Source organism: Mangifera indica, unplaced genomic scaffold (assembly GCF_011075055.1).
Source record: "Mangifera indica cultivar Alphonso unplaced genomic scaffold, CATAS_Mindica_2.1 Un_0002, whole genome shotgun sequence".
Classification (NCBI taxonomy): domain Eukaryota; kingdom Viridiplantae; phylum Streptophyta; class Magnoliopsida; order Sapindales; family Anacardiaceae; genus Mangifera; species Mangifera indica.
In genome coordinates, this window is record NW_025401094.1 from 1001973 (window position 1) to 1144856 (window position 142884).

General features: G+C 32.0%; 17 protein-coding genes across 24 annotated transcripts in view; 9 read left to right on the forward strand and 8 right to left on the reverse strand.

The window, feature by feature from the left end:
- Positions 1 to 7821: 7821 nt before the first annotated feature.
- LOC123205117 (altered inheritance rate of mitochondria protein 25-like) lies at positions 7822 to 16159 on the reverse strand. Its single transcript, XM_044621937.1, has 12 exons — positions 15910 to 16159; positions 15243 to 15788; positions 13884 to 13970; positions 13476 to 13517; positions 13311 to 13355; positions 11706 to 11771; positions 11540 to 11596; positions 11377 to 11438; positions 11049 to 11169; positions 10185 to 10262; positions 10007 to 10113; positions 7822 to 8280 (listed from the first exon to the last, which is right to left on the reverse strand). The coding sequence occupies exons 2-12, from the start codon at positions 15774 to 15776 to the stop codon at positions 8250 to 8252; spliced, it is 1230 nt and encodes a 409-aa protein (XP_044477872.1). The 5' UTR covers positions 15777 to 15788; positions 15910 to 16159; the 3' UTR covers positions 7822 to 8249.
- A 1819-nt stretch (positions 16160 to 17978) lies between these two features.
- On the forward strand, positions 17979 to 21476 carry LOC123205161 (gluconokinase-like). Of its 2 annotated transcripts, XM_044622037.1 has the most exons (4): positions 17979 to 18130; positions 18216 to 18258; positions 20803 to 20882; positions 20989 to 21476. In XM_044622037.1, the coding sequence occupies exons 1-4, from the start codon at positions 18112 to 18114 to the stop codon at positions 21390 to 21392; spliced, it is 546 nt and encodes a 181-aa protein (XP_044477972.1). In that variant the 5' UTR covers positions 17979 to 18111; the 3' UTR covers positions 21393 to 21476. The 2 variants fall into 2 exon arrangements, with proteins under 2 accessions (XP_044477972.1, XP_044477973.1); XM_044622038.1 differs by lacking the exon at positions 18216 to 18258 and having other exon boundaries at positions 18020 to 18130.
- A 381-nt stretch (positions 21477 to 21857) lies between these two features.
- LOC123205159 (cell division cycle 20.2, cofactor of APC complex-like) lies at positions 21858 to 25373 on the reverse strand. Of its 3 annotated transcripts, none has more exons than XM_044622034.1 (6): positions 24938 to 25373; positions 24579 to 24854; positions 23640 to 24491; positions 23301 to 23543; positions 23086 to 23210; positions 21858 to 22447 (listed from the first exon to the last, which is right to left on the reverse strand). In XM_044622034.1, exons 1-4 carry the CDS (start codon positions 25034 to 25036, stop codon positions 23403 to 23405), a joined length of 1368 nt encoding a protein of 455 aa, XP_044477969.1. In that variant the 5' UTR covers positions 25037 to 25373; the 3' UTR covers positions 21858 to 22447; positions 23086 to 23210; positions 23301 to 23402. The 3 variants fall into 3 exon arrangements, with proteins under 3 accessions (XP_044477969.1, XP_044477970.1, XP_044477968.1); XM_044622035.1 differs by lacking the exon at positions 21858 to 22447 and adding an exon at positions 22448 to 22700; XM_044622033.1 differs by lacking the exon at positions 21858 to 22447 and having other exon boundaries at positions 22993 to 23210.
- A 1391-nt stretch (positions 25374 to 26764) lies between these two features.
- Positions 26765 to 31433, reverse strand: LOC123205160. Its single transcript, XM_044622036.1, has 3 exons — positions 31190 to 31433; positions 29648 to 29850; positions 26765 to 27586 (listed from the first exon to the last, which is right to left on the reverse strand). Exons 1-3 carry the CDS (start codon positions 31283 to 31285, stop codon positions 27247 to 27249), a joined length of 639 nt encoding a protein of 212 aa, XP_044477971.1. The 5' UTR covers positions 31286 to 31433; the 3' UTR covers positions 26765 to 27246.
- A 2057-nt stretch (positions 31434 to 33490) lies between these two features.
- LOC123205242 lies at positions 33491 to 35413 on the reverse strand. The gene is made up of 2 exons (XM_044622162.1): positions 35237 to 35413; positions 33491 to 33766 (listed from the first exon to the last, which is right to left on the reverse strand). The coding sequence occupies exons 1-2, from the start codon at positions 35411 to 35413 to the stop codon at positions 33491 to 33493; spliced, it is 453 nt and encodes a 150-aa protein (XP_044478097.1).
- Positions 35414 to 38144: 2731 nt separating this feature from the next.
- LOC123205152 lies at positions 38145 to 40898 on the reverse strand. The gene is made up of 6 exons (XM_044622029.1): positions 40704 to 40898; positions 40281 to 40493; positions 40000 to 40166; positions 38926 to 39007; positions 38752 to 38820; positions 38145 to 38420 (listed from the first exon to the last, which is right to left on the reverse strand). Exons 1-6 carry the CDS (start codon positions 40827 to 40829, stop codon positions 38250 to 38252), a joined length of 828 nt encoding a protein of 275 aa, XP_044477964.1. The 5' UTR covers positions 40830 to 40898; the 3' UTR covers positions 38145 to 38249.
- A 1492-nt stretch (positions 40899 to 42390) lies between these two features.
- Positions 42391 to 43713, reverse strand: LOC123205243 (aspartic proteinase CDR1-like). The gene has a single exon (XM_044622163.1). The coding sequence runs from the start codon at positions 43711 to 43713 to the stop codon at positions 42391 to 42393; it is 1323 nt and encodes a 440-aa protein (XP_044478098.1).
- Positions 43714 to 79685: 35972 nt separating this feature from the next.
- LOC123205144 (late embryogenesis abundant protein At5g17165-like) lies at positions 79686 to 82914 on the forward strand. The gene is made up of 2 exons (XM_044622017.1): positions 79686 to 79896; positions 82390 to 82914. The coding sequence occupies exons 1-2, from the start codon at positions 79787 to 79789 to the stop codon at positions 82667 to 82669; spliced, it is 390 nt and encodes a 129-aa protein (XP_044477952.1). The 5' UTR covers positions 79686 to 79786; the 3' UTR covers positions 82670 to 82914.
- A 4916-nt stretch (positions 82915 to 87830) lies between these two features.
- On the reverse strand, positions 87831 to 92252 carry LOC123205142 (pentatricopeptide repeat-containing protein CRP1, chloroplastic-like). 4 transcript variants are annotated; one of them, XR_006499797.1, is made up of 6 exons: positions 90797 to 92252; positions 89936 to 90088; positions 89697 to 89768; positions 89436 to 89538; positions 89041 to 89217; positions 87831 to 88966 (listed from the first exon to the last, which is right to left on the reverse strand). XR_006499797.1 is itself a non-coding variant. In XM_044622011.1 (5 exons), coding segments are annotated over exons 1-5 (1503 nt in total). In that variant the 5' UTR covers positions 91970 to 92252; the 3' UTR covers positions 89201 to 89319. The 4 variants fall into 4 exon arrangements, 3 of the variants coding, with proteins under 3 accessions (XP_044477946.1, XP_044477944.1, XP_044477947.1); XM_044622011.1 differs by lacking the exon at positions 87831 to 88966 and having other exon boundaries at positions 89201 to 89321; XM_044622009.1 differs by lacking the exons at positions 87831 to 88966; positions 89041 to 89217 and having other exon boundaries at positions 89425 to 89538.
- A 4846-nt stretch (positions 92253 to 97098) lies between these two features.
- On the forward strand, positions 97099 to 103476 carry LOC123205262 (pentatricopeptide repeat-containing protein At3g18110, chloroplastic-like). Of its 2 annotated transcripts, none has more exons than XM_044622183.1 (5): positions 97099 to 100816; positions 100938 to 101138; positions 101315 to 101405; positions 102054 to 102808; positions 102956 to 103476. In XM_044622183.1, exons 1-4 carry the CDS (start codon positions 97233 to 97235, stop codon positions 102594 to 102596), a joined length of 4419 nt encoding a protein of 1472 aa, XP_044478118.1. In that variant the 5' UTR covers positions 97099 to 97232; the 3' UTR covers positions 102597 to 102808; positions 102956 to 103476. The 2 variants fall into 2 exon arrangements, with proteins under 2 accessions (XP_044478118.1, XP_044478117.1); XM_044622182.1 differs by having other exon boundaries at positions 102959 to 103476.
- A 988-nt stretch (positions 103477 to 104464) lies between these two features.
- On the reverse strand, positions 104465 to 105820 carry LOC123205261 (exopolygalacturonase-like). Its single transcript, XM_044622181.1, has 3 exons — positions 105692 to 105820; positions 105309 to 105608; positions 104465 to 105214 (listed from the first exon to the last, which is right to left on the reverse strand). Exons 1-3 carry the CDS (start codon positions 105818 to 105820, stop codon positions 104465 to 104467), a joined length of 1179 nt encoding a protein of 392 aa, XP_044478116.1.
- Positions 105821 to 109743: 3923 nt separating this feature from the next.
- On the forward strand, positions 109744 to 110733 carry LOC123205244. The gene is made up of 3 exons (XM_044622164.1): positions 109744 to 109939; positions 110028 to 110281; positions 110440 to 110733. Exons 1-3 carry the CDS (start codon positions 109744 to 109746, stop codon positions 110731 to 110733), a joined length of 744 nt encoding a protein of 247 aa, XP_044478099.1.
- A 1144-nt stretch (positions 110734 to 111877) lies between these two features.
- LOC123205260 (exopolygalacturonase-like) lies at positions 111878 to 113344 on the forward strand. The gene is made up of 4 exons (XM_044622180.1): positions 111878 to 112006; positions 112093 to 112392; positions 112489 to 113004; positions 113111 to 113344. Exons 1-4 carry the CDS (start codon positions 111878 to 111880, stop codon positions 113342 to 113344), a joined length of 1179 nt encoding a protein of 392 aa, XP_044478115.1.
- Positions 113345 to 120467: 7123 nt separating this feature from the next.
- Positions 120468 to 121809, forward strand: LOC123205245 (exopolygalacturonase-like). The gene is made up of 3 exons (XM_044622165.1): positions 120468 to 120584; positions 120668 to 120967; positions 121060 to 121809. Exons 1-3 carry the CDS (start codon positions 120468 to 120470, stop codon positions 121807 to 121809), a joined length of 1167 nt encoding a protein of 388 aa, XP_044478100.1.
- Positions 121810 to 129181: 7372 nt separating this feature from the next.
- Positions 129182 to 130589, forward strand: LOC123205246 (exopolygalacturonase-like). Its single transcript, XM_044622167.1, has 4 exons — positions 129182 to 129298; positions 129382 to 129681; positions 129765 to 130280; positions 130356 to 130589. Exons 1-4 carry the CDS (start codon positions 129182 to 129184, stop codon positions 130587 to 130589), a joined length of 1167 nt encoding a protein of 388 aa, XP_044478102.1.
- Positions 130590 to 131561: 972 nt separating this feature from the next.
- Positions 131562 to 133309, forward strand: LOC123205208 (exopolygalacturonase-like). Its single transcript, XM_044622139.1, has 4 exons — positions 131562 to 131816; positions 131902 to 132201; positions 132296 to 132811; positions 132906 to 133309. The coding sequence occupies exons 1-4, from the start codon at positions 131691 to 131693 to the stop codon at positions 133173 to 133175; spliced, it is 1212 nt and encodes a 403-aa protein (XP_044478074.1). The 5' UTR covers positions 131562 to 131690; the 3' UTR covers positions 133176 to 133309.
- An 8775-nt stretch (positions 133310 to 142084) lies between these two features.
- Positions 142085 to 142884, forward strand: part of LOC123205247 (exopolygalacturonase-like) — a 1557-nt gene continuing 757 nt past the window's right edge. The window contains exons 1-3 of the mRNA XM_044622168.1: positions 142085 to 142145; positions 142267 to 142427; positions 142513 to 142812. Coding sequence (XP_044478103.1) covers positions 142085 to 142145; positions 142267 to 142427; positions 142513 to 142812 — 522 coding nt within the window. The remainder of the gene's footprint in view (positions 142146 to 142266; positions 142428 to 142512; positions 142813 to 142884) is intronic.

Sequence of the window (142884 nt, forward strand, 5' to 3'; positions counted from 1 at the left end):
CGTTTATTATATATTGTTATTTTTTAATTTTTTATAAAAAAATTATTTTATAATAAACAAAATAATAACATTTTGAATAAAATATATACGGAAACCCCTTGTCAGAAAATGGTAGGTTACCGTAAACAAGGATGAATTTATTGGGGGAGAAATTGGTCAAAGTTGGATTTCCATCACCATGTGAATAAAATAATATGTATTTATTGAAATAAAAAAAAAGGATCGTACTGTAAAATTGACCGCTGACTTCACTTCTTGTGGTGGAAAATGAAAATAAAGTGGTCTCACCAAAGCAGCTGAGCCGGTTTTCAGGCCTACTGCTAATGTACACGCAATTATCATAAAAGAGATCAGTATGACTGTGACCAATCTAGGTCAGCCCTGTATGAGCTGGTTTCCACTATAAAAGAGATCAATTATTACTCCCACTGAATTACAAGAATTATTGCTGCCGACAAAAATGTCCAATCAAATGAAAACTGGCTATGCCAGTGTCCTGCCGTGGACCCGTTCACTTTCTGGAAATTGAATGACTGACCAATCTAGGTCAGGCATTTTGGGGTCCCCCTCCAGCAAAACCGATGTAAATAAATATATAAAGAATAAAAATAAAAAATAAATTTAAATTATGCACCACAAAAAAAAGTTAAACATTAGCTAAACTTTATTAAGTGCTCTCGCAAAAGCAGCTGAGCTGGTAAACTTTTTAACAATTAATTTCTCTTTTTAACAATTATAGAAACTCAATCATTACTCTCACTATATTACAAGAATTATTGCTGTAGACAAATATGCGGTCAAGAGAAAAGTGGTCTATGCAGAGTATCTTGTTACAATTATTTTAAAATATTTTTTATATTTAATATATTAATTAAAAATAAAAATATTTTTATTCAACAAAATTTATAAATAAGAATATATTGATCACAAAATTAAAATTAATTTATTAATATTTTAATATCTAAATTGAATATAATAATTAATAAATTTGCGTATTAAACATGTTTAACATATTCAACTGTTTTTAATATATTCAATCATTTTTTTTTGGAGCTTAAATTGTATAAAATGTGTATTTTATATATTTATTGTACTAAACATATATTATATATTGTTATTTTTTATTTTTTATTAAAAATAAAATAATATCATTTTATAATATATAAAATGATATCACTTTGAATAAAATATATTATTATTATTTTTTAAAATTTTTTTTTCATTCTCATTTAGTTTTTTGGCTGATGAGTTTTTCAAATTTATTTACCTCTTTAATGAAATTCCCTATAGGTGAATGTATTTACTGTGTTCTACTGATAAGTTAGAAATTAGCTCAGGTTGGTGACATCTATTACCTCTTTAATCCTCTTTAACTCTTTGTATCTTGTAAACTTTTTGTTATCACGGTAATTTATTTTCTTTATTATAATAAATATAATTTTATTAAATTCTATTAGGACGGTGACTATTGACATCAGAGAAAGAGAGATGATAGCCAAATTCTAGTGCTGAAGAAATTTTGTTTAAAATGAAATCATGAGAAAAATATAACTCGTAAAATTTAATCTTAAAAAAAATTATTAATTCTTTAATCTAAAAAGAGAATTAAAATAAAATTTTATTATTTTTAATATATTATAATTAAATATATTTTGAGTGAGTAAAAATATTGTGAGTGAAAGTATTTCTGAATGATAGAGAGAGAAAAAAATTGAAGATGGTGAAAAGAGATTACAATGAAAAAGAATTAATTGCTTATAATTTTAATATGAATAATGAAAGAAAATTCCATCAAATTTAATTGATTGATTGTGGAAACTCACCATTTGAAGAAGACCACCGACTTCATTAATTAATTATTTTATAATTCAATTGGGTGGAAAATTATTTTATAAATTACTATTAATAACTTACTATCAAATTGTTGTAATGAGTAGTAGGTCACTCAATGGAATTATTCTATTGTTAGAAAAGTTATCAACTATTAGGACCATTGGCGAGAAGTGACTATCAAAATTATATTTATATTAACAAAATGTAAATTAAATTAAATTTTAGAGAGAAATTTTGAGTCTCACCCATCTTCCTCTTCACATGGTGGGTCTCCACTGTAATTTTTCTTTCTACTTTTTTTAATTTCATATCTCATCAACTCATTTCCATCACATTATAATTATTATATCATATCAAATTAATAGATCAAGTTTGAATCATTAATTCAAAATGAATCAAATTCGAATTATTTATTCAAACTATCAATTCAAATTAAATCAAATTGAATTTAAATTATTAATTCAAATCGAGTCATATTATGTTATATTTGAGTTAAACTTAAGTCAAGAGATATTTAAACTCGGTTCGGTTTAGATCTACCCCTAATTACATATCTAATTTAGTTTAAAAAATGTATTAGTTTATATTGTTAATTTTATTGTTACGAATCAATATGTATCACATTATATGATACATGCACTGTATCATATTAAATTTCACTGTGTTCTAAAATATGTATCATTTTTTTATGTATATATTGTATGATAACCATGTGTAAGTTGTTTTTAACTTTACTATGAATGAATTGAAAGTTCTATCAAATTCAATTGATTTAACTTTGGAAACAGTGGCAATTTTAAATTAAAATAAATACAAATTCATACAGGATTATCATCTCAATTCATTTATACATGAAACGAAAGTTCCACCAAATTCAATTCATATGACATTGAAAATTACCACTCACCTCATTAATTTGCCATGGAAAATGAAGAGTCAAGAAGCAGTAGGTAGATAATTAATCTGACAAAAACAAAGGCATCTTCCAAGAAGCAGCCACATGATAGAGACTCAACTTTTCAAATATCTTAAGTCAAGTAGGAAATTTCGTCATGTAAAAGGATTTTGAATTTTTTTTCATATGAGAGCAAATTCTACTATCATTCATCTTCATCTTCACATGGTGGATCTCACAATAATGTCTCTTCTCTGTTTTTTTCTTATTTCATACTTCATAAAGTCATTTGCATATGACAATGACTGCATTATTAAAATTAATAGCACTCTTTACATTTCAACAACCATTTCAATGTCCATATTTTCTTCTTGGCCAAACAAAATTTCCCACCTAAGTTTTAATCTAATTTCAAAAACACACCCATAATAGTTAAAAAACTCAAACATCTACCTATAGATTAATTTTATTAAAATTTTCTGTTAGAGAAAAGGGTAAAATAGTTATTTTTCTTCTAAACCCTAAAACCTTGACAATTTAAAACATTTTTCCCCTAAGATTAAGTTTTCAAAAGTGACATTTTTCCCTCTTTCAAATTCCCTGGCAAACGACGATTGTTCTCTCCCTCCTAGTGACGGTTCTCCTTCCGGCTAGATTTCGTCAGGATTTGAAGAATTCATACGAAATCCTTCATCTAGATGATGACGTTGTGTCTAGACCAAGGGTAAAAGTCAGAGATGACGAATCCATCTAGGACCAAGGCGCTGAAGTTCAAAATATTTTCAACTACAAACTTCATTCAATGACTGATGGAATGCAAGAAACATGGAAAAGTGGCGACCAGAAACCATAGACTTATACCAAGATAAAGAAAAGATAAACTTATCAATTGATTTACACATTTCTTTACATTAGAATACGAATCACGCACTTGCGACATATACAAGAATGCCATTAGTCCCCTTTAATTAAACATTCTCACCATCATGTGAACACAAAATTTTATGATTTTCATCTTCCTCCCATTACATTTTCCTGAGTTGTCCCTTTTCAAAGATTTATACCCACAACTAATTACCACTGCTGAGAAGTATGATAAAAATATATTGCATTAAGTTCAGATGTCAATTGTGTAAGGTCTTATCTGATCCCTAAAGCAGAGGTATTCTTTCACTCCTAAGACTTCAACTTGACAAGGGCCCCAGACACCCATATGGAGAACATGCTAAACTGATTTGAAATGCAAAAATTTAATTCTTTCCCAACTGTACAACAGTGTCTTCCAACGGTTGAAAGCCATTCAATTCGCATTAACCAACCGATACAAGATTAAGATGACAGAGCTGGCTTCTGGTTAGAATGTTGCAAGAGGGTTGAGGCAACTTTTAGGCCATCTATTACTAAGGTGTACCAAAAGAGGAAAAAGGGTCAGGGTAGAGAACAATTGTTGGTTTCCATTACCATTAATAATTTAGTCTCATTCTTTTTTGCATGTCAAATTGAATTGTTTCAAATATTTGTTTGTACCTTCATTTTCAAATTATTACCATTTTAGTCTCATTCTTTTTTCATTAGTAAAGTGGACAACATGAAATGTTACAATACAAAAAATATCATAAACCAAAAAACTCTAACTATCTCAACTTTGACTTATTGTGTAGTTTTATTTTGAGTTGAATTCAAATTAAAATTCAATTTGAGTTTAGTTCAAAACTCAATTTTGATGATTGTCTTCCTAAACAAAGATGAGATCTTCGTCTTCATCTTTCCAATAAAGCTTTTCGTCTTCTCAGACAAGATTTTTGTTAATCAATGTTCTAGAGGAAAGGAGAGAGACCGTCAGAGCATAGTAATACATTAGGAACATTTTATCACCAATGATGGTCTCGGATTTGGTAATGGAGATTGAAAACTAACTCCTAAAGGGGAAAGTGTCATTTTTTAAAACTTGACCTATGAGACTAACTTTTAGTTTTTAGGGTTTGGGAGAAAAAAGGAAATTAAATTTTAATTTATGTTTAATATTATAGATGAAATAATGATTTTGCCCTTAAAACTAACAAACTTACCCTCTTATAAGTGGATGTTTGAAATTTTCATAATTAAGAGAGAGATATTTGGAAAAACAAGATACTTTGGATGGGAAAAAGTCCTTTGGCCTTAAAATAAACACAAATTCTTACAAGATTATCATCTCAATTTATTTATACATGAAACGAAAATTCCACCAAATTCAATTGATATGACACTAGAATTACCACTGACCCTATTAATTTGTCGTGGAAAATGAAGAGTCAATAAGTAGTAGATAGATTATTAATTTGACAAAAACAAAGACATTTTCCAAGAAGTAGCCATATGATAGAGACTCTACTCTTCAAATATTTTGATTGAAGATATAAAAATATCTCAAGTCAAGTAGGAAATTTCATCATGTAGAAGGATTTTGAATTATTTTTTCATTTTAGATTTTTTAGAGTAAATTGTACTCTCATTCATCTTCATCTTCACATGGTGGGTCTCCACTGTAATGTCTCCTTCCTACTTTTTCTTATTTCATACTTCATAAAGTCATTTTCATCTTTTAAGAAGCTGCCACATGACAGTGACTGCACTGTTATAATTGAAAACCCAATTGATTTTTGCTAATCTTCGAAACCTAAATATCTACCCATTCATTAGTTTTGATTGTTACAGTCGAAGGTAAAATTCTTTTTCATCCTTCTCATTTTACATTTTAGATTATTATAGTTTAATCCAATTATTTCAAATATTATAATTTTGTACCTTTATTTTTCATATTATTTTAATCTTTTTTTTTTTTAAATAATTTTAAGTCAATTCCATCAATTGTTAGCAAAATGGACTATATGAAATTATACATCACTAATAGGCCAAAAAGTCCTATCTCAACTTAGAGCTTCATGTGGCTTTTGCAATTGGATTCAGACAAAGCTAATTAAATTCAAGTTTGGTGTTTAATTTGATTCAAATTAAGGTTTTAATTTGAGTTTAGTTCAAATTTTTATTCGATAATAATTTTCATCATATCACTGATACTATTCATCTATTGTTAAAACTGTCTATTTTATTTGTGATATTTTTTATTCCATTTTTAATGATATTTTCGATAAACTTGAATGAGTTCAATTTTGAGCTCGTCATTATAGATTTAAGTCGATTTGAATATATTCTTAATTATTTTTCAAAAGTAGCTCAAACAGTTTGTCCACTACCCCCTTCCACTATAAGAAGCAATAAACACATTATGTGATATAAGTCAATAAAAAGTCTTCTAAGATTTCTAGAACGACAACAAATATATTTCTATATATTAATAATCTAATGTTTATCAATATAAATTGTTGTTTATCACGATTAAAAGTGGGATTGTTTGTCATTTTTTAAAATTAAAATTCTTGGATTTTACCCATTTTAAATTTAATAAATATTTACAAAAAGTAATTTTGGGTGGTTTCTAAATGATTGTGAGAGAAGAAAACTGAAGATGACGAAAAAAGATTATAGTAAAAGTCTATCAACTATAGTGCGAATAATTGAAGAAGACAACAGAGACCCACCATGTGAAGATTGATTAGAGTGATAATGTAACTTCCTTTAATTTAGCTGAGTGTTTTCCAGCTAGAGAGAGCTGTGAGTGGTGTCTTTTTTCAATTGAAGGAGACTTTGACATGACATTGCATTGTTCAATGAACAATTGAAGAAGACAACAACCACCCACCATGTGAAAATTGATTAGAATAAAAATCTAACTTCTTTCAGTTTGGCTTATGCTTTCCAGCTAGAGAGAGGTGTGAATAGTGTCTTTTGTCAACTTAAGGAGACTTTGACATGACATTGCATTGTTCAATGAATAATTGAAGAAGACAACGAAGACCCACCACGTGAAGATTGATTAGAGTAAAAATGTAACTTTCTTCAGTTTGGTTGAGTGCTTTCCAACTAGAGAGAGCTGTGAGTGGTGTTTTTTTTCAATTGAAAGAGACTTTGACATGACATTGCATTGTTTAGTGAATAATTGAAGAAGACAACGAAGACCCACCACGAGAAGATTGATTAGAGTAAAAATGTAACTTCTTTCAGTCTAGATGAGTATTTTCTAGCTAGAGAGAGCTGTGAGTGGTTTTTTTTTTTAAATTGAAAGAGACTTTGACATAACATTGACATTGTTCAGACTTCAGAGACAAAACGAACAAGAAAGTTGAAACAAGAGAAAGTTGAGATAATTTATTTTTCATCCTTGTCGTCTCAAATCATTATATTTTAGTCTGATTGCTTCAAATACTATATTTTAAACCTTTCTTCTTTTTTTTTTTTTTCCAATTTTTATTGTTTCAGTCTTGTTATCTTATCCTTAGAAGCTGCTAGTGGGAGCCACTGTTTATAAGAACATAATGGTAAACCTATGGAATAGGTTTGGCAAACCCAAACAAGTTATCATTGAAGCAAACCCAAATGAGACCCATGGAAGGCTGAAGTGATGAGACCCATGGAAGGCTAAAGTGATGATGGATAAATTATCAAAACAAGCCCTTAGAATTTCATTTGTGTAATGTGATCATTTTGACCCTAAAAAGACAATCCGATTCAAATAAGATTTTTTGTTACCCAAAAACAAAAAACGTGAACCATATCTATAATTAGGATTAAATTCAAACCAAACCATCGTGACTTGAATTAATGTTTGGCTCCTTTCGTATTGAATTCATGTTGAAGTTTCAATTCAATAATTTAACCTGAATTAAATTCGAATCTCTCTCTAACACCACTATTTGCCTCAATGACAACCGCTAACATCTTTAATCAATTTGAACAAATTGACATGTTTAGATTGAACTTGAATCCAACTCTATCTATAATGTGGTTTGTGTACACCTAGAATAGATCTAATTAATGGCCTACAAATATTCTAACAAGTAGAGGTGAATTCAAACAAAAACAAACCCAAACAAGAGTCAACTAATGAATGGCACTGTTGTCCTGTCGGATGGTTGTCGATTGAGTGAACAGTATCACCCTAACTCTACTAGGTTGATCTGCCTATACAAATTAAATTAAAAAAATTCTAAATATACTTCAAAAATCTATTCCCATGTATTCATAAAATTTAATACTCAACTCTTTCACAAACGATACACAGTACCCAAATCTATGGTTTGCTCCAGTATCATTCCTAGAAACATAACTAGGGTTACTTATACATTATGAACAGTTTGTAATTGTTCGAAACTCATGATCTTGATAAGATTTGGGTATCAAATCTTGCACAACCAATTTCCAATATAAACATATCATAAAATAAAACTTTGCTTATGAACTGAACCTAGAAATAATACAAATGTAAGGGCGAATGAAGATCTTCTCTATCAACAACTGTATCGGTAACAATATAAGAAACCAAAGAAATAGATGGAGATCTTCTCTTAAAATACCTTCCGCAAAGATGGAATTGAATCTCCAAGTTGAAAGATAGTTCTCCAAGAACACAACTGGGAGAGAGTTACTCACCTACAGCGATAAATGGAAGTCCCCTGTCAAACATGCATGAGTGGTCAACAAACATCATCAGCATGGTAATTCAAGAAAAGAAAATGCATTTACAGACAAATGGTGAATGATTGAGAAGAGGCAAAAATACGAGTTAACATCAATTAACACATGCACTTGGCTAAAAGAAAGAAATTATAGAACTCAAAACTTAGTAAATTTTATACTGGTGGTGAATGAACTTAAATATGCGAAGCAAACAAACACACAAACAGTGAAGAGAAAGACTGCACTATCCTGGTTCATCCAAAACAGAATTACATCTAATAAAGTTAATATTATTTCAATAGTCCCTCATCTCTCATTACAATGAATATATTTGTTAATGAATCGGTATATTCTTCACACAAGAGAATAATACGTTTATATACACTAATATTTTTTCCCAAAAATAACTTTTACTAGGACTCTAATTCCTAAAAGAATCCTAGTAAGATTCATATTTATAAGAAAAATCCTAAAACAACTCTTCATGAGTTAAGCCCCCATATACGTCAGTTAGGGCCTGATAGACAAAGTGGTTGCCAATTTTAACAGGTAGCATGCTTCACGCAAAATAAGCTAACACATGCATGCATATATATATATAAATAAATTTGAAACAACTGTGAGAATACTGTTCAATTATCATCAAAATAAGAGTATGTATACCTTGAAAGTTAACATATACAATAATTTTATACAACACATTCGATATCACAATTAATTTGTACTAACATGAGGATGATGATAACGTTAACACCGAATAGACATATCACAACAATTGGACTACCAGCTCAATTAGGATATTTAATTTTACAGTCTAGCACAATACAGAAGGTTGGAATGGTACTTGTGTTAGGGCTGACTTCTCTTAAAAAGCTTGAATCAAACAAACTGAAGCAAAAAGAAAAGAAAAGAAGAGAAAGAAGATAGAGAGAAAAGACAAAAAAAGACAGATGTTAAACACAGAAGTTTCGACAGAAATATTTTTCCAAAATTTTTCCTGCAAACTTTCAGGATTTTATTTTCCCCAAGATTTCCCACAAAAATTTTCTTGATTCCCAGTTTGCTCCTTTTTCTCTTCTTGAAATCTAAAAATATTCCTCCCATAATCAATTTACCAAACCCACTGTAATCACAAACTCAGCAACCATTAGTTTTTACATTTGTAATTCAACAAAGAAGCCCAGCAAATGTACAAACTTCATGGTTCATGAAGTTCAGAAAGAAGCTTCTGCCACTACCTTTTGCTTTGACAGGTAGAGCTGCTATATTTTTGGGGACGGTTGCATATCTATGGAGATTAGAGGTGAGTGATATGTTGAAGAACATGGTGATGAGCCCATGTTTTATGAAGGGAAATTTTTTTTTTGAAACTCCCATAAAAAGACTAGAAATTCCTAACTGTAAATTTTAACATATTTTACACAAACAGAGGTGTTTAATAATTTCTTATAACGCTGAATTTGATAGTCTATCAGGGGTGCATGCATTTTGCATTAATTAAACACATGGTAAACCACTCATGACAGCAATTGGGAAGTCTGGCTTCTGGGTCCTTGTATCAGGATAAATTTAACATTCAACAGTAGACTGGGAGATGCAGCTCAAGTGCCAGAGTCATACAAAGAAATAAATTTTTATAGCTTAAGCGGTTGTGCTGCTGCTGTCAAGGGAATGTGTTATATCAATACCTACGTCATTATAAGATCCAACCAACAAGCTTACCAGCCACCATGCCTCGAAAAATAATCATTATCCAGAGAGATAGCTAAAGCAACAGTTACAGCTCTCTCCAACAGGGTTAAAGGTCGAGTAACGTTCAACTCTTGAATCTGTCCAGAACAAAAATATTGTATTAATGGATTTAAAATAAGGAGAATCAATTCTCTGGTATGGTGCTTACCGCCTTAGCAGGGCCAGTCTTGGACCTGGAATCAGCAGTCCCAAATCGGATCACATATTGACCAGCATCCGTAAAGATCTGATTTACATTAAGGAAATAATAATAGAAAATTGATCAGGATAACATGAATGCAACTTAATCTGCACCAAGCCAGATCAAAAACCTTAATCTGTATTGCTCACTAAAATATAATAGTTCAGTCAATAAATATAAAAATGATATATCCAGCTTGTCCTGAACCCTTTTTGCTAAACTCAAAAAAGTTTACATCCAATATGTCAAAAGAAATCATAAAGAGTGGACTTTGTATGAAAGTAAAGACCAATTGATATATAATGTACAGAGTTCTACAAACTGAATTTCTTTGATCCTCCAATTTCCTTGTATACATTTTTTTCATGGCCTTAAAACATTCAGAATTGATTTTGATTTACTTTCACATAACAAAATAGCTTCATTAGTTTGATAGAGGATTTACTCTGCTGTACGTGTGAGATGCAATTAGTATAATAATGATGGTATTGCTAACACCACCACTTGATGCCAAATGTAGCTTCATGCAACATTTGAGTATATAACGGTGTCCTTTTACTTTAGATGACACACAGGCACAATAAAAATTACCAGGCAAAAGTAATAAGCTAATAAGAGTAAAACCATAGGGTTACTTGAAACAAACTGAGTGAGAAAATCATTCAAAGTAGAACATGACAAAAGCATGTAAACTCCAAAACGTCGTCTCCTTAAAGTGTAATAATTTTCGACAAAACAATTATGTGCAATTATGGCAAATGACAGAAATGATAACGCTCAAAAGCCAGCAGGTAATTAGTGGTAGAACATCCTAAAAGGAAAAGAGCAAACCTCAAAACCAAAACCTCTCCAATCGCGATCTATCTCAGCCAGTACTTCCCCATTTATATCCTTCAAAGTAAATGTCCAATTCCAGAAGCCTGGATTTTCAACCACTGCAAACTGCTTGTTCCTACAAATAACATGATTAAAAACTTTACTGCTTTAGATGATGCAAAATCAAATAGTTTAGCATGAAAGCCCAATGACAAAGGGCAGAAATGGGGACGTCTACTAGTCACATAAGGAAAGCCTGAACTTCCCATTGGTTGGGGCAGTAGCGAAGGACTAGAAAATGTTAATACACACATTGATAAAAAAATTGGCAAGCTTAAATTACCCTAGGTACAAATCATACACCCTCCTCCAAAGGTGCCATCGTCTGTGAACCACACCAATTTCCTAGAGAGGAACAAACACAGGCAGCACAAATTACCAAAATGCAGTATAGATACTCGATATTTCTTAAACAATTGCAATGCCAAAATCCTTAATTCACATACCTTACCATTAACTTCAGCATAAATTGAACTGGTTATCCACCAGAAAGGCCTACGGACCTGAATGTGACAAAACAAAGCCTTAAAGCTGAAACAGCAATGAATGAAAAACTAAGCACCTAGTGACTTGTTACACTAGTTCAAAAAGAAATCTGCACAAATTCCTCACCCTGAAAAGTTCATTACCCATTCCATCAGTTATGTAAGCAACAAAAGGACGTCTCAGCCGAAGCAACTGCAGAAAATTGCAGAAAGCATCAGCATACGGGTTTTCATAAAATAAAATCAATCCATTGCAAACAAAACTATCAAGTTGACACATAAGTGAGAAATGAAGTTGCTATATGTGACTCCATCAATAGTGTGGTTCGGTACATCAATACCAGCATGCCTAAACTCATCAGAATATTTAAACTCATAATATGACATAGTTATGATCCAATATAAAACTCTGGGCCTGTCTACTACTAGGCCATATATATTAATATTAACATCTTGCTATCAATTTCTTGGGGGGAGCCCATGTAGGTATTCCCTTATTCACAAAAATTATATACATGCTCTAGCACTTGTAAACAGCATGTAAGATGATGTAAACACATCATATTGACATTATACATTAACGATACATCCTAACTTCCTGTAGAATGGGAGAAGACTCAATATGCAGATTCTAGACCAATGAAATTGGCAGGTGAGGTGCATGAACTTTTTGCTAAAATGTACATGAATGAATCCAAGTTATAGTGATTTGACAAGCAATGCTATAATTCTTTATTACAAAAAAAAAAGTGTAGAAGAAGAAATAGGTTTGCTAATTTTAATCTAGGATTGCGAAAGAAGTTAACATAACCTAAAGAACCATAAAACACCTATATAGAGTACATTCTAAGAACAGATAAAAAAGCAGCCAGCATCTATAAAGAGATCTTTAGCGGTAGTAAGGTTGACTCTTCAGAAATGTAAACTAGTTCCCCAATTGTTCCACTTGCTTTTCTCATTGAATCAGAAATAAGAAAGCCATGGAAATTTAGTAGCATCACAATGTCTAGTCACATGGTCTTTCACACTTGATGGGCATCATTTGTAACAACTTCACTGTGAGAATGATCATTACGAGGTCCAAAAGCAACATCAAGGAAGCAATATTTGAGAAAAAGGAGAAAAGATCATCCTCACTAAGAGTGCCCAGCAAAGTCCTTGCCATTTTTCACACTCCAAGGCTGAAACATCAACATAAGAGAAACTTCGGAAAGATTTACCTTGGGCAAATCTAAACAAGGAACAAACTAGTAATGTTGTAGACTAAAATAAGGTTTTATTTCTTGTCCAAGTTCAGATAGTCTCGGGATATTGAAGCTTGGACAATTACCATTGAAATTCTAGGAAAATGACTTCAAAAACATTTAGTGGACAGATATAGTGTGTAAAGGACCTATGTAACTGGTATGACAGCTATGTTATGGCTTTTGCATAATGATGACTAACTGAAGGTGCCCCTAGGAAGTGGTCTTTCCTACTTCGTGAAATGAGATGACGATAAAGTGCTCCAGTAGCATACTACAATGACTGTCCAGGTGAATTTATTTTATTGGGTTTTAAATTTTGAAGGTCTTACAAGATTGAAAGCTGCAACGAGTTGATTAGTTTTTAAATTTGTCACACAAAGCAAAAACTGTTTCGATATGCTCAGTATGACATCTTGTCCTACCTTTCCACACAATTTGAAAAAGAACAAAATGATTAAAACTGATTAAGTATAAAGAATATATACCTGTCTAGCAATGACATTACTCTGCTCACGAATAAAACCAACTGGCTGCATAAGATAAACACCAGGAAGTATATTAGACTGCTACACTAAGAAGCATTTTTGTTTATAACTTGATTCGATATTTCAAAGTTCAAAAGGATAGGAAGAAACATATAAGGTACTTACTGATTGAGGATAGCATACATCTACTACTGCATAACGGTTCTCCTAAAATACCAAAACAAGTATTAGCAATAAAGGCACAGATATGACCCTAGAACAATAAGTCAAACTAACACTTGTTTCATTATTAAACCATGAGCTAAACTCACAATGGCAAATCAATCACTAAAATCAAACAGCACAACAGACAGACAACATACAATGACATGTAAGAATCCATCACAGTAACAGCTCATTTTATCAAAATAAGGATTGTTCAATTCCAAGTGAACCACTAACCACCCAGCCATATGAGCAGGCACATGGATTCAAAAAAATAAGTATATAAAACATAAGATAGAAAACAAGGGATGGAAGGAAGGAAGGAAAGAAAGAAAGAAAGCAAGAGAAAACTAGTTGGGGAAAAATCACCTGCTCAAAACCAAGTACAAGATTGGCCCACTCAATGTCCCTAGTAATCAGCAAATTGGACCGTGCAAGAAGAGGAGCAACCTGGACCTAAAATATTCAAGAAATGATAAATAAAGTAGCTAGTTTGCTAATAGACCTGCAAATGTAAAAGTTAAATAAGTTGAACCAAGAATGAACAAATTATAAACACTAGAAAGCAAATGACAGCATACTGCTTACACATACACAACAATTTGTGTTTATGAATAAATCATATCATGCTTTAGCAAAGTTATACAAATACGCAAAATCATATGTGCAGGCATATGCACACATGTAGAAATAAAGTTCTGACACTCTTGACTTGAATGAACAATCATAAACACTAGAAAGCAAATGGCAGTATACTGCTTATGCATACATGAAATATTTGTGTTCATGAAGTAACCGTGCTTAAGCAAAGTTATACAAATAAGTAAAATCATACATCCAGGGATATGTGCACATGCAGTAATTAAATTAAGACACTCCTGACCACAACCAAGCTTCACATTACATTAATAAGATCCACAGAGCATACATATAATGGCCCTTTTTCCAAACATTGGAAGGTAAGAAGACCAAGCTTCTCATTCTTAACATAATAAGATGCAAAGAATATACTGAGTGTCCCTTCATCCAAATACAGTACCAGAACTATAATGCTATTCAAACTCAAGAATCACCAAAATTCAGTGTCATTAAGATCCCAATACAGTAACAGAACTATAATGCTATTAAAACTAAATTATACAAAAAATTCAGTGTCATTAGCATTGGTCTAGCAACTCAAGTCAACAGATGAATTTTTTCATTGACTTATAACCTACTAAATTACCAACAAAAGCACCCAGGCACAGAATTGCCAATTCATTGGCCATGAATCTGATAAAAAAGAGCCTTGCCACAATAACAAAATCAACAACTTTGGTCCCAACTACAGGTCCTACATCAATGCCATGTAATACTCAATGGAACTACACAAAAAATTCGTGCATGTCAAAAAACATATTAAAATGATGCCCCACCCCTCCAACCCCTATTATACCCCAATGGAAAAACTGAAAAACACAGACACAGACACAAACATTTGATTTATATGACAGGAATTATCCACTTAAGTGAGGAATTAGAAACTTAATAAGGATGTATTGCTGAAGAAGTTTATAACCATCACACAGTAATGTTTTAATAACTGTAATGTTAGAAATGCAATCTGCTGATGCTTTTGCGACGCATGCTCATCCAAGGAACAAAAGAGTATTCACACTGTGTAAAGTAACCATAATAAATCATGCAATAAAATCATATAATAATAAAGCATAAGAAAAACAAATTCACCTCCTCCGGGCATGCAGGTTTGAAAAGGCCAGTAATTGACTGACTAACTGGAGGTTGACGCAGAACTGGTTTACCCTGCTCATAAGAATTTTCTTCTGGGACGGCAGAACCTGAAAACCATCTTCCTTGCGGCCCAGCATCATAAACCTGTTCACCATAATTCTTACTCTGAACAACTTTTCTTCTTCTTTTATCTCTAGACTTTTCCAATTTCCTATCGGCAATCCATAACTGCGCAAGAAAATCTCTATCCAACTGAGCAACATTACCTGCACTGCTTCCAAAGAATCGTTTTAACTGCACAGAATTTCCCTTAAATCTCCCTAAAACATTTCCTTGCACAGTTGAATCAGTGAACCCAGTTGCCCTAAAACCCTCCTTCTGCCCCAAAAATCTTGCTTCCAAGCATCCCCCGTCAAGGACTCCAATTTTTGCAGAATTCCAAATACCCTTTTGCTGTCTATTTACATTACTCAAAAATGCAGAAACTTTCTCAACAGTTTTAGAAATTTTGGAAAAAGAACGAAACCCCATTGCCCAGTTGACCTAAGAAACCAGAACAATAAACAAACATAGCCTATAAAAATTTTCCCATTTCTTTATTCAAGTAAATAAATAATAATAAATGAAATGCTTGTGGCAATAAAGAAATGAAACCAAGGCTGACCAGCGAGCAGTCTCTTTCTGGGTTCTTCTCTCACTTTCCTTTTCCTTTTTCCTTATTCCCGTGTTGTATCCGAGCTTGAAAGAAAGAGACAGTGTTTCTGATTTGAAAGACACCTGGTCGTTAGGTATTCGCTACCTATCCATGCCTGATTAATTGGACCCTGAGGTTCGAAGACTTCTACGTCGATTCAGTCGAACTAAAACGAGGAACTGATATTTTCCTATCCAATGTTCGGCTTAAAAACACTTTTCACCCTCATTAATATAATACTACAAACCCAAGCTACCTAAAAATAACTAATAACGTAAAAATAAAATAATAATTTTATTATATATTAATTTTAAAAAATAAAAAATAATTATCATCCAATAAAGTTCACATGTTTTAAAATTAATAATTTAATCTTTAAAATATTGAAAAACTTATAAATAAAATTTTAAAATATTTTTAAACTTTTAAATATATTAAAATATTATTATAGATCAATGATTTATAATATGATATTTATATTTTTGATAAGTTACATTATATTCAATTTTTTAAAAGTATAATTATTATTTTTGAAAGTGTTAAAGGGTATATTAAAATTTTTAAAACAATCTCAAACTTTTTAAAAATTCCAAAAGACTTAAAAATTCATCAACATTTTAATATTTTAAAAAATTATAGTTTACGCCTAAATATACATTTATATATCATGAGCACTTACTTACAGAAAGAGAGGAATAAAAAGATGAGAATGAAAAAGAAAGAGAAATAAGTAGATTTTTATATCATTCAAAAATAAGTAGTTTTTGTAATGTCAATATCTAAAATCTTTTTAAACCTCTGTATATTTTAAAAATATTATTATAGAGCCGATAATTTGTAATATAATATTTATACTTCTAATTTATTGTATTTTATTTAATTATATGTGTAAGCGTCATTTTTAAACTATCAAGGAGTATATTAAAATTTAAAAATTTTAAAAACACCTTGAACCTTTTTAAAATTTTTCAAAACCCCTTAAAATTTTTCATTAACATTTGTAATATTTTTAAAAATTATTATTTATTTCTAAACATATAATTATACATTATTGACCCCTCTATTTATAAGATGAGATAAAAAAAAAAGAGATGACAGTGAAATAAAAAGGAAATAAGTAGGTTATTATATGATTTGATTACTCGAAGGGTTTATTTTTTTAATTTTTGTTAATTTAAAATTATATAATAATATTAAAAATGAAATAGCAAAGATAAAATAGTTATGTTAATTTGGTTATTTTTTTAATAAACAAATAAGCCTAAATATGATCCGAGCCAATTTAATCATGAAAGTTGGTTCTATTCGATTCAGTTGACTTAAATTCTTTTGATTCAAATTTAAAATAAATCCAAGTAAAAAATGTGGTTTGTTTTTAACTCAAACTGAACTTGAACTAAGAGATGTTTGATTCAATTTGAATCGAATCAGTAGTTTAAACTCGTAGTTTAAGTTGGTTTGAATTGGTGGCTTGAATCAATTAGAATTCATAGTTCGAATTAATAATTTAAATTTGTGACTCAATTCAAATTCATAGGCCAATAAATTCAAACCAAGTTAGCTTGGCCTTTAAACCAGGTTTTATAAAAGGTGCAACGAGATTTTTTGGTTTAATGGATAGAATTTTTATATAAAATGATAAGTGATTTTAGTATCATTACAATTTTTATATATAAACATACCAAATTACTTGATCGTAAAAGTGAATAGTATATTTAAAAAGAATTTTTGTACGTCTTACACTAATAACCTTTAAATGATTAAAATTACTTTCTATATAAATTATGGGTATTAAAAATTATAAAATAATATCAATTATATAATAATGTACTTGTTTATTTATATCAATTAGTATTTACTATTTATGTATAGATTACTACTCTTAAATGATAAAACTGTCTTTGGGGTTGTCGGCAATAGTTTCTCAAAATTGGAGGGAAAGTTTTTCCACAAAATATCAGAGGTAGAAATGTAATTCACTTAAAATTTGGGTGTTGACTTGTGGGCCATCTGAAGAGGTCAAAAACATGCCATCCAGAAGCTCACAAGTCATTGACGTCTCTTATCATATTGTCAGACTCAAATTGTCCATTTGTTTGATTCTTGCTGTTGGAGCTGGCAGGGCTCATTGCTAAATTTTCTAACTTTCATCATCTTCTTTGGTAACTCAACATGGGTTCTGATCCTAAAGGTAATTTCTTTCCTTATTTGTTTTCAAGTTAATGGATAGAATCCTCTTCATTTCTTCGTGTTTACCCTTTTTATGCTCTTCACAGGGAGAGCATTTGTTATAATGGGCGTCAGTGGCGCTGGGAAATCGTAAGTTTTTATGCTTTATTTGTATCTGTTTGATTTGCTTTGAGAATTGGGATTCATTTGAGTTATGTTGTTGAGTTTTTGATGCATGGAATCTGAAATATTGATGTTTGTAGTCTATTCTCAAGTGGGGTGTCTTCAAAGTTCTGTTAGGCAGATCGGATTCTCAAGTTGGGATTTGGGATTGTTTCTTGCAAGCACTTGTGAGAAAAGTGCTTATTCCAAAACTGTTTTTCCTTTGTAGAAATGTACTTGTCAAAGGCTTCTCTAGGTTTTCAATTGCTGTTTTTATTGCTAAATGTGTTTTTCTCTCTGTTTCAAACAAATACTATAGTACATACAAAAAGTGTTTTTGGTTATTTGAAAGTGCTTTGGTTAGGCAGATGGGATTCTCAAAGTTGAGATTTGGTACCGTTTCTAGAAAGCACTTTTGAGAAAAGTGCTTATTCCAAAAGTGTTATTCTTTGTAAAAATGTACTTATCAGAGGCTTCTCAAGGTTTTCAAGTGCTCTTCTGATTGCTAAATGTGATTTTCTATCTGTTTCAAACAAACACTATAATACAGACACAAAGTGTTTTTGGATGGTCCAAAAGCAATCTCTGATTCATCTAAGGTCTATAAGATTTCATTATAGAGATGATTTTAAAGTACTTTGGAATTGAGTGAAGTGGACAAAATTTTATTCCTTAGGTCTGTGAAATGAATAATTTTGGTGGGGAAAAGTGCCTGCTGCAAAAGCGCCTATTAAAATTGCTATTCTTTGGTTTTAGAAATGAACATATGAACTGCTCCTCTGAGATACTTCAAAGGCTGGTTAGATTCCAAGCTGTGCTTTTATCAGTTTCAATCAAGCACTACAAAGCTTTTGAATGTATCAAAGGACTTTAGACATTGCCAAATGCATGCTCAAACTAACCAGTGTTAGTCAAGTACAATAAGCAACCATATATATTTCTCACTTTATATTGAAACAAACTTTCATCTAATTATGAAATGTTACTGACTAGTTGTATCTCGTTGATACCAATGAAATATGAGGCTCAGTTTTGTGGTAGTATTGTTGTTTGTGATGTTTAGCTCTTCACGGGCAGATTCGCCTTTGTACCCCAAAATTTTGTGCTTCTGGGGAGATCATCTTCGTAGCCTACATTGTGCTAGGAGATTCATGATGAAGTATTGCAGAAACAATCCATTCTTTGTGTGATTGATGCTGTCCATATTTCATCTTAATTAAGCAGCTGAAAAGTTTCAACTGCATTGATTCAAATGGCCCACCAGCGTGAATTGTAAAAATCCATGCACTTAATCTCTAGTATTTAGTCATCAAATGCTTTCTTATAAAGGCCATACATCAATTTGCAAAAGGCATTAAAGTTTCAAGACCTTAAAAAACACGATTGTTTCAATGCCAGCACCAATTCTCAGTCACTTAGCCATACTACGACATCAGCTTTACCATTAATAGATTTCTGTTAAAATCCTACTTTAATTACTTTTCATTTGATTAGAACTACTGACTTATTGGATGCTCTAGTAAGGTGGAAACTGGAACATCTACATTAACATGCATGACTGGCATTCACTGCCTCTTTCTGTTTGCATCTATTTCAATGGTTTCTAATGTGGTGGCATAGCAATACACAGCTACCTGACCTTAATAGCCGACATTCTAAACAAAAGCAAGTAGAGTTAATAGAGCAAGTATGGGTGAGGCATAAATTACCAAAAGAGAGACATTTGGTCATTTTCTGCATGGAATTAGAATGAAGCATGTAAATTGTTGAAATTGATAGATTATTGTCAAGCGTTAGGTGTTAGTGTATAAGTGTAATGAAAAACCTCACCCCTTGAGCTAGCTTTTGGGTGGGAGATGTCCAATAACCCTTAACAATGATATCAGAATCTGATTGCAACAACTAGTAATTGGTTAACATGAAAGTCCAACTAGTAACCCCTTGCTTTTCTGAATGGATGGTTGTGAGGAATGTCAAACTAATGGCCCGCTGTGTGAAGGGGAGGTTGTTGAATTTTCTCACATCAATTGGAAAAAGGATAGGTGTTAATATATAAGTGTGAGGGAAAACCTCACCCCTATCTAACTTTTGGGATGATAGAGCCCAACAACACCTGACAATTACTCTGGGGGGAAATGTCACAACTTGCACTGTTCAACTTCTACTCCTATCAAAGTTAGCCTATGTTCAAAATGTAATGTGTTTTTGCCTCTCATGCCTTTGATGAATGATATTGTTGTTGATGATGTACAAATTGATTGTATTGATAAAACCCTATGCATCTTATACATGTAGATTTGTTGCTCTTGTCGTATTGTGTTTCCTTATCAAACAACCGCATTCATGTGATATTTCAATTGAGATCAAGGTAGTTGATACTGAAATCTATTGTGTTATAGAAGAACATCTCTAGTTTCATTCTTATTTAACATATATATATTGTTCTTTTTGCTGCACATTTTTGTTTTCTTTTCTTTGTTCATGATCTTATCAGCAGCATCATGACTGCTAATGCATTATGTGCTTCAATAGCACTATAGGCGCCATGCTAGCCAAAGCTTTGAAGTGTGATTTTCTTGATGCTGATGATTACCACTCACAAGCAAACAAGGGTAAGTCCATAATTCAATGGACCATGAAGCTTCCAGTTCTTGATTTTGACATTAAATCATGATTAGCTTCATCATTTTCTATATTGTCATATGTTCAACATGACAGAAAAAATGCGACAAGGGATTCCTCTTTCAGATGAAGACCGGATTCCCTGGCTGGAGACCCTGCAGGACACTCTAAGAGAGAATATAATCAATGGAAAAACAGTGATACTGGGATGTTCTGCTCTGCAGAAGCAATACAGAGAAATTCTCCGAGCAGCTGACTCTAACTATGAGCCCGGAAGCTATTGTAGTCTAGTAAAGTTCATCTTGTTGAATGTTCAAGTGGAGGTGCTTGTTGCCCGGCTAGAGAAACGTGCTGCGGAGGGGAAACATTTCATGCCAGCCACACTTTTGCAGTCACAGTTAGATATGCTTCAGATAGATAACTCTGAAGGGATTCTTAAGATTGATGCAACTCAAAGTCCTGAAGCCATTTTAAACCATATACAGAATGCACTGATTTGATCATACTTTTGATGAGAAATGAGAATTCATTGTCAAAACTTGGGATACCTTTGATATCAAACTAAATATATGTGCCTTTTTTCATTGTGATTTTTTTAATAGGAGGAAATCAAATTAATTTTTGAATAAAAACCCTCTGGGATATCAATGTAAAAGATGGAAATTTAATGATTTACAGAGGATTTTTTTTAATGTCAGAAAATTTTCTTATTTAGAGGTACCCGAACCCTGGGTTTCAATAATAAAGAGTTTAAGTATCTTTATATGGATCTGGCTAAAAGGGTTTTCATCTGCGAATATCCTTAGGTGTCTGTACCCGCTCAAACCCATTTTTTTACCAATGTGCCTTCATGTAATTTGGTGTGCCTTTCCATCGAAGTCTGAGATAAACAAGACACTCATGTGAGAGGGGCACACAAAAGCCATAAGCCAAGTTTTAAAAAAAAAAAAAAAAAGAAGTTAATAACTTATAAATTGAGATATATTCCTTCTGGCAACTCTTTCAACATCAATTCAAGACTCTCTTCCAGTTAATCACCAAACAGGCGTTCCAAGCTGGAACCGGCATTCTAGCTAGCAGTAGCAGGGTGTCAGCACAACCGTCCCAAATTCTAGGGACACCAATTTGGGCATAATGATGAACGGGCAAGAGAACGGGCAAGAGAACGGACGATTCTAGATGCCAATCCTGCGGCACCAATTTGGGTAGAAAGATGAGGGGCACGCAACGAGACTGTTCCATTCTAGCAGCATCATTTTTTCCCACTCTGAACAAACTTCAAACAACCAGGGAAACAAGAGTCGTTCTTGTCAGAAAGACCATGTTCCATTCCATTGTTCACTTCAGTCAAATTTTCTTATTTCAGTCTATTAGAACTTTTGTCATTGATCAGATTATTCATATGATGACATTCCATAGTATATGAATATCATTCCTGCGGCACTAATTTGGGTAGAAAGATGAGGGGCACAACAACGAGACTGTTCCGTTCTAGCAGCATCAATTTTCCCCACCCTGGACAAAACTTCAAACAACGGGGGATATGGAGTCGTTCCTGGCAGAAAGTCAATTTTCTTATTTCAGTTTATTAGAACTTTTATCATTGATCAGATTATTCATATGATGACATTCATAGTATATGAATCTTGATACAATTCGGTGGTAGTTATCTTATCAATTGTTGTCACTCGATTGTTAAGTCATCTCTCTTTATTGTTTCAGCATCATAATCTCTGATTTCTGTGCATTTATATCTATCTTATCAATTGTTGTCACCTGATATTTTCAGCATAAACCTGTCAATTTTCCTGCAGCAAACCAGATTTCTCAAAGCTAAACTTATTCTGAGTTCTAACTGCCAGTTCTGAAATTGAAACTGGCCTAATTCTTTTTTGTTTGTGCACACCCATTTTAGAGAAATCGAGTTCTGAAATTCTAGTTATAATTCGAGTTAACTTCCCAGTTGTGAAATTCGAGTTCTGAGTTATAACTTCCAGTTGTGAAATTGAAACTGGCCTAATTTTGTTTTGTTTGTGCATACCCCTTTCAATTGTAGGTTATGGGTTGAAATTTGTTGAAATATTAAAAAAAGACACAGAATTTTAACGTGGTTCGTCATTCGACTCGTTTCGAATGACTACGTCCACAGGAGAGAAGAATAGGTATTCATATTTACTAAACAAAAATACTTACAAGTACATCATTTATGCACTACCCAGCAACTTTGCTGGTATATCCCAAAATTGCAGCAACTTTATTTAACTTGGGCTTGGAAGGAACCATATCTCTACACTCACGCAAGTTATTGAAACATTCATCTGCAAGAAAATGCAAAAACTTATTAGTTGGTATGTAACATAAAGGAGCTACAATGAAGAGAATTATACACAGAAGAAGCATTTTGTTACCTTGGGACACAGGCAAGTAAATATGATTCAGTATCAGTTGCATATACAAGGCTTCAGGCAATTTTTGTCCTGGAAATCCATTGTACTTTTCTCTTGCTCGCATTACCGGATGCGGTTCAAATGAGAGAACGGCTCCTGGATTGGCTTTGAAGCAGGCTTGGCCACTTCTGGCGCCCCAAAAACATTCCAGAATCTTAGTGTTTCATCAGCTGCCGCTGATGCCACTGTGCAGCCATCTGGGCTCTGTAAGGGTTCAAAACATTCAGGACATTGTTAGTATATACCAACAGAGGTGAAGTAGCATACTTTTTTGGGCTAAAAACTTGTTCAGAATTTTACCTGTGCCATGAAAAGAACCCTGGAGGAATGGCCTGTAAGCTCAGCCATTTTCACCATTGAAGGATACTTCCACAAAGTGAGCTGATTCTGAGTGAACCCATGAGAGCTAAGCAGCTCTCTTTCATTCTTGTTCCACAGCAAGGCACAAACTTGAGACCCAGTGTCCACCGAGTTCAAACAAGCACCTGTGTGAGTGTTCCAGAACTTGATGCACCGGTCACCACCACCACCTCCAGTGGCCAACAAATTGCCCTGGAAAGGGCACCAGGCAAGGGCCTTGACTGCAGAAGTGTGCTCCTCTAGCCTGTGCAGCCACTGTGTGGGAGAATTTGAAGAGGCCATGGACCTGTCCCATATGTGGAGAAGATTATCATTGCCCCCACTGGCTAGTTGCTGGCCTGAAGCTGACCATTTCAGGCCACAAACTTCTTGAGTGTGACCTCTATAAGTCTCAACAATGTGATCTCTAACTCTCACATCGTTGTTAATAATCTGACCATCCATTCCTCCAGTAGTCAGAATATGATTGTTCCAAGCCAATGATCCTACTCTCGATCTGTGCCCGCCCCTCAGAGTTCTTAGCTGTCTGTTGGAAGCAGAATCCCACAACTGTACTTCAGCATTGTTCAACCCAATTGCAATGTGGCGCCCGTCAGGTGCCCAATTGACACTCGTGACAGGGCCATTTTCCTCATCAACTGTGACAAGTTCCGAGGTTGAACCATCTGAAGCATCCCACAAATACACTGTGCTTCCAAGAGCAATTGCCAGAACATTGCTACTGCCCCAATCCAATAAGTTCAAGTAGTAATCATCCACAAGATCTGGAGCATCCAATGTCCTCTCAGAAGTCTGTATCAACAAATCAATCAAGGTCAAAAAATTTTTGAAGATTTTGAAGGCAAATCAATGGAGAATCTCTAGGCTAATTCAATTCACCTGAGGGATATGCCTACGGGGTTTAGCCAATTTTGTCTGTTGAGCAGAAGTGGTGGAATGTTCCTGAGGAATGAGTTCAACGGGCCTTGGCGGCTTGTTCTTGAAGGCTAGAATTCTGGTTCTGTTCATGTTTAATGCCTCTGCAAGTTGCTTCCTGTAAGCTTCCCGGGAAGGCGAACAGATAGCCGGGTTCTCCTTACCTTTGGTGCCTTCTGTCAGCATGAAATGGGCGTAATCGAAGTCCATCGCCGATCGGTTGGGGATGAATCTGTCCAACTGGAAGTGACAAAACAAGATCAGAAGACTGGAAAAAAAAAAAAGAGTAGTTGAAAAGCATTGAAAAATTTGAAGATCTTTACATTTTCTCCGGAATTTCTTCTCTGATGAAACTGTTCTTGAAGTGGGCATCTGGATTGTTCCTTCAAGCTGGAAGCTGAATTCACTGAACCTGCATCCATAACTATAACAACAAAGAAAACAAAAACAAAAACAACAAAAGAAAAAAGAACAAAACCCTGCAAAAACACGAAGTAAAGAAATCCTGGAAACAGATAATCAACTCAAAGAAAACAAAAACAGATTAAATTTATATATTCAACACACAAAGGGCAGCGTTGTTGAGAGCTTTAATGCGGGTTTACAGGAGGGATTTGTGGAGTTTAAATGCCGATTTGTTCATCTTTTAAAGGGAAGTTTAGGGTTTTCAGAAGGTGCAACGGCTACTTTTTTCTCCTATAGAGCCGTTGTAACTTTGGTTGACGAAAATGTCCAGGTCTCGTCGTGACGGCTGGACATGTCACGGTCTTGCCGCAAGGTAAGTGAATAAGATTTTAGCCTTAGGTCACATAAAGGTCTCTTAACTTTAATACAATTACAAATCACTCCATATAGTTTGAAAACTATTTACCTCACCTCCTAATTAATTGTATCTCTCTCTAATCTCCCCTATGGTATTTTTCAATCTTCGTTAAGAAGCACCTCATATATAAAACTTTTATCCTCAGTTTTATAATCCATCATAAAAGGTGGACATTATAGATGAATTTGAATTGAGTCTAACTAAATTTAAATAAAAATTAAGTTAAGTTTGACTCAAATATAAAATAATTAATTAGAGATCAATCAGTTAGTAGTATCAGTGGAAAAAAAGAAATATCATACAAAATGAAGAAAAATAATTATTAAAAAAAATAAGGATTCGTTTGTATTTAAAAGAATTATTGAAAAGAAAAAAATTGTTAAAGATGTGAACTTTAATGTGACAATACTAATAAGGAGATAGGGTTTATGTCAAACCAAATTCAAACTGGTTTTTCAAATAACGACTTAAATTTAGCAGCTTGATCAAATCCATCCTCACTAGATTTATTGTTATTTTAAAGGTTTTTTTTTTTAACCTATATGAAATCTAAAATAAGGTTCATTTTTGTTAGAATTTTGCTTATTCAAAGAAGCGCCTTAAAAAAATAAAGGTATATAGTGTGAATATATTTTTTTTCGATCAAGATTAAAAAAATATTTATTTGCTGGCCTCAAATAAATTATAAATTTTGAAACAAAATCCCAACCCTTCATTTATTTAACTTCAAGATATAGTTTTATGCTCCTTTAGGGTTGAGCGCAATCTAAACTAAAATTGAACAAAATGAGATCAAACGAAAGATTAAACTCTTTTTTTATAAAGTAAATTAAGTTCAAATTGATTTAAATAATCAAGTTTAAATTGACTCAAATCAAATTCAAATTAAATTATTTTTTAACTGAATTCAAATATCAACTCATTACTCTTGAATTGATTCTATCAAATTGGAAACAATCCCGAATTAGCCCTTATCTAGTATCAAATCCAACCATATACTTTTCTATGAAAAGGTAAATGAAAAGGGTTTTTTTATTATTATTTATTATTTCAATATCAACTTTGCATTGCTTAGATTAAAAATAAATTTATTTATGAAACTTATTTATTCATTTTCTAGATTAATGAAATATGTCCAATGACACAAATCCTAGACCTTCTCCATTAAAATTTCAATAAAAAACACCAATTTAGAGTATCTAATTAGATAATTAGATGATTTTAAATTAAATAACAAATCATATAATAACGCATCATCTAGATATCTAATTAAATACTTAAAACGGGGTTACAATGCCCTTAAAAGTATCCACAGAGAGATAATAAATATGGGTAAAAGCATCCGCAATACAAAAGGAAATCACGAAGTTCTTGCAGTAGCTGGGCAACATTTACAGATCTTACTTACACAAAAGGGTAATTTGATTCAACAAACATTGGTCATCCCCAAACTTTGTCTTGCTTGTTTAAATGAAAAGGAATATGCATCCATATAATATCAAGAACTTAAAATTGAGTTTCCTGAATCTCACAAAAAAGATACTGAACTTAACTGCCTTACAGCACCCGATTCTGCATCGTCACTGACTCACTAGCATCAAAATCAAGCATATGCAATTTGTGCCGAGCAACCATCCACGACTATATGCAAATTTAATACTATATGCAGTTGCTAGATATCAACACAAAATCTGGAATTTCTACATGGTTGGAGTAAAACCCCGGTCTACCATAGTATATCAGCAAGTAACATTTCGAAACTGACAATAAGACCACAACCTACGAAGAGTTTGAATGAGAATTAACCAGTCAGGTGTATTGTTGCCGTCTCATGTATGTGTCTTCATGTACAAAAACAGGATCTTGGGAGGTCGGCGGTGGGAATTGGGGGTGTCCCATAGCTATGCCACCTTGAGGACCAGAAGAGTTGCCCCATTGATTGGAAGTAGTATTCTTCACAGAGTTTAAGGTGAGATAATAGAGTATTCCAAGGGCAACGCTTGCAAGGGAGAGGACAGCACCACCAGCAAACACTCCAGGTTTCACGACATAGCAATAGTAAGTGCCAAAGTACATACCCTCTTCGCCATGTTGATCATTGAGTGCTGCACCCGTAAGCAACAAAAGAAATGCTATAACAAATGTGAACCTGCAAAAGCATGCCCATTCATCGATATGAGATGCATATATTTAACAGGTTAAGTAAAACCGTATCACATACCAAGGAAACAATTTAAACACAGGATATAGGCATAAGTAATCTTTTGAATTCAAGTCAGGTCTTAGAACTTGTGAAAATTTTGACAACTTTAGAATATCAATTAAGATGGCACAAAACCAACACAATTAAGCAAAATAATAGTTTCCCAAAATGGAAACAACATCATTGTGTAAGAACCATTATCTCATAACCTTTCACCTTGGTTATCAGTTGTGGAGGATACATTAATTGCCTCTAATATCAGGTATGACATTTTTGTTCAAAGTTAATGTTCTAACTAATAGGAAAAAGTAACAAAATGGCAATCTGATTTCCTGTAGATTCAGAAGGGTATTCACCAGTAAAGAGGAAATACAAGGAAGATGATCTAAAGTAGAAAATGGTATATACTTGTTGAAAAGTAAAAGAACAAATATACATAGAGAAGCACGAATCATACTTGTATCAGCTTCGGCTCGAAGATGAGAAGCTGTAAACATGCAAAAGAGGTTACTATGCATATCTATTTCAAGTAGAGAGATCTCTCTCATAACAAACAAAACAAACACAAACTGCATTCATACAATGTAGTTATTTTCTACCCATTGCCATAGTTGTATTATGCTGTTGAATGCACTATATTTTTCTCTAATTAACTCTTCAACATCTCAATCATATTGCACAAGCCACAGAGTAGATATTGGGACCAGGAACAATTTCATCTCTCCCCAGGCCAAGGGAAGTGTGTTTGGTTCTGGAAAGAGAATTGTGCACTGACAAAATAATGATAATATGTTATCACAATGGCCAAAGTTCAATTTGGAAGGTTCCACATGCTTTTATAAAGCATAAAAAGGGTTCAACTTGAGACAAATAAATTCTAATATTGTTCAAAATACCTCCTTCTCTCCTTCTATCTCTACCCTCTCCTAGGTTACTCTATCATTATACTGACCTCTTTGTCTACACATATTTCTTCCTCTATCTCTCACAAGCCCTCCCTTTTTTATCATCAGAATTTTCCTTCTTTAGTATTGATACACTAATTTTTTATAAGAAAATTAATTCAAAATAATAAAGGGAAAAAAGTAAACAAAAACAGTCACTCAAATTGGCTCAACCACACCAATAACAATAAATTGTTTCAACTATCTTGTAATGGATGATTGATCTCAACTATTTCCCACTTCAGAAGACCATAATGTAGATTACATCATTTTGGTCCATACTATGATTCTCCATAAGGATTTTGGCATCATCTAAGCTATATTGATCTCAAAGAATTTTGGAACAACAAATGTCTTAAAAAGTCCTTGAAACTGCAAAGCTTGCTCATAGTATGATCAGTAGCAATGCAAAGAACAATATAATCTCAAACAAATTGATTTAAAATTAATCAAATTGGTGCACCAATAATATGTACCATAACTAGCACTAGTCAACAAAGTCATGATTCAATTGAGCAAGCAAATAGCGGTGAAAAGACAAGAAATGCACAGTGCTAATACAATAATGCTATATTGATAGAGGACAAGCGACAATAGTATCATTTCCAATAAGGTCAATATGAAATCATGCAAGAGAATAAGGTGGAAGGAAAATAAAATGAACAATATGTGAGTTGGCTCAATGATAGTGAAAATCTTGAAAAATCAACGTATAACTTGTGTTATAGTTACTGTTCACACAAAATTTTCATTAGAAAACAAAATTAATGGAAATCTCAGGTTTTTCATGCACAATAATAAAGAGTTTTGCATGCAGTGCATAGAAAACACTCATTTCATATTAAATAGGCCAAAACACAAATGTAAGCATGAGTTGCAAACACAGTTACATTGGTAAAGGGCTAAAAGTATCTAATGGAAGGAACAGATTTAAGAAACAAAAAGAAAAAGGAAGAAAAGTGTGTGGAATGTTACACTCAAATTCAATGGCCGAACAAAGATATAAATAAACACAAGTGAGAGATTAAAAAAGTTTGATCAGGAAGTAGTGCTTGAGATTTACCAAGAAACAACGAAACAGACCAAAGCTATCGTCCAATTAGATTGTGAAGGATGAGGGCCTCGTCTACAACAAATACACCCAGTGGCAACGTTTATAGTAATTTGGGCTATCATAAGAGACACTGCTGCAGTTAAACCAAGACCAAGAGCGGGACTCCTGGGGTATGAACATTGAGTACCATTGCTAATATCAACTTCAGAACCCTGCAAACCAAAGAACACAAACCACATTAGTATTGAACTAAGCTACAAACACAATACAATTCAAGCCTTGGTTTCATTATGACCAAAAAAAAGCATTTGATGTTGATTAAATCTAAAGATCAGCAACCTTAGCCCTTCTCCAAAAGTGAACTCTGATCACATCTAGATAGAATTAAATGCTAACAAGATTTCCATTCCCAATTCTTCTTCGATAAGACAATAGTCAACTATTGCCACCTCGAAACCAAGGACAAAAAGAAAGAAAAATTGAGAGACCTTAGTCTCTTAGATATTGAATTTACATTTTATACTGTAGCAGTGCAAGGAAAACAAAGAAGACCTGACAAAGTTAAAACTTTCTTTTGGGCAGAATTGAATGGTATATAAATACAAAGATAACTAACACAAAGTTTAAATGATTGATAGGTAGTACTTCAAATCAATAAACTATATTAAAAAAATAAATAATTAAGAAAATTTAAGAATCTATGATGACATCCTACAAATGAAGAAAGAAGAAGATGAGAACACTGATTGTAAAAAGGGTGGACGAGAGCATTATATCAAGGGATCCTTTGACAAAGCGGGCAAGCAATAAAGAGATGCAGGAAAAGAAAGAGTAAAGAATTTGAGAATGCATAGGGATATTTAAGGATGTTAGTTGGAAAACAACCAAAACTTGGTAGATTTTTATAACTTAGCAGCACTATAATCCCATAGCAGCCTGAAATTAACTTTATTTACCATAAGTTCTGTTCAAATATATAGAAAAACCAAATCTATGCAGCAGAACGCTGCACATAATTAAGATTTTCATAGAAAATTTCAATAAGAAGAATTCTCATATACTGTTCCTAGCACATACTCCAAATGTTCTCAATTTTTTTTTTTTTACCTGATTCTAACAGGACAAGTTCAATATTATATAAGTTGAAAGTTATATTGTCTTTTGTTTTTGGTTTCTGGCAAGAAAATAATAAACAAACTCTACCTAATTCAATATCAATCACTCACGATATTAATTAAAGTTTCTTTTCCTCAGAGGCCCCTCAAAATTAAAATTTCACCAGAAAATATTTATTTATTTTCCATTTCCTACCTTGTTCTTTCTTCCCAAACAGAACAAGTAACTAGCCAACAAAATATTAACAATTTTCTTCTCTTTCCCTCATTTTTTAACAGCAACCAAACATGGGTTTGTGATTAAATCCTCAAAAGAAAGAAGATGAAACAAAACAGACAACAAGAAACAACAATTTGAAACATACCCAGATGACAAAAATAAGATCTAAACTACAAAAAAGAAAAAAAACACTTTATTTTAAAAAAAATTTCTCACCTTGATCCTTGTAGCTTCTGCACCAAAACCAGTAGCAGCTGACAAAAGCCCCAAGAAGCCAACGAAACTGCACACAATAATCGCTTTTCTCTCCATTTCTCTCTCTTTCTCAATGAAAGCTTGAAGCTTTGGCTCTCTTTCTTGCTAAAATTTAGGTGCTTTTGTCTGAAGATGAAACGTAAAGTTTGGTAAGGAACTGCTGAGTGCAGGCGTTGCGTGCAAATGGGAATTATGATGTCTCAGTCATGAGGGCATCTTCGGGATATCACATCAGAATTTTGTGTTGAACAAAGTTTGATTTGATATTAGAAGAAGAACACACTAATTATCGCTTACGGATAAAAAAAAGAGAAAAGCACATTCCTGACCCAAGTTTTGGATAAAATTTAAAATCATTCTAGTAATAGTTAAAAAATCTAAACTCTAGTTCATAATCTAACTTGTGTTAACTTATTTAATTAAAAATAAGGGTAAAATAGTTATTTTATTGTTTATATTAAAAAGATATAAAACTTATTATTTTTCTCCCAGATTTTAGAAACTAACAATTTTACTTTTACTTAAAATTTTCAAACTTTGAAAAGTAATATTTTCACCCTCAAACCTAGGGTTTTCATATTTTTTAAACTTTAACCATCCCCTAAAACTTTAAAAAACGGTAGTTTTATCCCCACTCTTCAACTTCAACTTTTGACATCTCTTCCAATGTTCTCTCCAACCTTCTCCTTTTAAACCAATGGTAGATGGTGTGATGAGAAGATGGCGTGAGACGACATCTCTTCATCGCACCACCTACCATTGACTTAGAAAAAGGAGAAGACTAGAGAGGACGTCAAAAGAAATGCCAAACGTTGAAGTTGAAGAGTGAGGGTGAAACTTTTTTTTTTTTCAAGTTCTAGTAGATAACTACAGTTTAAAAAATATGAAAACACTAAGTTTGATGGTAAAAATGTTACTTTTTAAAGTTTAAAAACTTTAGGCAAGGGTGAAATTGTTAGTTTCTAAAACCTGGGAGGAAAAAGAAAAAAATTTATATCTTTTTAATATAAACAATAAAATGACCATTTTACCCTTATTTTTAACCAAAAAAAAGTTAATAGAAGTTGGGTTATGGATGAAAGTTTGAGTTTTTCAATTGGTACGGGTATGATTTTGAATTTCAGTTAAAACTTGAGTGGAAAATAGTCATTTTTCCCCAAAAAAATGCTAATCACCATGTCCCCCCTTGAGGTTCCATGAATTGCAAAAGGACGAAACGGTTTGCTTCATCCTCCCTCGAGCAAGAGGATTATGATTCTATTGTCAATTTACTTGTTTACCCTAAGCGACGAGAAGAAGTAAAGATTATATACAATAGAGTAATACTTGCATGTTTGAATATTGACACCAATAAGATGCAAACATTGATGTGTTATTATAATATTTAATAATTTTTAATTATAAAAATACAATTATCTTATCTATATTTTAAAATCATTTAATCATATGATGACATATCAATATTTATATTTTATTAATTTAATAAAACTATGTATATTTATTTTAAATACATAAATATATATATATTTATATGTGTCGTCATATAATTAAGTGATTTTGAATTAAAAATAAAATAATACTCAATCAAATGATGAAACGTATAAGTTGGTATGTATTTGTGTATCCAAAATAAGTATAAGATGGAAGCTATATACATATTTTGAATACATAAATATATACATATTTTGAGTACACAAATATATACATATTTATATGTGTCATCATATAATTAAGTGATTTTGAGTTAAAAATAAAACAACACTCAATCAGATGATGACACGTATAAATTGGTATGTATTTGTGTATCTAAAATAAGTATGAGATGGAAACTATAGCTATTCATACGCTCATTCAATCAATTATTGTGCTATATACATACATGACATAATGTATTAGACAAATATATATGTAATAACATGTGTAAGTGAATATGCATATATAAAGCACAAGATAGAAAGAGCTATTAACCCATTTTCAGCATCATACAAATTGAATAAACTTGCTTTTTCAAGGGCTTCTCGGATTCTCCAATTAATGGTAGATGGCATGTAATTCTCATGGCATCCATGGTTACAGAAACAACAATTGTGGACAGAGAACATAGCAGTTATTCATCCACTCATTCAATCAGTTCATGTGCTTTATACATGCATGCATAGATGACATGATTTATCAAATAGATGTATAGATACTGCAGTACACCTGGCTCTTCCAAGACTTTTTCAGATTATGTAAACATAGTTTTAGTGAAGTTTAAGAGAATCAAAGGGCAGCAAATTGCATTAAAATTTGCAGCAAATTGAGAAAGAATTGCGTGAAACTCACAGTGATGACCACTCCACCTCCAGACTTTTGGCCCAAGGTGAGGCCAAGTGGCTTGTCAACCTCAACCTCAGTAGTCTTTGAAGCCACAGCAGTTCTTGCTGTAATCTCAAGGCCTCTACTTTCATTGATTAAACCGCTCTTTCTTGCTGCTTTGAAAAGATCTGAGATTCCCCCTTCAGCTTCCTGAAGAGATGCACCTTGGAATGTGCTTTTCTGCAACAATTCATATACAATTCCTTAATCTGTTTCTAAAAGGAAGTTAATTATTGTTGTATAGTGGTAATCCAAATTCTATAATAGTTTATCCGAATTCTGGAAGGGGTGGTCGATCCAATCCCTCTGCTACCATCACAAATTTCATATGGGATGTGAGGGTTTCACCTCTTGGTATGGACATTTCAAAATACCACGGTCTATTTCACTTGGGTACTTAGATCACTCTTTGTGCAACCCAATTACTTTTTGTTACCATGCACTGATGTAAATTTGTAACGTACACAATAAACAATTTTTGGGGACCTAAGGTTATCTCAAAGAGAATCTCCGATAGGGTGTTAAAAAATATCCGATAACTAAACTGAAAAATAAAGTATTTGAAAAATTGGTTTGGATATTGGTTTAAAAATATTAAAAAAAAAAACATTTGTCAGTTTTATAATTAGTTTGTCTATTTTTTAAAACTAGTTAACTGAACTGAACCAGTTTTTAAAAAATTGAATAAAAACTTAATAAAATATTAAATATATTTTTAAAAAATTATAAAAATAATAAAATAGGATAATCTTTTAAAATTTGGTTCAAAAGCGTTTAACCGAAAATTCATGAATTAATGTTTTTGGTTTAGTTCAAAATTCGTTAATCTTTAAATTAATTCGATTTCAATTTATGATTTTCTTCAAACCCAAATTTTGGTTCTATTCAAAAAATTGTCAAATCGATTTTAAACACTTGAGTGTCCCTTTTCAATAAAATCTTGTATTCTTGTATTGCTTTCTTTATAGTTTATGGTTATTTGATTTCTGGGTTTCATAACATATATTAATTTCAAGATAAATACATTTCCTGAATATTATATCAAACGCAACACATTATGACTTCATACCAGTTTATCGACATGAACAGTTCTTTATTAAAAGATAATAAAATTATGTCCATTTACTTTTTCAAGATATATCATCACGTGTAAGGTTAGATTCGAACCGAGTCAGCTCTAGCTCGAGCTCGACTCAGCTTGGTTAGAGCCCGAAACGAGCCGAGCTCAAGCTGGCTCGATAGATTTTTTTTTTAAATTTTTTATACAAAACGACGTGGTTTTGATCAATATATATTAAAAACGATATTGTTTTGATAATGAAAAATGAGCCGAACCGAGCCAAGCCTAACCGAACTCGAGCCGAGTTGAGCTCGCGTCGAGCTCGAGCCGAACTTGAGCCGCCTATATATAAACCGAGCCGAGCCCGAGCCGGCTGCGAGCTGAGCTCGACTCGGCTCGGCTCGAATCCAACCCTAATCATGTGATTGAATGATAATAAATTTATAAAAAAATAAACAAAAATAATACACAATTACATAACAGGAGATTATTTCAAAACCCTTTACAAATAACATTACTCTTATATCAAACACCTCAAAACACGACTACGTATCAATTTTCGATACGGACAATGTTTGAATATTATATACAAGGCAAGGGATTGCGAGTGAGAAGTTTGGAGAGGTTTCGATACAGTGGATCCTAGAGAAGGCGGTGGAGAAAGAGGAGGAGGCGCTAGCAACTACGGAGGAGGACATGGTTGAGAGTCTTGAGACCACAAAATTGAGGGAGGTTGAGACGAAACCCAGTGGGTTGACTCCGGGCATTTGGTTAAAGGAAGCGTAAGTAAAGGTGGTTATGAATGCATACATGGGAGAGATGCATCTGCCCTCAATTTTTTTAAAAAATAAAATTACAGGTGTGTTGATTCTGAGAATTTGGTTAAGAGGAAGTAAAATTGTTTGGTTATTTTATTTTTTATTATTTATCTTAAAATTTTAATAATATTTTATTATCAATAATAATATAATAAATCATATAAAGAATAATTTAATTATTATTTTCATTTTAAATATTAAAATACTGGTAAGGTAATCTTAATTTTATTATAACTATATTTTTATTTATTAATTTTTTAAAATAAAAATAATTTTATTTTTAATTAATATAATAAATAATAGAAAAAATATATTAGAATAATTACACGTAAAGGTATTTAAGTAAAATAATATATTTGTTTCCTTTTATTAGTTTTCAACAAACATAATAATTATTTATACTTATATATTTTTATCAAATTTTATCAAATATAATAATAATTTATATCAGTAACTTGAACGTTAATATTATTTTTAAGATAACCTTTCAATTTTAATAATAAAACATTTTTCAAATTAAACACCCTTAGTTTTTTTAAATATGCTAATGAGCCTCCCTTTAATTTTTTTTTTTTAAATACAGAGTTCTCATGTCCCAATCTAGAGATGACAACAAGAAAAGGTAGGGAGGGGATCTCAATTCTCATCCCCACCACTACAGAGGATATCAATCCCCATCTTTAGTCTATCCCTATTACGGAAATGACAATGATTCTTTATCTTTTTCCAACAAAGAAAAATCTCCTCCTTATCCTCATTGAGAAAAACCCCTTACCCATGTCTACGGAAAAAAATCCCTTCCTCATACCCTTTAAATACAATGTAAATATATCAAATAACAAAATTAAATAAAAATTAAAACCAACCCACTATTTCAAATATCACAAATATCATATATTAACCACTTTATTATGTACAATAAAAATCTAAATAAATTAAAAAATATAAATAATCTAAAACTATAAAGATGTGTTAATATTTTAAGTAAATATACTAATATAAAAGGACGAGAACAGAGAGAGGGAGGGGTGGGAAAAAGACATATGTATCTCTATCCCCAATTACAGAGATTTTTTTAATCCCAATCTCCATCTTTTTCCCTATTTATATCAAAGAATTTCCTCTCTATTTCAATAAAAAAGGGTCGATGCCCCTAAATTTGGATAGAAATTGTAATTTCTATCCCGATCCAAATTTGGGCAGCCCACAAGAAGTAGAAGATACTTTTTCTTCCAAAATTTAAATAAATTAATAAAATAAAATTTGAACAAATCTCACTTGTCAAAATGACACCTTTTCTTCTTCAGGTTTATATGAACAGACTAAACGATCTTTCCCTTTCTGTCTCTCTCTCCCTCCTCAGCAGCAACTCATCCCCCTCACTGTGAAAAAAACCCCTTAAATTTTGGTTAGGATTCGAGATGTTTCATTCTAGTATTGTAGGTATTCAGTCTTACTTTATGTTTTCAGTATTGTATTGCATCAATTTCTTTTTTGGGTGCAAATTTGTTTATAACCAAATATCAATTTCTTGTTTTGTTATACTTGAAAAATGAATTGTTTATGGATTTTGTGAGTCGCTTTCATGAATAATATGGTTCAAATTTTACCCAACCGATGAGAAATCCACATTTGGTGTCCTAAGTCTTAGCAAAATTTAGGATTGTTAGATTAGTTTGTTGGAGATCCCAGTGTATAAAAGTAGAAATCCTAAATAATCATTCTATGATGAAATTAATATTTTGTCACTAAAATTAATATTTTGAGACGAAATTAAAATTTTGTCTCTAAAAATAGTATTTTGTGTCAAAATTAAAATCATCCCTAGGTATTTGGTTTCTGTATTTAAATATTATCTTGGTAATCTATCTTTTATTTTCTTGTTTGGTTTATCAGTGATAAAAGATTACAGTAATCTTCTATTATCAATACTGACATGGCAGGTAATATAGGTGGTAATCTGATTACCACCTTCACCTTAAGTATTTAAAGATTACAAAGGTAATCTTGATTTTATTATAATTATATTATTATTTATTAATTTTTTGAGACAAAAATAAATTTATTTTTAATTAATATAACAAATAATATAAAATATTTAAAAATAATTATATTTAAGAGCATTTAAATAAAATAATTTACTAGTAATCTTTTATTACCTTTAAACAAACATAATAATTATTTATATCTATCAAATTTTATCAAACATAGTAATTATTTATATCCAGTAATCTTCTAAGTAATTTATCTTCAAGATAATCTTTTTATTTTGATAATAAAATATTACCTAAATGAAATGCCCACTAAATTATATATTTGTTATAGTGTAGTACTTATTTGATTAAGAATGTACATGTGCTTATTCAAAATGCTATTATTATATTTTTTAATAAATATATAATAATTTTGGTTGGGCTGTTTGAGTTGAATAGTAAATATGAATTAATCTATTTAAAATTTTATTCAATTTGATTTTACGATTTCGTATCGTAAAACTAGAGCGGCATGATGATTTGACCTATTTGACCTTGAATTAAGCAAGACAAATTTAAATTGAGAAAATTTTAACTCAAAATCAATTCAGTTCGAGCCATATTATCTCGTTGAGATCATTATACAGAAATTTATCTTGTCAACAATTTTTTTTTTATTTTTTAATTATTCTTTTTTTCTCTAATGATTATTGAAGTTCAAATTCTCCATATGACTTTGATTTTACTTCATATATTTGACATCAACAGTCCATGAGAAGGACAAAAAATGATCAGGACCTTAGGAAACAGGGTCACTGAAGACCATAAACAAGCAATGCTCCAACACCAGCAACACCAGCCACCAGACCAATTAGTACACCAATTGGAGGCAATCCCCCACCGATTGGCTTCCCGGTGTTCACATCGTATCTCGCAAACCTCTTCTTCGGCGCCCTGCATTGCGGACACGCGTATGTATCCGGCTGCACATGGTAAAGAAACAGAAGATTTCAATGACATTTCATTTGTTGCTGCACAATGCATGTATGTGATTCAACTCTTGCATATGATCCTCAGAAGCATGGAAATTGCTAGTGTCTTTATGTAATCCTTGCTTCTTAATTCTACAGAGATGGGATAGATATTGTATAGACACAAATTTTAGATCATGAACTGGCCTTTGCAGCTCAGCCTTGGCACTGAGAAATTTTATAGTAAAGAGAGATTAAAATTCTGTGTGTGACTGGTTTCACGTTTGATGCATGATACATTTATTACTTGCGAAAGAAATCTTGGCAAATTAAAGAGGCTTGCCTGCTCATCGAAAGGTTTCTGCAAGGTGTATATGTATCCGCAGTCAAGGCAGATGTGAGTAGCTCTAGCCTGAAATAAGCTACATGCTATCAGTAATGACTCGGGAATATGCAAAGTGATTCATGTTGAAATTCTGTAGCTAGATAAACTCATAATGTTCAAAAAGAAGCTTGCCTTTTGAGCTTCAGTTAACTTTTGCCCAAAGCGAGGAGGAGCCGGACGCTTTGTTAGACGTCTGACATCAACTTCTGCACCCCTGCAACACATATAGATGAACTAGCCATGATGCGTAGATTTTTTAGAGAACAGGCAATTTCAAAGGTAAAGAGAACAAAACAGCAATCGAAGAGAGCTTTATACTAATAATTCAACCATTGGCATTTGAACTAAATCATACAGAGCTGTTAGGAGCTGCTCAATTCATGGAAGCTCAGGCAGCAGGATCATAACTTTTCTGAGGTTTTACCCTTTTATGCAGTCTGTGATTAGAAGAAAATACTTTTTTTTTCCAATGAAGATAGCTCCATTTCGGATTAGATGAAAAGCACCAAAACTGCACACCTTCTTAGTAGACAAGTAGATTTACAATACAGAAAGAGCTGTTAAGCCATCTTCAGCATCATACAAACTCGACATGCTTGTTTCTCAGTGGTAATACGCAAGGCCTCCAGGGTTACAGAAACAACAAGCTTAGACAGGAGTCTTAAATGCGATGGACACTATAGCTATTCATACGCTCATTCAATCAATTCTAGTGCTATATACCTACATGACATTATGTATTAGACAAATGTATAGATAACGCACATGGTACACCTCTCTCATTAAAGACTTTTACAGTTGAATATATTTCGATCATCGATTAGATGAAAAACACCGAAAATTTTATACCTTTTATGTGGACAGGTAATTTACAGGACAGACAGAGCTATTAACCCATTTTCAGCATCATACAAATTGAATAAACTTGTTTTTTCAAGTGCTTCTCGGATTCTCCAATTAATGTTAGATGGCATGCAATTCTCGAGACATCCATGGTTATGGCAATAAGAAGTGTGGACTTGAGGACATAATAGTTATTCATCCGCTCATTCCATGAGTTCATCAAGCATACTTAGATGACAAGATTTATTAAGTGCAGGTATAGATATTGCAGTACACCTCACTCATCCAAGACTTTTTCAGATTATGTAAACATAGTTTTAGTGAAGTTTATGAGAGTCAAAGAGCAGGAAATAGAGTTTAAACCTGCTAACAACAAAGTAGACAGAATCAGGTTTTGCCTGGATGGCTGTTTTGGTGAATCCAAGTTTATCTGCAGGCCAAAGTTCATCCCCAAAGAAGCTGCTTGTGTACAGAACCTGATCCCCTGATTTAAGTCCTGCTTTTGCTGCATTCCCTCCTCCCTCTACAGCCTAAATCAAAATCACAACACAATTTGTCACAAAGTAATTCCAACAAACACATAATTTTTCAAGAAATTGCATCAAATTTGGCAGCAAATTGAGAAAGAATTGCATGAAACTCACAGTGATGACCACTCCACCTCCCGACTTTTGGCCCAAAGTGAGGCCTAGTGGCTTTTCAACCTCAACCTCAATAGTCTTTGAAGCTCCAGCAGTTCTTGCTGTAATCTCAAGGCCTCTACTTTCATTACTGAAACCGCTCTTTCTTACTGCTTTGAAAAGATCTGAGACTCCCCTTTTAGCTTCCTGAAGAGATACCCCTTGGAATGTGCTTTTCTGCAACCAGTCATATACAATTCCTTTATTTCTAAAGACAAGCTATCTATTGTTGTATAATGCTGACCCGAATTCGGTAATAGTTCATCTGAATTCTGGAAGTGATGGTCAGTATCAAAGAGGTCAAATTATGAGTATTTATCAATTTTCAATACATACAATGCTAGAATGTTATATCTAAGGCAAGAGATTGGGAGTGAGAAGTCGTACCTGGGAAGGAGAAGATTGGAGAGAGAAGGGTTTTGAAGAAGGGTTTGGAGAGGTTTTGATGGAGTGGTTCCTGGAGAAGGCGGTAGAGCAAGAGGAGGAGGCGCCAGCAACTACGGCTGAGGACATGGTTGAGAGCCTTGAGACCACAAAATTGAGAGAGGTTGAGGGGAAGACTTAGTTCACTGTGAGTGTAAGTAAAGGAGGTGTGTGGACATGAATGCATGCATGGGAAGATAACATTTTCGTGGTTCCTAAGGGGGAGCTACAGGGAAAGGGTGAAGGCCTCGTATTCTCTATCTTGGCCACACATTGTGCACCAAGAAAATTTCTTGCATTTCCAAATTTTACTTTTACCATAGTTTTCATGGAACTGAGTTTGATTCAAACTACTTGAGTTTAAATTCAAATTTGAATTAAATGAATAAAGTTTGAACTAAGGATTTGACTTGTTTTAATACAAATGAATCAAGTCTACGTTAATTTAAATATTTAAGTTTAAATTGATTCAGTCTGGATTTAAAATTTAATTATTTTTTAATTGAGTTTGAATATTAACTATCTAATCTTGAATTAATCTCGAATTAGGTCATATTCAAACTTAACTTAAATCGAATGAAGCTATTGTTTTTCTTTCATTTTCCCTAGCATCCAAAATGGAAAAGTTTGTCGCCAAAATTCATTCAACAGTGGACTAAATTCACTATGCACACATTTTTCTTTGTCCATGGTTTTGTCTCATTGAATTTTGCTGCCAATGTTTTAAGAAGGCACATTCCTTATAAAATGAATATTAACGATGTGTCACTATGTGATTGAAGTTGTTTTACTTTTAATTTTTAATTATCTAATCATATAATGACACGTCATTATTTGTACATATAACACAACTTTTTTTCCCTTATGCATTCGCTTTCTTGTATTCTTTTATTGCATTCTCTTTTCATTCTTTTTATTCTAGTTCTATTTTTATATGATGATTTTATTGAATATTTATAATGATTAAATTGTGTATATGAGGCAATAAAATACAATTCGTATGAATGATTGTGTGTTACAGATAAATGATCATTCACATGTTTGTATATAAACAAACTATATTATAAATTTTTCAAACTTTTGTCAAGTTGTACACACTCTCCAAATGTCTCGTGTCCTAAGGGTTTTAGCATACCCATAGAACCTTTCTTTGTCTCTATCTTGTTCGTATTCCTCATGTGGGTATCTTAGCACCATACACATATCGTTACGTTGATTAAAAATAAAGGAGCCTCCAACATGAGTGAGTGCTCCAAAACACTCTAGGTATATTTTGTTATAAAATAATGTGTAATATGACTCATGAACTAATCTTGTTGATATGCATGGTAGAACAAGGTGAGCCTATATGAATGACTCATAACGTCAACATGACTAAACCTCGTTTGAAAATTGTAATTAATTATGTCATGCTAGTGTCATTGGTCCAATCAGATCAATTAACCTACCAACTGACCATTTGATTGAGTTAAGCCCTCTCCTAGCGTCTAAACAATGATTAATCAAATCATAATAATGGAAACTAATTAAGATTAATAATAATCAATTAAATGAATAATTTATTAATAAAACTGAGAGTATTTACTTGAGTATGTATTCTCAAAACTAAGATCACTTAACATTACTTATAATTTATTACTTAGAACATTCATCACTGCTGTTTTGAACAATCAGTCGGCTTAAAAGAAACAATCCTCTTATACAAATCAAAGCCAATCAAAATGTTAGACTGAGCAAAGTTCCCAAATATCCCAACATCTTCCTTGATTGGCTGCATGGCAAAGCAAAACACACCCTCCTTCGGAGAAATAAAAATGCTAGTCGAAACCAGAGGCACATCAGCTTTACCATCAAAATGAGCGGTCAAAATTGGTGCAACATCCGCCATACTGTTTCTTTTATAGCAAAGTTGAGTTCCCAAATCCGGATCCTGATACGGTGTCAACTTGATCGCCTTTCTGACTTCTTGTTCCAATCTATTGTAAAAGTCCCTAGGCAACAGCATCGGAGGGACGCCAGAATCGATGAACATATTTCCTTTGGGAACCTTTTTCTGCATATTATAAGGGATGAAGTTTTTTCTAAGGCTGATTCCATATAGGGTTACAAAGTAATATGTTTCGTCATCTTTGGGGACTAGAGGAGTTGAAACGACATGGGATCCTGAAACTGCACTCTTGCTTCCGAAATTGATCTTGCTGGTGAGACTAGGGTTTGCATGAAATGAGAGCAAGCAGTAGGAAAATTTTGTGTTTGTTTTGAGCTGAAAGCTGATTTGGGCAACAAGTGACGTGCTTCTTCCTCCTAAACCAATTAATCCCATTTCGTTTTCATTGAATCCTCCTGTGTTATTGTGCCCGCATCCGAAAACGATGTTTTTGAAAGTGTTTTTTGAGCCTAGAGTGATTGTTTCTGTGGAGAGAACGCCTTGGGTTAATGCAAAACTTCCATAGCCATAGTTGTAGCTACAAGTTTGGTCAGGAGAGCAAGCGACATGATCCAATGAATGGCATTGAGCGGATTGACATGAAAGCTTTTTGTATGAAGATGAAGAGGCTGGGTTAAAAATGGGGTTTTTTTGTTTGTAAAATCGTTGACAGGGAAGACACTGAGCCCAGAAAAGGTCACTGCCGGTGTCGAGAATGCCATAGAAGTTTATAGGGGGAGTTCCGATAGAGAACTTCATCAGATAGTGGCCATTATCGGGATATATGCTTGTTTGTGGAGCGTTGGAAGCGGGTGAGGAAGCCATTTTCGAGTGCTGGAGACGAGAGAGACCTCGTTTGAAGGCGTTGTTGAAGCGATCCAAAGGGGTTTCATAGGGGTTGTATAAGGGAGAGTTGGGGGAGTCTCGATGGATCAAGTCGACGCTGAAACCGTCGCCATTGATGGCTTCTACAGATGAATATGAAAGGCAGATGAAGACGAAGATTATGGGAAGCATTTGTGCTTGAAAATGATGGATCTTTGCCATTGAAGTTCAACAAGAAGAACATAGAGAGAGGTAATTATACGTAAGAGATGTATTTTTGCATGAAAAAGACCCCAAAATAGAAAATAATTAATTATAATTATTATGAATATCAAGAAAATCTAATTTTCTTGCATCGTCATTACGTACATTATTAAAATTTTATAAGATATCATAACATATTTATAATAATTTAAAATTTAACAATAAAATAGAGACAAATTAGAGAGAAAATAGGTTAAAAACCTGGTTTAGAGGATCAAATTCTCATCCCGATTTTACATACATAAGATAACCTTATTAAACTTTAGTTTTAGGGAAATTTTAAAAAATGGCCAAAATGCCCTCCCATTAAGCAAAAATACCCAAGATCACTATTTTCAAGCCAAAATGCCCAAAATCACTGTTCCAAAAAAAAAAAATGCCTATGCCTTTTTTTAATACCAAAACTACCCTTTCCCTTATATTTATATAACTCTCCCACTTACTATAGGGTTTTAATGTAATTTTAGATAAATATGAGGGGTTTTTGGATATTTTACATTATAAAGGCATTTTGATATTTATTTATTTATTTCAAACTTTTTCTAAAATACCAAAATTACCCTTCCCTTCATTTATATAACTCCCCTCACTCATTATAGGGTTAAAATAATTTTAGATAAATATGAGGGGTTTTTGGATATTTTACATTGTAAAGGCATTTTAATTTTTCAACTTTTAGAATTCGAATTTCAGTTCCGTTTTTTGGAATTTCACCGTTTTACGATATATCGATTCGTATTTTTCAGATTTCTGAAGGATTTTCCGTTTGTTGTCATTCTAGGGTTTTTCAACTTTTACAATTCGAATTTCAGTTCCGTTTTTTCGGATTTCATCGTTTTACGAGATATCGACTCATATTTTTCAGATTTCCGAAGAATTTTTCGTTTGTTGCCATTCTAGGGTTTTTCAACTTTTAGAATTCGAATTTCAGTTTTGTTTTTTCCGATTTCACCGTTTTACGAGATATCGACTCGTATTTTTCAGATTTCTGAAGGATTTTTCGATTGTTGCCATTCTAGGGTTTTTCAACTTTTAGAATTCGAATTTTAGTTCAGTTTTTTCGAATTTCACTGTTTGACGAGATATGGACTCATATTTTTCAGATTTCCGAAGGATTTTTCGTTTGTTGCCATTCTAGGGTTTTTCAACTTTTAGAATTCGAATTTCAGTTTCATTTTTTCGGATTTCACCGTTTTACGAGATATCGACTCGTATTTTTCAGATTTCTGAAGGATTTTTCGATTGTTGCCATTCTAGGGTTTTTCAATTTTTAGAATTAGAATTTCAGTTCCGTTTTTTCGAATTTCACCGATCGACGAGATATCGACTCGTATTTTCAGATTTCTGAAGGATTTTTCGATTGTTGCCATTCTAGGGTTTTTCAACTTTTAGAATTTGAATTTTAGTTCCATTTTTTCGGATTTCACCGTTTTACAAGATATCGACTCGTATTTTTCAGATTTCTGAAGAATTTTTCGATTGTTTCCATTCTAAGGTTTTTCAACTTTTAGAATTGGAATTTCAGTTCCGTTTTTTCAGATTTCACCGTTTTACGAGATATCGACTCGTATTTTTCAGATTTCTGAAGAATTTTTCGATTGTTTCCATTCTAGGGTTTTTCAACTTTTAGAATTGGAATTTCAGTTCCGTTTTTTCAGATTTCACCGTTTTACGAGATATCGACTCGTATTTTTTAGATTTTTGAAGAATTTTTCGATTGTTTCCATTCTAGGGTTTTTCAACTTTTAGAATTCAAATTTCAGTTCCGTTTTTTCGAATTTCACCGTTTTACGATATATCGACGCGTATTTTTCAGATTTCTGAAGGATTTTTCGATTGTTGCCATTCTAGGGTTTTTCAACTTTTACAATTCGAATTTCAATTTTATTTTTTTGAATTTCATCATTTTACGAGATATGGACTTGTATTTTCCAGATTTTCGAAGGATTGTTGGATTTGGTGTTAATTTATTTCATTATTACTATATTTTCTCTAATTTGTTTCAAGTGTGTAAATGTTTGAGTAATTATACGTTTTTATTGTTTTTTTATGACAAGATTATTTAAAAAATGAACTCAAATACGATACACATCCATATATAACCACAAATAAAGTATATCATATACATATGAACATACAATAAATATATACATCTAAACATAGGAATAACGATAAATATACATCCGTGAGCTACTCGATACAATGAAAATATACATCCGGAAGTGTCTGGTCTCGTCAGGGATTCGCAGCTCGCTGTCAACCCGTCTTCTTTTGCGAGAAATATCCTGAGACAATGTAAAAAATTCGTTAGACATGAGTAAAAACAAATATGTAAACAAATGTATACGTGGAAAAAACATAAAAATATGAAAAATCCTAGAATGGGAACATTCAAAAAATCCTTCGGAAATCTGAAAAATACGAGTCTATATCACGTAAAACGATGAAATTCGAAAAAACGGAATTGAAATTCGAATTCTAAAAGTTGAAAAATCCTAGAACGGGAACAATCGAAAATCCTTCGAAAATCTTAAAAATACGAGTCCATATCTCGTAAAACGATGAAATCCGAAAAAACGGAATTGAAATTCGAATTCTAAAAGTTGAAAAATCCTAGAACGGGAACAATCGAAAATCCTTCGGAAATCTTAAAAATACGAGTCCATATCTCGTAAAACGATGAAATACGAAAAAACGGAATTGAAATTCGAATTCTAAAAGTTGAAAAACCCTAGAATGGGAACAATCGAAAAATCCTTCGGAAATCTGAAAAATACGAGTCCATATCTCGTGAAACGATGAAATACGAAAAAACGGAATTGAAATTCGAATTCTAAAAGTTGAAAAACCCTAGAATGGGAACAATCGAAAAATCCTTCGGAAATCTGAAAAATACGAGTCCATATCTCGTAAAACGATGAAATCCGAAAAAACGGAATTGAAATTCGAATTCTAAAAGTTGAAAAATCCTAGAACGGGAACAATCGAAAAATCCTTCGGAAATCTTAAAAATACGAGTCCATATCTCGTAAAACGATGAAATACGAAAAAACGGAATTAAAATTCGAATTCTAAAAGTTGAAAAACCCTAGAATGGAAACAATCAAAAAATCCTTCGAAAATCTGAAAAATACGAGTCCATATCTCGTAAAACGATGAAATCCGAAAAAACGGAATTGAAATTCGAATTCTAAAAGTTGAAAAATCCTAGAACGGGAACAATCGAAAAATCCTTCGGAAATCTGAAAAATACGAGTCCATATCTCGTAAAACGATGAAATCCGAAAAAACGGAATTGAAATTCGAATTCTAAAAGTTGAAAAATCCTAGAATGGGAACAATCAAAAAATCCTTCGGAAATCTTAAAAATACGAGTCCATATCGCGTAAAACGATGAAATTCGAAAAAACGGAATTGAAATTCGAATTCTAAAAGTTGAAAAACCCTAGAACAGAAAAAACGGATATAAAATTCGAAAAGTACACAATCAAAACCCTAGATAAGAGAAATCTCAATTTACCCCCTCATGAAAACTGAAAATCTAAAGGTCCACTGAAAATCTAAGGAATTTCCCCAGCTTCCCAATATTTTAAAAAAGCTACTTTTCCCCCCCAAAAACAGCCAATCTTGGCTGCACGTGGACTGGACGATTTTGACGTGGGAAACACTGTTCCCACGTCGGACTGCCGATCTCTTCGGCAGTCATTTTCGGCCAAATTTTGGTCGTTTCAGCCTCCGATTTTCACATAAATCAAATCTACACCTTGTCTAACACAAAACCCCTCAATCAATTTAACAAAAACAACCAAGAATCAAAACATTTTAAGCATTATTCAAACCGTAAACCCTAAAATTTCAAACCGAAAAATCTCAATCAAATCTCAATAATATGAGCAATAATTTGATCCAAACAAGATTAAGGGAGATATACTAACCTTCTTTGCCATTTGTGGGTGCCGGAAATCAAGAAAATTGACGGAAATCGACGGAAATCGGATCGCCCGTGGGATGAACGTGGGTACGTGAAATTTGAGAGAAATTTTAGGGTAATTTCGTAATATTAACGTGGGAAATAGCAATTTTTTCTGTGTAATATATATGGACATTTTCGTAATTTTGCAAAACTCGCGTTGACGTGATAAATTTCAAAAAAACCCCACGTGGGATAAGAATTTCCCACGTCACCCCAATTGTTTCAAAAAGCTATGTTTCCCCCCCGAAATTAGGCTGAACGTGGGCTTATTGATTTTAACGTGGGAAACACTGTTCCCACGTCGGACTGCCGATCTCTTCTGCAGTCTTTTCCGGCCAAATTTTGGTCGTTTTAGCCACCGATTTTCACATAAATCGAATCTACACGTTGTATAACACAAAACCCCTCAATTAATTCAACAAAAACAACCAAGAATCAAAACATTTTAAGCATTGTTCAAACCGTAAACCCTAAAATTTCAAACCTAAAAATCTCAATCAAATCTCAATAATATGAGCAATAACTTGATCCAAACAAGATTACGGGAGATGTGATAACATTATTTTCCATTTTCGGTTGCCGGAAAGCAAGCAAATCGGCGAAAATGACGTTCCCCGTGGGATTCCCGTGGGATGCGTTAAAAATTCGAATTTTCTTTGAATTGCACAGTGAAAAATTGCTGTGTTTATATATGGGGGCATTTTCGTCATTTCACAAAACCTGGGTATTTTTGCTTAAACCTTAATTTTTTGGGCAATTTCGCTTAGACCCCTTTAATTTTGCCTAATTTTTAAAATTTCCCTTAGTTTTAACCCCATCCGTCTATTTAAACTTGGGGTCAATTTGGTTTGACTTTTCTTGAATCGATTCGAAAATAGCATCTATCTAGTTGCCTTTATATATGTTACCATATTAGAAATTTTAGTGCTTTTAGGATTATTAACTATTGGTTTTAACAAATTTTGGGTTCTAATTATTAAAATGACATGATTCAATCCAATTTGGATACATATTAAATTATTCAATTCTTCGATTCTACCTTTCTTCCGAATAGGAGACTTATATATTCGAATAAAGACATAATAAGAGTAAAATAAAAATTAATTTTCTAGTTTATTCACCAAATTAATTGATGTATGGTCTCCTCAATTTGAGTTAGTAGCTTACCTATCTGTTAGATTAGACATTGTTACAATCTGATAGAAGCAAGAGGAAATTTGGGCATGGATTTTGGTTAGGTTTATTCACCAAATTGGTTGTGCTCCCTCAATTTATGAAAGTAGCTAACCTAATATAATAAAATAATGTTAAAATTTAATAGATTTTTTCCCCCTTTTCTCTTTAATTAGGTTGCATTTAAGAAGTTGATAATTGATGTATATATGTATTATATAATCGATCTCATATCAAATTTGTCTATACTTTGAAATAAAATATTATTTATTTTGAACCAATATTGGTTTGGACTAATATTTTTATAGACCCATAACAAATCTTGAATCAGTCAGAGGGTAAACCACAGATCACCTGATTAACTAAATTTTTCTTATTTTTAACCCCCGAACTCACGGACCACCACATTACTGATTAAGTTAAAAAATAAATTAAAAGTTTGATTTTTATATGTCATTAGAGAAAACATTGAAACCTCTTATTTTCATTTAAATTACCAATTCGAGGTTTCAACCAACCAATTTGCTTTAGGTTTTAAAACATTTATTTGCACTTGGGTAATTAATATGATATTGGGTCAAGTTAACCAGCCTTTTTGTTCATCTAGATGGATAGGCCCATTGTAAATGGGCCATCAAACTGTTGCCAACCTTGCCCAAACAATAGCCTGACCCATGACAAAAACTCTAGACTAAAGCCCAATTAGGGATATAAAGGTAAGACAAGAATATGCAACTTCTCTTTGGTAGTTTGCTACCATTAGCTTACATTTTTTTTTTCCCTCATTGAAGAAAAATAAGAGAAGCAAAAGTTTTTAGAAATTTTCTCCATTGTTTATGGTTACTTAGATTCGTGTCGTAGTTTAGCTCGACACGAAACAAAGCTTGTCTTATCAATGATTATTCTTCTTCTTTGGTTATTCTTCCTTTTTACAGATAATACAAACATATTGAATTTAATCTTGAACTAATTATTTTATATTATTCTATAATAAGAGAAACACCGGGAGACATAAAACTAAAATTGTATAATCAAATTTCAAATATCTCTCTCCTTTTTCACTAAGAAAATCAAATTCACTACAAGTGAGCCTCTTGATTCACTATAAGTTTATTGGTCCTTTTTGTATCCTGACACATAGAACTTCCATGTCAAAGAAAAATGGATATATTAAGTTGATTATTTCATATTCGAATCGATTTTAAATTAGGTTTTGTTTGGGTCTGGTTCGAATCAAACAGACTTTAAGCTCATTGTGTATATATGATTAATTAACATATGAATCAAGATAAAAAAATTTTATCTTGTTCTTACTTGTTTGGCTTTGATTATTATTCGATTGATTCCGAATCGTGTATATTCCAAAATCCAAACTACATGGGGGAGATACAATCTCCCATTATTTATGAACTAAACTATTGATAATATTGTTAATTAAAATTTTTTTATTAATAATAATTATAAAATTACATAATTGACCTAAGCATCTTCTTATTGCCAATGGTTTGCCTTCTAAAATGAAAGACACACAATTTTAATATCAAGTGGTTATTATTTAGAGTGCAAAGTCAACAAGCAATGGCATTGACATATTTAAGCATGCACCTTTTGTAATACCCTCAGATATATTCCAGGGGTAATTATGTCTTTTGACTCTGTTTGGAGATATTTCCAATTTTGTGTGTGTGTTTTAGTTTATATAGATATATATATTTATTAAAAAAAAAAAGTCAATATATATGTGCCAAAAGTCAATAAAAGAAGGAAGGAAGAGAGAAAGAAACTTTACCTTTGCTTCTTTGATCATTTTTCCAGCAGCTTCTCGTCTCCTAGAGAGGAAGGCAGTGTTCTTCATTTCTTTGTTGTATTTTAAGAACAGTGAGTGATTTTGAAGGGATTTTGGAAGATAAATAAGGAAAGAAAAAGAAAAGGAAGCACTTGGAAGCTTTGGTAACCAAATATCTCCTTCTTTTCCCTTTTATCTATGTTTATATGCATGTTATGTGAATATGTTAGTGTGTTTTGGTATTGATTTAAAGTGGTCTTGGTGATAAAGGAAGCAAAACAAAGAGAAGGAAGTCAATTTGCAAAGATTTGGCTTGAAACAAGGTAAGGGGAATCATTATTGATATGTTGCATGTTTTAAGCTTTTGATTCCTCGGATCTATGTTATAAATGGTGATTTTGAAGTTGAGGAATGTTGTTTTGTCATCTGGGATGTCTATGTGTGTGATTTGGTTTAAGGCAGAAAGTTGCATGATATTTACAGTTTTTGCCACTGAGTTCGTCCCATGTTTTGGCTGCCTTATCTATTGAATTATGAAAGCTATTATATCTTGTTGGAAAGCTCTTTGAATCCTCTTTCCAATGATATATAGCTTGTATGAATTCGAAACCGTTTGAGCGGTTAAATTGTATGAAAATAAGGCTGCCCTGCTAAATGTCTGTTCTGTGAACAGTATTTCGTAATTTTATCACTGAATTTAGCTTACGTTTTGACTGCTTTATCTATTGAATTATGAGCGCTATTATATCTTGTTGGAAAGCTCTTTGAATCATCTTTCCAATGATATATAGCTTGTATGAATTAGAAACCGTTTGGGCGGTTAAATTGTATGAAAAGAAGGCTGCCCTGCCAAATGTCTGTTCTGTGAACAGTATTTCGTAATTTTATCACTGAATTTAGCTTACGTTTTGACTGCCTTATCTATTGAATTATGAGTGCTATTATAGCTCGTTGGAAAGATCTTTGAATCCTCTTTTCAACGATATATAGCTTGTATGAATTAGAAACCGTTTGGGATGTTAAATTGTATGAAAAGAAGGCTGCCCTGCTAAATGACTGTTCTGTGAACAGTGTTTCTTAATTCTGCAAGAAAGAAAGAAAGAAAGAGAGAAAAGGAAGAAGAAAGGAAAGGAAAGGAAAGGCAAGGAAAGAAAAGAAGAAAAGAAAAAGAAAGAAAAGCAAGAAAAAGAATTTGGGGCTCAAGATTTAGGGGTCGTCCCAAGAGTAATGTCTGGTGAGTTATGAATAAATTTAAATGGAAGCAAAATTAGTAAGATATAAGACCCGCATGCATGCTATAAACTATGAAGGGGCACTTTACACTACACCGCCCACAGTAGGGCATGTCCGCAGTAGGACACGTCCGTAGTAGGACATAGACCCCTAGTAGGGTCCGCTCGCAGTAGAGCATGCTCGCAGTAGAGCTCAATTCAGATTCAGAAATAGTGTAGTGAAAAAAAAAGAGCTTGAGCTTAGAAAAGTGTCAAATCCCTATAGTTAGCTTCCAGAAAGTATTAAATAGATACCAGATGGGACAAAGTATGACCCAAATAGTAAAGAGTGAATTAAATTATCCCCTCAATCTCTTGTAGAGGTTAAGATGTGAGGTTGAGTCCCAAAAGTGAGATAGAATAGGAAAAAAAAAAAAAGATGATAGTTTACTTGATTCTTTCCCCTTACTGAGTGTTCTTATCACTCACTCCCTTTTCTTTCCTGATTGCAGGTACAGATGATCGAGGTAGCTGCGAGGCAGGGTCAGGTCAGCGTAGGTAGATCCGGCTGGAGCAGGTTATCTCTGGTTTATATTACATGCATACAGTGGCATGTTTTTATCGACTTTTGACTTTTTGAGATTATGGTACAGTTACATATGATTACTCCCTGTTTTCAGATACTTTCAGATGAGTCTTCATATGAGTATATACATCTTTTGTTCGCTTCCAAATTTTTAGTTTTCTTGGAATACTTCCTAAACACTTTTAATAATGCGTTTATTGTAAAGTATTTTTAAAAAGAAAAAAAAAATAGACGCTACGAATATTAATTCGTAACATTTCTCCTTCGGTAGGTAGTACTACTAGGGAGGGATGTTACAGTTGGTATCAGAGCATGATTTTGGGAACCCAAAAGATGTTTTCTAAAACAAAATGGAGTAATCCAAAGTAACACAGAGATAGAATACCCTCTAGCCACGCTGACCACCCTCGTAGCCGATCACTGTAAGTTAAGTTTTCACTTGTACTTGTTGAGTTTTATGAAACTAATGTGTTTAATTTTTAAGGACCGATGAGTCAAACACCAGTAGATCCCTCTCAGAGGAGCCAGAATGAAGAAGCAGCCCCTCAGGTACCCCAAGGGGCACTTAGTGCACATGATGTGCGAGAGATTTTCAGAGAAATGATGAGAGAGCACAAAGGTGCTCCTACACAGGGAAGTGAGACGGCTCATACGCCGCTAATCTAGGGACATGATATGAAGGAGGTTACTTCAGCATCTACAATAGCCCTAGTGAGGACTCAGTTGCATCCTATTTTCAACCTCCCTAGTATGCACCAACCTCAAAAATTTGATGGTACAAGGGACCCAATAGCAGCTGAAGAGTGGTTGGAATCAGTAGAGAGTGTCATGGCCTTGTTTGAGATGACTGACCAAGAAAGAGTGAGATATGCCACCTATCTTTTCAAATAAGGGGCAAGAATATGGTGGAACTTAGTCAGGGAGACAGTCAATGTCTCAGAAATGACATGGTTAGAGTTTAGGCGCCGATTTGAGGCAGAGTACAGGGGCGCTGATGTTACTTGTATCAGGGCCCAGGAGTTTATCAATCTAGTGCAAGGGACAGACTCTGTAAAAGAATATTCCACAAAGTTTAATCAATTGTCCCAGTATGCCCCCGAGATAGCTAGCACAGAAATGGGGCATATACAGAAGTTTGTGTACGGGCTGGATCCAGAGATAGCTCGAGATGTTATGACTGGGACACAGCCACCTAGAACTTATGCAGAGGCCCTTGATAGAGCTTTGAGGGCAGAGGTTTTTGTTAGGAGGAGGTTTGGTCAAACCATAGGGCAAAAGGTTACACCTCCTTCTACCATGCCAGCTCCCCCAGTGAGTAGTGGTTCAGCTTCAGTACAGAGAGGCCCTCCTCCAGAGCGAGACAGAAAAGGTAAACGACCTCTCCAGTTCAGAGGCATGAAAAAGAACTGGAAGAGTGGAAAGAAACAAAGAGGACCTAAGATACTAGCTTGCCAGAAATGTGGGAGGCACCATAGAGGAGAGTGTTTGACAGGTCAGACAGTTTGTTTCAGATGTCGTCAGCCTGGACATATTGCTCGTTTCTGTACAGCTGCCCCAGTGAGAGTAGAGCAGCAACAGCCTATAGGAGGGGCCACAACCAGAGTTTATACAATCACCCAAGGCCCAGCAGAGGCTAACCCATCAGCAGTCACGGGTCAGATTCTCTATCTTGATACTCCTATTTATGTTTTAATTGATTGTGGGGCTACTCATTGTTTTATAGCCAAGAGTTTGCTTGAGAGGTTAAAGTTGCAACCTGTTAGAATAGCCCAGAGGATTATGATTGAGTTGGCTGATGGGGGGTCAGTCATTAGTGAGATGATGCTACTAGGACAAAGTATTATGATTCAGGGTCGACAGTTACTAGTGGACCTGATTGTGTTCGAAATGCCAGATTTTGACATGATTTTAGGGATGACTTTTTGGGGAGATATGGAGCTGAAATTGATTGTAAAAAGAAGAAAGTGAGATTTAACCTAGACTCTGGAGATCAATTCGAGTTTGGTGAGGGTCATATCCGGAGTTTGATGATCAGTATGTTAAAAGCTAGTAAAATGTTGAAAAATGGGTGTACAGGATATTTGGCTCATATAATGAGCAAGGTTGAGTCAGGCCCAACTATTGAGGAAACACAAGTGGTACGTGAGTTTCCAGATATGTTTTCAAGTGAGCTACCAGGATTAGCTCCCGAGAGAGAGATTGAGTTTAGCATAGAGTTGGCACCTGGCACAGCACCTATTTCAAGAGCACCCTATCGAATGGCCCCTGTCGAGTTACAAGAATTGAAAAAGCAGCTTCAAGAGTTATTAGATCATGGTTTTATCAGACCGAGCCATTCTCCTTGGGGAGCTCCCATCCTATTTGTGAAAAAGAAAGACGGGTCTATGAGAATGTGCATTAATTACAGAGAGCTAAATAAAGCCACAGTTAAGAACAAGTACCCGTTACCCAGGATTGATGATTTATTTGATCAGTTGAAGGGATCTGTGGTCTTTTCTAAGATAGATTTAAGATCTGGTTATCACCAGTGAGAGTGATAGAGAAGGATATACCCAAGACAACTTTCCGAACGAGGTATGGCCATTTTGAGTTTGTAGTGATGCCATTCGGATTGACAAATGCCCCTGCAGTATTTATGGATTTGATGAATAGGGTATTTCACGACTGCCTGGATAAATTTATTGTGGTATTCATTGATGATATCTTAGTATATTCTTGCAGTCGAGAGGAGCATGAACAACACTTGAGGTTTACCCTCCAGAGATTGAGAGATAAACAACTGTATGCCAAATTCTCAAAATGTGAATTTTGGCTAGATAGAGTTACCTTTTTGGGGCATGTGATTTCAGTAGAGGGTATATCAGTGGATCCCAATAAGATTGAGGCAATAGTTGAATGGCAGAGACCAAAGACAGTCAAAGAGGTTCGTAGTTTCCTAGGTTTGGCAGGGTATTATCGGAGGTTTGTGGAAGGATTTGCCAGATTAGCTAGACCTCTTACAACCCTCACGAAGAAAGCAACGCCATTCCAGTGGTCAGGTGCTTGCGAGGCAAGCTTCCAAGAATTGAAAAGAAGATTGACTACTGCTCCGGTGTTAGTACTTCCAGAAGAGGGAGTTGAGTATGATTTATACACCGATGCCTCACACGGTGGTTTAGGAGCAGTATTGATGCAACAAGGCAAGGTGATAGCATATGCCTCAAGACAGTTGAAACAATTTGAAATCCGATACCCTACGCATGATTTGGAGTTAGCAGCAGTGATTTTTGCTTTAAAAATCTGGAGATACTATTTGTATGGGGTAAGATGTAATATTTATACTGACCATAACAGCCTCAAATATTTCTTCACTCAGAAGGAATTAAATATGAGACAGAGGCGATGGCTTGAGTTAGTAAAAGACTATGACTGTGATATTAAATACCATCCAGGCAAAGCTAATGTGGTTGCAGATACCCTCAGTAGAAATGTGATGATATCACAACTGACGATCCAGAGAGAAATTCAGAAAGACATGGACCGAGAGCAGATTGAGCTTGTGATTGGGGTCCTCGCTAGACTAGAGATTCAACCCACTCTTATAAATGAGATTCAAGAGGCTCAGACACAAGATGAATGGTGTCAACAGAAAATTCAGAAGGTTCAAGAGGGTCTCGAGACAGATTTTCAAGTAGCGAATGGAATTCTCAAATTCAGAGATCGAGTATATGTTCCTCAGAGGACTAAATTGAGACAGAAAATTCTTACAGAGACTCATAGTTCTCTTTACACTGCCCATCCTGGAGGTGTAAAGATGTATCAGGATGTAAAAAGATATTTTTGGTGGTCAGGCATGAAAAAGGATATAGGTGAGTTTATTACCAGATGTCTCACCTGTCAACAAATTAAGGCCGAACACCAGAGACCTGCAGGGTTACTTCAGCCTCTGCCTATTCCAGAATGGAAATGAGAGCATATTTCCATGGACTTTATCAGTGGACTCCCTAGAGTTCAAAATGGATGTAATGTTATCTGGGTGATTGTTGATAGATTGACTAAGTCAGCTCATTTCCTACCCATCAAAGATACTACTACCACAGATCAGTTGGGAAGATTATATGTTAGGGAGATTATTAGATTGCATAGGGTACCCAAGACCATAGTATCTGATCGCGATACAAGATTTGTATCAGCTTTTTGGAAGAGTCTTCAAAGATCCTTGGGTACTAATTTAGCCTTTAGTACAACCTATCATCCTCAGACGGATGGTCAGACAGAGAGGGTTAATCAGATTTTGGAAGACATGTTGAGAGCTTGTTGTCTTGATCATAAAACTACATGGGTAGAAATATTACCCTTAGTGGAGTTTGCTTATAATAATAGCTACCAGACGACTATTCAAATGGCACCTTATGAGGCATTATATGGTAGGAGGTGTCGCTCTCCTCTCCATTGGGATGAGATAGGAGAGAGAGAGGTGTTATCCCGATCTCTTGGGCCTGAGTTGACCCAGAAAATGATTGATGATGTCCAATTGATCAGGCAGAGAATAAAACAGGCCCAGGATCGACAGAAAAGTTATGCAGATCGTCGACGTCGAGACTTGGAATTTAATGCAGGTGAATTTGTATTTGTAAAGGTTGCTCCATTCAAGCATTTGATGAGATTCGGAAAGAAGGGAAAACTAGCTCCCAGATTTATTGGTCCATATGAGATAATTGAGAGAGTTGGTAACGTGGCTTACAGATTGGCCTTACCAGTGAGTATGGACCAGATTCATGATGTATTTCATGCCTCATCGTTAAGAAAATGTCTTGGTGATCATTCCCAGGTTGTGAATATAGAAGATATTAAGTTATCAGAATACCTTAGTTATGAAGAAAAACCGATTCAGATACTCGACAGGAGAATTAAACAACTAAGGAATCGACAGATTCCTCTAGTAAAGGTCTTATGGAGAAATCAAAAGGTAGAGGAGGCCATCTGGGAAATGGAGCAAACCATGAAAGAGAAGTATCCAGAGTTGTTTTTATGAATTTCGAGGACGAAATTCTTGTAAGGGGGGAAAAGTTGTAATACCCTCAGATATATTCCAGGGGTAATTATGTCTTTTGACTCTGTTTGGAGATATTTCCAATTGTGTGTGTGTGTTTTAGTTTATATAGATATATATATTTATTAAAAAAAAAAAAGTCAATATATATGTGCCAAAAGTCAATAAAAGAAGGAAGGAAGAGAGAAAGAAACTTTACCTTTGCTTCTTTGATCATTTTTCCAGCAGCTTCTCGTCTCCTAGAGAGGAAGGCAGTGTTCTTCATTTCTTTGTTGTATTTTAAGAACAGTGAGTGATTTTGAAGGGATTTTGGAAGATAAATAAGGAAAGAAAAAGAAAAGGAAGCACTTGGAAGCTTTGGTAACCAAATATCTCCTTCTTTTCCCTTTTATCTATATTTATATGCATGTTATGTGAATATGTTAGTGTGTTTTGGTATTGATTTAAAGTGGTCTTGGTGATAAAGGAAGCAAAACAAAGAGAAGGAAGTCAATTTACAAATATTTGGCTTGAAACAAGGTAAGGGGAATCATTATTGATATGTTGCATGTTTTAAGCTTTTGATTCCTCGGATCTATGTTATAAATGGTGATTTTGAAGTTGAGGAATGTTGTTTTGTCATCTGGGATGTCTATGTGTGTGATTTGGTTTAAGGCAGAAAGTTGCATGATATTTACAGTTTTTGCCACTGAGTTCGTCCCATGTTTTGGCTGCCTTATCTATTGAATTATGAAAGCTATTATATCTTGTTGGAAAGCTCTTTGAATCCTCTTTCCAATGATATATAGCTTGTATGAATTCGAAACCGTTTGAGCGGTTAAATTGTATGAAAATAAGGCTGCCCTGCTAAATGTCTGTTCTGTGAACAGTATTTCGTAATTTTATCACTGAATTTAGCTTACGTTTTGACTGCTTTATCTATTGAATTATGAGCGCTATTATATCTTGTTGGAAAGCTCTTTGAATCATCTTTCCAATGATATATAGCTTGTATGAATTAGAAACCGTTTGGGCGGTTAAATTGTATGAAAAGAAGGCTGCCCTGCCAAATGTCTGTTCTGTGAACAGTATTTCGTAATTTTATCACTGAATTTAGCTTACGTTTTGACTGCCTTATCTATTGAATTATGAGTGCTATTATAGCTCGTTGGAAAGATCTTTGAATCCTCTTTTCAACGATATATAGCTTGTATGAATTAGAAACCGTTTGGGATGTTAAATTGTATGAAAAGAAGGCTGCCCTGCTAAATGACTGTTCTGTGAACAGTGTTTCTTAATTCTGCAAGAAAGAAAGAAAGAAAGAAAGAAAGAGAGAAAAGGAAGAAGAAAGGAAAGGAAAGGAAAGGCAAGGAAAGAAAAGAAGAAAAGAAAAAGAAAGAAAAGCAAGAAAAAGAATTTGGGGCTCAAGATTTAGGGGTCGTCCCAAGAGTAATGTCTGGTGAGTTATGAATAAATTTAAATGGAAGCAAAATTAGTAAGATATAAGACCCGCATGCATGCTATAAACTATGAAGGGGCACTTTACACTACACCGCCCACAGTAGGGCATGTCCGCAGTAGGACACGTCCGTAGTGGGACATAGACCCCTAGTAGGGTCCGCTCGCAGTAGAACATGCTCGCAGTAGAGCTCAATTCAGATTCAGAAATAGTGTAGTGAAAGAAAAAGAGCTTGAGCTTAGAAAAGTGTCAAATCCCTATAGTTAGCTTCCAGAAAGTATTAAATAGATACCAGATGGGACAAAGTATGACCCAAATAGTAAAGAGTGAATTAAATTATCCCCTCAATCTCTTGTAGAGGTTAAGATGTGAGGTTGAGTCTCAAAAGTGAGATAGAATAGGAAAAAAAAAAAAAAAGAGGATAGTTTACTTGATTCTTTCCCCTTACTGAGTGTTCTTATCACTCACTCCCTTTTCTTTCCTGATTGCAGGTACAGATGATCGAGGTAGCTGCGAGGCAGGGTCAGGTCAGCGTAGGTAGATCCGGCTGGAGCAGGTTATCTCTTGTTTATATTACATGCATACAGTGGCATGTTTTTATCGACTTTTGACTTTTTGAGATTATGGTACAGTTACATATGATTACTCCCTGTTTTCAGATACTTTCAGATGAGTCTTCATATGAGTATATACATCTTTTGTTCGCTTCCAGATTTTTAGTTTTCTTGGAATACTTCCTAAACACTTTTAATAATGCGTTTATTGTAAAGTATTTTTAAAAAGAAAAAAAAATAGACGCTACGAATATTAATTCGTAACATTTCTCCTTCGGTGGGTAGTACTACTAGGGAGGGATGTTACACCTTTGACATTGAAATTATAAAATATTAACTAATTTGATAAAATTTCAATAAAGTTTAATTCAATAATTTAATTATAAATGGAGTGATACTATGTATCTAAACAATGATTATTAATAGGTATATAAATAGAGTGATACTATGTATTTATTTTATTTTTAATTTAACATTATTTAGTCATGAAATAATATATATATTATCATTTATCTTTGTTAGTATCTATTTATTTATACATAAAATATTTTTGTTAAAAATAAAGGTAATTTGTTTTTAGTAATTTTATAAAATTTAAGTAGAATTTAATCCGATATTCACATGTTTTTCAAGAATAACATTAAATATACGTATTTCTAAATCTATCAATCACATGATATAGACACGATCATGAGTCATATTGAATCAAATTTGATACAACCCAACATATTTACAAGTCGTGTTATGTTAAGGCCTAAAAACGAGTGGACCTTGCAAGTGGCATGATAAAGCCTGAAACACAACCCAAGGCCCCTTGGGTTGTGTGTCTGGAGTCTTTAACAAGTCAGTCTCATCATATTGTAAATTTATGTATATTTTAAAACTTTATTTAAAAAAAAAATTCATTAATTTGTCTTTTTGAGGTTATGTTAAACTGACCTACAAATCTCATGACCCAAAAAATATAGATCGTATCCTTGTAAGTTGTGGTTTTTTAGAATAAGTCAAGCTAAGTGGTTAGTTGATCCGATCCCTTACACAAATATAACATGATGATATATCAATTTAATTATATTTAATATCCCTTATTTATGAATAATATATTATTGAATTTTTAATTAAAAATAAGAATAATTATATTTTTTTAATTTTGTTCGCATTAAGTTATTAGGGGCCATTTTACAGGTTGTTTTAGAGTTTACTTAGATTATTATTTAATATTAATTGGTATTTAAATTACTTTCCTTGAAGTTTATAAATAGTGTCTTCGCTTATTATTTATTTATTATCCAATGACTTTCACATATTATTTTGATTTTTTTTTAAAGATTATTAAATATAAATTCAACTCCCTCCATAACTTATATTATTATTTTTTCTTAATTATAATTTTTAATTTTTAAAAATTATATATTATATTATATTATATGATACTATTTCACATATAAAAATTTATTTTTTTAACTCTAATATTATAATGTATGATATAATTTTTAAAAAATAAATAATAAAAAATTTAATTAATATATTATTATTTTTAAAAATATCATAAATACCCTTAAAATTTTAAAATTTTATCTATGACAATTCCTATATCTTATTCTGACCCCAAACATTTTTAGTATCTTTATATTCTCTTTGTCATCAAATATGGTAACGAATTACGTATTGTAACTTATATCGAAATTTTAATTTTTCATATCGAATATCGTATCGTATGATTCGTATTGGCACATCATCATTTTTGAAAATATTATAAACAATATTGAAAATTTAAAATTTTCATATACACTCTTATTATATCATAATTTTTTTAATAAAATATATTGATCTGTATCAGTAATATGTATAATATCGTAAAATATATATCATATCATATGATACATCTATTATATTGTATTAATTTAATATACTTTATAATATGTATTATTTTCTATCTGTATCATATATGTATTATATATCATAATATACTAGTAACTATACATAGGATCTCACCATTTCTAATTGTGTTTTCACTTTTAGAATAACATTTTACAACTCACATGTAATATAAATTTATGTTTGAAATGAATTGATTAACTTTTCATTACGAAGACAGGATTAGGGTCAGATTCAAACTGAGCTAGTTAGGGCTCAAAAGTTAGCTCGATTCGAATTTGTTTATTTTGAATATAAATCGAGTTCAAGTTAAAAGATTTGACTCATTTTAAAATTGAATCGAACTCGAGCTATAGAAAGTTTGGCTCGGTTTGGCCTAGGAGCTAGATAAATAACTCGATTCGGTTTGAACTTGACTTGGGGCTCAATTTAAATTATATTAAATAAATGTTAAATTACGTCATTTTGTCAATGACCTATAAATTCAAACCACATATTTAAGTTACATATTTAAACTATGAATTTGAACCATAAATTCGAATTAAATTCGAATCGAATTATTTTCATTCAGATCAAAATTAAATCACCCTTAATATTTACTTAATAAATGGGAATTGAACTCGAGTTAAGCTATTTTTTATTTGAATTGAGTTTAAACTAAAATATATTCAAATTTAATTTGATTTATACCTATCATTATTATTGTTGATTAATTATTTTATATGAGAAAATTCAAATATACTCATGATTTTTCTCCCAAAATATCTATTCTACAATGATTCACGATTCACCTATCACCCACCGACCAACATTTTTGGTGCATGGATGTCTCTGAAAAAGTGCTTCCAATAGCATCGTTTGAAAATCATTAAAAAGCACTTTCAACATAGAAAAGTGCTTCTTAATAAAAATAATAATAATGACACAGGCGTGTAATTTTAAATATTTAATTAGGTATGTATTTTTATATAATTAATATTAATTAAATTATCTTTAAAAAATAATTTAAAAAATAAAAAAATATTCTATATATAAAAAAATATGAGTTTAAACTTTTTTTAATAATATATTAAGATCAAATTCTTAATTTATCTAATTCAATGATTGTAAGATTGATAATTAGATTCAAAGTTTATCTTATTCAATATAGTTGGTTCAATTCTGAATGTGATGATCCAATTCAAATGGGATTTTTTATTACTGAAAAAATAATTAATTAAATTTTAATTCAAAATCATTTAATTATAAAATAAAATATTATTAGATGCCTAAAATTGATTGCACATACTTTTTTGGAAAACAAAATATATTTCTGATATATCATTCAGGAGACGTTTAGTTTGGGTAATGTTTTATTATCAAAATATAGAGATTACCTTAAATATAGAGCATTAAGAAGATTATTGAATTGAAATGATTACTACATTTGATAAAATTTAATAAAAATGGATGGTATAAATAATTAATGTGTTTGGTTAACGGTAATAAAATAATACTAGTAAATTATTTTATTTAAATGCCCTTGAATATAATTATTTTTAAATATTTTTATTTTTGTTTTAAATTTATTTTTGTTATATTAAAATAAATTAATTTTTGTTTTAAAAAATTATTTAAAAATAATATAATTATAATAAAATCAAGATTACCTTGGTAATCTTTTAATACTTAAGGTAAAGGTGATAATCAGATTACCACTTATATAACCTGTCACATCAATATTGCTAATAGAAAATTATTGTAATATTTTATTACTAACAAATCAAACAAATTAATGTAAGTAATAAAAGATAGATTACCAAGTTAATATTTAAAACACTCCAACCAAACAACCCCTCAAGGTTTTTATAAATTCAAGGATGTTTATTTGAAAAATTACAAATTAAGAATTTCATTGGATCATTAAACAAACATCATTATCAATCGAAACATTGTTCTTTCAATAAACGAACATTCTTTTTTGTAAAATAAACACTTTTTCAAAGATACATTTTGAAAACATTTTCCATTTTGTGATCAATGGCTGATAGAAATAAAACTTTTACCTATTTTTTCTATTTTTAAAGACCAAATGACTATTTCCCACTCAAGGTATAGTGCAAACCCAAAGTGACCTCTACTAACTTTCGAAAATCTAGATATCCACTATTATATTAATTTTGGCTGTTACTGTTAAAGATAAAATTATTATTTAAAAAATCTATTTAAAGTCATAACTAGGATTACCCTTAAGCTTTGAAATTTTTATTTTTGACTCCTAACTTAAAATTTTCAAGTTTAAAAAATGATCTTTTCCCCCCAAGTTTAGGGTTCCAATCTCTTTATCTTTTACCCATTTTAGTCGCCCCCTACCTTTTGAAAACTCTCAATTTCACCCCCTCTTTGATTTTAGTTTCAGAGCATCTCCTCTGTTGTTCTCCTTTCGTTGTCGACATCTTCCTTTATTGAGACCAAACCGCTATCAATTCCTCCGTTCATCGACTAACAAAGCCCACTAACAATGACATTTGTTCATTGTAATACCCTCGGGTATGTTCCAGGGGTAATTATGTTTTTTGACCTTGTTTGAAAATATTTCCAATTTTAAATATAGATATATATAGTAACATGTATGGGGTTGTTTATATAAATATATAAATATATGTATATAAATACAAAAAGAAAAAGAAAAAAAAGATAAAGAGAAAAGGGATAAAGATTGCATATAAATGGAGAGAAAGTCAAAAAGGGCAACTCATACCCTTTTTCCATCATTTCCCGTCCATATTGCAGCAGCCACCATTCTTCAAGCTTTTTCTTTGTTTTCTTGAAGAAAAAGAAAAGATTTGAAGGAGTTTGGAAGAAAAGAAAAAAAAGAAAAGAAAAAAAAAGGAAGCACTTAAAAGCTTTGGTAACCAAAGATCTCCTTCTTTTCCCTTTTATCTATGTTTATATGCATGTTATGTGAATATTTTAGTGTGTTTTGGTATTGATTTAAAGTGGTCTTGGTGATAAAGGAAGCAAAACAAAGAGAAGGAAGTCAACTTGCAAAGATTTGGCTTGAAACAAGGTAAGAGGAATCATCCTTGATATGTTGTATGTTTTAGGCTTTTGGTTCCTTGGATCTATGTTATAAATGATGATTTTGAAGTTGCGAAATGTTGTTTTGCCATTTGGGATGTCTATGTGTGTGATTTTGTTCATGGTAGAAAGTTGTATAATATTTACAGTTTTTGCCACTGAGTTTGTCCCATGTTTTGGCTGCCTTATCTGAAGAATTATCAGTGCTATTATATATTGTTGAAAAGATCTTTGAATCCTTTTTCCAATGATATATAACTTGTATGAATTAGAGATCATTTGAACTGTTAAATATTGTATGAACTAAAAGGATTGTTTTACCAAATAAACAAAGGAGGTAGTTTCGCCATTGATTTCATCTCACGTTTTGACTGTCTTATCTAAGGATTTATGAGTGCTATTATATCTTGTTGGAAATATCGTTGAATCTTGTTTCCAATGATATATAGCTTGTATGAATTAGAGATCATTTGGATTGTTAAATATTGTATGAACCACAAGGACTGTTTTACCAAATAAACAGATGAGACAATTTTGCCACTAATTTCATCTCACGTTTTGACTATCTTATCTAAGGATTTATGAGTGCTATTATATCTTGTTGGAAAGCTCTTTGAATCTTGTTTCCAATGATATATAGCTTGTATGAATTAGAGATCTTTTGGATTATTAAATATTGTATGAACCATAAGGACTGTTTTACCAAATAAATAGAGGAGGCAGTTTTTGCCACTGACTTTATCTCACGTTTTGACTGTCTTATCTATTGAATTATGAGTGCTATTATAGCTTGTTGGAAAGATCTTTGAATTCTCGTTTCAACAATATATAGCTTGTATGAATTAGAAACCGTTTGGGCTATTAAATTGTATGAAAAAGAAGACTGTCCTACTAAATGACTATTCTATGAATAGTATTTCGTAGTTTTGGACAAGAAAGAAAGAAAGAAAGAAAGAAAAAGAGGAGAAAAAAGAAAGGAAGAAGAAAGGAAAGGAAAGGAAAGAAAAGAAGAAAAGAAAAAGAAAGAAAAACAAGAAAAGGAATTTGGGGCTGAAGATTTAGGGGTCGTCCCAAGAGTAATGTATTTTTGTTAAAAATAAAGGTAATTTGTTTTTAGTAATTTTATAAAATTTAAGTAGAATTTAATCCAATATTCACATGTTTTTCAAAAATAATATTAAATATACATATTTCAAAATCCATTAATTACATGATATAGACATAATCATGGGTCATATTGAATCAAATTTGATACAACCCATCATATTTACAAGTCGTATCGTGTTAAGGCTTAATAAAGAGTGGACTTTGCGACCCATGTTAGCCTTGGGCATGACAAGGCTTGAAACACGACCCAAGGCCCCTTGGGTCTTGTGTCTTAAGTCTTAAACGCGTTAGACTTATCATATTATAAATTTATGTATATTTTTGAAACTTTAAATTTTTTAAAAAAAATTAATTAATCTATCTTTTTAAGGTTATGTCAGACTGATCTACAAATCTCATGACCCAAAAGATACCGATTGTATCTCCGTGAGTTGTGCCTTTTTAGGATAGGGTAACATAAGTGATAGGTTGACCCAATCCCTTAAACATATCTAACATGATGATATGTCAATCTAATTATAGTTAATACCCATTAATTATGAATAATATATTATTGAATTTTTAATTAAAAATAAGGGTAGTTATATTTTTTTAATTTTGTTCGCATTAAGTTATTAGGGGTCATTTTACAGGTTGTTTTAGAGTTTACTTAGACTATCATTTAATATTAATTGGTATTTAAATTACTTTCCTTAAATTTTATAAATAGTGTCTTCACTTATTATTTATTTATTATCCAATGACTATCACATATTATTTTGACTTTTTTTAAAGATTATTAAATATAAATTCAACTCCCTCCATAGCTTATATTATTATTTTTTCTTAATTATAATTTTTAATTTTTAAAAATTAAATATTATATTATATTATATGATACTATTTCACATATAAAAATTTATTTTTTTAACTCTAATATTATAATGTATGGTATAATTTTTAAAAAATAAATAATTAAAATATTATTATTTTTAAAAATATCATAAATACCCTTAAAATTTTAAAATTTTACCTATGACAATTCCTATAACATACTCTGACCCTAAACATTTTTAGTATTTTTATATTCTCTTTGTCATCAAATATGGTAGCGAATTACGTATTGTATCATATGTCGAAATTTTAATTTTTCATATAGAATATCGTATCATATCGTATGATCGTATTGGCATACCATCATTTTTAAAAATATCATAAACAATATTGAAAATTTAAAATTTATCATATACACTCTTATTATATCATCATTTTTTAAATAAAATTTGTTGATCTATATCAGTCATATGTATTACATTGTAAAATGTACATCGTATCATATGATACATCTATTATATTGTATTAATTTGATATACTTTATAATATATATTGTTTTCTATTTGTATCATATACATATTATATATCATAATATATTAGTAACTATACATAGGATCTCTCCATTTCTAATTGTGTTTTCACTTTTAGAATAACATTTTACAACTCACATGTAATATAAATTTATGTTTAAAATGAATTGATTAACTTTTCATTATGAAGACAGGATTAGGGTTAGATTCAAACTGAGCTAGTTAGGGCTCAAAAGTTGGCTTTGTTCGAATTTGTTTATTTTGAATATAAATTGAGTTCACGTTAAAAGATTTGACTCATTTTAAAATCGAATCGAACCTGAATTATAGAAAGTTTGGCTCGGTTTGGCTCAGGAGCTAGATAAATAACTCGATTCAGTTTAAACTTAACTTGTGACTCAATTTAAATTATATTAAATAATTATTAAATGACGTCATTTTGTCAATGAGCCGTAAATTCAAATTACAAATTTAAATCACATATTCAAGCTATGAATTTGAATCATAAATTCTAATTAAATTCGAATTGAATCATTTTCATTCAAATCGAAGTTGAATTACCCTTAATATTTACTCGATGAATTGGAATCGAAATCAAATTAAACTATTTTTTATTTGAATTGAGTTCAAACTAAAATATATTCAAATTTAATTTAATTTATATCTACCCCAGTATATAATTATTGTTGATTAATTATTTTATACGAGGAAATTCAAATATACTCAAGATTTTTCTCCCAAAATATCTATTGTACAATAATTTACGATTCACCTGTCACCTACCTACCACCATTATTGGCGCATGGATGTCTATGAAAAAGTGCTTCCAAAGCATCGTTTGAAAATCATTAAAAAGCACTTTCAACATAGAAATAGTGCTTCTTAATCATGAGAAAAAAGAAAAATAATGACACCATTGGCTTGTATTTTTAAATATTTAATTAGGTATATATTTTTATATAATTAAATATTAATTAAATTATTTTTAAAAGAAAATTTAAATAATAAAAAAAATATAAATTTAAGTCTTTTTTAATGATATATCAAAATTAAATTTTTAACTTATTTAGTTTAACAATTATAAAATTGATTATTATACTTAAAATTTATCTTATTTGATATATTTGATTTAATTCTGAATGTGATGATCTAACTCAAATAGGGTTTTTTATTATTAAAAAAATGATTAATTAAATTTTAATTTAAAATTATTTAATTATAAAATAAAATATTATTGGATGTCCAAAATTGATTGCACATACTTTTTTGGAAAACAAAATATATTTCTTATATATCATTCAGGGTTATTATAAATTCAAGGATGTTTATTTTAAAAATTAAAAATTAAGAATTTCATTTGATCATTAAATAAACACCGTTATCAATCGAAACATTGTTTTTTCAATAAACGAACATTCTTTTTTGTTTTTTTTCTAAAATAAACACTTTTTCAGAGATGCATTTTGAAAACATTTTCCATTTTGTGATAAATGGCTAATAGAAATAAAACTTTTACCTATTTTTTTTTTGTTAAAGACCAAATGACTATTTCCCACTCAAGGTATAGTGCAAACCCAAAGTGACCTTTACTAACTTTCAAAAATCTAGATATCCACTATTCTATTAATTTTGACTGTTACTGTTAATAATAAAATTATTATTTAAAAAATCTATTTAAAGTCATAACTAGGATTACCCTTAAGCTTTGAAATTTTTATTTACTCTTAAGCTTTGAAATTTTTATTTTTGACTCCTAACTTAAAACTTTCAAGTTTAAAAAATAACTTTCCCCCCCCCCCCCCCCCCCCCCAAGTTTAGGGTTCTAATCTCTTTATCTTTTACCCATTTTAGTCACCCCTTACCTTTTGAAAACTCTCAATTTCACCCCCTCTTTGATTTTAGTTTCAGAGCAACTCCTCTGTTGTTCTCCTTTCATTGTCGACATCTTCCTTTGCTGAGACCAAACCGCTATCAATTCCTCCGTTCATTGACTAACAAAGCCCACTAACAACGACCTTTGTTCATCTCCAAACAAAGACGTGATTTGTTTGTCTCTGTCTGAAAAAATCCTAGGAGGTACATCATCATCTGATCTAGAATCATATCTAAAAAAATGTTGAGAAACGATGTCTGGAATCACATCTTTGTTGATCAGTGATGGTTAGTGAACGACAGATTCGATGATAGCTTGGTCTCGATAGAGGAAGACGTCGATGACGGAGGGAGAACGACATTGGAGCTGCTTTGAGAACGACATTGGAGTTGCTTTGAAAACTGAAATCAAATGGGTAAAGGATATGTTGTGTTGGAACCTTATACCAGAGGGGGAAAAGATCATTTTTTAAACATGGAAATTTTAAGTTAATGGTCAAAAATAAAAATTTCAAAATTTAAGGGTACTCTTAGTTATGAGTTTAAATAAATTTTCTAAATGATGATTTAACCTCTGATAATAACAACCAAAATTAACAGAATGATGGATATTTGACTTTTTAAAAGTTAGTAAGGATCATTTTGAGTTTTCACTATACCTTAGATGAAAAATACTCATTTGACCCTTTTTAAATAAATATTTGGCCAAAGGACTTATTCCCATCTAAACTATACTGTATTTGTAAGTTTTCACCATTCAACTTTGAAAATCCTATTTATCCACTTATGGGTAGTTACAATTAACGAAACTCTAACCCATTAAAATTTTATCTCATTTTCCCTCATAAATTTTAAAAAGTTTTCCCTCCTGTTTAGATACACAATTTTAATATCAAGTGGTTATTATTTAGAGTGCAAAGTCAACAAGCAATGGTATTGGCATATATAAGCATGCACCTTTGACATTGAAATTATAAAATATTAATTAATTTTATAAAATTTCAATAAAGTTTAATTCAATAATTTAATTATAAATGGAGTGATACCATGTATCTAAACAGTGACTATTAATAGGTATATAAATTAACCTGTCATAAGCAATTAAATAGTCTTATCTATTTTATTTCTAATTTAATATTATTTAATCACGAAATATTTTATATATATAATCATTTATCCTTGTTAGCATCTATTTATTTATTTATATATGAAGTATTTTTGTTAAAAATAAAGATAATTTATTTTTAGTAATTTTATACAATTTAAGTAGAATTTAATCCAATATTCACATGTTTTTCAAAAATAATATTAAACATACATATTTCAAAATCTGTTAATCACATGATATAGACATGATCATGGGTCATATTGAATCAAATTTGATACAACCCATCATATTTACAAGTCGTATTGTGTTAAGACCTAATAAAGAGTAGACGTTGCAACCCATGTTACCCCGGGCATGACAAGGCTTGAAACACAACCCAAGGCCCCTTGGGTCTTGTCTCTTAAGTCTTAAATGAGTTAGACTTATCATATTGTAAATTTATGTATATTTTAAAACTTTAATTTTTTTTTTAAAAATTAATTAGTGTGTCTTTTTTGGCTTATGTCAGACTGATCTACAAATCCCATAGCCTAAAAAATACAAACCGTATCTCCATGAGTTGTGCCTTTTTATGATAGGGTAAACTAAGTGATAGGTTGACTTGATCTCTTAAACATATCTAACTTGATGATATGTTTATTTAATTATATTTAATACCCACTAATTATGAATAATATATTATTGAATTTTTAATTAAAAATAAGGGTAATTATATTTTTTTAATTTTATTCGCATTAAGCTATTAGGGGTCATTTTAGAAGTTGTTTTAGAGTTTACTTAGAGTATTATTAAATATTAATTGGTATTTAAATTACCTTGAAGTTTATAAATAATGTCTTCACTTATTATTTATTTATTATCCAATGACTTTCACATATTATTTTGAATTTCTTTTAAAAATTATTAAATATAAATTCAACTCGCTCCATAGCTTATATTATTATCTTTTCTTAATTAATTAAAATTTATATCATATAATTTTTAATTTTTAAAAATTAAAAATTATATTATATTATATGATACAATTTCACATATAAAAATTTATTTTTTAACTCTAATATTATAATGTATGATATAATTTTTAAAAATATAAATAATAAAAAATTTAATTGATATATCATTATTTTAAAAATTTATAAATACCCTTAAAAATTTAAAATTTTACTTATGACAATTCCTATAACATACTCTGACCGCAAACATTTTTAATATCTTTATATTCTCTTTGTCATCAAATATGGTAACGAATTACATATTGTATCATATGTTGAAATTTTAATTTTTTATATCGAATATCGTATCATATCGTATGATCCGTATTGGTATATCATCATTTTTAAAAATATCATAAACAATATTGAAAATTTAAAACTTATCATATATACTGTTATTATATCATCATTTTTTTCTAATAAAATATGTTGATCTGTATCAGTAATATATATTATATCATAAAATATATATAATATCATACGTTACATTTATTATATTGTATTAATTTGATATACCTTATGACATGTATTGTTTTCTATTTGTATTATACACATATTATATATCATAATATACTAGTAACTATACATAAGATCTCCCCATTTCTAATTGTGTTTTCACTTTTAGAATAACATTTTACAACTCGCATGTAATATAAATTTATGTTTGAAATGAATTGATTAACTTTTCATTACGAAAACAGGATTAGGGTTAGATTCAAACTGAGCTAGTTAGGGCTTAAAAGTTGGCTCGATTCGAATTTGTTTATTTTGAATATAAATCGAGTTTAAGTTAAAAGATTTGACTCATTTTAAAATCAAATCGAACTCAAATTATAGAAAATTTGGCTTGATTTGACTCAGTTTAACTCAAGAGTTAGATAAATAATTTGATTCGGTTTGAGCTTGACTTGTGGCTCAATTTGAATTATATTAAATAATTGTTAAATAACATCATTTTATCAATTGACCATGAATTCAAATCACAAATTTAAGCCACATATTCAAACTATAAATTTAAACCATAAATTTCAATCAAACTCGAACCGAATCATTTTTATTCAAATCGAAATTGAATTATCCTTAATATTTACTCGATGAATTGAAATCGAATTTAAGTTAAACTATTTTTTATTTAAGTTAAGTTCAAGCTAAAATGTATTCAAGTTTAATTTGATTTATATTTATCCCAATACATAATTATTGTTGATTAATTATTTTATACGAGGAAATTCAAATATACTCAAGATTTTTCTCCCAAAATATCTATTGTACAATAATTTACGATTCACCTGTCACCTACCTACCACCATTATTGGCGCATGGATGTCTATGAAAAAGTGCTTCCAAAGCATCGTTTGAAAATCATTAAAAAGCACTTTCAACATAGAAATGGTGCTTCTTAACCATGAGGAAAAGGAAAAATAATGACACCATAGGCATTTAATTTTAAATATTTAATTGTGTAATACTATGTATACTTATTTTTGATATATAATTCATATATACAGTGATATGTTATCATATAATTAGACGATTTTAAAATATGTGTCATCATATAATAAAGAAACATCCAATCACATGATAACACCTCATCTATGTACATAAATTATGTATAAAAAATAGGTACACATAATTTTATTGTATTTAATTATATATATATTTTTATATAATTAAATATTAATTAAATTAATCTTAAAAGATAATTTAAATGATAAAAAAATATTTTATATATAAAAAAATATGAGTTTAAGTGTCTTTTAATGATATATCAAGATTAAATTTTTAACTTATTTAATTTAGTGATTGTAAGATTGATTATAAGACTCAAAATTTATCTTATTCGATATATTTGGTTTGATTCTGAATATGATGATCCAACTTAAATAGAGTTTTTCATTACTGAAAAAATTATTAATTAAATTTTAATTCAAAATATTTAATTATAAAATAAAATATTATTGGATGTCCAAAATTGATACCTCTTTGGAAAACAAAATATATTTCTTATATATCATTCAGGTTATTATAAATTCAAGGATGTTTATTTTAAAAATTAAAAATTAAGAATTTTATTTGATCATTAAACAAACACCGTTATCAATCGAAATATTGTTCTTTCAATAAACGAACATTCCCTTTTGTATTTTTTCTAAAATAAACACTTTTTCAGAGATACATTTTGAAAACATTTTCCATTTTGTGATAAATGGCTGATAGAAATAGAACTTTTACCTATTTATCTCTTTTTAAAGAACAATTGACTATTTTCCACTCAAGGTATAGTATAAACCCAAAGTGATTCCTATTAACTTTTAAAAATCTAAATACTCATAATTTTATTAATTTTGACTATTACTATCAAAGATAAAATCGTTATTTAAAAAATTTATTTAAACACATAACTAGGATTACCCTTAAGTTTTGAAATTTTTATTTTTGATCCCTAACTTAAAATTTTCAAGTTTAAAAAATGACCTTTTCCCCCCAAATTTAGGGTTCCAATCTCTTTATCTTTTACCCATTTGTAGTTGCCCCCTATCTTTTGAAAACTCTCAATTTCACTCCCTCTTTGATTTCAATTTCAAAGCATCTCCTCCATTGTTCTCCTTTCATTGTCGACGTCCTCCTTTACTGAAACCAAACCGCTATCAATTCCTCCCTTCATCGACTAACAAAACCCATTGATGACGACATTTGTTCATCTCTAGATGAAGATGTGATTCGCTTTGTCTCCATCTGGAAAAATCCTAAGAGGTACATCATCATCTGATTTAGAACGTATCTGGAAAAATGTCAAGAGAAGTTGTTTAGAATCACATCTTCGTTGATCAATGATGGTTAGTGAACGAAAGATTCGACGGTGGCTTGGTCTCAGCAAAGGAGGACGTCGGCGACGGAGGGAGAACCACATTGGAACTGCTTTGAGAATTGAAATCAAAGAGGGGGTGAAATTGTATTAGAACCCCATACTTGAGGGGGAAAATATCATTTTTTAAACTTGGAAATTTTAAGTTAAGGGTCAAAATAAAATTTTCAAAGCTTAGGGGTAATCTTAGTTATGAGTTTAAATAAATTTTCTAAATAATAATTTGATCCCTCATAATAACAACTAAATTTAACAGAATAATTTATATTTAAGTTTTTAAAAGTTAATAAAAATCATTTTGAGTTTCCATTATGCCTTTGATGAGAAATAGTTATTTGCCCTTTTTAAATAAATATTTGGCCAAAGGACTTATTCCCATCCAAAGTATGCTGCATTTGTAAGTTTTCACCCTTCAACTTTGAAAATCCTATTTATCCACTCATAGATGGTTACAATTAACAAAACTCTAACCCCTTAAAATTTTATCTCATTTTCTCCCTAAATTTTAGAAACTAACAATTTTCTCCTCTAAGTTAAGTTTTAAAAAATCACATTTTCCCCCTAGGGTTTAGTTTCAATATCCAGCCACTCTCTCCGGTGCTATCACTGACGGTCTCTCCCTTTCGATAGTTCCTCTTCCTCTGATGGTTTGCCTCAATGATACCCTACCCCCTCTGATGTTGTGCAACATCATCTGAGAGGATGATTCGTCTTCCCAAACTATGTTGCATGATGTCGAAAGGGTTGGGGTCTCGTTAAGACAAACAGTCAAAGGAAGGGTTACTGTTCGGAGAGAAAGACGGTCAGTGATGACGTCGGAGAGAGTGACCGAATATTGAAACTAAACCCTAAGGGGGAAATGTGATTTTTTCAAACTTGATTTAAGGGAGAAAATGTTAGTTTTTTAAATTTAGGGGGTGAAAATTAGATAAAACTTTAATTTTTTTAATATAATATATAAAATGATAAATTTACCCTTAAAATTAATAGATTTAATAGTTCATAGATGAGTAAATGAGATTTTTAAAGTTAATAGATAGAAACAAAAAAATACAGCATACTTTGGGTGGGAATTAGTCTTTTGGCCTAAATATTTTTCAAAATATTGCTGTTAATATATAACATAAAAAAAATTTACTTATATCATGTTAATGTCTATCAGTCTGTTTAACCGGTCAGACCGATAGGCTGGTATACTGAACCTTCAAACGGGCAAAGATTTGATTGGGATTTGAAAACATTACTGGTCAAATTAGACCATAAGTCACGCTTAATTTCACTTTTTTGTAATTTTCAAATACACCCGTCCTTGTATTATTGCACTAATATACATAATAAAAATTGCGAAAGGACAAAATTGTCTTTTTATGAAATTGACACACCGAATGCCAACGACCTACACAACCAAATAAACAACTAAAAACTAACAGTGTCAACTACCAATTAACCATTGACAAACGCCAGAATATTCCTTTCTGATCCGCATCTTTGACGGAGAACTCTAGGCACCGTTACTTAACGTTTTCTTTTTCTATTATTATTATTATTTTTTAAGCTACAAAACTAAATAATTACCTTGATGTCCCACAATGACCATGTGTAAAAGATTTCCCTTTTATGTAATCAATATAAAGTCAATAATTTTTAATATGATATATTAATTTAATATGATATAATATGTAAAATATCAGATTATAATCGAATTTTTTAATAAAAAATTTATTTCAAATCAATTTGATATAATTCAAAATTAAATCAGACAATGTTATGATTTACATAAAAATAACCTTATACAATCTGAATCAATATGATTGTTTTGAAAATATATTTCTTTAATAGATTACATATAATTATATCTTTATATAAATATTTTATTTTATTATTAAATAATAAGAATTTGATTTGATTAGTATGGTTATAGATGTATTATTTTTATTTGTTTAATTATATCTTTGTTTAATTATAATTACTTATATTTTTTTATTTAAATATTTTATTTTATTTTATTATTAAGTAGTAAAAATTCGGTTTGGTTAATCAGATTATTGACTTATTTTAAAACTCTTAGTATGTAAATTTTTAAAACATTTATCAATAAGATAAAATGTTATATTATGTGTTTTATTAATAATAAGTTGAAGTGATTCGGTAAATAAATTAAAATTATAAAAATACTTTAGTGATTGAAAACAACAGAGAATTTCGAGTCAAATTGGGTCAATTCAAATATTATAAGGTTGGATTAGAGTTAAAAAATTTTCACACAATTTTAATTTAGATCGAGTTAGAATTGAAGATCTCTGACATCAAATCTGAATCAATACGATACGAATATACCATGATAATATGAACCAAACAAGTCTATCAATAAAATAATTATTACATTTATTATTTTTATTAAAAATTAAAATAAAATATAATTCAACATAATTTTCAAAAATTATGCTAAAATAATATTAGTTTTATATTAATTTTTATTATATAAACTAATTATTTCTAAAATATAATCACCGTTAAATTATACATTAAAATGGTTGATTGAAGCGTGAAATTTCAAACACAAATCTAGAATATTTACATTCGACTTGACACTTACATTAATGAATTTAAGTATACATAATAATATATTTTGATATGTTTTTATACGAGACACTGCTAGTAGGTAATTTGGTTAGTCTCTCCGAGGCTTACCGGCTTAGTGGTTAGATTCCATAAAATGAGATTTTTTTATCTATATATATGTGTGTGTGTGTGTGTGTGCGCGCACGCGCGCTCAATGGATTATCATTAATTTGTTATGTTATACATGTAGCCCTCAATGATCAAATGTTTTCTACCTAGGTTGTTGTTCGAATATTTTATTCGATATATCTAAGAATTTTATGTGGCGTAAAAAAAAATTAATTGAATTGGGGTACCATTCACAATATTTTCATACTTCGACTAAGTATTAATTTGGTCAAGAGATTAGTTTAAGTCTTAATTAATTTTTTCGTTATTAGACAATATTTAATCACACAAAATTATGATATGATAATATACGGTGCATCCTTATCAGAGGGACTCTATCTGAGTTCTGAAAATAATAATATATAAGAGAGTTTATTTTTCTTACCTACACAAATCAAAAATAGAAAATATTGGATTTTTCTTTAGTTTTTGATTTATCATTAAGTATTATTAAGATCATTAGAGTTTATTTTAAAAATAATTTGAAATGTTATTTTTTTATATTGATACATACTCATAAAGTATGGTAAGGTTTTGATTAGAAAAATAATTTGAGTAATTATTAATTGTTAATTTCAAGTTTATAAATAATTTGAAAATAATTGTATCTGATTTTTCTTGATAGTAAATTTGATTCGAAAAATTTGACCCACGTTTTTTATCTCTACATTAGGGGGTTTTCTATGTAAATTTTGTATTCTTGTTTATAATGGATTTGTTTTATTTCTGACGTGTAATTGATATTTACTGTAAGTAATTGACTTAATTAATTTACATAATTAAATTTAAAATTTGTGACCCCAACAAAAATACAAAAATAATATATAAACAAACTAAGTTTCAACAATTGTGACTGGGCTGGTATAGTGCAAATGTTCCAGTTGTTGGAATTGGATTTGAGTTTGAACAATTACAAAATGTTGTAAAACAAGATGTTGATGTCCAAAGTATGACTTGATGGCTGAACAAGACAATCTAATCCTATGGTTTAAATTCATTTAAGCATCAATCTAAATTAGATTTACCGTCTGATATAAACCAAGTATACAATATAATTAGGTGGACACATATTGTATAGAACTTAATAAGAATAGTATTATATATATAAATTTTATAAATAAGTAATAATTTATTATTATATAATTAAATAATTAAAAATAAAATAAAATAAAATAATATTATTTATATATAAAAATTGTATTCATAATTTTATTAATTTAATAAATACTATATCGTCAAGTCCTATTATTATATATTATATAACAGTAACGAACAGTGTAACACGCGTTATACCCGCTTTTGGACGGTCGTTAACAGCCGCTCTAGGTCTTCAAATCCGTGCAAAATGAGCAGACCCTGTTAATTAACGGCGTGAGAAACGGAGAAAAAAATCTAGTACTATACGGCGTACGGAATGGTGATAGTAAAGCGGAGCAAACAGGAAAGCAAGAAAGAGAAAGGATTTGACAGGGGATAATTACAGTTTCATCCCAAGAATTATATCATATTATATCATCATCCAGCAAAAGTTTTCGGTAGCATTTTAATCCATATTAGTAGGGTTGGCAGAGTAACCCTAAAAATAGGGTCTCTGCCCACTTACCCCACCCCACCTTGTGTCACATGGAGAGGGGATATTTTGATAGAAGTAATAGCAAGATAGGGTTAAGGGTATACTTATTTTTAAAATATAATTTACTAAAATATCTTCGACTTTTTTAATCATATACTATAATATAATTATTGTCTTAGTCTTTGAATATAAATGACAAAGAGAATAAAGAAGAAGTATAAATAGAAAGAGAATTATTTTCTATAGGTAAGGAATAAGGATCTCCCATACTCCCCGTAGCCAGAATTGGAAAGAGACATGCATGCATGCATCCCACTTGCGAAAACCGGAAAAGCCATCCCTATCCCTCCCTTCCCATTATCATCTCTATGTATTAATAATAATTTGATTAAGAATGTATGTGTGTTGATCTCCTTTGTGTTTTGCCAAATCCAAACTTACCAAATATTTCATGACAAATTTATTCAAAATGCTATTATTATATTTTTGTAATAAATATATAATATGTTTTGGTTTTGTACTTTTGAGTTGAATAGTAAATATGAATTACTCCATTTCAATTTTTATTCAATTCAATTTAGTTTGATTTTACATTTCATATCTTAAAATTAGGGGTGGATGGCAATTGAAGTTACTCAAGCTCGAATCGAACAAGACGAATTCAAATTGAGAAAATTTTAGCTCAAAATTAGTTTAGTTCGAACCATCTTGTCTCGTTGACATCATTGCATTGAAGTTTGTCTTGCCAACAATTTTTCTTCTTCTTTGGCGATTCTTTTTCTTCTCCGATGATTCATCTTTTTTTGTTTAACAATTTGGATGAGCTAAGCTTGATCTTGAACTAATTATTTTAGATTCGATCCGAGCTCGATTTAGCCACTGTTTGAGTTTGACTAAGTTTCAATCCACCCTTACTTAAAACTAAAAACCTAAATCGGTTTTTTGTTTGTACATTAATAAAATAAGAATGAATTCAAATCGAGTTAGGTCAAGCTTGATTGTATGCTTGACTTGATCGAGATTAAAATAAGCTCGATTTAGGCAAGCTTGAGCTCGAGCCTAAGGGGTCTCGTATTATCAAGCTTAAGCATGAGTTTGTAGGGTGTTTGGCTTGCAATGCTTGGGAGCCTGAAAGAACCTTATTTAAATTTTTTTAAACGATGTTATTTTAATTAATACACATCCAATTATTATTGTTTGACCAATATAAATCAAAAAAATATCATTTGATTGATTTTGAATTAATTAGAATAATGAATTGAGCTCAATTCAAATATAATTCGGTACTAACAGACTACAACCAAACTCGAGTTGACTTATGTCGAGCTAAATTTGAGTTAAACTTAACTTAAGTTGGGACACACTTGAACTGTTTAAGGAGAAATCATGTGGTTCAAGCCTACATCAAACTCTCGAGCTAGCCCAACCTTGCGCTTGATATCAATCCATAGGATATGTTACTACTAGGAAACAAAACTGTACAAAAAAATTGTAACAAGAATCAAGATAATTCAACAAAATGTGAGGGACTGGATAAGAGTTTGTCAACCGGTCGGACAGAACAAAACGACGCACCAATTATTATTCTTTTCCTCTTTTTTGGGTTTTAAATAAAATATTCTGAAATTTGTAGGTATAAAGAAGATGACAGGTACGAGCTTTCTCCTTACTCAGCAAAGCTGCAGCTAAAAGCTAGAGCTATCAAACCGTCTTCTTCCTGTGAAATTTTCTCTTTGTTGTGTTTTTTGTATGGCCGCCAATTCGAAGAGCTCTCGGGAGATCGCCAACTTAGGGAAGCGTGTCGCTAACCACTTCTTCACGCGCGATCCAGCTCACTCCGCCTTCACTCGCGCCTCTAGGTTCGTTTCTTCTTCTTGTTCTTCTTCCACTTCGTCATCATCATTTCGCCTGCGTCGATTAATTTGAGAATCTTACTTAATTGTCTTTATCGGTGTTTTGCTTCCTGATTTAGGATTAATGGACGATTGTTGCTTCTCTTTGTGAAATTTAGTGTTGTTTTAGCTTAATAAATGAATCAATATTTGTGTGATTTTTCAAGGAATTTTTTGAGCCTTTTGCTGTATTGACGATTTATATTTTCTGTTTGGTTTGACTTTCTTCATGCAGTTAAATTTGAGTGATTTTGGATTTGAATTTATTGAGAATTATTTTCATTTTTGATAGTCGGTAAAAATTTCATTGATTTTTTATTGTAAATATTTCTAAAATTGTTCATTTATCAAAAAAATTCTAGAGATCTCTATTCTTTTCTAAAATCAGATTCAGTTGATCAGAGATCATGAGCTGAATTCACCAATTTTAATTAATTGTTTAAGCAGTGTTATCAAATTATTTCTTGTTTTTGTAAAATATTTATTTGATTTTCGGAAAAAATTTTCTGATGTTGTTGCTCCACGGAAGAGGTAGTTGAAATCCAGCTTTAATGAATAATTTCCGACACAGGGACTTTACAGATAAGGACAGATTAAAGTGGGCCAGTGATGGCTTGACATCTGTCCAAATAGGGGTATTTTTGGAATTATGACCTGTAATCTTTCTTCTGAACCTTTGTCTTTGTTCGGGACAATATAACCATCGGTATTGAACCAGATTAAATTCAAGATTTGAACGAATAAGTTAAATTTGAACTTTCAAATATTCGGATTTAAATAGATTAGATTAAATCTAAAATAAAATTAATTTTGAGTTGAGTTTGAGCACTAATTTATTGATTTTAAATTTATTTTTTGATTTAAATTGATTTTAAACTTTTTTTTTTTAAATTTTAGCTAATCCTAAGCTAAGGCTTATTCAAATACAGACTGAATCAAAATTTTCCCTAGTAATATTCTACGGTATTAGGTCTTTGTCTCATTTTTTAGGTAGAGAAACGAAACTTTGAATTTTGGTCAGAACAATGGGTTTGATTTATGATTTTGAATGCAATTTTCTTATTTTATTTTTAAGTATAAAAGGATTGAAGAAAATCTTTAGAAAATTTTGAAAAAACTTATTCTAGATTTAAGAAAAATTAATTAAAAAAAATATAAATATATATTCGATCTAATTTTGAATTATTATAGAAAATTACTTGAGAAAAACTCTATGCGTAGCTGACCTCTAGAGAAATTCGTGTATTCAATATTTGAATTGATTCATTCTGATTTGTGTATAACACCAATCTAAAATAACACAAACAAAACACTGTCAATTTTTGTTAGGTTTTTAAATTTTAGATCTAACTCTACATCATTTTATGCTGGATATATTTTTTAAGTTCATGTAGATTTACTGTTGATTTGTACTCTATATTATACTTATAATAATTCTCCTCTGTTAGATGGTCATAGTCTGCCTGCCGTGTCCAGCAAACCCACCAAAAATCAGTTCATTATTCAATTTCTCGGGCTCAACAAGTTGGATATTCTGTATTGAAACTTTTTGAAGGCTAGTTATGTGTGCACAAGTTGCCACCTTTCCTCGAATAAATCATAAGGTCAATCGGAGATTAATTAAATGATAAATAAGTGGGTGGAGTCTCTTTCATGATAAGATTAAGAAGTATGAACTGGAGTGGGAAATGTGTGTCCATGTATTAAAATAATAAAATAATTAATTTGGTTTGTGAGTACTTATCTGTTTGAGTCATTCACTCCTCACGTGCTTTAGCTACCACCCCTGTGTTGGTAGGCACTAGGCAGCGGCTTTGGCACATGCTCTGCACCTAATCCAATGCCTTTTATTTATGTACTTGAAGAGCATATATCATATTTCATTAATGTTTTAAATAGTGGCACACTTATATATAAGATGAAGATTGTATTTATTATCATTAATCATGTCTAAGTTTCATATAAAATATCTCATATCAGATTAATTAAGTGAGTAGGTCAAATCTGGAAACATTAATATAGCCTTACCAAAACAGAAAACTGAAGTCAATTAAAAATTTTTTTGGTGGGGTCAACCAGCCCCCACTTGCCCTTTAAGAAGTCTCCCCCTAATCTCAACTGATTCTAAGCATGTTATGGGATATACTATTTACTTAAATTTGCGTCTAAATTTCCTATTAGCATGATGTGATCTTTTGGATGTTAGATTGGTTAGATGATATGGAAAGTGTTTAAAGTCGTATTTGTTTTGATTGGCATAGATAATGTAAAGTGCTCTCCAGAATGCACTTGCTACTTCTAGTGGTAGTGGTTATTTAAACAATACTTTTTGGGTGAAAGTGACAAAGGCTAGTGTTCTATTGAAAAAGCATTTGGTGCTTTTATAGAAATTTCTTTGAAATAAACTTCTACTATTCATTAAGTTGTTTTTGATTCAAAAAACCTTGATAATCTATGCAGGAGGGCTGCACACTCTTCTGTGTATGACAAGAACATCGAAGAACAGGTTGGTCCGGCCGTAGTCCCGGACGATGTGATTGATTCCCCATCTGAAAAATACTGGGCACCACATCCAAAAACTGGAATATTTGGACCTGCAGTCGAGAATTCCCCTGGTGCAGGCAGGGAACCCGAATACCATACCTCGCCTGCAAATGGTTCTGACGAGTCTGTGCTCGAAGAGAAAGCCTGGTTTCGCCCCACAAGTCTCGAGGACTTGGAGAAGCCCCTCCAACAGTAAGGACTACTGCTGAAGCTGAGGAGAGGAGCTCTCTGCTCAGATAAGTAAAAATAAGTTGTTTGTGATAATAATAATAGAATTGCAATAGCAAAAAACTGGTTAATGCTCTATATATATGCAAACTTATAATATTTGGATGAAGTTGGTATTGTATTATCTAGAGAATAATGCATCTATGCTTGTGGACTATGTTTCCAAGCTATGTAAAATACTTTGTTATTGTGATAATATTTGGGTTATTAATATTTCTAGTGCTTCTTTTAATTTCCTTATTTATGCTATCAATTCTATGGACATTGAACCAAATTCCTTGTAGCACTTTACATTTGACTAGAAATTTGGGATTTCTTAAGGAGAGTAGTTTAGGGGATTTCGAAATATCTTTGAGCTTGATCTAGATTGAATCTTACTCTAAACTTATCTAGGGATATTTTCGGTACTAAGCCAATTTTTGGGTGACATTATATGCTCATGAAATTTAAGGTATGATGTTGATTTTATTGTGACATAAATATAACAACAAATTAAAGGTATCATATCAAAGTAAATATCTTCCAAACAAGAGCCAATAGCAAAAAGAACTTAATTTATCACTAGAATTCACGCGTTTGAATAGCTCGGAATAATTAAAGTTTCCAAAATTTTGAATGGCTTTTTATGGCAAGGTCCAAAAACTTAAAATCAGTAGTTATCATAGGGCAGGCCACCACCACCATGTTCATCATAATTAAAGGTGATGTGATGAATATGGTAGCAACTGAATGGAAGATAGGATTGGCTTGGTTGGTTCTTTAGCTTGCCATTATCTCTAAGGCAATTATGTGTCATTATGTGTAATTGATACATAATATATATTTTATAATACGATATAATATAGATAAAAAATATATATATTATAAGGTATATTATAATTAATATGATATAATAAACATATTATATAATACGATATATATATTTTATGATACGATATATATTATCGATATAAAATAATATATTTTTAAAAATAATAATAATATAATAGAAATATATATGAAAAAATTTAAATTTTTATAAATGTTTATGGTTTTTTTTTAAATCATAATGTATTTTTTATTATTATACTTTTTAAAAATTATATCATATGATATGATATAATATTTGATATATAATATATAAAATTAGATTTTTAATATTCAATATAATACATAATTAATTATCATATATTTGAAAACTTTAGTAATAAAAAATAAAATAATACTATATTTATAAATAATTATATTCTCCCATTTTTTATACGTATTGTGTAATATTGTACAAAGTGTTTTGGTTGAGGGCAACAAACAAGCTAACAGAGGGTAAAATGTAGAGAGAGTACATCTTTTGACAGGCATGCAACACTGAAAAAATCTTGAATTTATCAAATTTCTGTTTCAGTCAAATTCAAGACGAGTTTAAAACAATTTAAAATTCTAATCATATTATATTAATATTATCGGTATGATTGAATGGTCAAATCTGTCACATCAATTTATCTATTAAGTCGCTCTTTTGAGTAGAGATGACAATGGGGGAAGGTGAAAAATGAACATCAATTTCCATCCTTTTTGTGGAAATAATACAAATTTTTTATGTTTTTTAAAGAAAAATCGTTTTTTCATATTTGTACCCTTTTAAATATAATATTAATATATTAAATAAAATTAAAATTGATTTATTATTTTAAATATTATAAATATCATATATTAACTATTTTAATATGCTAAATAAAATCTTGAATAAATTTAAAAAATATAAATACTCTAAAATTATAAAGATATATTAATATTTTAAATAAATACATTAATATAAGAAAATAAAAATATATAAAGATAAAAATGAGAATAAAAATAAAGATTGAATAAATATATCTTCATCTTTAATTATAGTGATTTTTTCATCTTTATCTTTTACTATTTTTTTCTTTTAATAAAAAATTCTCCCCTTTGTTAAGGTAAAGAGGGTTAGAGTGTCAAAATTTGGCTGGAACTGACATCCCCACTTTTGAGTGGGCATATCCACTTTTGGGTGGACAACACTAAATAAGTGATCATGAGCAATATTTAATATTGCAAAGATGAATATGAAAAGAAAAATTGTCTATATATAGATAGGATTATTCCTTAAAACCATTCTTTAATAAGCTATATTATGTGTCATTATGTATAACTGATATATAATATATATTTTATAATATAATATAATATAGATAAAAAAATATATATTATAAATATATTATAATTAATATGTTATAATAAATATATTATATAATACTAAATATATCTTATAATATAATATATTTTATTGATATAAAATTATATATTTTATTATTTTAAAATTATACCATACGGTAGGATATAATATTTAATATATGATATATAAAATTATATTTCTAATATTTCATATAATATATATTTAATTATCATATATTTAAAAACTTTAGTAATAAAAAATAAAATATATATTTGGTTCTCTAGCTTGCCATTATCTGTAAGGCAATTATGTGTCATTATGTATAATTGATGCATGATATATATTTTATAGTGCAATTTAATATAAATAAAAAATATATATATTATAAAATATATTATAATTAATATAATATTATAAACATATTATATAATATATTATATATCTTATGATATGATATATATTATTGATACAGAATGATGTATTTTTAGGGAGAATAATAATATAGTAGAATTATATATGAAAAAATTTGAATTTTTACATATGTTTGTGATTTTTTTAAAATGATAACGTATTTATTATTATTATTATTATTTTTTTAAATTATATCATACGATAAGATATAATATTTGATATATAATATATAAAATTAGATTTTTAATATTTAATATAATATATATTTAATTATCATATATTTAAAAACTTTAATAATAAAAATAAAATAATCCTATATTTATAAATAATTATATTCTTTCATTTTTTATACATATTGTGTAATACTGTAGAAAGTGTTTCGGTTGAGGGCAACAAACAAGTTAACAGAGGGTAAAGTGTAGAGTGAGTACATCTTTTGACAGGGACGTTAAAAAAATCTTTGAATTTATCAAATTTCCGTTTCAGTCAAATTCACCATACACTGAAGATGAGATTAAAACAATTTAAAATTCTAATAATATTATATTAATATTATCGGTATGATTGCATGGTCAAATCTGTCACATCAGTTTGTCTATTAAATCGCTATTTTGAGTAGAAATGATAATGAAGGATGGTGAAAAATGAATATCAATTTCCATTCTTTTTATGGAAATAATAAAAACTTTTTATGTTTTTTAAAGAAAATCGTTTTTTCATATTTGTAATTTTTTTTTTTACTTTTTAAATATAATATTAATATATTAAATAATAAAATTAAAACTGATTTATTATTTTAAATATTACAAATATTATATATTAACTATTTTAATATTCACAATAAAAATTTAAATAAATTTAAAAAACATAAATACTTTAAAATTATAAATATATATTAATATTTTAAATAAATATATAAATATAAAAGAATAAAAACGACGGTAAGAATAACGATAAAGATAAGGATAAAGACTAGATAAATATATCTTCATCCTGATTGTGAAGATTTTTTCGTCTCTATTATCAAAAATCTTTTACTCATGAGAGTTAAAAGAGGGTTTGAGCCTCTAAATTTGGCTGGAATTGACATCCCCACTTTTGAGTGGGCATATCCACTTTTGGGTGGACAACACTAAACAAGTGATCATGAGCAATATTTAATATTTCAAAGATGAATATGAAAAGAAAAATTGTGTATGTACAGATAGGATTATTCCTTAAAACCATTCTTTAATAAGCTACATTTGAGAACTGACACAATGTATAAGACAATTTCAAAATACAATCAGGAATCTCAAGTGATATTACTAAACAACTACAAGGCATATCAGCATCAGCATCAGCATACTCAGCATAAAGCAAGATGTTCAACAAGAATTTATACCATTTCTCTGAGCTTAAATGAGGGCCAGTCATGGAAAGCAAAAATTAGTTTTCAATAGATTATTCCCATGGCTTCTATTAAAAAGAGGGCCTAATAATGATAGAATCAGGAATCAGCTTTATCATCTCACTGGTCATTGCATTTGCAGAAACTCAATACTAAGCAGAAAGAAAGATGGTCAGCATGAATTTATTCTATTTTTCTAAACTTTAAATGAGTGGAGAGCAAAGTGGCCTTCAATGGTTTATTCACATGGTTTCCTTAACAAACAGAGTCTAATAATGAGCTTCTGAAGTTGAAGAAAGAACAACTTCTTTTAGATTTCGAATTTATTCCTGTTGATTTTCTGGCAAAAAACACAACCATCTTTTCTACGAAATCGGATCCGAATCTTTAAAGCAAACACAGATGATATAATAAAATAAAAAAGAGGATATACCATCCTTAAACAAATCTCATATTGATAAAACACATGAGATATCAAGTATATATGAGTATTTTACATTGCTTGGGCATGATAAAACAAGATTGGTTAAATAGTTTATGAGTTCCTAAATTGTCAAAATGAGTTTTAGGTTACAAATTTTAAAAGCAAACTCATGATAGACCGTGTGTCTAAAATATATAATATTTTTATAGTGAATGACATATTGGACCAAAATATTACAAATGGAATCAGATTCACTTCGTGTGTTCACTTGAGGGACAGTGGTGCAAACCTCAGCGACAATGTTGAGTCTCATAAAAGGGGTGAAATAAAATATCTCTAAATAAATTCCACATCGACAAAACACGTTAGAGATGTTAGGTATGTACGAATATTCTATGTCACTTGGGGATGATAAGACAAGTCAAGTTAAATAACCAATAAGCTCTTAAACTGTCGAAATACGTTTTGAGTTGTAAACTCTAAAAAAACCACTGATAGACTCTATATTCAAAATAGACAATATCTTGACAATGGATTAGACTAATAGACCAAAATGTTAGTGAAACAATCATGGACATATTCCTTTTGTTGATGAAGGGTCATAAATAATATAACTTGACGAAAATTGCACGATATTAGATTACTTAAATCTCCCAAAAATTCAGCCTTTTAAAGTCGAAGCATTGAGATAAGAGGCAATAATGATGTTCAGGAATGAATGAACCTAGTTAACAGACTGCAAAATTCCTCTACTGATATAATATAAACATATACATTAACTATTATTTGATGAAATAACACGTGGGACTACTCAAGTGTATAATATAGGCCATGTTATGGAAAATGACATAACAATCCGTGCATAAATCCCTAAAAGATTACAAATGCGAAGGTTAAACATACCTAAGCCCACTTCAGTCCAGGAGCCTTCAAGTAACCTCTCTCAAACACTTTCTTCATTTACCATAGAGAACTTCATATTTCAGGTTGAACTCAACTGAAAGCTTCCAGCTTGTATTTTAGATCTACAGCCTCATAAACTGTCAGATTATGGCACAAAAGATTATCCGACACATTCTGTAGCTTCTTTAAGATCCATTATCCAGTGCAGTGAAGATTTTACTCACAAATTCTGCTCTTCTCCTAGAAGTGGCACCACCTCTTATGCTTATGAACATTTTCCATATAATTCAGTTTCATCTACACTTTGCTAATTTATCGTCCGACTCCATCTACACTTAGTTTCATCATGGCACTCTATAAGAATGTCGAGCCTCCAATTTTTAACACACATTAATCTAGCACATAAAAAGCTGATTTACAATACAGTGCGAAGCCGGAAATAGTACAAGGGAAGTACCAAAATTACAGCATTATTACTCAGTCATGCGCAATATTTCAATCTAAAATGAAAAATTCTTCAACTTCCTTGCAAATTCAAGTTCAGATCATAAAAGCACTATTTTCTTCGAAATGCTTCCCCTCAGTGCTTTTGCCAGTTGGAATATATGAAGTAAGTCACAAGTAATATAAAGTCTTATCCTCCACCGTAGGACTGTCAAGAATACTCAACATTCTATTCATGCATATCAACACCAAACGACCGTGAAAATATGTGGCCGTCTCACCTTTTTAGAACCATCATTCATCCAGCCAAGCAAAAAATTATTCAGAGATGACCTTGATAAAAAATGTTGTTATTATACACATACTTTACTTGCTAAGCGATGAGCCTTATCTCCTGAGTTAATTTTCCAAAGACGGTAACTTCAGCAATCCCACACCACACTCTATAATCCCAACTTCAAAATATCATAGACATCTAAGGAGCTGGTCAAGAGAGGGCCTTCAACCAGACAGAAACCTAAAATATTTAACAGTCAATATACCATTAGACCGGAAAAGGAACATGCCTGAAGGGGAATTCTCTTAAATTACCTGCTCCATGATACATCCGATCCCAGTCGTATATTCACTCCAAATCAAATTTCATCACATTCCAAGACCAAATGTTGGCCACACGGGCAACCTTGTTTAGTCTTATGATTACAGTGAAGTAGCAGGCCCAAGATTCAGATGTGAAATAGAGCATCCATCAGGTGAAGCCATCATGCTCTGGAAAATAAACCAAACACGGTTAGAAAAGCATGACATCCAATTATAAGCTTAGCCAGGAGATGGATAGAGCTCATTCAGCTTCAGCAAACCAATATGAAATCCTAAAAGGATTATCATATATAGAGAACTATCAGGAACCACATGGAATAAAATTATATCAAATACTACTAAAGTAAGAATGAATGAACCCAAAATACAATCCATCTAATACTTACAATGCCTCTGTTGAAGGGCCATTAATGCTGTTTGCAACATCTCTCTAGCCTTTCTATCTGGGGTGCATCCAGAAGATTCCATTTCTTTGTATATTTCGGGCACCTGGCCAACCAAGAAAAGAAAATCTCCCATCATAAATTTTTAATTACTTTACCAGAAGTTAGTTAGCAAATGAAGCTCCTAACTTTATAAAATCTTATTTTCAACATTTCTGTCATGTGAGAAGGGAGAATTTGAAGCAAATCAAGGGCAGTAAACACCTTATCAAACTTCCTTGCTCGTATAAATGCCTTCATAAGTGTACTATATGTCACCAAGTCAGGACTAATACCCTTCAATGACACCAAGAACATCATTTCAGAAACTGTATTAAGGAGCATATGTCAAAATGAACTGCATAAAGAAAATAGTTTAATCCAACTTAATTTTGCAATATAGTATATATCATAGAAATTTATGGGCATCATGCACTTGCTGATAAAAGTTTAAGAAGGCTTACACTTTCTTTTATAAGTTGATAAATAGATAATGCTTCCATATGTCTACCAGCGATCCCAAATGCATTAATCAACACATTTAGCATTATCAAATTTGGTTCAATTCCTTCTGGTTCCATGAGCTGCAGCACCTTAACAGTCTGTTCACAATATCCCTGCATTGAAAGCAGTTTCACTAATGCATTCAATTAGTGAACTTGAAAGTACATCCTCTGGTGAACTTGAAAGTGAAGCAAAATTACTTGCATCTCACTATCAAATCAAATTTAAACAGAGTTTCTTGGTTATTTTATCAGTAACAGATAAACCAGATAAGGGAACTTGAAAGTGAAGCCAAAATTATGTGCAGCTGATTATCAAATCAGTTTTAAAGTGAAGTTCTTGTCTATTAAATCAACAGCGGGCTATTAGTTGCCAACCGAGTTTGACAATGCTTCTTTCCTTTACCCTCTATGATAATGTTCTCAAAGTTTTTTAGCCCATTTAAAACATGAAATACACAACTTTCTTTCACAAATAGCAACATTTGTGTTGATTGTTCCAGACAGTATATTATAAAAAGACAATTTCTTGGATAATTTTACAAGCTCCACTAGAATATAGGTTAGTCAATTCATAAACACAGGCTAATACTACCAATGCTATATACACTTCAATATGCATCAGAATATCAAGCATTATGGTCAATCCCATGATATATAAAGGTCATTGCTGATCTTATTACTCATGAAGATAATGTCATCCATATTTAAACTAAAATAAATGGAGCTAAATATAATATACAAAAACATAAACTTGATACACAAATAGTAATAGGGACTTTAAAAAATTAAGAAAGAGAGAAAGTGAGAAATAGACTCTACCTGCTGAGCATAAGCATTTGCTAAGATGCAAAACATGGTAGCAGATGGTTGAAGACCTTCTGACTTCAGAGCAGATATGCACTCTTCTGGATCATGAAATCTCCCATACTGACCATAAATGTCAACTAAAATTGCATAAATGGCTCCGACTTCTTTATGCCCCCTGTATTTCATATTCTCAAAATTCCTCTTTATCACATCCCACTTCCCTTGCTCTCCCAAAATGCTAATGATGGTCATGAAAATTTTTGGATCAGGATAAAGCCGTTGCTCTTGCATTTCAGTGAACAACTCAAGAGCCTTACCAATATCACCTGCCTTACAGTGCCACCGAATCAAAGAATTCCATGTCATTATATCTGGCCTTATACCTTCTTGTTGCATTTTCTCAAACACTTCTAATGCCTCAACCAATTCACCATATTTTCCAAATGTATCAATAATGCTATTATAAATCTGCCTATCTAGTGACAATCCCTTCTCCTTAATCTCCTCCACAATGCCTATAGCTTTCTTCCACATCCCATTGTCCCTATAAAGGCCAATAACCTTACTATACACAAATGAATTCAACCGAAACCCCTTTCTCTTCATCTCATTGATTATCGACCATGTGTCTTCCAACCGACCAGCCTTAACATAATAATCCAACAGAATCTCAAAAGTCTCTCGATTCCTCCACACACCCATTTCATCCATCACCACCAAAACCCTAACTGTAAGTCCTAAAAGGCCTTTCCTCAAAAACCCTTTTAGCAAAGCGTTAAACAACCACACTTTTGGCTTCAACCCAAACCAAATCATCTCTTGGAAAATCGCATCAGCTTCTAAAGTCCTACTGACACTCCCAAGGCCTTCAATCAATGCCTCATAAGAAACCAAATTCGGACGAAACCCTAAAGCCTCCAACTCAGCAAGAAGAGCCATAGCCTTGTCAATATCCCCTACACTACAGAATTTCTGAATCAACTCGTTGTATGACTCACCCGAAAATTCCTCATTTGGGCACTTAGTACTCAGATTCTTCTGCTTGTTTACACTAAACCTAACCTCTTTAACATAACTTTTCATTGAATAATTACAAGAAAAATTTAATAACCTATATGTCACATTATATTTGGGGCAAAACAAGATGAGAGGATTTGCACCACCATGAAGCGACAAAAACGACATGGTTTCCAAATTAAATTTGGTTTTATCACCAGAATGATAAAATTTAAGAAATAAATATTTAAGCTGCTGTTAAACACTACTTAGAAGTATAGAGTTCATATTTTGAACTATCTTTTGTTTGATCGAGCCGTTCAATTCAAGCGTGATGAAAAATGTAAGAGCGATAAACCTGTTGGAGGACAGGGAGACTGGAGCCGAAAAAGGCGTGGAGGCTTCGAATTTTCTTGGCTTTTCCCGTGTTTTGTCGGGAAACAAACAGTGGTGTATGGCAGGTGCAGTATGTGAAAAAAAACGAGGACTTGGAAGTCATTATCCAAATTGTAATTATACATTCTGTAAGAATGGCAATTATCTAAGAGCTCCCAAAAGTTTCGAAATTAACTTGGGAATCCATAAACTTCCCCACTTTTAAAAAGCCTTAGCTTACATCCCATTCTTTTTTGTGAAGATACCTCAACATATTATTGAGAAAGGAAATTCGAATAATGAACTTTGATCGGTAATAAAAAAAGGTTAATTAAATGTTTACCCCTCATCATCAAAACCTCTGGTGAATTTGACAATAAGATGAATTGATTTAATGAAAAATCTAATAAATAAAACTATGTGTATTAATGACGAATACTAATCGATATATGGATAATGATATATGTTATCGTTTAGACACGAATTAGTTTATACTATTATTACATATAGTTTTATTGAAATATAATAGTGTTGATGACATGTTGGTCTTCGTTCTTGAAAAATCATGTAATATTTCCAGATAACTTTAACAAGTGTGACAATACAATCAATGAAGAAATCATGCCTCTTTTAGACCAATTCCAACATTTGCCATGAATTTATGGTAGTATCTAAGAGCAATAACTATTACAAAATCATATATAACATCATGCATTTGAACAGACTCATAACCTTTGTCGGTCAAGAGAAAAGAAGAGGTTATGGTATTTACAATAGCATAAACTTTGTTTTTGACATCTTCTATTGCCCTGGGAATATCTATAAACCACCTCAAACCTATCCACTATCAAAGAAAACCTTTAACATGAATATTGTAATCCTCTAAAAATAAGCTACAAAACAAAAGAATTGATTTTGTCTCTATATTTTCTAGATAATTAAAGCTTAGTTCTAATTACGATCTCAAATGCAACCTATAAGACTTAGATTTCATATTGAAAAGAATAGGCTTTCGGTGTAAGGTTTATATGATTTTGGATTATACAATTTCAATAACTAGATTTTAAGGCACGGGTTTTCTATGTTTCATATCATTTGATATTAGAGCCACTAACATATCTTTCGGTAGCAATCATGTGAGCAGATGATAGTCTTTTGGCGTTGAATTTAAAGAGAATATACCCAAAATTTGATTCAAGACAATCAAACCCACTTTGCAATGCATAATGTTTTGGTTAGAGACTGTGGAGGGATAGACCAAATATTGTACCAAAGTTCCAAATCAATGCAAAAAGGGTACATTACTATTGGCCAACTGATGTAACAAGCACTCCCTTGAACCCCTAAACAACTAATAAATCACATTTTATTAAACCAACTTTAAAATTTATCATTTGAACCCTATCTTTAATTGAAAAAAAATAAATTAAAACCCTATCTCTAACTCTACCAAGTTTCAAATTGGTAATAACACTTATTATAATTAAAATTAGGGTCATAATAGTATCAAAATCACCCTGAAATCATACTTGAATGATGCGATTCTATTTAAATTACATCATATTAGTCCAATTTTGACTGAATTTGTATCATTTTGATATAATTCAAGCTAATATTACATTGACATGACAATGTGATTTCAATTGAATTGCACTGAAATGGTGTATTTTGGTAAAATCACACTATTCTAGCCATCATTGAAAACTGTTTTAGGTTTTAAAGGTTTTTTTTTTTTTTTAAATATGGGTGAAAATATATTTAAGAAAGTTTGAGGGTAATGTATTATTAATCTTTAATATATATTAAAGGTTATTAAAATCATTTTTGCCTTTTCAATGTGTTTATTGTAAAAATTAAATAATTTCACTAAAAGTTAATATACATACAATATCTATTTATTTTTAGTTTTTAATTGTATATTTAGACCTAACTTGATTGATTAATTTGGTAAGAGATGATAACTTGACCATGAAAATTGGGTTTTCATCCTATACGAGGAAGGATTCCCTGATATAAGTAGAACTGAGGATACAGACAAAGATTAAAACAATCCCCAAAAACGAAAATGAGGATGAATATGTCCTATCATTGCCATATATTCTTGTCTCCCTATACCTAATCAACAATATAATTTATGAAGATATTCATTGCACTTTTAATTATTTAGTGGAGGGATGATAAAAGGGGTGGGTAAGAGGAGGAGATAGAGAGAAAATTATTTCTTAACAAATTAAAAATGAGATTCTTCGTAATCTCCATAATTAAAACGAAGATATGTCGCACTTTACAGAGATGAGGACAAGGATAGTCATTGCCACCTCTTCTCTCCCCGTTGTTATCTCTACATTTGGTATCATATTTGCCTAGTCCTCATATCATCAAATAAGGTAGTGTAAGAATATTACCTTAATATGTCATTAAGCTTATAATCTATATCCTAGATTTTTATTACCTACTAAAGAATTGCATTAAATTCTATATTTAACTTAAAACTTATTTTTAAAAAAAAAATTAAATAGCATGGTATTTTTTAATTTATTATTTGAATAAAAAATTATTAATAAATCATTTGGATTTGAAAAGGAAAATAAATGATAAATACTGTAAAAGTTTTAAACAAATTATTCCTACAAACTTGCATGTAACCTTACATATTAGAGAAATCAATTTTTAATCAGTTAATTTTATCCATAATTTTAAATCATCACATCAAATTAAAACACATAACCTTGTGTGATAATTTTAAATATAATATTATTCTTTTAATTTATACCCTTAAAAACATAATATAGCTCATCATTGAATGGTTTCGAATCAATATTCTTGTAGGCATTATATTCAATATTCTAAAATTCGGATTGACCCGATCAAAAAAAGTTGAATTATAGGTTGATTAGTCTGATTGATGAAGTTATTATTTCATAATTAAAATTTATATATGTGGTAGAAATATTTATTAAACATTTAAAACAATTTGATTGGATTTTAATGAGAACGATTGAATTTGAATTTAAGATAAACTTTACTGTAATGATAGATGATATATCAATTATTATAGATCGTGACATCTATTTATAAGGAATTCTTTGTATATACCTTATAACAAATAATAATCATAATTTTTCATAAAAAGTATGAGAGCCATATTTATGAAACTGAACTTCCAGGATAATTTTTTGAGATTCAAATAATTTAGGTAAACATAGATTTTTCAAAAAAATTCTTGAATAAATTGTCCTCAATGACAGAAAAATTAATGTTTTATTCAAGATTAAAAATCTTGAATTGAATACAACATTCATAATTATTCTACTATAACTCAACACATTATTTTAACTTGTTCATCATTATTCTTCAATGACAGATTTGAAGGTATTTATGATTTTTTAAAAATAATGATGTGTCAATTAGAATTTTTTATTATTTTATTTTACAAAAATTAAATCATATGATATGATATGATATTCGATACATGATATAAAAAATTAAGTTTTTAATATACGATATAATATATAAAAGAATAAAATTAAATATTTTTTTTAATAATATCTTTAAAATGATGATTTTATTTTTATATATAATGAAATTTTTTAATAAAATTTAGATGACAAGTAAGCATTCAAATTTTTAAAACCCTGTGAATTTGAATATAAACTGAAACATGGGTGGGAGCAGGACCTTTGGCCTAAAATTTATTACAAACTCAATATAAAATCTCATAAAAGCAGTGTATCAAAATGGACCAATCGGGTTGGGTCTATATTTTTCAATTGTTGGGTCAATCTGCCAACACCCATTGGGGTTGACGTTTTTCACGAGTTGGGTCATTTTGGTCAATATAAACATCCCAACAATTACAAGAGGGTGCACCATCTTAATACCACCACCAACACAAACGCCAATCTACGGTTAGATTCGAATTAAATCTATTAGAATTCGGATTTAATTCAAATGAATTAGAAATAAGTCAATTTTATATGAGTTTGAGTTTGAACTTGAATTATTCGTTAAATTTTTAATTAAAAATTTTGATATAAAATGATGTTGTTTTGATCTATATGTATTAAAACAACGATGTTTTAATAACAAAAAATGAATCGAATCAAATTCAAATCGAATTCAAACCTAGCTTTCGTGAGCTCGACTAGTTTGAATTTGAACTTGAGCTCAACTCTATGTAAACCGAGACAAACTCGAGCTTGTCTTGGCTTGAATCTAACTGTAGGTCAATTTAATCAAATTTTCAGATTAGATTCATTAGCATCCCAATAATTACACAATAATGCATTATATTATTGTATCACATTTATGTTTAGCAGTAAGGGAATACATCATTCCACCATGATCAGATGTTAATGTTTTTAATCGTCAAATCAATTTGATCAAATCATTATATTGATTATATTGACATGCTCACAATTGTAGGGTAATGCATCAAATTTCCAAGTCAAAATTATGTTTAGCATCCAACCAATTGCAAAGGAATGAGTCATAACACCATCATCAAATGCCAAAGTTTTTCAATTGAAGGAGTAATCTAGTTTAACTATCGTGTAAACAATATTAATATCTTATTATAAGAGAATACATAATAACACTTTACTTAAATTGAGTCTATTTAAAAAAAATATGTATCACGTATCATTAAAATATAATTCTATTTAATTAAATATTATTTTAATATTTATTTAATCTTTCATTAATTATACTATTTAAAGCCCAATATAACCCTTAGACCGGACTAGTATCCGTTTCAGTACAAAAATAATGTATGCCAATCATTTGTTAGGACCCAAGCCAACTGTTTAACCATATCAATGCTTGATCAAGATTTAAAAACATTGGGTAAGGGTACTTGGGCAAAAAATCAATATCAAAATCCCCATTTTAGCTCACGGATAGCCAGTTGGCCCACTCGTATGGGGACTAATGTTGCCGTCAATTCAGAAAATGGGTGCTGTTTGATAAAATTTTGTACCCAACAGTTTGCAGAACTACCCGCCAAAGGAGATACAAGACAAGAAGAAATATCTTGCATTTCATCTTCGCCTCTACTGAAACCAGCGTACCGAAAGCCATGGCGTCATGTAGCGGAGTTCTAGCACTTTCACAATACCCTTCACCTTCTAAGGTATGCAAAAACCCTTCTTTCTCGACCCATTATACCTGTTCTTGTACTTCATCTTCTACAACAACTACTACTAGTGATACTATTGAACAAGAAGCAAATGATACTGATGATAACGGTAAAGCACAAAAATTTAGTTATAGCAGAGCTTCACCTTCAATCAGATGGCCCCACCTCAAGCTCAATGAACTATACCCTACACCTCAAACCCACTTCACCCATGTCGCTCCCCAGGTGGGTTTTTCTCCTGAGGCTGAAAGGGAGTCCCAGGTTGGAGACTTTGGTGATGTGGTGGAGGTGAGTGACGAAAAGATTGAAACTTTGGGGAGAGTTAGTAAGACTAAGGTTAAGAAAATGAGTAAATTGGCTTTGAAGAGAGCTAAAGATTGGAGGGACAGGGTCAAGTTTTTGACTGATAGGATTTTGGGGTTGGGAGGTGATCAGTTTGTTGCTGATGTGTTGGATGAGCGGTTGGTGCAGATGACACCTACTGATTATTGTTTTGTGGTGAAATGTGTTGGAGAGAAGAGTTGGCAGCGTGCATTGGAGGTTTATGAATGGCTTAATTTGAGGCATTGGTATTCGCCTAATGCTCGGATGCTTACTACAATATTGGCGATTTTAGGGAAGGCTAATCAGGAAAGTTTAGCTGTGGAGATATTTATGCGGGCTGAGCATGCGGTTGAGAATACTGTCCAAGTGTATAATGCTATGATGGGTGTGTATGCGCGCAATGGTAGGTTTAATAAGGTAACGGAATTGCTTGATCTGATGCGCAAGGGAGGCTGTGAGCCAGACCTTGTGAGTTTTAATACTTTGGTAAATGCACGGTTGAAGTCAGGTTCTATGGTGCCTAATTTGGGGATTGATCTTTTGAATGAGGTGAGGAAGTCAGGGATTAGACCAGATATAATCACGTATAATACTCTTATTAGTGCTTGTTCACGTGAGTCAAATTTGGAGGAGGCTATGAAGGTTTATGGTGATTTGGAGGCAAATAACTGTCAACCTGATTTATGGACTTACAACACAATGATTTCGGTTTATGGAAGATGTGGACTGTCTGGTAAAGCACAGGAGCTCTTCAATGAATTGCAATCCAAAGGGTTTCTCCCTGATGCTGTGACATATAATTCTTTGTTGTATGCTTTTGCAAGAGATGGCAATGTGGAGAAGGTGAAGGGCATATCTGAAGAAATGGTGAAAATGGGCTTTGGTAAGGATGAGATGACATATAATACAATTATCCACATGTATGGGAAGCAGGGCCAGAATGAAATAGCATTGCAGCTTTACAGGGACATGAAATTGTCCGGCCGAATTCCTGATGTTGTCACTTATACTGTATTGATTGATTCACTTGGCAAAGCTAATAAGATTTCAGAGGCAGCTAATGTGATGTCAGAGATGTTGGACTCAGGAGTCAAACCCACTTTAAGAACTTATAGTGCTTTGATTTGTGGGTATGCTAAGGCAGGGAAGCGTTTGGAGGCTGAAGAGACATATGGTTGTATGCTTAGATCTGGCATTAGACCTGATCTTCTAGCATATTCAGTCATGTTGGATATCTTTCTGAGGTTTAATGAGACGGAGAAGGCCATGGTGTTGTATCGAGATATGATTTGTGATGGTTTCATTCCAGATCATGAACTTTATGAGATCATGCTTCGAGTTCTTCGGAGAGAAAGCAAAGTGGAAGATATTGAGGAGGTGGTTGGGGATATGAAAGAACTATGTGGTATGAACCCACAAACTATTTCATCCATTCTTGTCAAGGGTGAATGCTTTGACCATGCTGCTGAGATGCTGAGATTTGCAATAGGTAGCGGGTGTGAACTTGACCATGAAAATTTGTTATCTATTTTGAGTTCATACAGCTTGTCTGGCAGGTACTCAGAAGCTGCTGAATTACTTGAATTCCTGAGCAAACACACTTTAGAATCCACTTCTTTTGTGACTGAAGCTCTGATCAGTATGCTTTGCAAGTCTCAGCAATTGGATGCTGCTTTGGAGAAGTACTGTAACACTTGGGGATCTGGTTTGTTTAGTAAGAGTAAAACAATGTATGAGTCCTTGATTCATTGCTGCACTGAAAATGAACACTTTGCTGAAGCTTCTCAGGTTTTTTCTGACATGAGTTTCTATAGTGTTGAACCATCTGAATCTCTCTACCGAAGTATGGTGCTTGTTTATTGTAAGATGGGCTTCCCAGAGACAGCACATTCTTTTATTGATCATGCAGAAAAGAGAGGCATTCTTTTTTATGATTTTTCTATTTATGTTGATATAATTGAGGCATATGGGAGCTTGAAGCTGTGGCAAAAGGCGGAAGGCTTGGTGGGGAGTCTTAGACAAAGATATGAAACTATTGATAGAAAGGTCTGGAATGCTTTAATACAAGCTTATGCTGCAAGTGGCTGCTATGAGCGAGCTCGGGCTGTTTTTAACATGATGATGAGAGATGGCCCTTCTCCAACTGTAGATTCAGTTAATGGTCTCTTGCAAGCGTTGATCGTTGATGGTAGATTGAATGAGCTTTATGTGGTGATCCAGGAGTTGCAAGATATGGATTTTAAGATTAGCAAAAGTTCCATTCTTTTGATGCTGGATGCATTTGCACGAGCAGGAAACATATTTGAGGTGAAAAAAATATATCATGGAATGAAGGCTGCCGGTTATTTTCCTAGCATGCATCTTTACAGGGTTATGATTGCGTTGTTGTGCAAGGGGAAACAGGTGAGAGATGTTGAGGCCATGGTTTTTGAGATGAAAGAAGCAGGATTTACACCTGATCTTTCAGTATGGAATTCTCTGCTCAAGTTGTACACAGGAATTGAGGATTTTAAAAATACGATTCGTGTTTACCAGCAGATTCAAGAAGCTGGACTCCAACCAGATGAGGATACTTTCAATACCTTAATTATAATGTACTGCAGGAACTGTAGACCAGAAGAGGGATTATCACTGATGCATGAAATGAAAAAGGAGGGTTTAGAGCCTAAATTGGACACCTACAAAAGCCTGATTTCAGCATGTGGTAAGCAACAACTGCTGGAACAAGCTGAGGAACTTTTCAACGAATTGAGATCTCAAGGGCATAAACTAGATCGCTCCTTTTACCACACAATGATGAAAATATATAGAAATTCTGGAAATCATTCCAAATCTGAAAAGCTATTAAGCCTAATGAAAGAGGCTGGAGTTGAACCTACAACTGCGACAATGCATTTACTTATGGTCTCTTATGGAAGTTCTGGACAGCCCCAAGAAGCTGAAAAAGTTTTGATTAACTTAAAAGAAGGTAGTTTGAATCTTAGCACTCTACCTTATAGTTCAGTTATTGATGCTTATTTTAGAAATGGAGATTATAATGTTGGAATTCAAAAGCTTGTGGAGATGAAGAAAGAGGGTATTGAGCCAGACCACAGAATATGGACATGCTTCATCAGGGCTGCAAGTTTGTCTCAATGCTTAAGTGAAGCCATTATCCTCCTAAATGCAATCCAAGATGCTGGGTTTGATCTTCCTTTGAGGTACTTCTTAGTTACTGTCAGGTTGAGGTCATCGTCTACAAGATAGAACCTAATTTTTTTTTCCCCCTCTTCTCTTTATTTCCTGTCAATGAAATTTTTTTTGTGTGATTTTGGTTTGTAGGCTTCTGACAGAAAAAGTTGAATCACTAGTTGGCGAGGTAGATCATTGTCTAGAAACACTACAACCTGTGGAGGACAATGCAGCCTTTAACTTTGTCAATGCTTTGGTGGATCTGTTGTGGGCATTTGAGCTCCGAGCCACTGCTTCATGGGTTTTCCAATTGGCAATCAAGAAAAGCATTTATCACCATGATGTCTTCAGGTTGGTTTATTTTTACGTTATTGGTATCATTTGTCTATTGAGTTTCAACATTGGGCTACTGTTGGATTATAGAAAAGTTCTAAATATAACTTATAGTTTTAAGCTTTTAGGTTCATTAGTATACTGATACATAGTAGTCTTATTGTTGTTTATGTCTTTAATTTTTTCTCTTGCAGGGTAGCTGACAAGGATTGGGGGGCTGATTTTAGAAAGTTGTCAGGTGGTTCAGCTCTTGTTGGTCTTACTTTATGGCTTGATCATATGCAGGCATGTTCCCTTTCTTAACTTTTTTCGTGATTAGTACTATATGGATGAAAAATCAAAATTTGAAATTTCAATAAAATTGTGGTAGTAGTTCTTCCAGTGGTTATGTTGCTGTGACTTTTGGTTGTTACTATCAACACATTGTTGTCCCACTACTTTAAGACATCTCCAACAAGCTCAAAGTTGGTGCCCCATTCATGGGACATATGAAAATGGAGTAGTTGTTGAATTTAAAAAATTTTTCTTTAGCTGATATAGTAGTTTCAAAATAATGACTTCAAATTCTCCCATTAATCAAAATCTGGGCTACTGAGTTGCAACAAAGTTCACCTTTGTCTATTGGAACTTCTGCATTGTGGCAAACAATCTAATTTCTTCCTTTATGTGATTTTTCACTTCATTGATGACAAATGTAAGCATATAGATGTATAAGAAAGAATTTTTGTTGTACTGATTAGTAATTAAAGACAGCATTAGGATTGGTTGGGACTGCTTATCTCCAGATGTTGCTATGACATAAGTATCATCCATTAATCTTTTAGATTAGTTGTAGGTGTCTGCTGTATGAATTCTTAGTGTCATTATCCATTCACCAGGGCTTTCTATTTATGATAGCTGTGTCTTAACACATGTTCTAACCTTCTTTTGCAGGATGCATCCTTGCAGGGCTATCCAGAGTCTCCAAAATCAGTTGTTCTGATAACGGGAACGGCAGAATATAACATGGTTTCGCTTGACAGTACATTAAAGGCTTGCCTTTGGGAAATGGGATCCCCTTTTCTTCCTTGTAAAACCAGAAGTGGACTCCTTGTAGCTAAAGCCCACTCCCTCAGAATGTGGTTAAAGGACTCCCCATTTTGCTTAGACCTTGAGTTGAAAGATGCTACATCTCTCCCTGAATCAAACTCAATGCAGCTGATTGATGGGTGTTTCATAAGGCGTGGCCTTGTACCTGCTTTCAAGGACATAACTGAGAGACTTGGGATTGTGAGACCAAAGAAATTTGCAAGGTTAGCTTTGTTGCCAGATCACATAAGGGACAGGGCTATTAGAATTGATATTGAAAGGCGTCAAGAAAAGTTGGAAAAGATGAAGAACAATGCTCAGGACAGAAGGATAAAGCAAAAGAAGAATATTAGAATGAGAAAATTTGTTCGACGAAGCTTTACATCAAAGCGAGGAAAGGCTAGTTGAAATATGTGCAAGCTAATTGACCAAAGAAGAATGGCTTGACCTTTAACTTATTCCTTCTGCCTCCTGCATGGCTGAGGATCTGCATATCAGTCCCTATACATCTGTTGAAGTGGCTGCCGACATTTCTTTCTCTTCATCAAATATAGTTTTGGGATAGCTGCATGACATTGACTCATTTGTTGCCACTCAGCCAAGATCACAGAAAATCTATTGTAAGTTGATTTTCATTTCTTCAAGTTTCCTAATTTTATTTAACAATTTACATTTTCAGTTATAGTTTAGAACATCATTTTGTTCTGTGGCATATTATTCTTCTTTCCAGGAAGCACAAAAATATAAATAATGTTCTTTTTTTGTAGCAGGAATGATCACTGCTGAAATTCTGAACAAGCATTTTTCTCATCTTTCATGAGGACTCAGCAGAATATCACATGGTTTCTATGACCATATCTTCTGTCATATTAACATGGAAGAAAGCAGTGCGAGAAGAAGTCTGTGCATGCCACGGTTGTACAACATCAACCACCAGAGGGGCTTCTCAAAGCACCATGGCATTTTGCCATGGAGTTATTATCTGTCAGGGCACTAGCTTTGATTCTTGCTCAGCTGTAACGATATCCCCAGAAAGTGATAGTTTTCGTCATCAAGCTGTGTTAAAAGTTGGCAGTATCTCCGGCAGTGTAACTGTAAACACCGGAAAGGTGAGATTGTGAACTCAAGCCTAGTTGTACATTAGGGAATGTGCATGTTACAGGAGGGAATGAATTTTAAGCCCCAGAATGTTACTAGTCTGAGTGATTATGAGATTTGAGCCTTCCTTCTGCGTACAAAATAAGAGCTTGTTACCTTGATTTAAGATTAAATTTGATTTTTAACCAGATGATACATGAATCATAGGTAAACTATATATATTTCATGGGATAAAGAAATAAGAACTAGGAACCAGGACTCTTTTTGATTGATAAGTTATACGCCACAAACCAAAAAAAGTTGATTTGTCACAAATCATATTATAGTCATTCTGCTTATTTTCTTAAACAATAGTGAGACAAATTTTAGTGAAGATATTAAGTCTCATGAGGAATGAGACATAAGAAAATCTAATCGTGATAAATATAAGGGAGATATTAGACATATAAGTCTAAGACAAGAAACTAAACAATAATGAATTGTTTGTTTAAAGTAGACAATATTTTGATAATAAATTAAACTAAATCTTGGTAATAGACCAGAATATTAAATTATAATGTTATATTAATAATTTTATATTTATTTATAATACATTTTAACTAAGAATGAAAAAAAAAAAACAAATAAATTGTTTTATTGATAGTACTATGATTAAGGAGTAAATTTTCTAATCTAACATTGTGCTGTTACAAATTTTTTTTTTTTTTGTTTATATGCTCCCTGATTTGTAGATAAAAATAAATTTATAACAATGGATTCAAAAATGCAAATAAAAAAGTGTTTTTAGAAGCAAACGTCAGTAGGGCTTGATCTTGTCTCATTTCAATTCGAATTTAAGTTGGAGTTTTAATTTAATAGTTTAGTTTGAATCCATTTCGACAATACCATTCATCTTATCGATGACACAATTAATTATGATTATAATATTATTTATCTCGTTGGTAACTCTTCGACAATTTCTTTAATTATATAAAATTGAGTTTGAATTAACCATTATGGATTTGACTTAAACTTGAGTTAGAGTATTTTCGAACGTGACTTAACTCAAATCCAATATACCTTATAAGTAGTAACAAAAGTAATAAAAATTAATTTTATTCATATGCAAATGATTGAATACACAGTTTCATCTGGCCTTGCGTAAGAGTTGAAGAATTGTCAATAATATGATCCAGAAATTAGGCTTTGCTTCTGCATGCAGGCGGGTTCATGACACCAGAAATCATGGGTTTGACATTTTCACATTCAGATATTGCTGGCTCTTTTCCAATGTATTTAAGTTGAATATCAGCAACCTCCACACCTTGACATGGCATACCACTGCTACAAACAAGCTTCATAGCAACAGGAGTTGCAGAAGTGCCTCGAATTCTCTTGAAGCTGATATTACTGAGCTTAACACGTGAAGGAACCTGTGCATTGCATTGATTCCATGGACAGTATACTTGATCTATGAGGATAGGATTGCTGACATTAACCATGTTAATGTCCTCGAAATGAATCATAGATGCGGAGTTAACAGTAGAAGCCGGCCAAGTTTTTATTCTAACACCATTGTCAGTGTTAGTTAAAGTGCAATTCTTGACAGTGATTCCAAACACTGGTTCTTCTTTCTCAAACTTTCCTAAGCTTCCTATACTGATACCATGACCAGGTCCGCATTTAACATTGGTGATTGATACATTTTTGCTTCCATCGCCAATGGAGACACAATCATCACCTGTTCTGATGTGGGAATCTATTATCTTAATTCCACTAGATCTCCCGATATGGATTCCATCAGTGTTGTGGCTATCGGCTGGTGCAATAATGTAAAAGCGTTGAAATGTTAAGTTGTTGCAACCCAGGATATTAACATGAAATTGTTTGCTGTTCAAGGATCTTATATTATGGACAAACCCATTGATGATGAAGTCGAACCTTATGTTCTATCCAACAAAGAAAACAAGTTTTGTTAGAGTAATATATATACCATACTTGTAAATAGATATGAATGCTAGATATGATTGGTTTAAAGCTTACAATGGGAAGTTGTTGGCAAAAATTATTGCCACAATTACCCCAAGCCGAGGCTCCTTGGCCATCAAAAGTTCCACCACCTGACAATGTAAAGTGTTCGATACGTTGGAAAGTGACCCAACTGCCATCCTTCGTCACTTTGCTATTAGTTAGGGCTTTAAGGGTGCCTTGAACCTCAACCTCAATAGCAGCCTTGCATGGACCCTCGAAAGTCATGGGACTTAACAAGAATATCCCTTTTGGAATAAACACTTTGCTTGGAATAGTTGACGCACATGCCTTGTTCCATGAACTGATTAAAGCCTGAGACAATTGTAAACAACATTTCAATGAATTGATTAATTCTTATCCATACATATTTTGGATTGCAATAAACCTGTGGTTACCTGGTTGATATCAGCTCCAATCTTTGCACCTTCTTTTGTCACGTCAAAAACCGATAAAGCTCTAGTTGTGGACACAAACAATACCAAGACAAACTTTGCCACTACGAATTTCGCCATGTCTTTCATCATAATTATTTTACACTCCTTTTTTTTTCTACTAAACTCTTATGGATGAATTCTTAAATGTAATTAATATGAAATCTTACTTTTCTGTGAGCCATTTTATACTGTAATGAAGGAGCTTGTGACAATAATCTCTAACAAAATATTCAGCTAATTTTTTATTGGTAGTACGTTGTAACATAATTTTATATTATTTACCATTTTCAGTTAACTTTGTTTTATTTTTTTCAATCTAGACCGAAGAACAAATAGGGTATGGAAGTTGAGAAATAATGTGAGCTATGAGAGGATTGATGCATAACGATTGATAGATGTTAATTACAACATTGTCTAGTTGGAACAAACACTTTCTCATTCAAGGCTATGGCTAGAATTTATATGGCTTGTTTAAATTTGTAGTATATTATGGTTGCGTATAATCAGTTAAATTGGGTATATGTGTAATATGTCATTATTTAATTAAGTATTATTTTATTCTTAACTCAAAATTAATTAATTATATGATATCATATTATCTGTATATGTAATTATATACTAAAAAATGTATGCACATAGTTTTATTATAATATCAAACAACAAAAACAAATTTTTCATATATAAAAGACCAAGTAAAATAAGGCAATCTCAAAAGAAGAAATAACACCATAAATCTCTTCATGAAAGTAAGTTTGATTGCCAAAATGTACATTTTTGAAAAATTATACATGTTTAGTCTCTGATCTTTCGTTTAAAAATTTCTGCATGGGGTTCTTAATATATCATAGATTCTAACTGAAACAAGAAGGCCTATAAGGACTTACTAGAAATCAAAATATGGGATTCATTACAATGAATCAAATCTTTGAATTGGTGAGCAGTTCATCTATAAGGAATGACACATATGCACGCAGGGTCCCGCTAAACGAAGTGGGCTTTGGATATTGATTTCAATATTCTTTTTAGGCCACAGACTTATCCACCCAAATTTCTACCTATTAACTTTCAAAAACTCAAATATCTATCCAGCTGTTAATTTTGCTATTACTATTAGAGGTAAAATTATTATTTAGCAAAAATATTTAAAAAACAAAAAATTTATCACATTTCCTCTCTAGATTTAAAAATCTAACAATTACACCCCACCTAAACCTTTTCCGTTTCCCCTTAGGTTTGAAAAATGACCATTTTCCTTAGGTTTTTTTAGTTACCACTGTTGATTGTCAGAGACAATGAAAACCGCATTCTTTCTCCCTCTCGACTTCTCTCTCCATCCCAATCCATCCCCAACTATCACTGACTATATTTGTTGAAAACGAAGACAAAATTGCCTTTGTCTCGATGATGGCCTTCGACAAAGATGGTCGGTGATGGTTGGGGATGGAAAGAGAATACGGTCTTCGTCGTTGATAGTGGTGACTAGAAAACCTTAACAGGAAATAGTCATTTTTCAAATGTAGGGGGGAAATGGAAAAACTTTGGATGAGGTAAAATTTTTTGTTTTTAAACCTATGGGAAAACACGATAAATTTTAAGTTTTTTTAAATATTTTTGTTAAATGATGATAATAGCAAAAATTAATAAACGAGTGTTTGAAAGTTAATATCTAAGAACTTGGGCAAAGAGTAAACTTTGAATAAGAATAAGTCCCATAGCCTTCTTTTTAATACGTTTGTTGCTGATATATGAAAAATTTCTCTGTGTTCCATATATTCTTATTTGTTTTCATAAAAAATCATATGCTTTAATTTCTTTATCTAATGACATACTGATGTACATCATGTTAGGTCATACTTTTGTTGGGCTTTTGGATCTCTTCTTATGTTAAAAAACCCAAATTTGTTTTGTGTGAAAAGCCCAACCTATTATCTTCATGAATTAGGGCAAAATGAAGTTCAACATAACAAAACAACATATAAAAAAGAGCACAAAAGTTAAAAAAAAAAAGAGAATAAGAGAAAAAACACTATGCTTTAATTTTCAGTGCACATCTATGAGAGATTTTCATGTTCTCCAAATTTCACTATTGGTTGCTCTAATTTTTGGATTGGTAGTAGAAGACTCATTTTTATTTATTATGAACGGTGAATATCGTGTTTTGTTTCTCAAATAACTTGTTATCTGTATTGAAACATGGTTGATTGTATATTGTAATTTATTTTATATAGTTCTTAGAAAAAACATCTTATTTTATTTTGTCCACCGTTGGATTGTTATCAAAATTTAATAACATTTTAGGCACATTTGGTATTATATTGTGGACAGTGGAGATATGGTTTTTATGTCTATAACATGATATATAGACTTACAAGTTTTGCTATAATATTCTTTATTTTTTGTCGTTGTGTTATTGTTGTGTTTTGTTACTTTAGAGGGTTGCCTACCTATTTGTAGGCTAAAAATTGTGTACTATTATATTACTCTTTACATCGAAGAGGTTTCCATATTAAATTGCAGTGCTTGTTTTTATTATACTTATTTTAATTGTTCGGTGTAAAAAATTATATTTTGATTGATTGTTTGCTATCATATAATTCGATCAAGAAGGGGAGAGTTTCATTTTTGGTCCTGTTAGTTTGGTTGTTTTCTCCCCCAATTACTTTTTGATGGAATTAACAACTTCATTTTCAAAGTTTCATGTTAGGTCATTTTTTGCATATCATGCATGGCACAAATGTTGAACGTTGTGATTCTCTATACTTTGACTCATTATATATTATACAATTTTTTATTCATGATATAATAATAATTGACTATTGAATTATTTAATGACATCCTGACAGATACAATGATACTATATGCAACAAAAATTGGAGATTTTAATATTATTTTATTATTAATTTAAAATAATTTGATTATATAATGATAAATTATCTAAATACTCAATTGAGTATTTAAAATTAGATACACATAGTTTTATTGTAATAAAAAATATCAGCTTTCTATCAAGTTCTAAAGTCAACATTCCAAGATACCACGACATACAAAGAGAATTGTGAATACCGTCCAAATCCTGCGGTTTGAATTATTATGGAATGCCCCCTATTGTAACAAATGTATAGAGAAATAGACATTATGGGGACAGAATTTGGACTACTAAAACCGAGACTAACAAAATGAGGGGTATTGTCTGTTTATTAAAACAAGAATCACACTGTCTAGTTTTGATTGGGAATTGGTGACAAGTTTGGTCCTGATCATGGCTAAAATTTTGTTAGTATTAGATTTGATTGACCCAATATGGAATCAAGTGAATCTTACCGATTCATGGTTCCACTTACTGATCAAAGTTGGTGTCAATATATCTAAAATATATTCTAAAATTTTGATAATATCGCATTTGTATTACAAGTTTGTCTCTCTTTAATTAGACCGATTAATCCACAAACTGACATTTTAGCCAGATGAAGGCTCCGTTTGAGTCTGAAAATAGATTATTGTCTATAAACAAATGAAATTATCCCAATTTAATTATGTTTATTAGTCTGTTTTTTTGATAGGATCAATTGATTAGCAGATTGACCTTTTGATTAGATCAAAGCCTGGCCCGAGTCTAAAACATTGATATAGTCTGCAAACATTTGTTAATTTAAGGGCGTAAAAATTCTAGTATTTCAAAACTCATCACCTAGACTAAGTTAGCCAAGACCTCTAGTTGGATAAACTCATTAAAGCCTCACTGTCATATAAATAATACAAAAACTTCATAATCAATCAGCTAGATGTGAGTTCATGGACGTCAACTAAATTAAGCCTCTTGCTTTTTCATGCAATCACGTTCGTATAATTTATGGGCTAAGGTATGAGATTTTCTTATCAAATCGTGCAGCAACGTCTTGTTTTCACTTGTATATTTAATTCCTTTGTTATCTATAAAAGACCGTCATATTGGTTCTTCTGTAAGCAATTCACCAACAAATCTTTTCTTTCTTTCCTGCAATATTTTAATAGCTATGGCTCTCACTCGTATCTTCGTTATAGCCTCATTGCTTCTCTTCTCATTGCTTACCGTTGCCACTGCTAGTGATTATGGTTATGGCACCAACCCTGAGAGTGACAAAGCAAAGTCTCAAGGTTACGCTTCTCAATCATACATTGAGAAGTTGAAATCTGAGTTAAAGGGTTACAGTTCCAAAGTAGAAGATAATGGTTACGACTTCAGACAACACGTTGAGAAGTTCAAGTTTGAAGAGAAGGGTTATGATTCTAAGTCGGAAGATAATGGTTAAGACTTCAGACAACACGTTGAGAAAGCTCAAGGCTGAGGAGAAGGGTTATGATTCTAAGTCAGATAGCATTGGTTATGGTTCCAAACCGTATACTGAGAAGTCAAAGCTTAATGGTAAGGGTTACGATTCCAAGCCAGAAGCTAATGGTTATGACACTAAACTGTACGTTGAGAAATCAAAGCATGAGCAAAAGGGTTACAATTCCAAGCCAAATGTCAATGGTTATGGCTCCAAACCATATGTTGAGAAGTCAAAGTCTGAGGTAAAGGATTATGATTCAAAGCCAGAAGGTAATGGTTATGGCTATAAATTGTACGTTGAGAAATCAAAAAATAATGAAAAAAGGGTTACGATTCTAATCCAGACAGTGACAATTATGGCTCTAAACTATACGTTGAGTGATCAAAACATGAGAAAAAGGGTTACGATTCCAAGCCAAATGTTAATGGTTATGGCTCCAAATCATTTGCTGAGAAGACAAAGTATGAGGAAAAGAATTACGATTCAAAGTTAGAAGGTAATAGTTATGATTTCAAGCAATATGTTGAGAAATCAAAACATGAGGATAAGGGTTACGGTTCTAAGCCAGAAGATAATTGTTATGGATCCAGTCCTAAGGACAATGAATATGTTTCCAAGTATGAAGGTAATGGTTATGAATTAAAACCAAATAGTATCGACCTTGGCCGTAAATCAGCACCAACTGGTTGCTAAATTTATTCATTGTTTGCAAATGTTCTATGACCTATTCTTTGTTTTGTTTTTCGTTTTCAATTTTCTAATGTCTCCAAATTCTTGTTGTTCAAATTATTTGATTTGTTGTAAGAGGAAAGTGATCATGTGTATGTAATGAACATGCAATTGTGCTATAATGTATTCCTCAACAATTCATGAGATGTGAATTAAATTAAGGTTCTTGATATTTGAAGGTTAAATTTTAATTTCTTGATATCATGTGTATGTCACGTAATGTGACAATCCTTCGTGTGACTGATCTTTGACGATGACGCTTCAAGTCATCACTTTCATGGTTGTGTTTTTGTTTTGGAGGTTGGAGAGACGCTGATAGATAGGAGATCGATTAGAGAACCATTGCTGGAGAAGGAAGGGGAAGAGATGAAATCCCAAAGGGGAAATGATCACTTTTCAAAAATATAAATGTTAAATTTAAAACTTTGGGTGGGAGGGAGGGAGGGAGGGAGGGAGGGGGGGGGGGGGGGGGGGGGGAGGAGGAAGGGGAAAATATGATAAATTTTTAATTTTTTACGTATTTTTAACTAAAGGACATTTTTACCTTTAATCCTAATTATAAAATTTAATATAAAGGTAGGTATTTGAGTTTTTGAAACCTCGCAGGTGTGAGTTCAAGATTTCACCAAACCTTGGGTGGGAATAAGTCTTTTGGCCTACAAAGTAATTAATATTTTTATATAGAGATTCTAACACAACTATCTTTTCAAGAGATTCTACATATGGATGTTTTATATGCTGAATGATCTTTTATTTATTTTGAATGAAAAGTGTTTTGGTCCAACTAGGCATATTGTTATTAACAAATTATCAATCATGGATGCATCGATCTGATGGCTCACATTATTTCTCAACTTCCATGCCTAATTCCTTGGTCTAGATTGAAAAAAAATAAAACAAAGTTAACTGAAAATAGAAAATAATATAAGATTATGTTACAACATACTGCAAATATAAAAATTAGGTAAATATTTTGTTAACATTAATGCCACAAGTTTATTCATTGCACTATAAATGGGTCACACAGAAGTGAGATTTCATATCGCAATTACATTTTTTAATTCATCAATAAGAGTGTAGCAAGAAAACAGACAAGAATCAAAGAATTATGATGAAAGGCATGGCTAAATTCGTAGTGGCAAAACTTGTCTTGGTATTGCTTGTGTCAACAACTAGAGCTCTTTCGGTTTTTGATGTGACAAAAGAAGGTGCAAAGATTGGATCTGATATCAACCAGGTAATTACATGTCTATTGCAATCCAAAAAATGTATGATTAAGAATTAATCATCTCATTTAAAATTTATTTACAATTGTTATATTAGGCTTTAACCAGTTCATGGAGCAAAGCATGTGCATCAACTATCCCTAGCAAAGTGCTTATTCCAAAAGGGATATTCTTATTAAGTCCAGTGACTTTAGAAGGTCCATGCAAGGCTGCTATTGAGGTCGAGGTTCAAGGCACCGTTAAAGCCCTAACCAATAGCAAAGTGACAAAGGAAGGTAGTTGGATCACTTTCCAACGTATCGAACACTTCACATTGTCAGGTGGTGGAACTTTTGATGGCCAAGGAGCCAAAACTTGGGGTACTTGTGGCAATAATTTTTGCAAAACACTCCCCATCGTAAGTTTTTAAATCAGTCATATCTATCATGCATAAGTAATCAAGTAACTAATAAGTGTGGTATACGTAAACTAACTTCTTTTCATCTTTTGATAGAACATTAGGTTCGACTTCATCATCAAGGGTTTAGTCCATAATATAAAATCATTGAACAGCAAACAGTTTCATATTAACGTCTTGGGTTGCAACGACTTAACTTTTCAACGGGTTAACATAATTGCTCCAGCTGATAGCCCCAACACTGATGGAATCCACATTGGGAGATCTAGTGGAATTAACATAATAGATTCAAACATCGGAACAGGTGATGATTGTGTCTCCATAGGCGATGGTAGCAAAAATATATCAGTCACCAATGTTAAATGCGGACCTGGCCACGGTATCAGCATAGGAAGCTTAGGAAAGTTTGAGAAAGAAGAACCCGTGCTCGGAATCACTGTCAAGAATTGCACTTTAACTAACACTGACAATGGCGTTAGAATAAAAACTTGGCCAGCTTCTACCGTTAACTCTGCATCTATGATTCATTTTGAAAACATTATCATGAACAATGTCAGCAATCCTATCCTCATAGATCAAGTCTATTGTCCATGGAATCAATGCAATGCAAAGGTACCTGCTCAATAAACAGTTTATACGTTACATATACGGATTCTTACTGAAATGATCATGATATTAAAATTTATGTATTTCCTTTATATTTCTTTTCTTTGTTCAGGTTCCATCACGTGTTAAGCTTAGTAACATTAGCTTCAAGAGAATTCGAGGCACTTCTTCCACTCCTGTTGCTATGAAGCTTGTTTGTAGCAGTGGTATGCCATGTCAAGGTGTGGAGGTTGCTGATATTCAACTTAAATACTTGGGAAAAGAACCAGCAAAATCTGAATGCAGTAACGTCAAACCCATGATTTCTGGTGTGGTGAATCCGCCTGCATGCAGTAGCAAAGCTTAAATTAATATAAAATATTTATGGACCATATAATTCTACGCCTTTGTTCACATTTATACATTCATGAGTAGATGGAATGGTACATTCAACAATTTATACAGTAATGAAATTAATTTCATAACAAACAGATATGCCTAGCCCCATATTTAATTGTTTTTTAAACCTCAGTTACATGGCGGTGTATTTACAGATTTGACAGTAAATAGGTCAGCAGATTCATATTATAAGTAATGTGAAGAATAACATTAATGTTTTCTTATAAAGTTTAATCATGTGTTAATCAGCCTTGATGTATAAATTAACTTAACAGATTACACGCCAGCTTGTAGCAATCCATAATATATTTACAAGATGATCATACTTTCTCTGGTCAAATCTATAACAAACTGGCTCATTATTGTGATATTATGTATTTATATCCTTGTTCCCAGGATGAAATCTGAGATTCGAATTAAGAGGAATATGCATAAATGAACAATTTCTTGATTGTGAGATAGGTTATTACAATGTATTTAAGAATTTTTTATGAAAGAATAAATTAATTAACCTGCAAATAATGGAACCAAGAAACCTTGATAACAAAGAAAAGGCCAAAATCAATTCAAGAGATGAACATATCATTCACTTCTGGATTTGGCATTTTAATTTCTTCGTAATTATTCTTTAATTTTCCTTATTTGTTACACAATACAATTTTTTCTCATTATTTTTTATTCTTATTAGGCATTAACCTTATGCTATCATTATTTTAGATAGTATATATCTTCATAAATCTCAAATGGCTTGTGTCCGAGCTATATAAAATCAGTCTTATGCATTAATCATTTCTTGTATTAATTGATATGAATCTGCCTGCTATTTATTCTGTGAATTATTTGGCTCTGCTTATCCTGGTTGAGCTCTAGACGTGCTCACATCTTGGTTCTGTCCTGCAAGTATAAGTTAGGTTACATTGCATAGTTTTGTTCCATGATTATAGTATGTATGTATGTTTGTGCGTGTGTGCGCGCGCGCGCGTGTGTGTTTATAAAACTAGTGTTATTCTGAAATTGATTTATTTGCTAATGAAAACGCTTAATGTAAATTTATTTTATTTATTAATAAAATTTTATAAAACCTAAAATTTATAGTAGTTAGTTTATATACCGATTTTATGATTTTAAATTACTATTTCATCGTGCAGTGAAAAAATTAAAAATTTTATTTAAGATATCCCAACATGCTATTAACCATTTTATAATTTTTTTCATGATTTTATAAGTTATACAAATTTCATAAAGTTTTTTGGAATCTTAAACTATCAATCTTAAAAAATTTGGTAGTGTTTGTGACTTGTGAAAAAAAATTAGTTTTAGAGAGCTTTTTAAATAATTTTTTAATAAAAAATTAATATGTCTAGTTTGTTTCTGTAAATTTTTGTAATTTTATTATGTATGTTTGACTGTTACATCTAAAAATTTTTTGGTTGTTTTATTAACATATATTTATAAAATTTTGATTAGGTCATTGAGAGTATAAATGACACATAAGTTTGAAATTTTGATCGGGTTATCAAGAATACAAGTGACACTATATAACATGAATTTAAAATATATTTTTGACTTAAGATTTATTCGATGAAAAGTTAAGAAATAGTTTTGTACTTAGATATTGTTTTATATGATTATATATCTCCTTTTGTTTGATTTACTTTTTTAATATCCAAACTAAATGTTTTTACATGTATATGTTAGGTTTAGTTTCTGCTTATAGAGTTGACAATTTACCCCTTTGTCATTAACTTTTTGTAAATTAGAGGTTGACATAGGAAGTAAATGATTGTTTAGCATTTGAGAATAAAGGAAAAAAAAGTCAAATTAATGAGGAGACAAGAAAAAAAAGTATTTATTTGATTGTGTATTTTTTTTTTAGGTTAGTTGATTTTCACATTATATTGAGGTTAGAAATGTTGTAATCATGACTTTGTTTATTAAGTAATTTATCGATCCTACTATGCACTAGGTGGATGATGATTTTGAGGTGTTACAAGATTCTTCTAATGAAGAAGAGGACAAGGATCAAAAAGTCGAATTCCTGGAAAGTGAACATAATGACATTGAGATGGAGCATGAAAATAAAGAAATTGCAGAGCTACAAGGGGACAAACAAAATATGTAGTCTACAAGACTAATAAGAGAAAGAAGACCTCCTAGTTATTTGGAGGGTTATGTTTAAGTTACTCTAGTCAAAAAAATCCCCTTACAACAAGTTATTTTTTCGACCACTCCTTTGGATGCACATGGTAAGTATCAAATTAAATCAATTTTCATTCATAATATTTCACAAGTTTTTATTAATGGTGTAGATGAAAGGATGAATAAAGAGGTGAAAGTCTTATATGACAACAAAACTTGGAGTCTTGTGGAGTTACCAAAGGGGCAAAAGGCAATTGGATCCAAATGAGTTTTAAAAATAAATACAATTTGGATGGCCTAGTGGAAAGACACAAGGCTAGACTTGTTGTAAATGGAATTAGCCAAGTGGAAGGACTTAATTACAATGAAACATTCACTCCAATAACAAAATATGTAATTGTTAAGTGTCTTATTGTAGTGCTTGCAATTAAAGGATGGGAATTGCATCAACTTGATATTAATAATGCAATCCTCAATGGAGATTTAGATGAAATTTTATGAAAGTGCCACAAGGATTATGCATTAAGGACAAGGGAGTTGTTTGTAAACTTCATAAGTACTTATATGGACTCAAGCAAGCCTCCAAGCAATGATTTGATAAGCATTCTAAAGCTTTATTGTTTTATGGTTTCAAGCAAAGCATTTCAAATAATTCACTCCAAATGGCATAGTAGGATAGTGATGTTGGTATACGTAGATGATTTAATTGTTGTAGGAAATAATAGAGATAGTGGGCATAATTCAAGAATTTTTTGCATGGATGTTTTAGATTAAGATTTAGGACCATTGACTTGTTTTCTTGGCCTAAAAGTTAAGAGGGTAGAAAAGGGAATACACCTAAATCAACAAAACAAAAAATACCAAAGACATAATAGTTAAAGTTTGGATGGAGAATGTGAAATGTGCAGAAACACCCATTCCTTAACAACATAGACTTTTTGAAGATGTTTGAGAGTTGCATGAAGATGCAAAGAGTTATAGAAAACTAGTTGGAAGACTTTTGTAGTTGACATGAACTCATCATGATTTGTCATATGGAGTCCATTTACTAAGTCAAGTTTGAAAAGTCTAAGATAACCACACACAGACATGGCAAAACACATGATCGTTGTATTAGCAAGACATTAGAGCAAGGGATTTTTTATTTGAAAACCAATGAGATAATTTTAAGAACATACTTTGATGCAAAATGGGCAACATATTCATCCACGAGAATATCATATTGCGATCGTTACCATCTACAAAAGTTGAATAAAGAGTTAAGCCAAAAAGAACCAAAGAAATTGTGCGGTTGACTTATGTCCTTAAAGATTTGTTTACTGAAGTTCCACGACCAATAAGTTTTTTTTTTTTTAAATGAAAAGTTGGTCATACACATTGCATTCAATTCAATTTTCCATGAATAAACTAAGCTCATTGACATGGATTGTCACTTCGTTAGGGACAAAGTGCATGCCAATCTACTCAATCTGACATTTGTGTCTTCTCATTGACAATTAGTTGATATATTTATAAGGGGACTCGAAGATGAACAATTTCACGTCATTTTAAGAGACTTTGGCAGTATCAGTTTGAGGGAGACATCTAACTAGTGAATATCCACTTTTAGCAATATGATTTGCTCCAGTCACAATTAGCTTGAATGAGGCTCTTGAAGTGTGGATATTATAAATTAATTACTAAGATCATGTGCGGATATTTTGAAATAATTTTTTTCTGATTCATAAAGAAAATTTTCAAGTATGCCATGTCAAGGTGTGGAGGTTGCTAATATACAACTTAAGTGTTTGGGAAAAGAAACTGGTTCTAGCTTAAAGGCATGTTGTTGTTGTCCATCAATCATTTAGGCTTAAAGGCATATGATCATTTTATCATTATGATCATACTTCTTCAGTCAAATCTATAACAAACTAGTTCATTATTGTGATCTTATGTATTTATATCATTTTTCCAAGGATGAAATCCGAGATTCAAATTAAGAGGAATGTGTATAAATATATAATATCTTGATAGTGAGATAGGTCATTACAAAGTAATTAAGAAATTTTTAGAAATTTTAACCCATGATAGTTTTGAAAGAATAAGTTAATTATCATGTAAATAATGGAACCAAAAAACCTTGATAACAAAAGATGAGGCCAAAATCAATTCAAGAGATGAACATACAATTCACTTCTAGATTTGTCATTTAATTTCTTTATAATTATTCTTCAATTATTCTTATTTGTTACATAATACATATTTTCTCTCTTTTTTTTTTTATATATGTTCTTATAATTAAATTTTTAAAGGTCTTCTTTGTCATTAACACATAACATTTGCAGCCAAAAACATGAAAATAAGACAAATTGAACTTCTTACCTTTCTATAGTTCATTAGATGGCATAAGACTTAGAGAATTACCAAGTAGTCACATTTGATGACACTCTCACTCACATATTATTAACCTCTGTAAATATATTTGGCAAACAATAATTTTTCTGAATACACATTACGCACATTATGTCACAAATTGTGCACTTACAATGCACCCTATGATGACAAAGTGACATAGGATGGTGAGGTTACTTTCAAATGTATCGAACACTTCACATTGTGAAGTGGTAGAACTTTTGATGGTCAAGAAGCCTCAACCTATGTGCTTGTATTAAAATTGGCATATATAACTACTAAAGTAATTTAACAAGTATGGTATATATGAAACTAACAGAACTTGTTTTCATTTTTTGATAGAATATAAGATTCAACTTTATCACCCATGGGTTATCTGTAATATAAGATAACAATAAATATTTTTATGTTAATATCTTGTGTTGTAAAGCTTTTCCAACATATCAAACACTTCACATTATCACTCTGGAATGAATTTAATAGATGGATTACAAACCATTCATTTGTCTTTGGTAGCTTGAAATGAATTCTAGTTACGTTGTAGCAACCTCACGTACATTCAGGGGTAAATTTAGTCTTTTGGCCTGATCTGAGTCTTTCAAGAGGTTTAACTGTGTTGAATTGCCAAAGTCAAAGAAAAGTCAAACTTGTGGGATGCTCGTCCTTCTAAGTTGGCAGTTTCAAATCATGCTCGAGCGATTTTTGTGTTGCACATCTTGGGGAATGTTTGTCCTATTTTAAGGGACGACCATCCTAAACATGTTTTCCAGTGGTTATAAAACTTCTCTTAGTGTTGCATTTAAAGTTACACATTCTAACCTTGAACTCGCTTTTCATTGAGGGAGCAGTGAGGATTGAGAGTTGTCGGAGTAGAGGAACGTTGCCAGATTCTTGCCACTTAAAGGCTAAACACCATCAAAGGAGAGGTAGGTGCACTTTCCCTTTTCTCTAGTTATTTTTGGCACATTAGGATTAAATATATAATCTGTATATGTAGATTTTTTTTACTATTGCATGTCAATATGCGTAATGCAATATAATGGCATAAAATCTTGAAAATGTGATGATTAGTTTGAAGAGTAATACACTTATTCTTTGACTTCATATGATTTCTATTTGATGATAGTTGTTGAAGGATGAGCTAATGAGTGGGAAAGGTAATGAAGTTTTAGGATGAGTTTGGGTGGTTAGGTTGTTGAATTGCCACCAAAACTAGCACAGTTTTGAAAGAGGTAGTGGTAGAGGAAGGCCAATGAAAAGATTTTTTGTCCTTTGTGCTATGTTAAGGAATGCAAAAGATGTTTGGGACGTCCATTCCTATCTGATTCAAATAAGAGACATTCGAGACATTCACTCTGATAGTATTTGAGTTATAAGAGGTGTCTGGAACGTCCACTTGGCAAGTGTTCAAGACGCTAAATTATGTGGATATATATATATAGGGGGAGAAAGAGAAAGAGAGTTCGACTGTCAAGGGGTATTTTAGAAATGCTCAGTTGATTGTGTGCTTATTAGGTGAATTATCACTCATGTGTTTTGCTTTAGCTTGCAACTAGACGAGAGGGTGGGATAGGCGAGGAGACTAGCGGATCGGCTTGGTGAGGACACAACCACCATTGCAAATGTTTTATTTCATTTATTTATTTAGTTAAATCGTTTTGGGGATTGTTTTGATACATTATTATGGTTTTATAAATTATGGAGTTCAGTTGGTTATCTAGCACCGTATGACATATTTGGACTTTATATTTTATTTTAATAAAATCATTGAGATACTTCATGAAATTGTTTTTCTAATAATGCATATGTATGAAAATCTTTCTTGCATACGTGACATGTCATCCTAATGAATTACTCCTAGGGGCATGATAGGGAGATGAGGTGTTACATAACCCTCATTTAGAATAATGTATTTTACTCCTTTCAAATCTTTGATCTCTAAACACAACTATCTATGAAGAAAAATATAAATATCATATTGCTCTGCAACTTCTGTGGAAATTATTCTCATAACATGCATAATGTGCAGAAAAAAAAAATCCATTGATCTTAAACAACTTTGTATTTCAACATTGATTTGAACTAAATAATATTGCTGTGTAGAGATTCTAACACAGCAGTCTCTTTAAGAGATTCTACAGTTTTATATGCTGCAACTTTTCTCACTATGTTTATCTTATCATTGATCTTTGATTTGTTTTGAACAGAAAGTGTTTGCTCTAACTAGATTATATTGTTATTAACAAACTATCAATACGATGCATCAATTCTCTCAAAGCTCACATTATTTCTCAACTTCCATGCCCTATTCTCCGGTCTAGATTGAAATAAAAAAACGAAGTTAACTGAAAATAGAAAATTAAATAAGATTATGTTACAGCATACAACAAATATAAAAATTAGCTGAATATTTTGTTAGAGATTAATGTCACAAGTTTATTCACTGCACTATAAAATGGCTCATAGAGAAGTAAGATTTCATATCACAATTACATTTTTTAATCATCAATAAGAGTGTAGCAGAAAAAACAGACAAGAATAAAAGAATTATGACGAAAGACATGGCGAAATTCATAGTGGCGAAGTTCATCTTGGCATTGCTTGTGTCAACAACTAAAGCTCTGTCGATTTTTGATGTAACAAAAGAAGGTGCGAAGACTGGAGCTGATATCAACCAGGTAATTACATTTCTAATACAATCCAAAATATGTTTGATTAAGAATTAATTATCTCATTTAAATTTTCATTACAATTGTCTTAGGCTTTAACCAATTCATGGAACAAAGCATGTGTGTCAAATATTCCGAGTAAAGTGCTTATTCCAAAAGGGATATTCTTATTAAGTCCAGTGACTTTAGAAGGTCCATGTAAAGCTGCTATTGAGGTTGAGGTTCAAGGCACCCTTAAAGCCCTAACCAATAGCAAAGTGACAAAGGATGGTAGTTGGATCACTTTCCAACGTATCGAACACTTCACATTGTCAGGTGGTGGAACTTTTGACGGTCAAGGAGCCAAAGGATGGGGTACTTGTGGCAATAGTTTTTGCAAACAACTTCCCATCGTAAGTTTTTCAATCAGTCATATCTATCATGTTTAAGTTATTAATGTGTGGTATATATGAAACTAACATAACTTTTTTTCATCGTTTGACAGAATATAAGGTTCGACTTCATCATCAAGGGTTTTGTCCATAATATAAAATCATTGAACAGCAAACAGTTTCATATGAACGTCTTGGGTTGCAATGACTTAACTTTTCAACGCGTTGACATTATTGCACCAGCTGATAGCCACAACACTGACGGAATTCACATTGGCAGATCTAGTGGAATTAAAATAATAGATTCAGACATCAGAACAGGTGATGATTGTGTCTCCATTGGCGATGGTAGCAAAAATATATCAGTTACCAATGTTAAATGCGGGCCTGGTCATGGTATCAGTATAGGAAGCTTAGGAAAATTTGAGAAAGAAGAACCAGTGTTTGGAATCACTGTCAAGAATTGCACTTTAACTAATACCGACAATGGTGTTAGAATAAAAACTTGGCCAGCTTCTACTGTTAACTCTGCATCTATGATTCATTTCGAGGACATTAACATGGTTAATGTCAGCAATCCTATCCTCATAGATCAAGTATACTGTCCATGGAATCAATGCAATGCAAAGGTTCCATCACGTGTTAAGCTTAGTAATATCAGCTTCAAGAGAATTCGGGGCACTTCTGCAACACCTGTTGCTATGAAGCTTGTTTGTAGCAGTGGTATGCCATGTCAAGGTGTGGAGGTTGCTGATATTCAACTTAAATACATTGGAAAAGAAGCAGCAATATCTGAATGTGAAAACGTCAAACCCAGGATTTCTGGTGCGGTGAACCCGCCCGCATGCAGTAGCAAAGCTTAATTTCATTTCAAATATTTATGGACCATATTATTCTATACTTCTGTTCACATTTATATATTCATGGCTAGATGGGCTGATGTATTCAATAATTTACACAGTAATGAAATTAATTTCACTATTTTCATGGCAAACAAATATGCTCAGTCCCATATTTAATTGTCTTCTTAACCTTATTTACATGTGGGTGGATTTACAGATTTGGCACTAAATCGGTTAGCAGATTCATATAATTTGTGTGAAAAGCAAGTTCAATGTTTTCTTATACAATTTAATTATTTGTTAATCAACCTTGATTTATATATTTGTTTTTCTTTGACCTTTAATACCTCCAAAAGAAAAAAAAAAATATACCTTTGATGAATTATAAAACTTGTAAAGTGCCGAATTACAATGTATTTAAGAATTTTTCTTATGTAAGGATAAATTAATTAACCTGCAAATAATGGAACCAAGAAGCCTTGATAACAAAGATAAGGCCAAAATCTATTCAAGAGAGAGAACATATCATTCACTTATAGATTTGGCATTTCTCATTATCTTTTATTCTTATTACACATTAACCTTATGCTATCATATTTTAGATAGTATATATCTTCACAAATCTCAAGTGGCTTGTGCCCGAACTATATGAAATCAGTCTTATGCAGTAAGCATTTCTTGTATGAATTGATATGAACCTGTCTGCTATTAATTCTGTGAATTATTTGGTTCTGTTTCCACTGGTTGAGCTCTACATGTGCTTACATCTTGATTCATTTTGAGTACAAACCCTTCAAATTCTTATTACCAAGAATATTTTAAACTCTTTATCACCACAAAAAATAATATTTATATATCTTATAATACGGTCAAGGTGCATGTTATAAATTCTGTCAGCATGACTGTAAGAGAAATATTCAAGGAGCACACCTTCATCACTCTTAGACTTAAATTTTCGAAGGTTTTCTTTAACACATCACATTTGCACAAAAAAAAAAAAAAAAAGAAAAATTGAACTTCTTACCTTTCCATAGTGTTGGGGGACAAACTCTAAATCTAATTGTGTAAATTAATTAAGTCATTCAATCCTAGAAAATATCAATTGTGTGCAACAAATAAACAAATCAGTCATAAACAAAAATACAAGATTTACGTGGAAAACCCTTGAGTGTAGAGATAAAAAAACCACAGGTCAAATTCTGAATAAAATCCACTATCAAGAAAAATTTGATGCAATTTCTCTCAAGTTTGTTGTGAACTTGAGATCAATAGTTATGAAATATCTAAATTATTTTTCTAGCCAAAACCTTATAATATTTTGTGATTATATATCAATACAAGAGAAATAACTTTTCAAATAATTCTTGAAATAAACTTTGATGATCATGATAAACCTAGTGATAAATCAAAGACCAAGGAAAAATTTGACATTCTATCTAATCTGCATAGGCAAGAAAAATGAATTCTTTGATGTGTTATTCTTGCTTTATCTTTGTGCCTCAAAAATCTAAAATAGACATATTATATCTTTTTATAGCAAGGGCGTCAAAGTAAATTTATTATTATTATTTAATTATGTGGGTTGGACCTTTGAGCCCATTAAGCCAATAATCTTCCCCTCCAACCCATAGGAAAAATGTTAGCTTCTCTATATCACTTAGAGCTTTATCATGTCATCTTGATGTAAAATTGGTGCTTGTCTTGGGTCATTACTTTAGTTAGCATGTTAGCTAGATTTTAATTAGTGTGAATCTTTTTCAATAAAATCTTTCGATTGTTCATCATTTTATAAATTCAATAGTATCTCACATCAATATACTTGTTGCAACTATGGTATGTAGCATTCTTGTTCAAATCTAAAACACTCTAGCTATCACAATTAACCACATACTCATCTTGCTTCAAACTCAATTTTTGGAGAAATCTTTTCAACCAAAACATCTCTTAACTTGTTTTACTTGCAACAATATACTTAGTTTCAATTGTATACAAGGAAACACACTTTGGCTATCTAGAATGATGTGACACAACTCCCTCTACAAATGTAAACACAAAAGTTGATTTTCTACTATCAAAGTCACCTACCATATATGCATCAATATACCCTTTCAAAATTAGTTTTGAGCCACAAAACACAAGCACATCTTAACGCTACTTCTCAAGTATCTAAGATCCACTTCACAACTTTCCAATGATCAATCTTTCCTTGGGTCAAAAAGATACTTGCTAGCTACACCAATTGCATGAGCTTTATTTGGTTAGGTTCAAATCATAGTATACATTAAACTTCTAGCTGTAGAAGAGTAAGAAATAACTATCATTTGTTCTTTCTCTTCCTTGTTAGAAAGACAAGACTTTTCTTGAAACTTAAAATGATTAGCCAAAGGTGTGCTAACTAGTTTAACACTCTTCATATTAAATCCATCTAGTTACTGCTTAACATACTTTTTTTGTGACAACCATAACTCTTAGCTTTCCTATCATGAGTAATTTGTATGCCTAAAATCTGTTATGCTTGGCCTAGATCCTTCATGTCAAAGGAACTGAAAACTTATTTTTTAAACCTCCAATTAACTTAGTGTAATGCCTTATTATTAACACATCATCCACATAGAGTAAAAGAATCACAAATTTAGCATTAAGGAACAAAATGAAATACACACAATGATTTGCCTCAATTTAGATATACCTGTCACTCACCATAAAAGAGTCAACCTTCTTGTACCAGTGCCTAGGAGCTTGTTTTAAGTCATACAAGCTCTTCTTCAACCTAGAAGCTATGTTTCATTTTCCTTTAACTTCAAACTCTTCTGGTTGCTCTACATATATTTCTTTGTCTAAATCACCAAGGAGAAAGATAGTTTTTACATCTAATTGATCAAGTTTAAGATCAAAACTTGTCAAACCAAGAATCACACAATGGAGCTTATTTTCACAACAGGGGAAAAAATTTCATCAAAATTAATCCCTTTCTTCTAATTAAAACCTTTCACCACTAAATGAGCTTTATGCTTGATAACTTTGTCACCATTTTTCTTCAACTTAGACACCCATTTATTTTCAAGGACTTCTTACCTTAGGAGATTCAACCAACTCATAGGTATTATTCTTTTTCAGAGAATTCATCTCTTCATCTCTTCATCCATTGAATTCTTTCCCTATGACTCTAAACATCTTCGAAACTTTCTAGCTCTCCCTCTTTAGTAAGAGTGATATACTTAAAATTGAGATATTTAGTGAATGAAATATGCCCCCTAAGAGATCTTCTTAGGGAAGGACATCTGTTCCTACTCAACACCCTCTACTTGTGCATTGTCCTCACCAAAAATATATAAGGAATGACCTTATTATCAAACTTCTGTCTTTGTTCCTTAGGTACATGCACAAAGGTTTTGCAACCAAAAACCTTCAAATGAGAATAACTAACATCTTTCCCAATCCATACTTCCTCAATAATATCATTCTCCAAAGGAACTAATGGAGATCTATTTATCATGTAACAAACAATGTAGAGGTCCTCTCCCAAAAATGGCTTAAGCAGATTTGCCATCTTGAGCAAGGATTTGACATTCTTAGTAATGGTTATATTCATTTTCTTAGCCACACCATTATGTTGTGGGGTGTTATGAACTGTCTTCCCATGCTTAATGTCATGTTGTGAATAATAGTTCTCAAACACCTTTTATATGTATTCACCTTCATTGTCAGTGTGAAGATACTTCAAGGATTTACCCATTTCCCTTTTTACCATAACATGAAACTTATTGAAATATTTAAAAACCTAGTCTTTTGTCTTCAAAACCAATGCCTACACCTTTATGAAGCATAATCTATAATAGTCACAAAATATTTGCTACCATTTATACTCTCTGTCTTAATACGACTACATATATCAGAATAAAATAAATCAAACAAATTTTTGTTTCTTTTAGTTTTCTTTTAGATATGCTACTAAAAGAAACTCTATGTTTCTTACCAAATAAACAAATATCACAAGGGTTTAAATTCATGCCTCTGGCAAAGAGAATGAGAGATTTCTCTTCTAATACTTACAACCCTTTCTCACCAATATGAGCTAGTCTTTTATGCCACACGTCTAGTGAAACATCATCATCAGTTGCATTCAGTTCATCATTCAAGTTATCATTAAACAATATCAATTGAGTCTTGTATAATCTATTGTAAGCGTTGCCTTTAGCCAACATTATAGAACTCTGACTGAGCTACCATTTTTTATTACCAATAATCATATGCTAAACTTTTACATCCAAAGGATTAGTAGATAACAAATTCAAACACAAACCCGGTACATGTCATGCATTTTTAGAGTCAATGTGTAACCTACCTCAGTCAACACATGCACCTTACCATATTTGCATAACTGGTTTGTCCTATCTTCATTCTACAAATTTTTTCTATTTCTAATCCATACATAGAAAAAATATCTCTCTTAGGCATTGCATGGTAATAAGCTTTTAAGTCAACAATGCACCTAGTATCAACATCAGCTTTAGTGAAAAGATTTCATTGTTCCTCAAAGAATTTCCTATTAGTTCTTCATATTCATTAGATATAGTTGCATCTATATCATGTTCATTTGCCTTTTTCTAATCTTTCTCATTCTTTTGCTCTTACTTGAAAGTTTTATAGTTTCTCTTAATATGCCTCTTTTTGCCACAATAATAGTAAGTAAATTTTTCTCTCAACTATGACTTGCCTCTGGATTTACCATGCCCTTTAAGATCTTTACTCTAACTTTTACCCTTTTTTTGTGTCACAAGAGCCTGTGAGGTATCTATACTTATATCCTTGCATTTAGTCTCCTCATTATGCATGTTATCTTTTACCATTTGTAAAGTTACTACATTGTTTAAAACAGAGTTACTAAGAGACACTATTAATGTCTCGTAAAAAACTTAAGAGAAGTAGAGTCTGCAACTCATCATCTAGATGAATCTTCATATATTTTCAAATAGTTCACCAAATCCTAAAAATCACTCAAGTCATTTGCAACGAAGTACCCTTCTCTAAAACTTCAAGTTCACCAACCTTTTAATCACCAAGGCATTATTTTGAGTATTCTTCCTCTCATACCTATTGACACCCTTAGGCAAATTCTATTTTGATAAAACATGAGAGAGATGTTAGGTTTTTGTGCGTATCCCACATCATTTTAGGATACTAAGATAAAACTAGTTAAATAATCTGTAAACTCTTTAAGTTGTCAAGATGTGTTCTACGATGTAAAATCTATAAGTAAAACTATAATGAATTATGTGTCTAAGATAAATAATATCTTGACAGAGGGTCAAACTATTAGACTAAAGATATTACACATATCAATTTTTTATCTAATATATGGGTAAATATTGAACTCTACCCATTGCCTTATATTTCCTGTAACTTTTCTATATAGCTTTTCCCAATCATCTTTTGATATCCTAGTTCATTTGTCAAATCTTAATTTAACATGATCAAATAATTTTTTGCAATAAAGCAAATCCTCCTTCATTGACTTCCAAATTAATAGAATAATTGGTAGTTGACAATTTAACCATGGAACTTGAAGTTGAATCTCCCATCTTAATTCACACAATTAACTATACACCTAATCAACCTAGACTTTGATACCACTTGTTAGGGCTACAAACCCTAAACTAATTTTGCAAATTAATTAAGTTAATCAATCATAGAGAATATCAATTGTGTGCAGGAAATAAACAAATCAACCATAGACAAGAACACCATATTTATCTGGAAAACCCTCTAGTGTATAGGAAAAAAACCATAGGCCAAATTCTAAATAAAATCAACTATAAAAAGATTAGGTACAATCACTCTCAACTTTATTATGAACATATGATCAATAGTTATAGAATTTTGTGATTCTAGATTAGTACAAGAGAAATAACCTTTTAAATAATTTTTGAAATGTATTTGATGATACCCAATGATAAATCAAATACCGAAAAAAATTTGACCATTTTTATCTTTCATCTGTATAGGCAAGAAAAACAAACTCTCTTATGTGCTATTCTTGCTTCATCCATGTATTCTCTCATAAACTGAAAAGATACAAATTTATGTTTTTTTATAATAAAGGCATTATTGTAAATTTATTATTATTATTTAATAATAAGGGTTGGATTTTTTAGCCCATTAAGTGAACACAGTCATAACATGGCAGAAGACTTGGAGAATAAACGAGTAGAGCTACATTTGAAGACATTTTCATTCACATATTATTATCCCCTGTAAATATATTTGACAAACTATGAATTTAGTGTGCACATGTGATGCATCTTGTTATCACGAAGTGACAAAGGATGGTAGTTATGTTACTTTTCAACTTATCAAACATGTCACATTGTCAAGTGGTGGAACTTTTGATGGCCAAGGAGCCTCAGCTAGGGTACTTGTGTGAATAAATTTTGCAAACAACTTCCCATTGTAAGTTTATAACTAACATGTTTTTAATATTTGATAGAATATAGGGTTCAACTTTATCACCCATGGGTCTATCTATAATATAAAATCAACATTAGTTTCATATTAATGTATTGGGTCGCAACACTTTTCCAACATATTGAACACTTCACATCGTAAGCCTAGAATGAATTTAAGAAATGAATTACAAGTCATTCACTTGTCGATGGTGCATCTATTTTTTAAGAACATATTTTAATCCTTTTGAATGCCAACTTTGATCTCTAAGCACAACTATCTATGAAGAAAAAAACATATCATCTTAGTCTATAACCTCATGGAAAGTTATCCTTGTAAAATTCGTAAAAAAAAAAAAAAAAATTATTCCTAAACAAATTTTTATTTCAAAATTCGTTTTCAAGTTTTTTTTTCTGAGATTCTATAATCATCCAATGTATGTAACTCATTACTTCAACCTTAACTGATCTCAAATTCCTTGATGCAAAGTAAATCATGCTAAGTTTTGATTCCAAGAGATTAATATTTCTGTCTAGAGATTCTAGCAGAAATCTTTTCAAGAAGTTCTGTACATTGATGTTTTATTTATTTTACATGAAAGTGTTTGCTTCAACTAGACAATATTGTTACTAACAAACCATCAATCGTCCATGTATCAATCCTCTCAAAGCTCACAATATTTCGCAACTTCCATGCTCTATTCTTCGGTCTAGATTGAAGAAAATATAACAAAGTTAACTAAAAATAGAAAATAATATATGATTATGTACCAGCATACTACAAATACAAAAATTAGCTCAATGTTTTGTTAGAGATTAAAGTCACAAGTTTATTCGTTGCACTATAAATGGCTCAAAGAGAAGTAAGATTTCATATTATAATTACATTTCTAATTCTTCAATAAGTAGCAGAGAAAACATACAAGAATAAAAGAATTACGATGAACGCCATGGCTAAATTCGTAGTGGCAAAACTTGTCTTGGTATTGCTTGCGTCAACAACTAGAGCTAAATTGGTTTTTGACGTGACAAAAGAAGGTGCAAAGACTGGAGCTGATATCAACCAGGTAATTACATGTCTAATGCAATCCAAAAAATATATGTATAAGAATTAATCAGCTCATTGAAATGATGTTTACAACTGTCTTAGGCTTTAACCAGTTCATGGAACAAAGCATGTACGTCAACTATCCCGAGTAAAGTGTTTATTCCAAAAGGGATATTCTTATTAAGTCCAGTGACTTTAGAAGGTCCATGCAAGACTGCTATTGAGGTCGAGGTTCAAGGCACCCTTAAAGCCCTAACTAATAGCAAAGTGACGAAGGATAATAGTTGGGTCACTTTCCAACGGATCGAGCACTTCACATTGTCAGGTGGTGGAACTTTTGATGGCCAAGGAGCCAAAGCATGGGGTACTTGTGGCAATAATTTTTGCAAACAACTTCCCATCGTAAGTTTTTAAATCACTCATATCAACGTGTGTAAGTTGTGTTATGTATGAAATTAACTTAACTTCTTTTCATCATTTGATAGAATATAAGGTTCGACTTCATCATCAACGGGTTTGTCCATAATCTAAAATCATTGAACAGCAAACAATTTCATATTAATGTCCTGGGTTGCAACGACTTAACATTTCAACGCGTTAACATTATTGCACCAGCTGATAGCCACAACACTGATGGAATACACATTGGGAGATCCAATGGAATCAAAATAATAGATTCAAACATCAGAACTGGTGATGATTGTGTCTCTATTGGCGATGGTAGCAAAAATATATCAGTCACCAATGTTGAATGCGGACCTGGTCATGGTATCAGTATAGGAAGCTTAGGAAAGTTTGAGAAAGAGGAACCGGTGTTTGGAATCACTGTCAAGAATTGCACTTTAACTAATACTGACAATGGCGTTAGAATAAAAACTTGGCCAGCTTCTACTGTTAACTCTGCATCTATGATTCATTTTGAAAACATTATTATGAATAATGTCAGCAATCCTATCCTCATAGATCAAGTCTATTGCCCATGGAATCAATGCAATGCAAAGGTACCGGCTCAATAAACAGTTATTTTTTATATTAATAACCATGTCATTTCTTGATGTGTCTTCTATTTTGTTTAGGTTCCATCACGTGTTAAGCTTAGTAACATTAGCTTCAAGAGAATTCGGGGCACTTCTGCAACCCCTGTTGCCATGAAGCTTGTTTGTAGCAGTGGTACGCCATGTCAAGGTGTGGAGGTTGCTGATATTCAACTTAAATACATTGGAAAAGAAGCAGCAGTATCTGAATGTGAAAACGTCAAACCCATGATTTCTGGTGTGATGAACCCGCCTGCTTGCAGTCGCAAAGCTTAATTTCATCTCAAATATTTATGGTTCATATTATTTATTCTACACCTTTGTTCACACTGATATTTTCATGGCTAGATGGAATTATGTATTCAATAATTTACACAGTAATGAAAATAATTTCATTATTTTCATGACAAACAGATATGCCTAGCCCCATATTTAATTATCTTCTTAACCTTAGATTTTCAGATTTGGCTCTAAATTGGTAAGCAGTTTCGTATTAAAGGTAATGTGAAAAATAACTTTAATGTTTTCTCACACAGTTTAATCATTTGTTAATCAGCCTTGATGCATATATTTTGCGTTTCTTTCACTATGGATGTAGGGCTTGATTTGATCCTTGTCGAGCTTAAATAAGGTCTAATTCGTGATTGGTTTGAATCCAAAAAAACCAAAATGAGATTGGTTGGATATTGATAAGTTAAAATTTAAATTTGAATAAAAAAATAATTTAATTTTGAATTCGACTTAATCAACTCATTTTGTGAAAACGACTATAATTCTTAACTTGAACTTAAACTCATTTTTTATTTAAGCTCGATTAATTTAGATCAAATATAACTCGTTTTCATAGCCACTTCCAATTGTCATCGCTTTCTTTATTTTGCAATATTTTTAATCTTACAGCTTAATATGACCTCTTATAAACTTTTGGTTAAAATACCATTATATACAAAGTAAATAAAAATAAGTTTTTATTTTTTAAGAATAATATGTTAATATTCGACAAAATGCTTTTTTGATAAATTAATTTTATTATAAATTATTTCGTCAACTTTCATACCTATTCCTTGGTCTACTTTTAGAAAAAAATGAAACTAATTAAAACAAAAATAGAAAACAATGTAAGGCTTACATTAAACATACTAAAAATAACGAGGAATTAGTTAAATTTTCTGGTAGAGGTTGGTGGCAGGAGTTTCATCATTTGCACTATAAAATGGCTCCCTGAGAAAACTCATATCATCTCATAATCAACATCTCTTTTGGTGATGAGCAACCCACTATTAGGATCAATTACGAAAGTGTGAAGTTGAATCTGAATCCTCTATAAGCAACATTTTTAATTCATCAACAAGTGTGCGGTAGAAAAGAAGAAAAACAATGGAAAACATGATGAAGTTCATAGTGGCGAAGTTTGTTTTGGTACTACTTGTGTCAACAACTAGAGCTCACACAGTTTTTGACGTTACAGCAGAAGGTGCAAAACCTGAAGGTGATGCCAGCCAGGTAATTACATGTCTAATGCAATCCAAATGTGTTTGATTAAGAATTAATCATCTCATTTAATCAATGCTGTTTGGAATTGTTTTAGGCTTTAATGGCTGCATGGGGCAAAGCATGTGCTTGCACTGAACCTAGCAAAATTCTTATTCCAAAAGGACTATTCTTATTAAGTCCAGTGACTTTGCAAGGTCCATGCAAGTGTGCTGTTGAGCTTGAGGTTCAAGGCACCCTTAAAGCCTCGTCCGATAACAAAGCTGGGAAGGAAGGTGGCTGGGTCACTTTCCAGCGTATCGATCAATTCACATTGACAGGAGAAGGAATTTTTGATGGACAAGGAGAAAAAGCTTGGGGTGCTTGTGGCACAAATTTTTGCGACAAACTTCCCATAGTAAGTTTTTAAATTAATCATATCTAACATGCATTAGTAATTAATAATTGTCGCGAATATGAAACTCACTTAACTTCTTTTCAACATTTGATAGAATATAAGGTTCGACTTCCTCAACAACAGTCTTGTTCAGGGTATAACATCATTGAACAGCAAACAGTTTCATATTAACGTCCTGGGTTGCAACAACCTAACTTTTCAATCTGTTCATGTTACTGCACCCGCTGAGAGCCTCAACACAGACGGAATCCACATTGGAAGATCTTGTGGAGTTAACATAATAGACACAATAATCCACACCGGTGATGATTGTGTCTCCATTGGCGATGGTGCCAAAAATGTATCAGTCACCAATGTAGAATGCGGACCTGGTCATGGTATCGCTATTGGAAGCTTAGGAAAGTTCGAGAATGAAGAACCAGTGTTAGGAATCACTATCAAGAATTGCACTTTAAATAATACTGACAATGGAGTTAGAATAAAAACTTGGCCAGCTTCTACTGACAACACTGCATCTAGTATTCATTTTGAGGGCATTAACATGAATAATGTCAGCAACCCTATCCTCATAGATCAAGTATATTGTCCATGGAATCGATGCAATGCAAAGGTAATGGCTCAGCAAACAAATTATACGTTACATATAAGAATTTTTATTGAAATGATCATGATATAAAAATTCATTTCTCTTTTTTTTTTTTCAGGTTCCATCACGTGTTAAGCTCAGTGACATTAGCTTCAAGAATATTAAAGGCACTTCGTCAACTCCCCTTCTCATGAAGCTTGTCTGTAGCAGTGGTATACCATGTGAGGCGGTGGAGGTTGCTGATATTGATATTAAATACACAGGAGTTGGACCAACACAAGCTCAATGCACTAACGTCAAGCCCACCATTTCTGGTGTGATGAGCCTGCCTGAATGCACTGAAGCAGTAGCACCCACAGCAGCAGTAGCAGCAGGACCCGCAGCCTAATTTCACTTCAAATATTTATGGATTATATTAATTATTCTACAACTTTGTTCTTATTCATCTATTCACGAGTAGATGGAATGATGTATTTAATAAATTTTGCGGTAATAAAATAAATTCTTTTATTTGTTTAAAAACAGATATGTCTAGCTCCATATTTAATTGTCTTCTTAACCTTATTTACGTGGTGGTCGATTTACAGATTTGGCACTAAGTGGGCAAGCAGACTGAATGCAACCCTACTTCTATGTTGGCCTATAAGATCCTTGAAAATTTATTATAGGCATAAACATACGGCCATCTTTATGGAAATGATAATGAAATTTTTAAAGAAAATTAAGCTAATTGTGGTTGCTGGATTTAAAAAAAAAAAAAATATCTTTCTCCATTACTTGACCTGTAACAATCTGTAACATCCTATTATAAGATGATAAATTACATATTTTGTTTGCTCAAATATATAATAGAATGACCTACCATTAAGATGTTATCTATGTAAATGTCTCTTTTTCGAAAATGAAATTAGAAGTTTGAGTTCAGATGAATGTGCATAAATCCATAATATCTTGATAGTCCTTACAATATAATGAAGAGTTTTTAAGATATTTTAACTCATAAAGTTATGTAAGAATAAATTAATTAACCTACAAAAATGGAACGAAGAAACTTTGGTAACAAAGAGAAAGGACTGAATCAATTCAAGAGATAGAACATATACCATTCACTTCTACATTAGGCATTTTAGTTTCTTTATAATTATTCTTCAGTTTTCCTTATTCATTAAACAATACAATTTTTCTCTTTGCCTTATGCATGAATCATATATTTGTATAAATGGATCAGAATCTACCTGCTATGAATCATGTGAATCATTTCGTTACGTTTCTACTGTCGAGCTCCAGATATGCCCACAACTTGATTCATGTTAGGCACAAATCCTTCAAATTATTCTACGTGAATATATTCTGCAAATTAATTCTTCATCATCACAAAAAAAAAAAAAAAAAAAGAGACATACTTATACATTCCACAGCATGCTCAGTACGCATGTTATAGATTCTGTAAGCACGAAAATTCCAAGCTACACACCTTAATTTATCACTACTAGAATAAAATTTCCCAAGGTTTTTTCTATCTTTTAACACATGACATTTGCAGCCAAAAATATAAAACTCTGACAAATTGAGTATTTTATGTTTCCATAGTTCATAAGAGGTTTGCAATTTACTTGTCTTAAGAAAACTCAGTTGTTGATATGACAAACACCATTGATTGCTTCTGCCTATAGTCTTTTGGGACCCTTCTTTGCATTAAGTATCACTCTAGCTACCCATATATTGAAATAATCTATTCTTTGTTGGGTTATGGAGAGCGGAAGTAATTTTAAATTTATTTTCGAACACATAAAACCCCATGAACCCCTGTGGGATCAATTCTAAGATGATCAGCACAATATACATACATACATGCATACATACATACATGCATACATACATACATACATACATACATACATACATACATACATATATATACACACATACATAACTTGGCTACAATTGTTTTCAAACCCAGGGGAAGGGACGTAAGTCGATATCCACACAAAGCATAGATTCCAAGAGGCTCAAAAGTCTATAGACATACTGCTAGGAAGCTTGCGCTCAGGAAGGTATTTCACAGGCACAGGCATGCACTCTGTATATGGGTTAAAAAATTGTGAAATTGTGTTTCTTTATATAGAGACAATGTATGCCTCGTATATCATCATTTATGCATTTCTCTTACAATCCTTGAGGTATCTAGATTTCGAGGAGAATTATCCTTATCCAAAAACTATGTACGCCTATACATGGTCAATGTATGATTGTATGTAGTCCCAAATTATTCATACAAGTTTTAACTTTATCCAATTGGATAAAACCCAATCTCCACAATTTTTGTTATACTTAGCCACCTTAAGATTATTACATTTCAGTCTTTAAGTGTAATAAATTACACTTCAGTCTTTAAGTGTAATAAATTGCACTTCAAGCTTAAAGACTTTTCGAGACTCAAAATCGTCCATTTGAATTTCACACAAGATTCATCTCCAATAATCCTATATCTCTAAAGTTCAATCAACTTCTTTTGCATGTGATATATAAGCTCTTCATTAGGCTAGTAATGGATGGATTTGTATCAAGCTCTCGACCTGACAACCATCCAAACATAGACCAAAATTAATCTCTAGTAAGATACATGACCATCCGATCAATAAAGTATCAACAATTGACTCATTACCTGTCAACAATTCAGTTACTTGTATAATTCAATTATTTCATTATATAATATCTTTTCGAGATTGATACATATATTTAGTATCTATCTAAGGATACATTTGATATGTATAGTTGGATGCTTGTGTCAACATTTGGACGATTTTGGATTTAGCAATGACTAAATCTTATAGTGATCACATATTGTGGTTGTTGATACTCATCAATTTTTGGCTTATTAGAAATATTAGCTTCTATGCTCAGAAGTGACGATCTTTTATTAATTTACCATAACATTTTATATATATCTCGATACTATCAATTATCACTTTTTTGACAATCCTCTATAAGGATTACGTTATACTAATGTCAAATCATACTGATTCTTATACAAGATGGTCCGATAATCTCAAGTCTAAGGATTACATGTACCCTCTTGACAAATTTGTTTGATGACATGTCTACAACATACATCATGAATTGTACCAAGCTACCAATGAACAGTTTTTACCATCTTTTGATGGGGTAGTTCAATATTATAATAGTCCTAACTATATTACTAGCACCCTTGATCATGGTAATATCAAGACTACAAATATTTCTAAAACAATCACTTAATGTAAACATAAGGTTTCCACAATAAGTTGTTATGCTTTGATTCTCTCATCTTCAACTATTCTAAGGACATTTGTCTGGGCTTAAATATATACTCTTGCAGACAAGGAAAGTCACAAGAAGTTACATATATAACCTTTATTCATGAACTTACATCGTCAAGAGGATTGACTCTAGAACATCAACCCCAACATTGTTCCTTTCAATTTCCCCCATTTTGTTGCGGTGTTTTAGGGGTTGAGAGCTCTTGCTTTATTATATATTTATCACAAATTTTAGAGAAATTAGCATTTACAAACGGTGTTCCATTGTCAATTTCTCATCACCTACTTATTTTGCAATTCTTTTCAACTTGCAACACTTAATAACAAGATTCTTGAAAGCACCAAAAGCATAAGATTTTCCTCTTAAGTAAATATACTCATGCGTATCTAGGGAATCATCTACACGTATATACAGATATATACCTCTTTCCACTAATGCTTTAAGTTTGCATTAGGCCCATGAGATCCACATATATTAAAATTCCATAACATCATAGGTGGATATGAGTAAACGCTTGTGATGAGTTCCGGTTCGCTTACTGACAAGATACACACTTTACCTTTGCCAAGTTCAAGCTTAGGCAATGACTCTCTTGTTACAACTTTCTTTGACAGTTTCATCAAGTCTCAATGGTTCATATGACCAAGTTTTCAATGCCACCTTCCTTAACCTCCAAAAATATTTTATTTTGGATATGTAAAATATCAATAAAACCATTAATATTTTTACTGACCCCTCTATATCATATTGTTATTCCAACGTTGATTCATATATAGCTCCTTCCATACTCATGTTGTTCCCCTAGTTAGGTGTTAAATTATGAAGAGCATGACACTGAGTTAAACAAAAGTGGCCTTTGAATCGATATTGATTTCAATTTCTGTTTTAATGCCATTCTTTACTCATTATATATATGAAAAATATCTCTTAATGTATATTGAAAATGAAAAATAACAAACTTTAAAATATATTGGTAGATAAGACCTCTTATAAACTGTTGCACTATAATACCATTAAATACAAAATACATAAAAATAATTTTTTATTTTTTTAAGTGTAATTTATTCACATTCGAAAAAAATGTTTGTCTTTATAAAGTAATTTTATTATAAATTAGTTCTTCAACTTTCATGCCTATTCTTTGGTCTACATTAAGAAAAATTGAAACAAAGTTAACTAAAACAAAAACAAAATAAGTTTTATGTTACAACATACTAAAAATGCAAGAATTAGTTAAATATTCTGCTAGATGTTAATGGCATGAGCTTTGTCATTGCACTATAAAATGGCTCCCGAGAGAAAAATCATATCATTTTATAATTAACATTACTTTGGGTGACGAGAAACCTAATTTGGCAAAGCTTGACTACTAGGCAAATAAATTTTTGAGAAACTGGTTCAACACATTGTTAGTATCTTTCAATTCAATAGGATATATCAAAAATGTTAGAGTAAAACTTTAAAGATAGTAGAAGATATGAAAAAGTAACACAATGCAAGAACAAAGCGACCCTTTTATTGGCTGATTCAAAAACACACACTGCATAAAATATTACAGAGGAACAAGCTAATAAATAGCTAAACTTAAATAACTGAACTCCTAGAAACCAGAACACTACATGATAACATGGGATCATGATCCCACTAAATAAGGATCACTAATGACAGTTCCTACAGTCAAGGAACTTACTAAAAAATCAACAAGACCACTTCCTACTAGTTGTTAGTGGTTTGAATCACATTCGTAACACCCCCTCTTGATTCAAACTCCCCCATTCCAAGCTTACTTCTTAGATAACTAAATCTGGAATATGACAACGCTTTTGTGAAGATATCAGCAACCTGATCATCTGTCCTGCAGAATTTCAAGCTGATTTCCTTTTTAGCTACTAGCTCCCTTATAAAATGATGCTTTATTTCTATATGCTTAGCTTGACCATGAAAGATGGGGTTTTTTGTCATAGCTATAGCAGAGCTACTATCACTGTGAATTTCAGTTGCCCCCTCTTGCTTCATACCCAGGTCAAGCAGGAGCTTCCTCATCCAAATGGCTTCGCACGCTGCTGCTCCCCCAGCTACATATTCTGCCTCGCACGATGATAAGGCAACCGTAGATTGCTTTTTTGATCTCCATGTGACTACACCTGATCCAAGAGTAAAGCAAAACCCTGTTGTACTCCTTCTATCAACTGATGAACCTGCCTAATCACTGTCACAATAACCCTCCAGTTTTAGAGATTTAGTTTGACAATACCAAATCCCCATTGCTAGAGTTCCTGCGACATACTTTAACACTCTCTTAGCTGCTCCATAATGGTGTTTTGTTGGTTTGTGCATAAACCTTGATATCAAACTTACTGCAAACATGATATCCGACCTTGTATGCGTGAGATAAATTAAACCTCCAACTAAACTTCTGAATTTTTGCGCATCAACAGCTCCGGACCCATCATCCTCCTGAAGTTTCTCATTCACATTCATGGGTGTTTCTACTGCATTGCACCCGTTCAGGCTGAATTTCTTCAAAAGATCCATTGCATACTTCCTTTGAGCTATGAAGACCCCCTCCTTACATTGCATTACTTCCATTCCCAAGAAGTAGTGAAGTTGGCCCAGATCTGTCATGTTAAATTTTTGCATAATTTGACTTTTAAATTCTGCAATTAAAGAGCTGTTAGACCCCACATATATCATATCATCAACATACAAACATACTAATAAAAAATCATACTCCCCACAGCTCTTAATGTACATTGTTGGCTCATTTTCACTTCTTTTAAAGCCAAATTGTAGAAAATATGTATCTATTTTCGTGTACCATGCCCTGGGAGCTTGCTTAAGCCCGTATAAGGCTTTCTTAAGTTTGTAGACCTTATCTGGACTCTCTTGATTAACAAACCCATCAGGCTGAGCTACATAAACTTCCTCACTTAGTTCTCCATTAAGAAAAGCAGACTTGACATCAAATTGATAAACACAAAGCTTGAGAAATGCTGCTATTGATAGTACCACCCGAATTGTTTCAAACCTTGCTACAGGAGAAAAAGTTTCTTCAAAATCTATCCCTTTTCTTTGTGAGTAGCCCTTCACCACTAGCCTTGCCTTATGCTTAAGTAGAGTTCCATCTGGATTATATTTGGTTTGAATACCCATTTCAAACCTATGGCTTTCTTATCCTTTGGTAAATCAATCAAACTCCAGGTTTCATTCTTCTCAATTGCTGACATTTCCTCCTCCATTGCTAGTTTCCACTCTGACCTCTCTGCTGCTTCTTCATATGAGGAGGGTTCAGATATGTAGAGAGCAAGTGTGCAAGACTCATAGATCTCTCTAAGTGACCTGAACTTCCTAGGTGGTGTCTCACTATCACCGTCATTATCTGTATCTCCATCTGCAGAACATGTACCACTATTAAATGAATTTGAGCTGCTGCCCTGGTGTGTTGAGGTCGTGCAAATTGATCTGCCTACTGAGTTTGAGCCATCTGGACTCACGGTAGAATTTGATTCTGATGTGGTCATGCTTCTCGTTTCCCTGCTATGTACTTCTTCATCTTTGATCTGAAATGCAGGAGCTTTTCCTTTGTCTTCCCATTGCCAATTGTCTTTCTCATTGAACACTGTGTTCCTGCTTACAATCACTTTACCAGTTGCTGGATTATAGACCCTATAAGCCTTAGTTTGTGAGCAATAACCAATGAAAATGCACTTAATTGATTTTTCCTCTAACTTATGTCTTTCATGTGCATTAATCAATACATAAACAATACACCCAAAAATTTTAAGATGCTCAACTAAAGGCTTTTTACCTGACCAGGCCTCGTAGGGAGTTTTGTTAAGAACAACTTTTGTTGGTGAGAGATTAATCAAATAAATGGCAATAGTCACTGCCTCCGCCCAAAATTTATAAGGCAACCCCTTACTCTTTAGCATACTTCTTGCCATTTCAACAATTGTTCTGTTCTTCCTCTCTGCTACTCTGTTTTGCTCTGGAGTGTAGGGTGCAGTCAGCTCTTTGTGTATTCCATGCTTCTCACAATATTGATTGAATTCTCCAGAAGTGAACTCTCCTTCTCTGTCAGTGCGTAATATCTTCAGGTTGCTGCTCTTCTGCTTTTCCACAAGAGCCTTGAACTTGACAAATTGCTCAAAGGCTTCTGACTTAAATTTGAGGAAATACACCCAGCTCATTCTACTGTAATCATCGACAAACAGTAAAAAATATTTGCTGCCACCTAGTGACTCAGTCCTCATCGGGCCACACAAGTCAGCATGTACAAGCTCTAACGGCTCAGTTGCTCTCCAGGATTGACCAACAGGGAACCGCCTCTTGCTTTGCTTCCCATACATGCATCCCTCACATACTGCCCCAACAGCTTCAATTTGTGGAAGACCACGCACCATCTCCTTTTGATTCAGCAACCTCAAACCAGCTGTGTGTAGGTGACCATATCGAAGATGCCATAGTTGAGAGGCATTCTTAGACATAGTGACCATTGCGTGACTTTCCAATTTGCTGAAAACTAAGGGAAACATGTGGTTTTCAGCCATATTTACTTTGGCCAAAACATGACCTGTTGCTTTCTCAGTAATAGTGCAGCATGCTTCATCAAATAAAATAGTAAAACCACTAAGTAAAAGTTGTCCCACACTCAAGAGATTATGGGCCAACTCTGGAGCATATAGAACATTAGAAATGAGTTTACTTTTCCCAGAAATAGATTTTACCTCAACTATACCCTTTCCCTCTACTTGGATTTGTTTGTTGTTTCCCAAACGAATCACCCTTCTTTGAGTTTCATCAAGCTCTCTAAACATCTCCTTTACCCTTGTCATGTGGTTAGAGCAACCACTATCTATAAACCATACAACTTGTTATTCCTTTCCGTGCTCCATTAGCGTCATGAACAAAAAGTCTTCTTCTATTGCTTCAGTTTCCTCAACAAACTCAGCTTGACTGCTTCTGCAGTCTTTTGCAAGATGACCTTGTTTGCCGCACGTGTAACATTTTCTTTGCTCCACCCAACCTCTGCCTCTGCCTCTTCCTCTTAAACCTCCACGTCCTCTTCCTCTGCTGCTGCTGTTGTTTCTCCCTTCATCTTGAGTAGAGTCTCTCATGGCAAAGGCTTTTTCTTCACTCTTCTCTTGTGATTTGTTCAATCGATCCTCATGTGCCTGCAGTGACCCCATGAGTTCATCCACAGTGAAGACTGACAGATCCTTTGACTCCTCAATTGCTGCAACCATGTGATCAAACCTTGGAGTGAGACTTCTCAAGATCTTTGCAACAACAGTCCCATCATTGATATTCTCTCCATAAGACTTCATGTGATTAACAATTGCTCTTGTTCTTGATAGAAAATCTTGAACAGATTCATTGGATTGCATTGACAACGTCTCAAACTCCCTTCTCAATGATTGGAGCTTGACCATAATAACTTTGGATGATCCCTGGAATTCAGTTTTCAGAATCTCCCACGCCTCCTTTGCACTTTCTACTGCTGAAATTCTAGAGAAAACACTTTCATGAAATCCTTGCTGAATGAAAAAAAGTGCTTTTGCATCTTTCTTTCGATTCTCCCTCAATTTTGCTTCATCATCAATCTCGCTATACCCATCTTCTACCACCTCCCAAAGCTCCTGAGACTTGAAAAGTGTCCTCATCTTAATCCTCCAAAAATCGAAATTCTCACCTTTGAAGACTGGAATCATTGACTGCATTGAGTTGGATCCTGATGAGGCCATTGTTGTTCAAGTCAGAACCTGGCTCTGATACCAAAATGTTAGAGTAAAACTTTAAAGATAGTAGAAGATATGAAAAAGTAACACAATGCAAGAACAAAGCGACCCTTTTATTGGCTGATTCAAAAACACACACTGCATAAAATATTACAGAGGAACAAGCTAATAAATAGCTAAACTTAAATAACTGAACTCCTAGAAACCAGAACACTACATTATAACATGGGATCATGATCCCACTAAATAAGGATCACTAATGACAGTTCCTACAGTCAAGGAACTTACTAAAAAATCAACAAGACCACTTCCTACTAGTTGTTAGTGGTTTGAATCACATTCGTAACAAAAAAGTCTTAGTGTATTCAATCAAATTTATTTATGAGAGTGTAAAGTCGATCTGGAGTCCTCTGTAATCACCATTTTTAATCCATCAACAAGTGTGTAGTAGAAAAGAAGACAAGAATAGGATAACGATGGAAAACATAACGAAGTTCATAGTGGCAAAGTTTGTCTTGGTACTACTTGTATCAACAACTACAGCTCGCTCAATTTTTGACGTTACAAAAGAAGGTGCAAAGATTGAAGCTGATATCAACCAGGTAATTACATGCTAATGCAATTCAAAATATGTATAGATAAGAATTTATCATCTCATTTAATCAATGTTGTTCCGAATTATTTTAGCCTTTAACTAGATCATGGAACAAAGCATGCGCAACAACTATCCCTAGCAAAGTGCTTATTCCAAAAGGGATATTCTTGTTAAGTCCAGTGACTTTAGAAGGTCCATGCAAAGCTGCTATTGAGGTTGAGGTTCAAGGCACCCTTAAAGCCCTAACCAATAGCAAAGTGACGAAGGATGGTAGTTGGGTCACTTTCCAACGTATCGAACACTTCACATTGTCAGGTGGTGGAACTTTTGATGGCCAGGGAGACAAAGTTTGGGGTACTTGTGGCAATAATTTTTGCAAACAACTTCCCATAGTAAGTTTTTAAATCAGTAAGTAATTAATAACTGTGGTATATGTGAAACTAACTTTACTTCTTGATCGTCAT

Excerpts from the sequence above, each read along its gene's own strand:
- LOC123205152 (XM_044622029.1), bottom strand. The coding sequence starts at position 40,829 with ATGTCCTCAGCCGTAGTTGCTGGCGCCTCCTCCTCTTGCTCTACCGCC. Across the intron at positions 40,494-40,703 it reads TCCAATCTTCTCCTTCCCAG|AAAAGCACATTCCAAGGGGT; the intron begins GTACGACTTCTC and ends GACTGGTTGCAG. Across the intron at positions 39,008-39,999 it reads GTCTACTTTGTTGTTAGCAG|GGGTGCAGAAGTTGATGTCA; the intron begins GTTTAAACTCTA and ends TATGTGTTGCAG.
- LOC123205117 (XM_044621937.1), bottom strand. The coding sequence starts at position 15,776 with ATGGGGTTTCGTTCTTTTTCCAAAATTTCTAAAACTGTTGAGAAAGTT. Across the intron at positions 11,772-13,310 it reads GTAATGTCATTGCTAGACAG|TTGCTTCGGCTGAGACGTCC; the intron begins GTATATATTCTT and ends AATTTTCTGCAG. Across the intron at positions 8,281-10,006 it reads TTTTCGAGGCATGGTGGCTG|GGGACTTCCATTTATCGCTG; the intron begins GTAAGCTTGTTG and ends CATGTTTGACAG.
- LOC123205243 (XM_044622163.1), bottom strand. The coding sequence starts at position 43,713 with ATGGCAAAGATCCATCATTTTCAAGCACAAATGCTTCCCATAATCTTC.
- LOC123205161 (XM_044622037.1), top strand. Across the intron at positions 18,259-20,802 it reads GTCAGTGGCGCTGGGAAATC|CACTATAGGCGCCATGCTAG; the intron begins GTAAGTTTTTAT and ends GTGCTTCAATAG. Across the intron at positions 20,883-20,988 it reads CCACTCACAAGCAAACAAGG|AAAAAATGCGACAAGGGATT; the intron begins GTAAGTCCATAA and ends TCAACATGACAG.
- LOC123205159 (XM_044622034.1), bottom strand. The coding sequence starts at position 25,036 with ATGGATGCAGGTTCAGTGAATTCAGCTTCCAGCTTGAAGGAACAATCC. Across the intron at positions 24,855-24,937 it reads GAAGAAATTCCGGAGAAAAT|TTGGACAGATTCATCCCCAA; the intron begins GTAAAGATCTTC and ends TGTCACTTCCAG. Across the intron at positions 23,544-23,639 it reads GGGTTCTTTTCATGGCACAG|AGCCCAGATGGCTGCACAGT; the intron begins GTAAAATTCTGA and ends GAACCCTTACAG.
- LOC123205246 (XM_044622167.1), top strand. The coding sequence starts at position 129,182 with ATGGCTAAATTCGTAGTGGCAAAACTTGTCTTGGTATTGCTTGCGTCA. Across the intron at positions 129,299-129,381 it reads CTGGAGCTGATATCAACCAG|GCTTTAACCAGTTCATGGAA; the intron begins GTAATTACATGT and ends CAACTGTCTTAG. Across the intron at positions 129,682-129,764 it reads TTTGCAAACAACTTCCCATC|AATATAAGGTTCGACTTCAT; the intron begins GTAAGTTTTTAA and ends ATCATTTGATAG.
- LOC123205244 (XM_044622164.1), top strand. The coding sequence starts at position 109,744 with ATGGCTCTCACTCGTATCTTCGTTATAGCCTCATTGCTTCTCTTCTCA. Across the intron at positions 109,940-110,027 it reads TTCCAAAGTAGAAGATAATG|ACAACACGTTGAGAAAGCTC; the intron begins GTTACGACTTCA and ends TTAAGACTTCAG. Across the intron at positions 110,282-110,439 it reads TTGAGAAGTCAAAGTCTGAG|GGTTACGATTCCAAGCCAAA; the intron begins GTAAAGGATTAT and ends CATGAGAAAAAG.
- LOC123205208 (XM_044622139.1), top strand. The coding sequence starts at position 131,691 with ATGGAAAACATGATGAAGTTCATAGTGGCGAAGTTTGTTTTGGTACTA. Across the intron at positions 131,817-131,901 it reads CTGAAGGTGATGCCAGCCAG|GCTTTAATGGCTGCATGGGG; the intron begins GTAATTACATGT and ends GAATTGTTTTAG. Across the intron at positions 132,202-132,295 it reads TTTGCGACAAACTTCCCATA|AATATAAGGTTCGACTTCCT; the intron begins GTAAGTTTTTAA and ends AACATTTGATAG.
- LOC123205144 (XM_044622017.1), top strand. The coding sequence starts at position 79,787 with ATGGCCGCCAATTCGAAGAGCTCTCGGGAGATCGCCAACTTAGGGAAG. Across the intron at positions 79,897-82,389 it reads GCCTTCACTCGCGCCTCTAG|GAGGGCTGCACACTCTTCTG; the intron begins GTTCGTTTCTTC and ends TAATCTATGCAG.
- LOC123205261 (XM_044622181.1), bottom strand. The coding sequence starts at position 105,820 with ATGATGAAAGACATGGCGAAATTCGTAGTGGCAAAGTTTGTCTTGGTA. Across the intron at positions 105,609-105,691 it reads TTGGAGCTGATATCAACCAG|GCTTTAATCAGTTCATGGAA; the intron begins GTAACCACAGGT and ends CAATTGTCTCAG. Across the intron at positions 105,215-105,308 it reads TTTGCCAACAACTTCCCATT|AACATAAGGTTCGACTTCAT; the intron begins GTAAGCTTTAAA and ends TTTGTTGGATAG.
- LOC123205142 (XM_044622009.1), bottom strand. The coding sequence starts at position 91,969 with ATGTCGTTTTTGTCGCTTCATGGTGGTGCAAATCCTCTCATCTTGTTT. Across the intron at positions 90,089-90,796 it reads CAAATGCTTATGCTCAGCAG|GGATATTGTGAACAGACTGT; the intron begins GTAGAGTCTATT and ends CTTTCAATGCAG. Across the intron at positions 89,539-89,696 it reads GAGCAAGGAAGTTTGATAAG|GTGCCCGAAATATACAAAGA; the intron begins GTGTTTACTGCC and ends TTGGTTGGCCAG.
- LOC123205242 (XM_044622162.1), bottom strand. The coding sequence starts at position 35,413 with ATGCCCGGAGTCAACCCACTGGGTTTCGTCTCAACCTCCCTCAATTTT. Across the intron at positions 33,767-35,236 it reads CACTCGCAATCCCTTGCCTT|AAAAGCACATTCCAAGGTGC; the intron begins GTATATAATATT and ends GAATTGTTGCAG.
- LOC123205245 (XM_044622165.1), top strand. The coding sequence starts at position 120,468 with ATGGCGAAATTCATAGTGGCGAAGTTCATCTTGGCATTGCTTGTGTCA. Across the intron at positions 120,585-120,667 it reads CTGGAGCTGATATCAACCAG|GCTTTAACCAATTCATGGAA; the intron begins GTAATTACATTT and ends CAATTGTCTTAG. Across the intron at positions 120,968-121,059 it reads TTTGCAAACAACTTCCCATC|AATATAAGGTTCGACTTCAT; the intron begins GTAAGTTTTTCA and ends ATCGTTTGACAG.
- LOC123205260 (XM_044622180.1), top strand. The coding sequence starts at position 111,878 with ATGATGAAAGGCATGGCTAAATTCGTAGTGGCAAAACTTGTCTTGGTA. Across the intron at positions 112,393-112,488 it reads TTTGCAAAACACTCCCCATC|AACATTAGGTTCGACTTCAT; the intron begins GTAAGTTTTTAA and ends ATCTTTTGATAG. Across the intron at positions 113,005-113,110 it reads GGAATCAATGCAATGCAAAG|GTTCCATCACGTGTTAAGCT; the intron begins GTACCTGCTCAA and ends TTCTTTGTTCAG.
- LOC123205160 (XM_044622036.1), bottom strand. The coding sequence starts at position 31,285 with ATGGAGAGAAAAGCGATTATTGTGTGCAGTTTCGTTGGCTTCTTGGGG. Across the intron at positions 29,851-31,189 it reads CAGAAGCTACAAGGATCAAG|GGTTCTGAAGTTGATATTAG; the intron begins GTGAGAAATTTT and ends TTTGGTTTGCAG. Across the intron at positions 27,587-29,647 it reads GTCTGTTTCGTTGTTTCTTG|GTTCACATTTGTTATAGCAT; the intron begins GTAAATCTCAAG and ends ATGCTTTTGCAG.
- LOC123205262 (XM_044622183.1), top strand. The coding sequence starts at position 97,233 with ATGGCGTCATGTAGCGGAGTTCTAGCACTTTCACAATACCCTTCACCT. Across the intron at positions 100,817-100,937 it reads GGGTTTGATCTTCCTTTGAG|GCTTCTGACAGAAAAAGTTG; the intron begins GTACTTCTTAGT and ends TTTGGTTTGTAG. Across the intron at positions 101,406-102,053 it reads TATGGCTTGATCATATGCAG|GATGCATCCTTGCAGGGCTA; the intron begins GCATGTTCCCTT and ends CTTCTTTTGCAG.